This window comes from Anguilla anguilla, chromosome 10, assembly GCF_013347855.1.
Source record: "Anguilla anguilla isolate fAngAng1 chromosome 10, fAngAng1.pri, whole genome shotgun sequence".
Taxonomy (NCBI): Eukaryota; Metazoa; Chordata; class Actinopteri; order Anguilliformes; family Anguillidae; genus Anguilla; species Anguilla anguilla.
In genome coordinates this window covers 22271998-22416176 of record NC_049210.1, presented here as the reverse complement: position 1 = coordinate 22416176, position 144179 = coordinate 22271998, and the positions used below count along the sequence as shown (strand labels likewise).

The following is a 144179-nucleotide window of genomic DNA, read 5'->3' as shown; positions in this document are numbered from 1 at the left end:
TGTCCGTAGAGGTGCAATATTGGTGAGTTTATCGCCATTAAATACAATCAGATAGGAGTTGTATTGTTCATGGATACGGCACTCGGTGGAGGGAATTGCGACTAAGAGGTAAACGTCCTCTTAGTCGCTTGCGGCTACCTCCATTTTGTGATCCTGTAAGTCTACCTCCGTTTTTTTGGTTGCAGAGTAACTTTTTTGTATATAGTCACTCTTTGCAGAGATATAAATATATACTATATATTTTTTCAGCTACCACAGAGGATGACAAGATTATTTGTTAATTGAGCGAGTGCACGCCTAATTCTCAGCCTCATCAGGGAGCTTATGCTGTAAAACTATTGAGTTTTAATAAATTTTGTTTTGTTGCAGCTCTGACTCTGGATTTATTTAACAAGTGAAGAGAATCTAATGCAATGTTGATGAATTTTGGATTAACAGCAAGCCTGGATACTAAACAATATGCATAATTTGCAATGCTGCTAATGTAAAAAACAAAAATTAACTGTAAAAACATTCTACAACAACATATTGTATTGTGAAGTATTAACAGCTATTTACTGGCAACTCTAGTTGCCAGGTAACTTCTGTAATTTGAATAGAATAAAGATAATGTTGTAAACTAGATTACAATTAATTTTTGTTTTTACTGTAAAAAAAAAAAAAAAAAAAAAACAATCATTTGCTGTAATCTATATACAACAAAAACCTGTAAAAGATATCCTGTAATATACTGTAATTCTTTTACAGTAATTAACAGCGATTTTACAATACTTTATTGGCAACTTTTTTGCCAGGTATTTACTGTAAATTCTACAGCCAATTCTTTACAGTGTTGTATTGACGGCGGGAGACTCGAACCACTCCGTAAAGTCTTCTCCAGCACATCCCAAAGACTTTCAATGGGGTTAAGGTCAGGACTCTGTGGTGGCTAATTCATGTGTGAAAATGATTCCTCATGCTCCCAGAACCACTCTTTCACAATTTGAGCCTGATGAATCTTGGCATTGTCGTCCTGGAATATGCCCATGCTGTCAGGGAAGAACAAATGATGGGATAACCTGGTCATTCAGTACATTCAGGTACTCAGCTGACTTCATTTTATTTCTGCATAACATTGCTGAGCCTAGACCTGACCAATTGAAGCAACCCCAGATCATAACACTACCTCCAGAGGATTGTACAGTGGGCACTGTCCAAAAAAATCCAAACGGAAACTTTTTTTTTGGCCAAAAAAAGTGTATGTTGCATACAAAATGCATTTGAATTATTTGTATAACATTTTTAAAATTTATTATCAGAAAAAGAGAGACAGAGGAAGGAAAAATTATGGGATTCCTTTTGATATCATTTAATTCATCTTGATTTATGTGTGTGTTTATGTGTGTGTTACACCATATTACCAAAAGTATCTGGATACCCCTTGGTCTTGGGCTGTTTTTCAGGGTTTGGGATAGGCCCTTTTGTTTCGGTGAAGGCAAATCTGAATGCTACTGCCTACAATCACATTCTAGATGATTATGTGCTTCCCCTACAGTTTGCCTGTTTCAGCATGACAATGCCCCTGAGCACAAAGCAAGGTCCACATAGAAATGTTTTTTGTCAAGAACAGTGTGGATGAACTTGACTGGCTTGAACAGAGCCCTGTTCTCATCCCCATCCAACACCTTTAGGATCAACTGGAAAGCCAGCTGCAAGCCAGGCCTAATCGCCCAATCAGTGACCCGACCCCACTAATGTCCTTGTGGCTGAATAGAAGTGAATCCCTGCAGTCATGTTCCAAGACCTAGTGAAAAGCATTCCCAGAAGCAGCAAAGGGTGGACCAACTCCAGATTAATGGCTATAATTTTGGATGAGATGTTAGATGTCAGGTGTTCACATACTTTTGGCCATGTGCGTTCCAACTGTGCCCAGTGTTTCAGGAACATAAGTAACACAGATGGACAGTTGCAAACTGAGCCAGAGTGTGACTTAGACCTCTTGGAAAGATAAAACTCTATTTAGACATAAAGACATAAACTACCATATAATCATAAATCATTAAAAGTTTGTATTTCATGAGAGCCAGTCAAGCAAGAAGTGTGTTCCCAGACAAAACCCAACTCCTTTTATCCAGTAAAGTAAACAACTGAGTCATATCACATAGAGGGAGGGCAGGAATGGCTCAGGGCCAATGATTACTGAAACACTTCTAAATCTACTCACACCAATCACAGGCCTACTACAGTAAATATATAATCTCATAAAAAACATGTTTTCAACATACACAAATGCCAAGTTACTCACACATACAAAGCACTGTCTATAACTCATTCATTCAAACTGGATAAATCTAGGCTTGTCATTAAAAGTGTTGATATCAAAATGATGCCAAGTTACTGTACTACAAACAATATAGGCTATCTTGCCTCACCGTGGTTATATTACAATATTGAATTATAAATAAAATAAAGGGAATTATAAATTTAGTGTTTATATTCTTGCAACATGTGCGTGCTAGAAAAATTCCACGTGATAACATGTGCTGTAAACTGGAGGGAGAAGCCGAAACCTGAAGAACACTGCATAACTTAGGAAAGTAAGACCACTCCCATTAAATCATTCATTTTATAGGCCTATTTATTTTGTTTTGTAGGAAAATCCTGAATACAAATGTTTGCTTTTTCATCTTAAATAATTATAGGCTAATCCTGATTTGTGTTTAATTTGATTATTTATTTAGGCTCTTACACTTGTTTAGATTTATTAGTTATTTTTTAGGCTGTGTTTAAAGGGAAATAGTTAAACTATGCGGTTGTTCCCTGCACTTGGAACGGTATTTCTCTCTAGGGTTTTCAACACACTTGTTCCTGGTTATGGTTATACACTTTATTGTACATCGCTCTGGATAAGAGCGTCTGTCAAATGCCTGTAATGTAATGTAATGTAATGTAAATAGCCTACAGAAATAGAATATTCTTTTGAAGACGAGAGGTCAGTTATTATTTCAAAGTGGACAATGCCTTGAATTTAATTAAACCGTTTGCATTTATTTTCATATAAAATAAGTCTAATCTTAAATTGCTTAATTTGTCAATTTATTATTTTACACATTTATTTAGATTTATATATTACTTTTTTGTATTTAAGAGAAATAAAAAGGGTCTCGTTGAAGATGAGATGTCAGTTATTTCAAGGCTGACAATACCGTCGATTTAAACTGTTGTTTACACACGCATTATTTTCAACTAAAATAATTCAAATCAAAATAATTTAAATTACTTCATTTGTTAATTTATTATTTTACATGTTTGTTCAGATGTATAGGCCTATATTAGGCTTCTTATATTTAAAAAGAAATAAAGAAGTAGCCTATAGGCCCCTATCCTGTTGAAAAAGATATGTCAGTTATTTCAAAGCGCACAATACCATGAATTTATTTAAACTGTTTTGTTAGTTTGTTTATTTTTAATGTTTAAAGCAAAATAAAGAAGTTATAAGATCTAGGTTTAACCAGAAATAACCTGTGTACAGTCACATTATATCGACACATGATTCCGACAAATCTGCACGCAGGCTAATGCATTGTCGGCAATTCAAATCAGCCATCTGGCGTCACATGTAGTTGTCTTAACAGATTTATTGATTTTAAATGCTCAAAAAAATGTTCTTATGACTCTGTTGCACTTTACTATGTTAACGTGGTCTAAATCAGCACTGAAACGCATGCCAATATAGGCCTACTATTTTGCCAGAAATCCTTATAGACCTTTATATATAAAAGGAATCATCGAATCGTCATATTGAACTGCCGAATCAATATACTGCCGAGTCGAGCACAGCCCTAGTTTCAGGTCACTTATGTATAAGCCCTGTGTGTATAAGCATATAGTGCATAAACAGGCCAAACATGTGTGGATGGGTTTGTAAGAGTCAAGATTGATTGATTAGGCCTGAATATGTCAAATTTGTATTGGTATGTATGTATTTAGCTGCCCAGCCTTTCTGTTGCATGAATGATTGTATGTTTCTTGGTATAAATGTATGTTCGTAAATGTGAATGTTACATGCTGTGAGGGAAATGTCCCCATGGGGATAAACAAGTTTTCTATGTATGTATGTACAATATGTATTTTACATGCACTATTTATTGTAAGTAGCAAAACATAGAAGAACTTGTGCATTTACTAAAATTAAGTTCAGAAGCAAGTATAAACATGTTTTCTGGAGAAATATGCTTCCTGTAGTTATTCACCAGCAGTTTTGTACATTCATTTAAATGTGTTGCATGAGGCAATGAGAAATATTTGACACTTTTATCTGACACATGACATTTGTTTGAATGACATTGTAAAACGGTAAGATTAAAAAATGCAGGGCCAAGTGACTTGAAAGAATTGAGGAAATATTGGGTAGCATTGGTTTGGAATACAGCTTATTTAATTTAGGTGAGGCAAGATAGCCTATACTGTTTGTAGTACAGTAACTTGGCGTTATTATGATATCAATACTTTTAATGGCAAGCCTAGATTTTGCCAGGTAGAATGAATGAGTTATAGATGGTGTATGTGTGAGTAACCTGGCATTTTTGTACGTTGAAAACGTGTTTTTTATGAGATATAATTTCTTTTTGCAAAGTGTTTTGCTATGAGAAAGTGAGAAATGTGAAGTGACCCTTATGGATTATGGCTATCCTTGTGTGGATTTGTACAGTCTGATGAGCGTGTACCGTTTACCACTTTCGCTTAGCTATATATGTAAAACAGCGGCTGTGGCGTAAGTATAAATGCATCAGAAACGCAGCTGAAACATGGCCAGTGTATGTACTCACGGATTTGACGGCCATCCAACGAGCCTTGATTGACAAAATTATCAGCAAGCCCATAGTATTAGGTCGCAACTTCTGTACCCTTCTGTACGGTGGCTGAGACGTGTCAATGCTTTGCAAAGTATTGTGATTAAAATATCAGTTTAGCCTTAAATTAACGTATTGTGAAAAGCGATTGTACATATATAGAATATTAATGTGTTATATTGGCTGTTCTGAACCAGTGACATCATAATAACTCTTACTGGTTGATTTTACGCGCTCATTTATGGCAGTTGGTTCTCTCAGAATTCTGACTGATAGCCAGGTCAATATTTTCAGTGGACACTTGATACATCCCGCCTTATAACTTCAAAGTCCCAGGTCATTTGTGAATGGTTTAAATTGATTTTGAAAATAGACAAAATAGACATGCTACAATCATGATAACGGGATTGAGTGTGCTGTGAAGTTTAGGTAGCAAACAACAAGGCTGAATCCTTCTGACGTAATTTACATAGCAACTACATACTCAGATTGCCTAGTTTCACTCACTGTGGCCAAGCAGAATCGATAACATTTCAGAAAATATATAACTTTAAAAGATTTAATTCAAACTTCTACTGGGACTTTTTCCGTTTATTGAGGGTGTGACAGAAAATTTTGGTGCCGCTGACTATAATTGAATGTTTTTCACATTTACCGTTCGATTGAGCAAGTACCATTCAAAGTAGGCTACATTTTTATGGGTTAGTTCTGTCCGATTGTTCTAGCTACTTCACATTAACTTTGTACAGCGATCAATAAAGGCTAACAGCACAGTACCACTTAATTATTGCCACTTCTATCACCACTGTAATGAACTAAAAAAAAAGGCGACAAACAACATTTTCTGTGAGAAATACATTGTCGAGCTCACGTACATACACTGCTAGCGACATTCTAAAGCTCAGTTTAATAATAGTCCGCCGGCAATAATAGTCGTTGTCCGTTGTTGCTCACTTCCATTATGTTGTGGCTTTTCCATTTGTGTTGTGGCTTTTGCATTTGTGTTGTGATTTTTGCATTTGTGTTTTCCGTTAATGCGCTTGTGTTTTTTGAATTTGAAAGCGTTGACATGTCTCGGCCACCATACTTCTGTCCTGTTATTTCGTGGAGATGCACTTTTAGTGTTTGTAAGGTTTATAAGGCATTTTGATAGGCTTATCTGTAGGTAGGAGTCATCTTCGCTGTTCTGCTAAATTAGATCAGTGACCTTACGTGAGAATTGGAATTAGTAGAACCAGAAGAGTTGATAGTGGAGAATAGGAGCAGATGCATATGTCCCAGCAAGCTTTGCATATGATAAAATAACAATAGTACGAGAGAAATAAGAGAAATTATGAAATTGGAGAGTCACCTTCATTGTGGTGAAACAGTGGATAAAACATGCACAGCAGGGAATGGTATATTTTAAAACGAGATTAGGGGCCTTGATTTTAAATGCATTAATTAGCATTAGCCTCCTGACAGCAGTCTGGATGCCTGTCTGTCCTTCTGCAGAGAAGTTTCAAACTCAACTTCTCTCTGCCTGTTGACATTCTTCTTTTGGTTAGTAGATGTCCAAGTCAATAGACCACAAAGACATTTTTTTTTGTTTTCCAAAATGCCCAAAAGCCATTGTGTTGTGGACTGCACAACCAGTGTACTGAAAAACCCCGATCTGCATTTTGTATGCTCGTCATGTCCAATTAACCCCTATTGGCCAGGATGCCAGCATCCTCAGATTGCTCAACACAAAGGTATGCCAATACAGCTGTGAAAAACGCTGCACACTGAATTTGTGTAATTTTATCACGTCATTCTACTATCACTATCTGCGACTAAATATGGAATAAATATACAACCTTGCCATTTGTTTTTCACATAAAGATATCCCTTTAAAGATGCAGTGGTCATTTGGAAGGGGAGGCTAGAGAGGAGATTAAGCACTGCCCTGCCTCAGATCGTAAGGATCTTACTCGCATTATGGCCATACTCAAAGAAATTTATGCGTGCCGAAAATCATTGACTAAATTGCAGAAGCAATTTTTTGATAGGAAACAGAAACCGAGGGAGACTGTTCGTGAATACATGCATTGATGGCTCTCATAGAAGAGATAAAATGATGTGATGTAAAAGAAATATGGTGTAGTGACTTTGCCTTACGGAATCAGTTTGCCGAAAATGTGTCTGATGTCTCTTCACGTCAGGAACTGAAGCACACTATTAGACGTGATAATGACATTTATTTTCTTGATCTTAGGAAAGAGGTAGTCCAGTGGGGGGAGGAGCTAGAGCAGCCAAGGGGTCATGTAAGCAGGCAAGCTGATTCTTATCAAGTAGGTGTAGAGTCAGGTGGGGAGTGTGCTGCTGTAATTGCCCAGCCCAAAGGTGACCCTCTCCTATTAGAAATTTGGAAACTATAAAAAAAATACAGATTCAGTTGGATGAGGTTAACCCTCTGGGGTCGAGAGCTCCACCGGCGGAGCTCGACAAGATGAAATTAACTTTAGTTTCTATTTGGATGATTAACTTCACGTGCTGTTATCATACAGACGCAACAAAAACATTGACAGAAACCTTAGAATCGTGACTTTCCAATGCGCCCATTGGCAAACAATATGAATTGTTTTAAATGTTCTAAATTTGATTAATTAGATTGTGTATGCTTCGTTAAACTTTACTCATTACTATGTGAATTTCGCTCAGCAGGAAGTCCGCCCAAATCGCATTCACATGTTAACAACATTATAATTACTCTCCATAGAAGGAGACTAAAGGAGAGGCGATGCGAGATCCATGTGAGAAATGCCAAGTCTGCGAAAGCGGGATAGAATGTCAAAGTGTCGCCTAATTCATTTCTTTTGAGGTGAACATTTCGTTTAATTTTGGAAAATGGTCCGTCCGGAAACCGACACTGATAAAGAGCGGTGTCATTTTGAACAGCGAACTGATCCAGCTGAGGATCAACTTCATGCGTAAGTATATTTCTTATGATCATATTGGTAAATACGTGTACTGTATTGCAACGTATCTGTGTGTTTGTAGGAATATCCAGCAATATGTGCGTTTGTAAATTCCCACACTCCGAACGATTCAAACTATTGCATCTCAAAATTGTAAGCTAGGCTCTCTGCGTCTGATTGTGTTAGAAGTATCAGGTAGACTGTATGTTTTTCGATCATATTGGTAATAAATAGCCCGTGGCGTGGCTAGGATTCTAAAACTGATGTCCTCGCACAATCGATATTAGCATACTGTAAGTAAATTCGGGAAATAGCAATATAATAACCACTTAGCTAAACAGACCTAACCTACTTTAGATTGAGGCATTGTTATTGGTGAGTTGCGTGTAGTTGAGCTGGAATATCAATGTTTATTTAGTTTAGCTAATGTTGTTTTGTTGATAGCTTGCATTATTTGTAAATGTGTGCTGTATTACATTCTCTGTGTGTTTGTAGGAATATTCACTATTACGCGTGCTTGTAAATTCCCACACTATGAACGATTCTAACCATTGCTTCTCAAAATTATAGGCTACCCCTCTGCGTCTGGTTGTGTTTGTTTGGTTCTTTGTTTGCATATGATGTATCCATGTCACATTTCCTAAGTTTTGTTTTCATTAGTTAGTGGTTTGCCCCTTTTTTGTAAAGCACATTTAATTTTCACCTGTTGAAGGAAATGTGGTATATAAATAAAGTTTGATTTGATGTCACATTTCCTAACAATTTTGTTTTTATCATATTTACAGAGATGCTGATCAGGAAACACGGCCTAGTTCACCACTAGCTAAGAGGCCACGCAAGCGTTGCAAGAGTACACCAGTCTCATCTCATCTTCCATGCGTATAGTTTGCTTCAATAAATGTTCTGAAAATCAAAAGATGTCTTTGTTTCTGTCTTCTAAATGGCTCACTGAGTCTTTGTCTTAGTGGTGGGGAGGCATGCAGCCAGGTGTGAATAGCCTACTTAGCTGGCAGGTCGTCCTACCCAATGCATATTCATTACAGAAAGGCCATTTGCCCTCCCATTCTCACCTGGTGTTGAAAAATAGTAGTGACAACACTAACTTTTAGCAATGTATTTTATATTTCTCATTGGATTTGCTAAAATATTTTGTCATCTTTTGATACCCAAGACCTTGATGAACACATTTCAGTGACCAAAAGTCTTAGTCACAATTGTTTAGTGTGTTTTATTACAACATTCCTGTGCATGTTCAAAACTACTGTTTACAGTTTGTGTGGTTTTAGAGCAGTTTACAATCCACACATGATTATGACCTACTTACTGCTGCCATATTATTGTAGCTGAGTTTGTGCTGAAAACAAAGATATGAAACACTTTCGAATCACTGTATATAAAGTTGATGAAATTTACACAAATGTCAGAGCATCGCACAATCACCAGTGTGCCTCATTTTACCCTTAGACCCCAGAGGGTTAACAAGAAAATTGTAGGGATGCAAGAGCAAGGGTGTATACAGAGGGGCAATCAAGGGCAAATTCCAAGGTCTGATCCCACAGGGAAACCCAGCTGTTTTAAGTGCCATGGGGTGGGACATATAGCCAGACATTGTCATAACTAAGATTTAGTTATGTCAGTAATGCTCCTACTGTGCCATCTAGTGGGGTGGGGAATGCCACTGTTTCAGAGCAATAGGGAAACTCCTCCCCTCTGTGCTAAAGAGCCAAGCTGCAGGAGGGGGTGAAGGGGGCTCATTCAACCAAGTATGTGGGGGGGGACCTTTCAATGTTTGATCAGTCAAAGACTAACAGTAAAGGTATTAATGGGAGATGTGACAGTGTATTGTGTTTTGGACACTAGTTCAATGGTAACCACAATTACGGAGAGTTTTTTAACGACCACTTCAAAGCTAAAGGTAATGCATTCCTAGAAGATTGTTGTTGGCTGGCTCTTGAAGCCGCGACTGGCCTTTCTATTCCTTACTTAGGCTATTTAGAAGCTGACTTTGAAATTTGTGTAAATAAAATACACAAAGAGGGGTACTAGTTGTGAAAGATCCTGTGTACCTTGTCACTCAAGCAAATAAACAAGCTATTCCAGGTATAATTGGTATGAATATCATTCAAGAATGTTATGACCTTGTACTGAAATCATGTAGTTCTGAGCCAGTCCATGTGTTCTCCATTCAGTGTGAGCCAGGATGAAAAGCTGCATTTTAGTTATGTCAGCAAGGAAAAAGAGCTTCTGAGGATGATTTGGGGTTTGTCAAAGTGTTCTCTCCTCACCCTGTTAATGTCTCAGCCGAATCAGCGCATTTTATCCCAGCCACAGCTTTTCAGGATAGAACTGCACAGAGCTAGTCAGCTCTGATGGAAGCCTTGGGGCTAGGGGAGGGGTCATTCCCAGGAAATTTAGTGGTACCCAGTGCCTATATTCAGGTTCAGCAAGGTCAGTTATTTATCCAGTCATGAACGTGGGCAGTACTGATGTTAGCCTAAAGCCCAGCACTAGAATTGCAAATGTATATGCTGCTGACATTTTAGCTGGAGAAACCACCTCTATAGCATTCAAACATACTGGCCTCCAGGAGGAGCAGGTTTTCCTGTTAGAGGATCAAGCTCATGTAACACTGAATGGAGAACACAGTGTGGGTATTGACAGGGCTGTAAACCTCCCCTTTGAGTCCCTAGCCCTTAGTGCCAAACAGAAGAGTAAAGTGGGTGAGCTTTTAAGGAAATATGAGGATGTGTTTGCAAAGGCTGCTATTTGGGTTGTACTAATGTCATTGTAACGTGTAGTAGCTGCCCTTGGTGGCTCGAAGAAGCATAACAGTCATCCCAGGTGACCAGCTCCCAGCTGTGGGATTCTAACTGTGAAGCAGCATTCCAATCCGTCAAACAAAAATTAAGTTCCGCACTAGTTTTAGGCTATGCCGATTTTACAAAACCTTTCATTTTAGAGATCGCTGCAAGCCACTAGGGTCTTAGAGCCGTATTGTCCTCAGAAGAAGCCAGTGGCTAATACGAGCCGGGGGCTCTGTCCCACAGGAAGAAACATGGAGAACTATATTGCGATGAAACTGGAGTTCCTCCCCCTAAAATAGGCAGTAACTGACAAGTTCTGTGAGTATTAACAAGTTCATCATATATACAGATAATAATCCTGAAGACTGCACGGCTCAAGGCCCTTGAGCAAAGATGGATGGCGCAGCTTGTGCATTTCGACTTTGAGGCGGTGTACCTGCCAGGCTCCCAGAACACCAATGCGGACGCACTGTCAAGGCAGTACATGGAGAATGGGCCATCATGGCAATGCTCGGATGTACCTTTGGAAGGTCAGATATCATCGTTATATCCCATAGAGAGGCCCAAGAGGTCACTTGTACTGAACAGGCCTTCACTTCCTGTTTCCCAGTATACTCTGCGGAATCATTACGGAGGTTGCAGCGGACAGACAAAGCAATAAGGCCTTTCCTGAAATACTGGCAAAGGACACAGAAGTTCAGCCACAGAGAACGGTTTGGAGAAGAGCCCGGGACCTTGGAGCTCCTACGGCAATGGGAACGCATTGATGGTTTTCTTTATCGCAGGTTGCAAGATTCCAAGGAGGGGGAGCTTCAACAGTTGCTGTTTCCCACATCATTGCGGCAGGAGGTGATGAGCCAGATGCATGATGGACTCGGGCATCAAGGGATAGAAAGGACATTCAAGCTGATCAGAAGGAGGCGCTACTGGCCTGGTATATATCGGGACATGGAGGGGCACTGCAAAGCCTGTGAGCGCTGCATAGTGGCTAAAGCCCCTCAGCCCAGGGTGGTTACAGAAATGGGAAGCTTGATAGCATCATGACCATTGGAAATTGTTGCAATGGACTTCACAGTATTGGAGCCCTCCAGTGATGGCTGGGAAAATGTACTGATCCTGTCCAATGTGCTCTCGAAGTTCACTGTTGCAGTGCCCACAAGGGATCAACATGGGGAAGGTTCTAGTGAAGTGGAGTGGATCCAGAAATATGGCATTCCAGCACGTGTCCATTCTGATCAATGAAGATGGTTTGAATCTGCGGTTATCCTGTCCATGTGTCTCTGTTATGGGATTGGTAAAAGCAGAACGCCATACCATCCACAGGGCAATGGGCAGTGTCAACGTTTTAATAGGAGGCTGCATGATCTGCTTCGAACACTCCCCCCCGGAGAAGAAAAGCAGGTGGGTCAAATACTTACCAGAGGTGGTATTTGCTTGTAATACCACTGAACATCAGAGTACTAGCTATTCCCCTTTCTTTTTGATGTCACCAAATTTTCCCTTGTGCATCCAGTTGGGAGTGGGGCTGGAAGAGTTTCAGGTCGACATGGATACCTGGGTGCAGGTACATCAGAACAAGCTTCAGGAGGTCTATGGGCATGCTCGAGAAGAACTGCGGCAGTCAGCAGAACGCCAGGTGAGGAACCAGGGATCCCATCACACAACTCTACTCTCTCAGGCAGGGCAATTGGTGTATCTGCGGAACCACAACTTCAAGGGCAGGCACAAGATTCAAGATCTATGGCTGCCTATGCCTTTTCAGGTGGTGACCCAATTTGACCATAGCAAGCCTGTCTATGCCATTGTTCCTATTGATGGATCTCAAACCCTGAAGTATACCCACAGAGTGGAGTGTGTGGTCTGGGGCAACAGATGGCCCTCCCGGATCATGGTGAAGACTTGGAGAGTGATTCTGACCTTGCATCAAAGCAAAGTAGTCTGGAGGGAGAGGAGCCAGGGTGGCCAAGATGCATATTTAGGCGCAGGGGTACATTCGAATCCTTTTCACTTGTCAAGACCAGCTGTCAATTGCCAGGAGGAGGGGGGTGGGGCTGTAGCTCAAGTACTCAACCATGACTAATGGGTATGTGATAATCATTGGGGCAAAGATTAGTTAAACGGGGGGGAGAGTGTGACAAGGTAGGAAGTTGCCTCAGTAACGTCGCCCCCTTACCTGCCTGGTAATCCGTATATTGCATGTCAAAAACAATATGGCAGTAGACAGCGTCCTTTGTGGAACAATGGCATGGGGCTGGTGTGAATGAGCGGATAAAGTAGGCGCCAACACAAAATCCAGGAAAGCGTAACACATCGTTTGAGGAGGGGGAAACACTGAGCATAGCCAGGTTTAAGTTTCGGCGCACCGGAGCCTGACTGGTATCTTTTAAATATTGTTCGGTGTTTGTTTCAAATGCGCTCCTTAAACGAGGTCATTGTCAACATTTCATGTTACGATTATTGGGGCGCTGTTTGTGATTGCTGTTGCTTTGTGTATGCTGTATGTTTGTTGCTATTTTTAGAAGAGTATGTATAAAGCATATGTTTAATTTATGGGATGTCCTCTCTATATTAAGGAGTGCGCTGGATGAGTGATATGTGGTGGATGCTATTTCTTTATTGAATGAGGTTGTTAAGCCAGGAGTCGCAGGTATGTTATTACAGCAATTTAATAATGTTTTGACTTTATTAGTATGTGTCTGTCCCAATGTTGCTGCAGTAATTTAAGAAGACGGACATCTCTTTTTATATAATGGATTTCATTCTGCATTTTAGGATCTAAGGTTCTATGGATTTGTACCAACCTGCTGCTACAAAAGGTCCTGAATTACTACTTTCTGGAAACACCCACGTTTTAATCTTCGGATTTATTTATATATTCTAGGCATTTAATAATAAAGCTGTTACCTTTTTGTAATTCTGGCTGGTTGTGTTATCAGTTGGGGAGGGGCCCTGCATTATACCTGAGGTACATGCTTTCCTTCGGTGTTACATACATATTGAGCCCTACAAGACTTAACAGGCGGGGTTCCCTTATGTTTTCCTTTGTTGTTTCCACTCATAGTCTTTCCCATTATATGTCATAATTATGATTGAGAATGGATAATCATGATAATTCATTTTTGAAATTAGGAGGCTGTTTCAGTACTTTTGTGAAATCAGTCAGTTAATTTAATATACTTTATAATGCTTTCCTTTATAAATTCTTCTGGACCAAGTTCAAGTCTGGCATACTCCGTGCCACTCTCTCAAACCAGCTGTAGCTCCCGTCTCCTCTTCCCAGCATGCAATTATGCCATAGGTCAGGGGCATTGCTCTGCCCATGCTCATAGCTTGCCAGAATGCCCTGCAGCTTATCAGCATAGAACTGAAGCTGGTTAGATATGTCTGATACCACACTCCTGCTTGTCACTTTTAATAAAAAAGGAGCCCCATGCAGGGGTGCACTAATTGCAATTATGTCTGCATGGCAATTAATAACATATTCTAATCATCTGCGCTAATGTTTGAGGAATGACACTCTCTCACAAAGGGATTCTGGCTCACCATCTGCTTACATTCAAACGGGTGGCTGAATAGTGGGAAACAACCCATTTTTTAATTTTTTTAATGTATATTCATTTGCAAATGCTAATTATCCACATACAATTTGTCCCAATTAATTAAAAAAAAAACACTGAAATAAGATAATCTGTTGTCCATTTTGCTGTTATCTGTGACATTGTATATACAGAAAGAAATGGACTGTGCCCATCAAGAAGGAAACCTGATCAAATAATATCAAATGAAATGTAAGTTTTAGAATGCCTGTAAAATGAAAAAAAATGCCTCTGTCATGCTCCTAGTATTTTCTGGTAGTTGTAGCTGATATACAGTGGATATCCTGCCTCATTTACCTACCTAGATGACGTCATTATGATTGGATGATGATATGTAATCTGTGTATTTATAAGCTGTCCTCAATAAGCTAAGACAGGAAAAATTTCAAAGTCAAGCAAAGTACTGTATATGATACGTGTCACAGACTCACAAGATATGGGTTGGAGGAAAACATTGCACGAGGAGCTTAACAGAGGATTTTCTGCCACTAGTCAAGTGGGAAGTCACTGCTGCGTGATGATGCCTTTAATTCTGGCCAACTAAAACACTCCCTTCCCCAAGTGACACTAGAACCAATTGTGCATTATGCTACAGGGCTGCTGGCCGCAATCAGCACTGGGGCAGTCCATATCCAATACTAGACTGTGGTGGGGCCCATCCAGACCAGAACTGTGCATTATTAGGATGAACCACCCAGCAGCCCTTAAATTCTCATTTCTATTGATGACCTGAAAGTGGGCTGGGAATACAAGAGACAGTGTAACTAATCAAATGTTTGGTGGGGGGGGGGGGATTATATGGTGAAATATAGAGAGACAGTTAGCGATAATTTGTCAAATATAACACCTCTTTGGAAAATTGCCATGGGATCTTTAATGACCACAGAGAGTCAGGACCATAGCTTAAAGTTGCATCTGTAGGATGGATGTCATCTAAGTGAAATGAACAGTACAACTGTTCAGCCCTTTGTGAGTTACTGCAGATACCTGCAATCAACTCAAGCTTGAGAAAAAACCCATATTCATGTGGAAAATAAAAATAAGCCCAGGGAGATGCTTACATGAGCCAAGAACGGTTTGCTACAATTTGTCTTGATCACACCATTATGCACAAATAATGGGAATATGTCAGGGTAGATCTATAACCCACATGATAATAATAATTTATTAAAGTCAAGTCTTTTTCTCTAAGATAACCAGGTTAATAAAACAATCTGAGACATGAGTGTATAAATTCCTATGATATAGAGCAGGCTTGCTCTCAAAGTGGGGGGTGGGGGGGCGTCGCACACATAAATGACGTTAGCCTCTTGCCCAAGCCAACAGAGGCAATTACAAGCTAAGAATGAAACTCTTTTAACCTTATTATTATTATTATTATTATTATTATTTCTACTTGTAGCAACCCTCATCAGTAGGGGGAAAGCACCAATGGTGCATAGGCACCCATTGTAATTGTTATAATCTTTCACCATTATAGTTTCAGTCATAGGAGGCTACGGCAGCCCATAAAACTGCTTGGTTGGTGTTTTGTGACATTTGGCACATTCAGAGATGACAGTCCAAGATATCCAGACACCATGTTTGTGGTCTACTTTGGGGCACCACCAATAGGCCAAAGTTGACATTATTTTTGCCAGTAACTTTCAAACCATTTGGTCTTCATGATTTTTCTTCATGATCCTTTATTCTGATTCTGAGACGCATCCACCCTCATCAGTTTCTGCCATTTCAATTCTTTTGAAAAACACATTTTAAACATCTCCAAGACCATTGAATGCATCGTGACAAAACTTAGAATGTAGAGAGGACTATGATCAAAAGTTATTAAAAGATAAACAATAATTTTAAAAAGTGAAAAAATGATGTCGGCATGGCCACAAAAATGCTATTAACTCCAAAACAGTTTGATGTAAACTGATAAAGTTTGGCTGCTATGTTGGCACTCAGTAGCCCAACCCTAAGGTATATATTTCAGACATTTAAAACTTGCTGTAACAATTAATTTCCCCATCTGGAACATGTATCTGTACCTTTTATTTTGTGCCATCTTGGATTACTGCCATTTTTGAAATGCTATTAGCCATTTTCCTCTGTCCTTTGTTTAACCTAAACACATGAGCAAGACCTTTGAAACTTGGCATTTTCTTACAGGTTATGTCTATATGGCCACTGAGTGATTATGACACTGACACTGGCAACTTGGTGGTGCTATAACTCATTTGAATTTACAATATTCCAACAATTATAACTCCTGCCCCTTTTGAGTTAGAGACTTTAATCTGACCTCAGAAAATACAACTCTATGGACGACTTAAATGATTAGGAGTCACAATTTCCACCATTCTGGATTTTCTGTCATTTTGAATCTTTTGAAAAACCTTTAAAAGACAACTCATCCTAGAGATTTTGACAGATTACCACCAAATTTGGCATGTATCATCCTGAAAGGGCGACATAGCTCAGGAGGTAAGAGCAGTTGTCTGGCAGTCGGAGGGTTGCCGGTTCAAACCATGCCCTGGGCGTGTCGAAGTGTCCTTGAGCAAGACACCTAACCCCTAACTGCTCTGGCGAATGAGAGGCATCAATTGTAAAGCGCTTTTGATAAAAGCGCTATTTAAATGCAGTCCATTTACCATTAGAGAACCTTGACCAAATATTAATGAAAGATCATTGCTAGGTCAAACAATATGGTCACATATTGACAAATAAAAACAAATCTTGGTGAAGGCACCAAACAGGAAGTGTACCATATCTCTGCAATGCTTTGCTGTATTGATGGAAAACTTAGTACCCTTCTTTGCCAGGGGGTCTAAGGGGTACACATCAAGTTACAAGAACTTGGGCCACTTAGGAGTGCTATACCACAAATCTTTATATGCTGATTATTCTGCAAAAAAGCAGATATTTCAACCAAACTTTTTCTGGACTACTGTAGTGAAGGATCATAACCAGCAAGTCATATGACCTTGGGGTCGACCATCTTGGATTTTGTCAAAAGCCCGATTAGACATCTGCTCCTAGAACTATCTCCGTCTGTCTGCATTTTTGCATGTTACAACTGACTTTAACCGCTTAGCGCACATGCCAAATCTGGCCAATCTTTGCCAATTTAGGGGGTACCCTATTTAAAGCTTTATAGCTCCAGAAGTGAGCATCACAGAGACTTGTGAAATGGCTTAAATGAAGCAGGACATTTGTACCATTTACAATACTAACTTAGATTATTTCTTCCTAAATTATGAATATAAACTAAAGTGCCACAAATGCAATTGTCTAGGCAAAAAAATCTAAAATCAATTTGCTCTTTTTTAGTTTGCAATGAAATACTGAGAGATTGCAAATATACAGCAGGTTAAACTATACATGTCCTGGATCAAAAACTCCTTGACCACAAGTATGTCAAATCGAAGGGTGGATATGTAGAACTACTAAAGATCTATGAATCAAAAAGTAAGCAGTGTACCCAGTGTCTCCAAATCTATCCAGAATGTCTAAATTATGCATTGCTGTACATCACAACATAATCATGTATTTCACTACAAATCAACTGTTTGACTGAAGAAACTCACTGTTGCATCATTTTCAAGTGGGAATTGCAAGCTTTCCGTTAGTACAATGGCTTAAAATATCTAGGGGTCCAGAAACATATCCAGAATCTCTCCGAAAATGAATAAAATACTTTTTGTCCAATATAAAGCATATAAATGAGCCCCTTATGAAGGTTTAAGATGAAACATTCATGTCAGATTAAAAAATAATGCAAAAACATTACACACATTGCAGTACATTACCTAAATGTGTAATATTTAACTCTCGTATGTACAGTATTTCTGTACTCTCGTATGTTTTCTTGTATGGGGATGAAACTACATGAAAACAATTTTCAACCGTACACCACATTTTGGCAATGTTCCAACTCTCACGTCATCACTGTTGCATGCAACACAAAAGCAATTACACTACCAACTAACACTTGCATTACAGTGTGAAATATCCTCAGTATAAAATATCACTAACCTATTTAAAGGCATTCAATTTCAAAAATATGTATATAACCAAAATATTTTCAGCAGTAACACTTACATTTAGATGATGAAATCTTATCTGTGTTGACTAGATTGAGACAGAGACAGAATGAATGTCACTCCCTAGTTCTAACTTTGCCCAGAAACCAGTATATCAGTTAGGTCTATCAGCAAACATATGCCTTAGCCATGCTCAGAATTTCTCAAGAATGATGGTATTTTCCAAGAAACGACGAAAGTCATCAATAGAATTTTGCCAGCTGCAGTATCTTTTACTGCTACCACAGACTGAATGCGTAATGCAGCTATAATGAGAGAAAACTTTCGGTTACGCTGGGATATAAAACGCTATTCCAAAAGTAAAATTAGACATATTATACATCGTTAGAAAGCTTATTCTGTCACCAATTGAATCGATTGAATCGATTAACTGTCTGGAAAATGCACCCCATATAGACTCAGCAGAACTTGTCCACCATTTGTACATTTCTTGTACTTCTTATTATTATTTATATTATTATATTATTTCAGATCCACAAAAGTCTTCAAAGATGCTGTTAATGTGAGGTGCAAACCTAACCCAATGTGATCAATGTGAAAGAGTGAATTCAACCATTTTTTTCACTGAGCAAAGCAAGGTACCCTTAAAGGAGTACCATGGTGATTTTCACACTTTCTCGGTTTTATGTGCTATTTGCACGAGAGGCATTGAAGAAAGACAATGAGTAAAGTATTAAATATGTCCGTTCTGTATTTTTGGAGAAATATGTGCTTTAAATTTATCGTCCTATTTTCAACCGGTTGAGAAAGTTATCAACTTGGTGCGTCACGAACACAGTAACCACTCCCCTTTCCACGCCCCGTAAACCCATGGATAACTCGAGACCCATAGTTTGCGACGCTGGCTTACAGGCAAGACAATGCAAATATTTGACTAACGTTAGGTTCACTTAAATTAGAGTGGCTTTTAAGGACTATTAGATTATTTCTAGTTATATTCATTTAGCTAGCTAGGTAGTTTGCTTTCATAAGGCAATGTTATCGATAACATTAGCTAGCTAGTTTGCTTTTATGAGGACGTTATAGTTGTGCTTTTATCTTAACTTGGCTAGCTAGATAGCAAAAATTATAATTGGATATAAGTCAACGTCCTTACCTTAGCTATCTATCGGTACTTGATATACTACTAAGCTAGCTAGCTTGTGAAAAGTCTCCCAAAAAGAGCGCGTATCATGGGGGTAGCTATGGTAACGGGGCACGGTCTGTCAATCATAGCTAACTGACAGTTCTCATTACCACGCCCAGACAGTTCGGGTAAACTTTTATAGTGGGAAATTTAGGCTTAGAAAAATATGTTTTAAAGTACATTGAAATGACTGAATAATAAAAAAAAATTATGCACATTTGTTTTGTTGTTGCCAACTGGGAAGTGTCACGTTCAACCACCATGTTACTCCTTTAAACTGTTCTAAGAGATTTGTGAGTGTACACATCAGAAAAAGTCTTGCTTGGGGGGGAGATGAGAGAGACTTCCAGTATAGTTGAGTAATGCAGTTAATTTGTGGATGATGTAAGTACTGCTACTTACAGGACTAATGTGACAGCTTCAGGTATGTCACTGCTTTCAAAGTATTGCACAAGACATGAAATTAAACTCATCCTCTGTACTTGCAATAATGAAAGATGTGAGTTGGAAGCAAATCTGAATAAAGCATGCAAGGGACCACAAATACAATCAACCAAATTTCTAACTGTCATTTTATTTCGAAACACAGTAAAATGTCCAGCATTAATTCAACCATGACAAAGTACATATCAGTCCAATACGGATATAATCTCTATCGTTTTACTTGCAATGGTGAATAGTGGATATTGCATTCATGAGTTTCTTTTGTTTTGTTTACACACATACACATATTTAACATATGCAGTTGCAAAGCTTTAGATGTCATGGAAAGCATGTGCACGTTTGTATATTTAATCTTTATCATTTTTGTTTTTCAAATAGTTTTCAAAGATGCAATATTATGTTTTCATATATGGTTCAACACCACTGTCCAGTATGCACACATTGATTATAGATATGGTTGGGAAAACCATAGATTAATTTTAAATCAAATTACTTTCAGACCAAAAAATGAATATTATACAGTATAGCCAAAAGTAGAGAATATAACTTTTTACGTTACCAATAGGTATTTTTATGTATGTACATTTTACCATTAAAGAACAATAACGCTTTTTATGTTTAACCACCAGATTTTATATAATAATAAGTATTGAGACAAATGGCTTTTCAGGTGTTTCAAACTTATTGGGCAGAAGTCCCTTGTGCAGCAAGACAATAACCTGAAACATACTGCCCACTTAACACAGGAGTTCATTGTCATTTTAACAAATTCAGACAGAAAGGTTGAAAATATTAAACTAGCCAAATCAATCAGCAGATCTGAATCTTATTGAGCATGCATTTCCACTTGTTCAAAATTTGGCTGAAGGCATACAACCATGCAGATATTTCAAGCATGGGTTTATTTTACAACTTTTTTAATCGATTTTAAGCTAATTTCCCCAATACTTTTAATCACCTAAATTAGGATCTAATAAATAGTTGAAATTCAGAACTCTGACTGAATAATTTGTTTTATTTGTTAATTTCAATTTCTTGTGCATACAACAGAAAAACAGTTGAACCAAAACAAACAAAACAGTCTGCTAAATTATGTTGCAGAAAAAAAATTGTAACTGGAACAAAACTAGAAAATAAATAATCAAATGTTTTCAGTTGGCTCCGGGTTAATGTGTAGACCTCAGAGAGTTGCACTGGGATGCTTGCAGTAGGCAACATCAATTGCTCCCCAGAGATAAGAGCTGGGAAACAGTTTTCAGCTCCCAATCTCTCTCTTGCCCCATCTCACCACCCTGAATTATGCAGTACTCTCTCTTCCTATTCTAAATAAATGTATACAAGCCAGTGGAGGAAAGATCCAACTCAGGAAAGAAATACTGTTGCTACACTGAACATTTACTTGAGATGAAGGGAAGAGTTGTGCATTAATCTGGGAGCGTGAGCGTGATATTTGAGGTCTCTGACATTTATTGTAAAGCTGACAGCTATTGATCAAATACAGCATCAGGTAGAAAAGCACATGGATGGAACAGACTGGTTTCTAACTACCAAATTCAGTTGAATAAGTATGTCAAACAATATTTATTATATACATTGCAGTAGGCATCGCAGTTTTTGTTTCAGTATGCCTCTCCTTCAGAAACTAATTTCTGTCAAAAACTTGCTGATTTCCAAAAAATGCACATAACACATTCCATCTAGATATAAAATCCAAAACACATACTACATACATTAAAGAAAAAAAAATGTGTATTCATATCCACTGATGACCTGGCAATTCATTTTGTCTATTTGTCTAAATAATATTTTTGAAAATATTTTCAGTGCAATATTTTCAAAACGCCATCCAAGGCACATTTTATTATGCAAAAAAAAAAAGTGCTGCAAATGAAAACGTATTTCTGTCGGGTCTAAGGAAGACATTTAAAATAACGCCAAAAATAAATTAAAAACACAGCTGCCAGACTTGCAGTGACCCTGTAACCAAAATTTAGGAATGGAAATTTATAAACCTGCATTTTAAAAACACTGCAGAGCCGTTCTAGAATGCATTTTTAATTATATGTTGGGCTTCCTTTTCAAATGTGATCAATTTTGATTTCAACATTGCAGTGAGCAAACAACAAAACAAACCAAACACCTGACCAACCATTCTAAGAGGTTGTGACGTTAACACAGAGAAACAAGCATAAATATTGAACTTGAACACATTTTAATTTTATACAAATGTCTTCAACAGTATCCTTAGAATAGCTAAGAAAAAAACTTGGAACAGGTTGTAGGGGAGGCAGCAATCTCGGAGTGGTGGGGAGGGGACCATTATTTACAACACACACTGGTGGGTGGGACAAGATAGGCTATTGGGAATGTAAACCAATGTAAACAGATGGTTGTCGAAACAAACAAAATTCCAACTAGCTAGGCCTATAGCTTACAAAGGCCTACACAACACATCAGACAAAAAAGCCCAGAAAAGTGACATGGTTTGGCATGGCTGTAGCTCATAATGTAGTAGAGTAGCAGGCTAAGAATACAATGCATAAACTATGCTATTAATTTACGGATTTCTCAACTCAATCACTGTGCTAAGAGTGCCTAGCCAGTTAACAAGTACATCATTCTTACTGCCTAAAACCACCACAGTTGTTAGGTAATAGCCTAATCAAATTACAATAAAATCCACCTGTTAATGTTAACACTTTGACACTCTTCAAACTTTCAAAAGCTAGGGAGAGCAATGCCCAGTCAATTTCCCCCGATCTACAACGCCACGATGACAAAAAAATTGCTATTTTTTAATGTGGGGATTATAGAAAAATAAAACCACCGTGCAACCCATTTCTTATCATTTTAAATATCAAAAGAATGAAATCATAGCCTGTTTTACAGCTAAGACCGCTCAACACACCCTCATCCACCCTATTAATAGTTCTGGAGCTTGAAAACTATGTGGTGTGTTCACTTTAACTCTAAGAAACAGTGCATGTGGATTATGGTTATCCTTAACCAAACTTTCATGATCATGGTTTAGCATGGCAGCTTTTGTCACAAAAAATCAAAAACGCACAAGGCATGCTGCCCCAACTCTATCTTGAAAAGACTACTAACTCATTTTATGGGCATTCGACTAACCATGTGTTCTGTAACGCTTAATGTTAAAAGTGCCTTTTTTTCCTCTCCAGTTTCTGCTGCTAGTTGTCCGGAGCCATCCGCCCATTTTTAAGTTGTGGTCTTTGTGTCTCTGTCTTGGCATTGTTACGAGCTAACATTAGCTGTAGTTTATTATGAAATTGATTCCAGGTAAATTTTGGTCATATTTTCTCCATTGCTATTTAGTAAAGGCTAGCTAAGTTAGTTGATCATAACCAGAGTGATTCCACACCAGGAATTTCTGTTTTTCATGACTTTTTCTTTTTTTATTTATTTATTTTATTTATGTTTTCCTCTTCGGTTTCTGCTGCTAGTTGTCTGGAGCCACCCACACATTTTTAAGTTGGGGTCATGGTGCTTCCATCTTGGCAGTAACTTACTCTAGTCATAGGGAGAGATGGGGTAATAGTTAGGGGGTAAAAATGTGGCCAAAGCTGTGTGATGATCGCGCTTCTGTAAAGTGATTTCCAGGTCAAGTTCATCTGTCACATTTGCCAGACAAATTAGGCAGCAGACCCTGATGGCATATACCCAAGGGTACTCAAAGAGTTAGGTGTGATCATCTTTAAACCACTGGGAGGTATTTTACACAGTCCTTAGAAACTGGAGAAATACCAGTGGACTGGAAGCAAGGTAATATAATACCAATATATAAGAAAGAGGACTGTACTGATCCAGGAAACTGCAGGCCTGCAGTTTAACTTGCATCGCATGTAAAATACTGGAACCTATCATTAGAGACATGTTGGAAGTGCTTCATGAAAATAGCAACATCCTAATGGATAGCTAGCATGGTTTTCACAAGGGAAGGTTATGTCTGACAAACCTTCTGGTATTCATTGAAGGAGCTACCAAGTGGTTTGATTATAACAATATAATATTATATACTTAGATTTCCAAAGGTACCACGTGAGGGACTTGTTAGTAAAAATGAAGGCAGTAGGAATTATAGGACATATTTCAGAGTTGATTTGGAACTGGCTGCAGGGTAGAACACAAAGAGTGGTAGTAGGAGGGATATTATTGGAGCAGGGAACTGTTGGAAGTGGAATCCCACAAGGATTGGTGCTGGAAGCACTGCTCTTCCACACATATATATATATATATATATATATATATATCAATGACCTGGCAGGGACATAGAAAGTATATTCGTTACACTTGCAAATGATACAAAACTGGGAGGCCCAACTAATAATTTGGAATCTACAAAAGTAATCGAAGAATATTTTAATAATTATCCAGAAGTGGGCAGAAACCTGGCAAATGAAATACAATATAGTCAAATGTAAAGCTCTGCATGTAGGAAATTAAAACATTATGCAGGATAAATCTATGGGAGGAACAAAACTGGAATGTGCGCAATTTGAAAAAGACTGAGGAGTAATGGCTGTGTGGTGGGGTGGGCGTGGTTTGAGTGTCGGCTGCAGAGAGAGAGAGAATGAGAGGAGCGGCTCTCGGATCCTTCGTCACAACTGCCAGGTGGAGGTAATCAGCGCCGATAATTATCAATTGTTTAATTGCGCTGATTGCCTTCAACAGTGAGCCTGGGGTTTTTAAAAGCGGAGACCGGGAGTCTTCGGGAGCGAACGCCGGAGAGAAGTCCGAACGGCACAGAATTACTGAAAACAAAAAGGAAAAGATCTGTGTTCCGTTGTAGCCAGGCGAAGTCCAGTGGCTTAATAAAAGAGCACGCAGTGCTAAAACAAACCTTGTCTCACGTGAGTCTGTTGGCAGGCAGGAGGGGTGGCACTCACTTGCCACAGGTTGATATACGTCTTTCGGGTTCTAAGTACTGTGCCGTAGCAGTAAAAATGTCAACAGGATGCTAGGATATATAGAAAAAAAGTATAAATCCAAGGATGTCATACTTATTTTATACAATACATTTGTTAGACCACACTTGGAATATTGTGTGAAGTTCTGGGGACTACAAAAAAGATAGAGAGGCTCTGAAAAAGGTTCAAAGAAGAGCAACCAAATTGATTCCTGGTATGAAAGATAAATTATGTAAGGAAAGACTTAAGATGATTAATCTCTTCATGCTTAGTAAAAGGAGACTCAGGGGTGATTTGACTAAAGCTTTTAAATTCATAAAGGGGATCAACAAAGTAAAATAGCCTGCCAGGTCACGTAGTAGAGGCAGAAACTCTGGGGATTTTCAAGACAAGGTTTGATATGATGTTAGGTACTATCTAGTCTGTAGGTAATCAGAGCAAGTAAATTTAGTCAGGAAAATAGCAAGCATTTTTGGGCTGAATGGCCTGTTCTCGTCATTATTTTATGTAATATGTTAAATGGTTTTAACATAACATAATTTTGTGAAATCATAAATGGTTTCACAAATCTGTAGAATGGATTCACAATTATGTAAATTCATGTGAGAATACACTTGTAAAACTACAGCAAAGACAACTCAGTAATTTCAACCTCTACAATCTGCCATTGCAACCTCTCGCCTGTGTATCATCTGGTGAGAATGTGACTTGTTCACTTGTGTATTCAACTTGTTGCAGTCAGAGCCTAGGGGGAGAGATGAGATATACACTGAATGTGTAGTTAATCGAAAGAGCCGTATTGAGTGGCTTTTTCCTGTTGTTTTTTCCATAGATTTCCCCGGGCTACATCATCCTCCTTGCTTCTGTCATAAGTTATTAATAGTGGATTTGGTTAATGTTTGCTCAAATTAGGCAGACTAGCCAGCTATCGAACTCATTTTACATCAATCAACATCGAATATTAGTGAGCCAGGGAGATAATGTTAAAAATATATATTTTTAATTTTATCCTAATTAACTGAACTTGGAGTTTCCACAAGCTTTTCATTGATATGTTACAGCCCAAGACTGCCGAGTTACAATAACCGACTGTCAGCAGAAAAGCCAAACACGTTTAAAACACCACAACATTCTTTTGCAAGAATACAAAGTATATATTTATTAAACGACACAAAAACAAACCCAATACAACACAAACCCACATACAAACAGGTAGACAGGGCAGAGCCAGCAGGTCTAGCCTAACGCTCACAGTCCAGAACCAGACTGAGCTGTCTGAACAGACTATAATTTCTGCCCTCACTTGCGTCAAGGATGAGATAAGAGAAAAAACAAATTAAAGGGGAGAAAGGGGGAAATGAGTCTTCCAGTCCGCTGCTACCCTACCCTGAATAGCTACAACAAAAAAGTGCAAAAGAAAAGAAAACACTAACCACACGGTCTACCAGGTATTCGGACGTGATATTTGGATCAAGGTACAAAATGAAGATCAATCATAACTAGTTAAACAAAAGACCAAAACACAATAGTTGCAGCGTGCTGCCATGTAGCGTGTCTACAGGAACAACGAGAGTGCTCCTGCTGCCCCAAATCGCCATCTTTTATGCGGGAGGTAATTTGCACCCGGAACTGCCCAGTGCACACCTGTGCGCGCACCGTGCATTCTACCACTGCAGCCTGCAGAGAAAGAGAGACTCCTACTGGAGAAAAGAAGATAAATTACTACCAACTCATTTCAGTAAAAATAATAACTAGGAGCACATAACAATATGCAGTAGCCTATACATCAGACCGGCAATACGTCATGCAGAGTAGCCTCTCTCATCGCCATGCCCTTTTTGGGGGAAAACAATACCGCGTCCCGCATAGACACCAACAGCCAAACAGAGAAAGTTGAAACATAACGCAATGCCAAAGAGTTGCTGTGTAGTTGGTTGCACCAACAATAAATCTAAAAACGCTCATCTCCGATTTTTTCCCCTGCCATGTCCTAAAAAACATCCCGATAGAAGGGCTTTATGGCTCCAAGCCATACAAAGGGAAGACAAAGGGAAGCTATGGGAACCTGCATCTCCACACACTTATGTGTGTGGAGAACATTTCATATCAAGTAAGAGCTTAGTAAGAGACTTAGCTAACGCTATGTCTGATTAACGATTATATGCTATGGCCAGATAGCTAGCTATAAATACTATCCCTGTGTTTAGATAATTGAAAGCCCATCGCTACGTTAGGCTAACACGTTAATGCTAACCTTAACTAACTTTGATGTATCATGATTTCAGGGTTCCAAAGAAATGACAGGCTTCATCCTGATTACGTGCCCTCCGTTTTCCCCCACCAAAGACAGACCATTTCCGTTCAAAGAAAACCCGTTTTCACAGTGCCAGAAAGCGAGCATCCCATGTAATGCTAACAACCAAAATGAGTACGAAACTCCGCAAGCAATCAAATGAGGATGGAGGAACCTCCATTTGTGAGTCAAGTGCTTCTGCTTTGTCTGACAGACCTGATGTCGATGCCCAACGTAATGTTGACGGCAACCCAGTTGGTTTCCAAAGACCCTTGGCAGAGAGTGCTCAGATGATTGCTGAAATGGATAATCTAAGACAAGAGGGAGATTAAGCAAGAAGAGAGAGAGATGAAGCAGGAGTAGAGGGAGATGCTGCAAAGGAAAATTGGACAAGAGAGTGCCTGAGTGCCAATGCAGTAAAAGGGGATGATACTGCATGCAAAGCCATGACTGGGCTCAGCTGGGCAGTTCTTTCGTGCTTGCACGAGTATCTTGTCCAGTACATTAACCCAGGGAGGGTGTTCAAATTACCCACTCAAGACCAGCTTTTCCTGACCTTACTGAAACTGCACCAGAATCCATCCATGGCCCTCTTGTGCCAAGTTCTGAACATGGGACACTCTGCTGTACAGGACATGTTCACAAGGTGGCTAAACTTGATGTATGCCAAGATCACCTTCCTCATCCACTGGCCTGACAGGGAATGTATCTCAACTACTGTACCACCAGAGATGAAAGCAAAATTTTATCATCTTACATCAATCATTGACTGCTTTGAGATTCGTATCGAATACTCCAGGACACTAAAGGCAAGGTAAGTACAAAGAAAAATAGAACTGTGAAATGTGCATGATGTTTATGAAATTGCATAGACTTAGACTTTTTTTTAAATTTTTTTAACCCAGGCCCTATTTAAACATTGTCTGGCATGATGTTAACTAATACAGCCCATAATTTAACTGATTGCTTCATTATAGAAAAACTTTGCACTGTGCTGCATCCTCTCATCAGGCTCCAATCCAATAGGACATGCGTTTTAGCCTTCAAAAGCTGTGGTACATGTCATTTTCAAAAATTGGAAGTTCACAGCATAGGCTATAGTCAGACATGTATTCATATGTTCTACTGAGGAAATGGTCACTATGCCTCGTTTCTTAATGCTAAAGAGATTGAGATTGAAATTATGGCCAGTCCACATCATGCCAGACAATGTAGATATAGGGCCAGGGTTCAAAAAAAGTTAATCCATCCATCTTTATTTCACACAGGGCAAAGACTTACTCACACTATAAAAAATGGACAACGGTGTAGTACTTCATTGCCTGTAGCCCAGCTGGAAGTATCACTTTCCTGTCAAAAGGTTGGGGTGGCAGAGCGTCCGATGTCAAGATCGTCAGACAATCAGGATTCATATCCCCACTCTACCACCAACCTGGAGACCAGGTAATGTAGGCTATTTATTGATGTAAACCTCAGAAAAGGTGCAAAGACATTTTCCAGCAAAGGTTTTTTTTTTTTGCATTGCTAGGCAGAGGCGCCCTGGATACTATTTACAGATATTTAACAAATAATTTGGATTATGTTTTATTAATGTGTTCCAGATCTTGGCTGATCGGGGATTTACCCTTCAGGAGGACTTCGCTCTGTTAGGTGTCAGTCTAATTACCCCAGCGTTCACCAAAGGGATGAAGCAGCTGTCGGGGAGAGAGGTTGAAGAATCCAGGGTGAAATCCAACGTTCGGATACATATTGGTAAGTTTATCACAAGAATACAATTTCACTTGCATTCAAACAAGTATTTTATGATTCTACAAAGTCAATATCCTATTCATTGTATACTCAGCATATACTGTAGAGGTCCCTTCTCTCCCCAGTGAAATGTTCACAGACAATAAGGGAGACTGACAACATTTCAGTAAAAAGTGCAATATTCTGGGTTTATCTGGCAACAAAAACAAACTATAATAAATACTTTATTATTGCTGTAATTCATTTCTTGAACAAATTGACCATGAGAGCCACAAGTAGCTCATCTTTTAAGATTCTAAGGCACTGCTGTGGGTGATAAATCACTTTTCCAGGATCTTCACAAAAGTTACAATAAAAGAAAAAAATGTCTATGCATTTCAGGCATCAAGGCTCTAGTTCATGTTTTACATTTTCAAGCAATGTAGGAAAACAATAACGTTGAGTAAAAATTGCAATCCAAATAGTACGAACAGATGTGTTTCAGCACACAGTCTTATTCAGTGGCTCTGTCTGCTGCCCGTGCATTAAAGATACATTGAAGGATATTATCCACGAGTGCTAGTATCTTCTTCGAGTATAGTATAGATTTTTTACCCAGCCCTAGTTGTAATAATTTCACAAACAAGTGGATGATTTTATTGATGTGCTTTTTCCTATAGAGCCTGTGATCGGCGCCTTGAAGAACAGATTTCACATCCTCGACGGCCCACTTCCTGTACAGTTTGTGAAGTCTCTGCGGGATGAAATTGGAAGCAAAGAGGAGGCAACAGTTGACAAAATTGTACATGTTTGCGCTGCCTTAGTCAATATGTCATCAAGTGTTGTGTTCAACCGTGACAGGGTTGGGGATGAGAAATCATGAGGCACATACAGAGTAAGGGAGATGCTGGTTAGTCCAAAATAAAGTTCAGACAACTAAAACTAAACTTTCTCCTCAGGATTCCCATCCATAGAAAATACTGCACACTCTCCTTCATAGAATACACATGCAATATGCATGATGGACCACATATCAAAATCATACTGCTTCAAGGATAAGTTCAAGACAGAACTTGATTAGATTTTCACTGCAGAGTGCACAAAATAAAAAAATAAAAAAACAAACACTGCGTTTGGGAAGAGCGCTTCATCAGGTTCACATTATTTTATTTTGTGCACTTTGCAATGAAAATGTTATGTTTAGTTTTATTTTGCTATAACCAGCATCTCACTTAATCTGGATGTTCCTGGTGTTCTGATATTCATATCTGTTGTGCGCATTTGCATTGCTTTACCTGCACAAGTCTGCCTGTAATCTATATACTTCTAGGCATAAATTGTAACATATTGACTTAATACAGTGGCTTCTTAGTTCCTATACCATGTCCCTTATCTACCAGCATCTACCTTAGAGCACCAGCATATACCTTAGAGCACATCTTTTTTGTTTTGTTCAATGGACTTAAGTGGACTTGATCCTGAGTTTGGTTACACTGTTGTAAGTCGCTCTGGATAAGAGCGTCAGCTAAATGCCTATAATGTAATGTAATGTAACATCTACCCTCCCTGCACTCTCTGTAGATTTTGCTTCCATCTCCTGAAAACACAACAAATTACTTGTGATACAAGTCATTTTAATTACCTGTTACCAAACAAAGGAATGCATTTTGCATTAATTAGAATGTATTTAATAATAAATGTTTGTGTTTTTTATCACAAATCCACTGTCTTTACTCTAATTAGTGTTTAACTGTAAGTTGGTTTATCGAAACCCCCTGGTCCATCCTGGTGAGTGAGGCTCCAGTCAGCCGAGGGTATATATGCCTTGCCCAGAACCTGCTAATGGTATCTACTGTCTTCAACATGAAATCCTCATTTCGTGGGACACGGAAGATGGTGCTTTGCTGCGGGGTCCAGGTTATGAAATCAGCATAGCCTGCATGACAGGTAAACATCTGCATCTGCACCTGTAAGACATTGATAAGGTAAAAAAAGAAAATCCTGGGTTGGGCCTTTTAACTCTAGCCTGGAGAAGATGACTAAGAAGACTAAGCTATCCAAGGAAAAGGCACCTGGCAGCATACATGTCCATACTTACAAATGTACTCATGTTAATTTTATTTTAGTAGTATTCAGTGTTGTGCTTTCAGATATCTAGACCTAATGGTAATTTGAATAGAAGCTGATCGTGATTATACCTGAGTATAGTACCAGTGGTTCATCTTCAAGGAGAATAAAGTGTCCAGATGTCATCTCTCATCTTCTGTCCAGTTGGTGGAGTGATCGTTTGCCCATTTAAAGGGACACTTTGCTTCAATTACTCCTTTGCCACAGCATTCACATGAAACGTATGCATCACAAGACACCCCGATGTATGGCTTATCTTTACAAATTTTAAAGCCAGCCGTACCAACTTTCAGGTTGATGTGGGTCTTGTAAACGATTACCATTATGCAAGACGAGGTGTTGGATGTTGCAGTGCACAGGCCAAAAGCATATTTGTTGGTGGCTATGGCATCCACCTCGTGGTCCTTGCCCCTCTGCAGGGATGGAATTCTCAGTGGGTTGGCAGATGAGTGACTGTGTGACCCACACAAAATATGTGGTCACATTTTCGGTTTAATTTAATTTAATATAATATTTTATTTTGTATAAGTAACACCGTTCATATTCGGGTAATAGGGACTATGTATACCACTACAGACAGTAGGGGGGCAGCAGAGGATAGCGGAGCGCTTCCCGCAACGGTACTGTCTTGACGACGTAGCTGCCGTACGCTCGCCATTCTGGCAAGACCGACCAGACGAACGGCAGCAAGTTTCCTCTGCTCCATTGTGTACAAAAGCACGAAAGGTATAAATAAGCATAACGAAACGTTAGTTCCTATGTTTTTTAAGCGGTGATTACGAAACACTGTGTAGTTTACTGTGCTCAAGCGAGCTACTCTGGCTCCGCCATGTTAAAGAAGGTTTCGTTGTAAGTGCGTATAATGGCGGACGCGATTTTCCTTTTCGCATAGACTCCCGCTCCCTGATCAATATAGAACTCCAGTTTTTATGTTCACAGCTCCCGCGCACTTTGAGTTTTACATTTCAAGTGTTTTATGCATATCCGGTTTATAAAATATGTGCGATGTTGGTTTGAGATCGTTTATATAATTACCCTTTGAATGCTAATATGCCGTTGTATTGTTTGGGAACATACAAATCAGCTGGTTAAAAGTGAGTACAGTTAACAGGACTGTTAATTAATGAGTACAGAACTAATATATATAAGGAACGGTTTTTATTCCTTCATAATGAGTCATAATATTGATGGTATAGCAGATGGATTCATTTCCATATTTGTTTATGGACAAATGTGTGTTACTGTATTTTTAATTTAGTTATTTTTATGGAAGTTATTCATTTTGAGGTGAATGTGTTTGAACGTAAAACAAAGATAGACTTGTGATTAAGTGGATGAGTAGAAAAAAGGAAAACATATTTTGACAATGTGTTTATTTAATAAACTCTGGCAAGACCGACCAGATGAATGGCAGCAAGTTTCCTCTGCTCCATTATTTATCCTTTTTTACAGGTTCATTATCTGTTTACATGCCCAGTACAGTAGGGCCTGTTACAACTGCAGATGTCATTTATAAGTGTTTGTGATGTTGTTTCCAGTGATGTGTGCATGACACTGTGTGCAGTGGAGCCTGTGATCTGCCCCACCCGGTGCTGATGCCAAGCCTTACAGGCAGCTTGGTCTTTTGTTTCCTCCTCCACCTGAGAGGCTTGCTCTTCTGTAAAGCCTTCTAAGTTTTTGAACCAGGGTTTGGGGATGAAAGCATCAGCATGGTTCTTAAAAGTGCTGAGGCCAATGGGAAGCTCCTTTGTTTTAGAGAGCATTTGCAGTAGCTGGTTTTTGTGTAAGGCTGAAGCTTTTGGGATGGGTCTCTGGTTCCTGCCACTTCCTCGTTTTCTGGCATTCTTACTGTAGAACTCAATGTCCTTCATCATTGCCGGTTCAAGAGTTTTGGTTGAGACACCATTCCAGGCACAGGCAATGCTAGTACATGCAACTGTGGTGTAACCAAGGCGGACACAGGCTTCCAGCTTAAACAGTACTGCCCCAACATGTGAGCAGTTTTCCCCAAGTCTGAAAAAAAAGAATCAGAATCAGGTTTATTGGCCAAGTACATTTACACATACAAGGAATTTGGCTTGGTGCTTGTTCACACAAATAAGACAAAAATAAATCTACTATAATATTTATAAACAAGTAGAAATAGGCTAAATACAAGGAAGTGTTGGAGGTATTGTGCAAATGCAGTGGGGCAAGGATCATTGTCAATGCTGCACAGAATTTACAGTAATAGGAGAATAGTAAATAGTCTATACATAGTCTTTATTAGAGCCTTGACTATAGCACATGAGGATGCAGTGATGTAATTGTTATATACAGAATATACAGAGGTTGAAGAATTGCAGGGCATTACAAGGAGAACACATTCGTTATCCACATCATCAGGCAGCTTGTTTTTGGTTAGGTCTTACCCTGCCATGCAGTCACAACGGGCTGCCAGGATCTTCCCATCACTTTTGACAGCAACCCAGGTCTTGTGAGGCTTTTCTGTGACCCTATAAGATGGCTTGACCTGGGTTTTAAAGATGGTGCAGTCTGATCCTTCAGGTTTAAAATGATGGATCATCTGCATCCATCCATTTGTGAAAAATGTGTGCGCTTCCAGGGATTTGTAATTTTTCATCTTGCTTGCTGTGTAAATTCCTATACGATTAAAATTAAAACGACCCCATCACTTATCACATCACAAGTAATTTCACATAGGCATAGGCTACAGGTATCTATCTTCTAGAGAGAGGGTCACACTCAGTCATATAACCTTTTTTAGATTATTTAATTCTGTTGATTACGAGGTGCACATAATTACCAATCAGAGTAGGGTTACATAGAATTGAATCACATCTAAAATTACATAGCCACAGTCAAATTGATGTTGGGGTTAGCTGGACCAAGGTGTAAGGTGAGGAGTGGCCCCTAGTGGATGGGTGCGTGAGGTAAAGAGTTTAACGAAATCAGAAAGAGAAAGCGGGCATTGATGAAAATAAAAGGGACGTTCTAATGGCTTTGGACACAGTTGGGATGGAATTATTGACAAGAAGGCAGAGAAGAGCGCACTAATGAGAGGTCTTCTGGCCACTAAGGTAGGACCTGCTATTGTTCTATTTTCTTGTGTGTTGGCCGCTGCACTGCTCATTTGCCAGTGTGTGAAAACGAGTAACCTGTGTTACTTGACCCTGTAAGCTTAACTTAGCTTATTTTAGGGGTGCAAAGACAAACCATTTTTACTTCCATGAATTTAATATTAACAGCGCCCAATGTTAGTAGCACTGATGCTTGTCAGCCACAGCATATATTGCAAAGGCAGGACAGTGGCAGCGAGCCTGTGTGTGCTCATCCACTTTGCAGAATCAAGGTAGCTAATTGTATAAAAATTCATAGCCTCCTGTAACCTACATTATATAAAGTCAAGAACAGGTTGTAGTGGGGTCCGTGTTCTTTGTAGGCTACTAACAGTTACTGGTTGGGGCTCAGGCTAGACCGACCGGGCTAACGTATAGGCTATAGCTAGGTCAGTTGGGAGAGCACAATGCTATTGCTAGCTAGCATACTATTTGTAGAGCAGGACTGAAAAGTAAAATATTTCACTGGTAATTTGCTTACCTGGAGACTCAATAAGGTAACAATAGATGTCTGGGTAGGACACCTCTGGCCATTGAGTGGGGTTATTGCACCAGCTTGATGCTGGGAGACTGAAGGGGCATGACTGAAGACGGATCAAATTAATTATTTCGATGTATCTTTCGCGTTCTATGGTAGGCAAGAGTGGACATATATTTACTCAACATAGTGTCTTTGGGTCATTTAAAAACAAATTTAGTTCTGGTGGTTTACTTTTGCTTTTGTTTATACTGCTATTTTACATTGAAGTCTATGGAGAGTGTCATTTGTTTTCCCCCAAAAGGGGCGGGGACGTGTTGCAACTGGCAAAGTTCCCGGATGTGCCGGTCTGATGTATACTCAAATTAAAACCCACTGCCAGCCAACAAACTGGGTAGCTGGCAAACTGTTCCTACAGTATGCTAGCTAATATTTAGCTGAGCATGTATATTTCCTGCTAATTCTATCACTAATGTTAACTCAATTCCTAAATCATAGCTGATTTAGATGGAATACCCTGTCTTAGATCCCAAATTATTGCTACAGCTAATGCTACCAAGTCTTGGTCAATTATTTTAATGCAGCATAAATTAACATTGTTCTATATTGGCTGTTTATTATGCATTCTGATGCAGTTATCCATTATATTCCCTGTAGAAATATGACAGAACATGGTGGTTCTCCATGGGTGAGTTCCTTGCTTTTTTAGTTTTTTATTTTATTTTATAATTTGGCCATAGATAACTGGAAGTACACCGTCATTGCAAATCTGCTCATCTGATTGGTTGGAAGAACTGACACTCCCCACCAGGGCATTAGCATTGTTACAAATCCCATTTTACAACATTGCAAATTTTGCAAAATTTGCAGGAAAAGTAAGAGCTTGTCAGGGATTGATTTGAGAGATTGTAATTACTGAGTTGTATTTTCTCTAGTTGTACACATTTGTAGCTATTCTTGCATGTATTCTCATATTAATTTACAGATTTATGAATCCAGGCTACAGATTTGTGAACCCATTCTACAGATTTGTGACTTTTGCTACTAAAATACCTTCAAACAAATCTCCAGCTCTGACACTCTTGCTAGTATAGCCAGACCATTCTGTCTCTCCTGACCTATGCTGCTTCTCATATAGGCCTAGTTCTTGAGTCATTTTAATTTAGAAAATGAGAGCTCCGCTTCTGCGACTGACAGCTGCCACAAGCAGAGCAGGAGCCTAGACACTCCTCATCTGTAGGTAGATCTTAGTATTCCACAATAAGCATTTCACAACATCGGATACTGCAGTGTGAGCAACAGCAGTTGAGCAGGGAAGGTTATTGATATATTATTATTGATATTGTTATTGATATATCCCTAATGTTGTCTAGACAGACGTTCAGTTGGAGACTGTATTCATCCATTTTCTCTATTCTGAGATCCACTTTTGTGTTTATTAGGCATTTTGATTCACTAGTTTATAGCTAGGACTCCTCTTTGCTCTAATTCTCACTTCCTAGTAGGTACTTGACTTTAAAATTTCACCACTAAGACTAGCTAACAGTTTCCTTGTTCTGCATCATCACATGATAAAACACTTGACATAAGACAACAACATACACAGACATATTTCCCAGTGATCTTTGCATATCAGAAAATAAGACAATACTAGGCTTACTGTCAAAGAAATAATGTTTGTAACACATTCTCAATACATCAGTTTGACATGCTCGGAGGCTATTATAAAGTTAAATGTGAGTAACCATGAAGCTGATGTTCAAGGTTTTAATACACATGCCATATGCAAATTGCTTGTTGATTTTTACATTTTTTTGTGCCATATGTGTTTGGGTGTGCAGAACCCATGCAGGAGCATAATTATTGCTAGTACATGCTGTTTGCGATGTTCATTCTCTGATTGGTTGGGCAAGACAGAGGCTAGGGTGGGCAACGCCAAACATGCCCACCCCTAATGCTGCCCCTGGAATACAGGCCATAAATTTTTTTGGCATATTATACACACTGATATTACTAACAGGTATCTATTAAACCTGTTCAACAGTATAAATATTAATTTTTACAACAGTCAATGCCCTTGTTAAAATGTTCAGCACTCTGAATACGGAACCAAGTGATATTGCGTGCTAGAACTGTCAGGAGGGGGGCGCGGGAATGGACCCAAGCGCAGAGTGCAGGGAAAAACTCAAAACTCCAAAAGTAGGGAGAACAAAGACTTTACTGAAAATAACGGGGAACAAAGGTAACAGAAAGCCTCGCAGGGCGGTTATTACAAACACAAAGAAAAACCCCAAAAAACATGGCAAAACAAAAAATACAAAAATCCCAAAAACGTAGAGAACAGAGCTGGCTAGGAACAGGCAACAGGCAATGAGCAGGCAAGGAACAGGCAACGGGTAGGCAAGGAACAGACAAGAAGCAAGCATAGGGCAAGCAGGAAACAGGCAACAAGCAAGCAAGGATCCAGCACCTGAGTCAGGGAAAAGGGAGACTTAAATAGAACAGACACTGACGAGACACAGGAGGGCACCATGAACAATCAGGACACAGAGAGGGAAGGGAACACGAGACAATAAGCAACCAATAATAGGGTGATTGAAAACAATAAAACAATTAAACAAGACACAAAGCAGAGGTGCCGCTATCTGGCGGCCCAACCAGGGATAACAGGGGGAGACATAGAACCCTGACAAGAACCCCTCACTTAACCTACATGTAAAATATATTTAATTTAATTTAATTTAATAGTTATGTTTAAAATTATAATTATCAATTAAATCCTCAAATTCATTGATAGGTCAGTCTACAGTGCACTGGTGGAATCAACCAACAACCAAGTCAAAAGAAGCTGTATATCAGGTTTCAAGACTAAATAATTGAATTTAATAAGCAATCAATTAGATTAATGAATTGAAATCATACATGATACATTTATTTAATACAGGCATACTACTTCTAATTTACAAAACAGAAGACATACAAAACATTAAACAATTCATCTAGAAATACCAGAAAAGAGAGAGAGAGAGACGGGTAAGCCAGATCTTGCCAAAGTGTTTCTCACTCCCAGTTTAAGAGCTAACAGGATGAAAAGTAAACCTGCTAAAAACACAACCAAGGAACCACCGCCAAAATAAAAAGAGGAAAACTCTTCTTCTTCAAGGCTCTGAAACCAAACACAACTCACCAACCTTTTTCCTGTGGCAATCTTAAATACCTTACCCAAAATGGCTTGAGGATGTTTGCCCTGATTGGATGATGCCGAGTTAAGGTTTAGGAGAGAAAGGAAGGGGGGTCAGACTAATTTATGACAAGGACTAGCCTACCTAAAGATTGCAATCAAACTTAAAGTAAAGGGAAATGTTAGGCATGTAGGCATGCAGGGTCTCCGACCCCCGATATGGTGTCCTGTGTCATCTGGTTTGGCTCTTCTGAGGAGGTGAGACCCATAGATTGTCTGCCTAGATTAGGGTATCAGATTATTTTAAATTGCCCCAATCACATTAGCTTTGATGCTTGTGATGGGGAGGCCAGGCCCCATTCTTATTCACTGTTTCCCTCTCTAATGCCAAAATCTAAACACTACTTATCCTACATGTGAATTTGAGTTGCTTAATTAAACACTGGTAATTTCAGTTGCCTTTTCATAAAGGCATGGATCCATAAGACATTAATCAAATAACATTTTTTTTTTTTATTGACTTGAAAATTAAAGCAGAGAAAAGCATAATGTTCAACATTCATATATTTCTTCCCTCAAAAATATTACAATTCAAATTTTACAACCTGGCTAACTTGGCAGCTTTTATATATGAGTTTATGAACCTTCCAGCTAGCCACTACAGCTAGTTGTCATACCTTGCTTAACATGAAGTTTTGTAAAGGTGTTGCTTGCATTAGATCACAAAATAATTTCCTCTGACAATTCTCTTATATCTGATTATTGTGCTTGATTTTTGTACCCGCTCACAGTCATGAAAAAAGCATGCGACTTGAAACCTGCCTGTTAGTCAACAAACTATTTATTATTATTATTATTATTATTATTATTATGACTACTACTATTATTGTTGTTGTTGTTGTGCATTGCTGATTGCTGTAGATGACTAAAGATACCATATTTTGGTGAGTTTGGTAATTATGCCATGTTAATGTGTGACATGTCGACGCATTATTATGTCAACCCGACTATTCCAAATCTCTGCAGGTTTTGCAAATCAATACAGCCATCTCTCAGCTCAAAACTAAACTGATCAATATACCTGCATTTTCAGAATGGGGTACGCATTCCTTGCTGTGTTTTTTATGAGCACATAATGAGCATTCTACACGTAGGCTCTTTAAAGTTGAGTGGGGCTAGTAATAGGAACCAGCAGGCTGTAAAGGCTATGAGGCAGAAAATGTAAAATAGTTTTCCTTCAGGAGACATAGTAATGAAGCTAATGAGGTAGATTGGGTATGGGTGACGGGTATGTGGTGGGAGGGGAAGCATATCCCTACATGGGTCAAACTACAGCACTGGTGTGGCCATTTTGTTTTCTCCCAATTTAGAAGCATCTGTCTTGTCCACACAAGATGTTGTACAAGGGCAGTTTGTTTTTTAAGAGGGGTGGTTTTATATTTTTTGAACAACAGTTCTTTTGAATTAGAAATGTGCCTGGGAGAGTCATCAATGCAACCTGCCCAGATGCTTAGGGCAATCCTGACTGCTGATCTGGGGGTGAATCATGGATATTACAAACGGGCCAATAATTTACCCTCGATGTTTGTGGCCCTTATAATGTTCTAGGTGGGTTGAATTTTAAATCTCTCATAATTATCATTAATCGTGATTAACTCTTTCAAACTTTGACTGGTCTGCTACTTACCTTTTTGAGCCTACGGAATGTCATAACATATTCTCACACCATTCTTCGCTATATTATTCTTTTTCTCTCTGCTCTGTGTTGTAAGGTCCACCCTCTCTTTCCCTGCCTCATTGCTCTTTGCTATATTGTCTGCTGTGTTCATCTCTGATCCAACTCTGAAGAATCCCAGAGTTCACCTCCTGCAGTAAGAATATATCCTTTTACCTCCAGTAGTGTGTCATGAAACCTGAGGCCCCTCAATAATGGTTATCGTTAGACTGTGTTATTGGTTTTTAGATGAGGTCTTCTACTTACATGTAGGTCCGTGGATCTTAGAGTGTTTTGGCGTGCTGTATTCATGCTGAGAGCAGGATGAGACCTTTTATGTTATGGAGCAGGGCATTAGATTCGGTAGACTGTGATCAACTCAATTGCTCAGACCCAAAAAAGAATAAAAACATGTTTATTTTTTAACTGAAACAACCATTAGCGCTCGCACCCCACCAGGTCACCCACTAACACTGCCCCCTATCTCCCTGCATCCCCACATCTCAAAACAGTATTGAAGTGAATTCAACACCATATGCCATACATAGCATGTAGAAGATGGGACTGTATTACCTTCAAACTTAATAACTGTGATATGTTGGTTTGGGGAAACTTGCAGTACAAGGAATCCATGATGCGGAATGATAACAAACAAAACCACACACTAAAAATCAATATTCAGAGAGCCAACCCATTGACCGCTGCAGAAACCCTGTTCTAACAGTCATTTTCAAGGATCGCCCCTTTAAGTGGCTTTAGTTATTATATGCATATGTATGGGCATCATGCTATTGCAGTAGGATCAGAGTTGAAATAGCATTGATGGGTGTGTGTACATGATGTCCACAGCTGTCGTGAGCAGAATGAAAGGATTCCAGCACAGCTGTATATTCCAGTACGTTCATTTATGTTCAATGTCAAGCATATAAGCCAGGTCTCATGGCAATATTACTATTTCGGAGGAACCTATGAATATAAGCATGTTACCTTTGAGAGCTGAGGCATAAATGCAGAGACATGTAACAATTATTCTGTCATCCACCAATGCTATCAACTACAGTAGTGTCGCTGACTATGGGAGGCTGCTCATACATATGCATACAATAATGAAACCCGCTTAAAGGCGCATTCTGTAAAAAAATTACTGTTACTTTATGTGCATTTCTGCTTGGAAGGCTGCATATGTACAACATCTGGACTGCAGAGAGATGTCTCTGTCTGGACCTAGGGCGAGCATGGCGTGGACTCACTGATCAAGAGAGACATTCACTCCACAGACGCCTCCATGGTTCCTGATATAAAAGGGCATACATTCTCTGGGGTGGGGGTTGCAGAAAGAAGCTCCATATCACCAAACTCCATTATAAAAATGATATTATCAAAGTGCTCTGTGGATATATCAGACTAAAAACCACATGAGTTTTCTTTGAAAAGACTGCCGTGTCTGGAGACTGCATACATTTCATCCTTAGGCACATAGGCTCATTTCAAATATGCAGGAACACGATCTTGCCTGTTGGTGCCATTTATTTATCATGCACTGTATGTATTTGTTTATATATTTATATTAAAAGCACTACACAGTTTTTTGAAACACCCTCTGGTTAAATGTCAGGTGCCAGAAAGCACCTCTCCCATCCCCAGCACGGTGGCAGTATTTGGCAAGCCTCCGCGTGTATGACAGGGGATCGTTTGTCAGCGAGACAGGGGTCAAGGCCTCCCGTTCCCTGCTCACCCTTACAGGGAGGACGCAGCAGGTCTGTCACCTCCTGAGAAGGTGACAGCTCCCAGGTGTCAAGGCAGTGCTTAATTTGTAAAATAATGCCGGTGCTTAGCTCCTGTTTATCCCCCAACCCATTTTTTTCCTTGTTTCACCTAGCTTGCGTGCCTCCTTCTAGGCTAATGTTCCCGATGGCTCCATAAGACAGCCATGCTCATCGAGTCTCTTCTGTTCCTCTGCCTCTCTTTGCTCCTCACATCATGCGTTCCACAGTGCCCATTGCAAGCCACATTTGGATATACGGGCTTGGGTTGAAATGTTCCAGTGGTGAAGCATCAAGCATTGAAAAGGAGTGATGATATGGCCCCTGTCTTTAAAGATGCTTTTGTGCAAGTGCAGATTAAATTCATTCTCTCACATTCTGCTGTGGAAATGGCTACAGTATTAACCCTCTGTGGTCGAGAGCTCCACCGGCGGAGCTCGACAAGATGAAATTAACTTTCGCTTCTATTTGGATGATTAACTTCACAAGCTATTATCATACAGACGCAACAAAAACATTGACAGAAACCTTAGAATCGCGACTTTCCAACGCGCCCATTGGCAAATAATATGAATTGTTTTAAAAGTTTTAAATTTGATTCATTAGACCATGTATGCTTCGTTAAACTTTACTCATTACTATGTGAATTTCGCTCAGCAGGAAGTCTGCCCAAATTGCATTCACATGTTATAACTACTCTCCATAGAAGGAGACTAAAGGAGGGGCGATGCGAGATCCATGTGAGAAATGCCAAGTCTGCGAAAGCGGGATAGAATGTCAAAATGTAGCCTAATTCACTTCTTTTGAGGTGAACATTTCATTTAATTTTGGAAAATGGTCCGTCCGGAAGCCGACACTGATGAAGAGCGGTGTCATTTTGAACAGCGAACTGATCCAGCTGAGGATCAACTTCATGCTTAAGTATATTTCTTATGATCATATTGGTAAATATGTGTACTGTATTGCAACGTATCTGTGTGTTTGTAGGAATATCCAGCAATATGCGCGTTTGTAAATTCCCACACTACGAACGATTCAAACTATTGCATCTCAGAATTATAGGCTAGGCTCTCTGCGTCTGGTTGTGTGTTAGAAGTAGCAGGTAGACTGTATTTTTTTCGACCATATTGGTAATAAATAGCCCGTGGCGTGGCTAGGATTCTAAAACTGATGTCCTCGCACAATCGATATTAGCATACTGTAAGTAAATTCGGGAAATAGCAATATAATAACCACTTAGCTAAACAGACCTAGCCTACTTCAGATTGAGGCATTGTTACTGATGAGTTGCGTGTAGTTGAGCTGGAATATCAATGTTTATTTAGTTTAGCTAATGTTGTTTCGTTGATAGCTTGCATTATTTGTAAATGTGTGCTGTATTACATTCTCTGTGTGTTTGTAGGAATATTCACTAATATGCGCGTTTGTAAATTCCCACACTACGAACGATTCTAACCATTGCTTCTCAAAATTATAGGCTACCTCTCTGCGTCTGGTTGTGTTTGTTTGGTTCTTTGTTTGTATATGATGTAACCATGTCACATTTCCTAAGTTTTGTTTTCATTAGTTAGTGGTTTGCCCCTATTTTCACCTGTTGAAGGAAATGTGCTATATAAATAAAGTTTGATTTGATGTCACGTTTCCTAACAATTTTGTTTTTATCATATTTACAGAGATGCTGATCAGGAAACACGGCCTAGTTCACCACTAGCTAAGAGGCCACGCAAGCGTTGCAAGAGTACACCAGTCTCATCTCATCTTCCATGTGTATAGTTTGCTTCAATAAATGTTCTGAAAATCAAAAGATGTCTTTGTTTCTGTCTTCTAAATGGCTCACTGAGTCTTTGTCTTAGTGGTGGGGAGGCATGCGGCCAGGTTTGAATAGCCTACTTAGCTGGCAGGTCGTCCTACCCAATGCATATTCATTACAGAAAGGCCATTTGCCCTCCCATTCTCACCTGGTGTTGAAAAATAGTAGTCACAACACTAACCTTTACTAGCAATTTATTTTATATTTCTCATTGGATTTGCTAAAATATGTTGTCATCTTTTGATACCCAAGACCTTGATGAACACATTTCAGTGACCAAAAATCTTAGTCACAATTGTTTAGTGTGTTTTATTACAACATTTCTGTGCATGTTCAAAACTACTGTTTCCAGTTTGTGTGTTTTTAGAGCAATTTGCAATCCACATATGATTATGACCTACTTACTGCTGCCGTATTATTGTAGCTGAGTTTGTGCTGAAAACAGAGATATGAAACACTTTGGAATCACTGTATATAAAGTTGATGAAATTTACACAAATGTCAGAGCATGGCACAATCACCAGTGTGCCTCATTTTACCCTTCGACCCCAGAGGGTTAACAGCAGTAAATAGATCCTTCAAGAGCTGTGTAGCTTGTACTCCTGATGTTTCAGTGAACACTCTGAACGTACAAATTGTTTCTTGGCTACTACGTCTGAAATGATTACAAGACGTTCTATTTCAGGCTGTCCAAAGAGAGCTGGAAAATTGTCAGGCCAGTGTGGAGAATGTTGCGTTCATCAAAGAAAACTTTAAAGTTTCTCATACCCAGCTCTTTCATTCAACGTACCTCCAGATTAGAGAAATAGTGTTCCTGCAGATGACTTGCAAAACTTTTGTAGAACTGTCTTTTTCCTATTTGTCTGGCATGGACTGTTCCCTCTTGCAAGGGCAAGCCCTGAAATGCAACTTCTTTTATAGCCTCCTCACACTTTGACTGACTGTCTTCCACATCCTCAAACATCATCAGGTTTGTTGACAGATTGCACAGTGAGCATCAATAATTGCGCAGTTGCATTTTTGGAGTAACAAATCCAGCTCTGACAGCTCCGAAAGTGCATCATACATGATTCCTGATTAATTAATGAATTCATACTGGGTTATCTGTTTATTGAAATCAGCATAACTTTGATGCGTTGCACTGTCATGTTGCAAGTCCTCAACTAGATGCAGCTAGAAGCAGTGCATCCCCTGTGTACTATTATGTCTATTTTGCATGCTTGTATGTCCACGGCCTCTGCACATTGTTTCAGTTCTAGCCTACTCTTCCCTGAGATGCAATGCCAGGTTATTTAGTTGGGATACATCGTTTGCAACCAAGTCACAATGCCCAAGTTTGCCGAATATAATGGACGCTCCATCAAGTGTGATGACAACCAAGTATTCCTCAAGAAAATGTTCAGCAAACCCAGCCATTGACAATTTCCTCTGCTGATAGATCCCTATGTTCAATCCATATAATTGTTGGCAATGTATAGCTCAAACCCTTATGCAGGCCTGTTTTCCTTGCTACTTTATAAGCAGTAGAAAAGATCCTGGCCATAGTTCACGTTTGATCCTCCCTTGCACTTGCTATAATATCCACTAACCTGTCTTTCCTAGCTTGCTTTAATGCGTCAGTGGCAGCTGCGTGGACTTTTGAGTTTAAATGTTGCACAGTATTTTTATGGAGCAATTTATCCTGTTTGTGGCCACAAGTTGGACCACCGAATAAAGCATCAATCCATTCTTTTGCTAATTTCACACCCGGCATTTTAGAAGCTGGCCCTAATCCACCTACCTCTGCACATGTCCTGCAGCCTATGCCCAACTACTTTACAACGAACCAGGGATACTGGGCTTGAAAGTGTTTCCATCCTGCAAGGAATGCATCTGTTTTTCACCCTCTGGTAGCGATTCATTGCTGTTGATCGTGACCACCTACAGTAATCATGGGCTGGTACATAATTGATGTTCCGCACATTGTTATGCTTCTCATCCTCACCTAGCTTATTGCAATCACTCTTAAGCTAAGGGTGGTATTTCACCGCCATTCACTTTGAGAGCATGCGGTAGCTTGTGTCTCAGGCTAGACTTAGGCCTACTTTGTCTAATTTCCTCTGCTTTGAACTGTTGTTCCGCTTTAGAATGTAAGAAAATTGCATTTTGTCTTCCAGACATGATTTAATCCTTCATGGAGTCACATGAAATCCTGCAGTTAACAGGTGTCCTGTTTCTGCTAGTAAGTATTGTGAGTTAGAAGGCCCTGGAATTTTCTCAGTATGAACTGAATTAGTCTGTAATTAAATAGTTGAAAATAATTTCATTTAAATATGAATAATTTTGTGCAATGAATGGATATTTTTATTTGAACATTTTTACATCTGGTTTAGCCTAGACTAGACACTGTGAACTGGCAAACTACAGCAGCATGACTTTATGGCTCTGTTAATGAGAGAAATGACACAGCACATATAGCCTTACTGTCATTCAAATTGACATTATGCTGCTCTTCTGTGATATTCCAACCCTTCTGGTTGCCTAGCAGTTAAAAAAAAGACCACGCATGTCAAATTCTCACCCTAATATGGAACGCCCAACTATCTGAAATCATAGCCATGCCCAAACCCAATTCAGGAGAGTATAGACATTCACAGTTCTTCAAAACAAGTGGTGTTTCCTACGGAAGCATATTGCATTCATAAAAAATAATAAAAATTCTCGTAATTCTAACTGCATATCATGTAATTACAAGAAAAGATTGCATTATTTTGAGATAAATATCACATAATTACGAGAAAAGATCACGTTATTCTGACATACATATCATGTAATTAGGAGAAAAGATCATGTTATTCGAAGATAAATACAACAGGTTAGCGAATAAGCTAGCTAGTAGGATTGCCTGCTGCTATAATAACATCAGAGAGGTGAGGGAGTGTTGCGGTCACACCAGCATCACAAAAAAATTAGCAAAACAAAATGCCCCTTGGCTAAAAAGTAAGATGTAAATGGAAATGGCATGTTTTAGAATGGTTTGTCATTTTGGAACTTAACTATTCATAGAATAATTAACGCGGCGACTGGTAAGCTGAAAATTGGTGGGGCGCAAATTTTTCCTTTAAACTAATCATTGACCTCAAACTGTTTTAATTAATTTTCAGTGATTAACAAGCATGCAAATGATCTAACTAATCAATTGGAAAGTGACACACAGCTTCTTCTCATTGTGTTAGGGAGATTAAATGATAAATGCGATTTAGAAAAATCTGTTTTAATCACTAAGCAGTGGTGGAAACTTCCCCTGATTTTCTTTGAGGATTAATACAATTAATCCACAAAATAGTCGATTCAATACTATCATATATAACCAGCTCTCCCCAAATAGGCAGTTTTAGTGAGTAACCTAGGCTTTATAGCCTGCATTTATTTTCATTGGCAGTATGAAATTTTGCACATTTTTATCAACATTATTTGCGGATACATGCACTTTCTCCGCACTCGTATTCATGGCAAATATCTGCAATGCGTAGATTGTCAACAATCTTGAAGTTCAGGTTTTGTTTTTGCTGGTTATTCTGAAAGCTAACACGGTAGATAACAGACTGGTGTATGTTGTTTGTTAAGTGTAGAGTACTTGGTGATTAAAACGGATTTTTAACGGATAAATAAATTTATGATTTAATCCCCTTAACACGGTTGGCATTTGATTAGTCCGATCGTTGGCACACTTGATAATAAAGGAAAATTAATGAAAACAGGTTGAGATCAATGATTAGTTTAAAGGAAAGGTTTGCGCCCCACCAATTTTCAGCTCACCAGTCGCCGCTGACACTATATTATCATTTGATCTAATATTATGACCATAGATAACAAATTTGTCCTTGCTGATATGTATGAAATTAAAATGAAATTGCTGAGATTTCATTGTAAATGTATTTTGTACACTCTGAGTACTGTATATATGGCTAATGTCCACATCTCACAGTTCCTCTTGTTTTAATAACAGAGTTCAAGTGAAACCACCAACCAACCAACCACATATCAGCCGTCCATTACCACCGCCCTTAAAATAGCCCAAAAGTACCAATATGATGGAAAAGACACCAAACGACTGAACAGGGCAGTAGCCAAATGTATCTGTGTGGATCAGGTACCTGTGTACACTGTGGAAAAAAATGGTTTCAGGAGTCTTGTGCGTGAGTTAGACAAAAGGTATGACATGCTGGGAAGAAACTACTTTATGTACACTGAATTACCACAGCTCTACGACGAGACCAGAAGTGTCCTCACTGCACAACTGGCAGGGAAACCATTCTACACATGTACAACAGACCACTGGACAAGCAGAGCGGTAGACACCTACATGGCTGTTACCATCCAGTTTATCAGCACGTCATGGGAGATGCAGTCTTGGTGTTTAGGTTGTACAGCATTGTATTCTGACCATACTACAGAGACCCTTACTGAAGCCTGAAGAAATGGTTACTGAAACATGGGAATTGGAACCTTGCTGTAAATAAAGCCATAGACATTGACAGTGTGCAGCATGTCCGTCCAAGCTCCATAAAACAGCCTCAGCCTTCTCTAGGTCAAAGAACAACTTTGTCAATGAAGTATCCACCGACAACTTTGGGGTTACTATTTGTAGAACACGCATGAAGCCATATTACCATACGTGAGAAACCGTCAATTGCACCATTGATACAAATTCCATATGGTTTCAATTTCCCATAGGAATCGACATGCCACAAAAAATTTGGTCCTGGGTTCTGGTACAGGCGCCGATGAAGGCGATTTTGGCACTTCTGATTCACTTCACGGGGGTCCAATATTTTCAGAAAATGTCTGACTGTGTCTTGAGAAACCACATAGCCAGCTTGAATGCATTTCAGATGCACTAATTTATATCCATGGAACATGCCATGTTTGCTCAATTGATCTTGAAGGAATGTCGCTACATCAAGTAGGTCAGAGTGTGAGGTCCATTGGAACAACCCTAAAGCTTTAAGATGTCTGCGTAAAGTCGACAAACTTATGACAATGCCATCTATGCAGTGTTGCCAACTATTTTCTATTGAAAGTAACTAAGGCCTCCTCTAAAAGTCGCTAGAAGTCGCTAGATGATGTCATATGTTAATTTGCATGTGTATGATGTCGCCACGCAGTCATTTGCATATTAAAAAACGTATGCTAAGCCACGCACGGCGATCTGTTAGATCTGTAGAACATCTAATCCGCGTAATTACAGTGGCTGATTCTACATAGGTCAGTCATTACTTTTATAAACGTGGGCAACTCTAGAGCACTAGGAAAGGCAGACGTGACGTCATTCACAAATCGGGGAAAAGTGATTTTTGCGGTTGCTCGACAAGGAGAATGGAGGTTGCCAAAGTTGCGAGAAGTCGTCAAATTTGTCGCTAGTCGCTAGGCAAGATCAAAAAGTCGCTAAATCTAGCAACAAAGTCGCTAAATTCGCAACACTGCTGACTGATGACTTTTGGTTTATCAGCGCCATAGCAACTGGATATTTGGCCAATCTGAAGGGAAAACAAAGCATTTTATTAAATTAATATTTATTTATTTATTATATATATATATATATATATATATATATATATATAGCTATCTAATATGCCTCTTAGAGGTTAATTGAAGGGAAATGCTGTGAATGAATGAACCCATGGAAATATCTGAATATCTTCACATAATTGTTAGGCACATTCGATAAACTCAATCAAAATAAAATGATAAACAGCAACGGAGGAAGAAACATTATTTATCCAGTACACATGAATACAGATAAGGAGATTTTAGTATTCACAGTTTTTTTTTTTTTTTTTTTAATTGTTAAGTTATTACCCAATAATTTATTTTACCTTAATGACTTAAACAAGGAATGAGATACCAAGATGTTTGCTGCAAATTGAAAGGAATAAGCAAAAAGTGTGAAAAATAAAATGGTCAAAGTCTTGAGCATTTGAAAATACCTATTAATGGAAATAAATTTGAAATGATTGAATATTGGCATTCATTTAATATTGGCACTAATATTAGGGATAATATTAGGGATTTATGAAGCTGGTTGATGATGCTTGTAGTCTGCATCTGAATTTGCATACTAGCATACTAGTATGTGAACATTTTTATGTCCGAAACCATAGTATGTGTGGTATATTATGTGAAAAATATCCTGATGCCATACTACATCTGGTGAAACATCATCGTATGCAAACACTGGACACTAAACTGGCATGAGTATCCAACAATACATTGTGATGGTTCACAACCCAATCAACCAGACATTGACTAATGGGAGAGCGTGGTTTAACCAGTTCTATAGTGACTCCCTTTTGAAGACAAGCCTGAAAATGACATACCCAAAATAAAGGGTTACTGAGTTGACTACAGGCATAATCCTGGGCTGCGTTTCCGAGTTTTGATGTACCTTAACGTTTTACGAAGGTTCTTAAGGTATACCTTTCAAAGGGAAACCGCTTTTTTACGAGTGTTTCCCGGACTATACCTTAAGGCAACTGTTAAGGGACACCTCAAAGGTACATCGTAAGTTGGAGCTGGCCTTCACTGTGGTGCTGAAAAGTTTATCTATCGATGCCAAGCGAATCGATTGTCTCACTTGTAAAGGCTTGTGAATGACGTTTTAATATAACAAGTGTTGTCATAATCATTTTACATCAATCTAATATTGCAGAAGAGGGAGCTATGCCTACTAGAGATCATCTGCTAATCTCTTTAAGAGTCCGTTAAGACGAGACCTTGTGATAGTTTCAATAAATACGTACATATAGGCTACAAAGGATAAAATAAAAAGCATCAATCAGGACATATAAGCCAAAGTCTGGGACTTTGTGGAAGCCCAGGGAAAAGGATATAGGCTACATATGGGTGAATTATTTTGTTCTTATTGAAACAAAGGTCTAATGTTAATTTGTTTTTGTCACACAATATATAGGCAACTGTAGCAGCATATCACTGCACTGCACTGATTCCCGCGAACTTTTCTCTGAAATGCAAAAATGATCGTAGATGAAAGGCAAAAGCGCGTCTGTGGAAATTGATCATGATGAATTCTATACCGGGTACCTGTTAAAGTGATTTGTTCATCCACCTTAATTTGCTGTTGGATAATCTTAAGTTTAACCAAGAATATCATTATTGGGTTGTTTACCGAAAATCGTAAAACCACATGGTAAGAAAAATGTTCCGTAATGTTGATATTTACCCAGTGCTATTTTGTTTTATATAGGTGTGAGCTAAAGGAAGGGGATGTAGATCATTTGGCTATGTTTGTCCATTATGAGCCACTGTACCTGTATGTGTGTTTATGGCTAGGCCAATCAACGTGCTCTAGTTCGGTCATGCAAGTAGACTCACTCAACGTTGTTTTTGTACACACAGGTTTTATATTCTTAATAAACCGGCGGTTTGTTCCAAGTCAGTGTGATCATTGACTCGCACAAAAACAAACTAATTTCTACAGGGTATGCAGTCAGAAAAGCCATATCCTGAGTTAGCACCACTATGTATAAATTAAAAAAACTTTTTTTTTTCTTTACACAAATTGGATTAGTATCATGGATAGGCCCTATACTTAATTACCATCATGATGGGGATAGACAGGTAAAACGACAAAATTCTCAGGACGTGCTATGCACAGACACGTTTATTGGATAATTACTTTTCGTAAAGTTAATATTAAACTCATTTTCGCATGCCGATGTGCTACTAGATGCGCACTGTAGTACAACTGTCAATTTGAAAAGCAAAATGTTGGCATAATAAGGCAAAACTGTGACAGAATTACCGGAGCGCAGCGCTAAGGGACAGCTTACGAGTGCCTCAGACCACCCTTTTAAAGGTATACCTTAATTAAGGTATACCTTAGCTAAGGAGACGCTAAGGAGACTCTGGGAAACGCAGCCCTGGTCTCTTCTGAAAAGTGAACCCTTCTTTTCCAAGAGTCAGAATTGCTCTACAAATATTACTGAAGCAGCGTTACAGAAGCTCAAACACAATGGAAGTAAAAGTTTTTTTCTCACCTAAAGATTTTGAGTGGACAAAGATGCTATGCTCGGTGGGCTTAGAAACAATGCAGCCACAGACATAACGCTAGACAAATCCTGATTCAAAGCTGATGACAATACCACCAAAAATTATATTTCTGCATAGTTTTTTCTGAGCTATTTCTTGGCAGGTTTTCATAAAGGCCACTTGGTAACCAAATGATATTATGGGTCTTTAGAGGTGTAAAATGTCATATATTGTATACTACATTGAATAAAAATATAAATGCATCACTTATCAATTTCGAAGATTTTATTGAGTTCAAAGGTAATAAATGGATAAAAGCGTCTGCTAAATGAATGTAATGTAATATAATGTAAATGTAAAACAGTCAACTGAAATAGATTCATTAAGCACTTATCTATTGATTTCATGTGATTGGGGATACAGATATGCATTTGTTAGTTACAGCTTCCCCAAAAAATAAGATACTATGAAATGAACAGAATACCGATCAGTATCTTGTGTGACAACCATTTGCCTCGTGCAACGCAACACATCTCCTTCGCATTGAATTGATCAAATTGTTGATTGTAGCTTGTGGAATATTGTCCCACTCCTCTTCAATAGCTGTATAAAGTTGTTGGATATTGGTGGGAACTGGAATACGCTGTCATATGTGCCGGTCCAGAGCATACCAAACATGCTCAATGGGTGATATGTCTGGTGAGTATGCAGCCCATGGAAGAACTGGGACATTTTCAGCTTCAAGGAATTGTGTACAGATCCTTGCAACATCGGGCTGTGCACTGTCGTGCTGAAACAGGAGGTGATGGCGGCGGATGAAAGACACAGCAATGGGCCTCAGGATCTCATCACGATATCTGTGCATTCAAATAGAATGCACTTGAGTTCTCTTCCCATAGGATATGCCTGCCCATACCAACACCCCTCCACCACCATGGGCCACTTTGTTTGCAACGTTAATATCAGCAAACCGCTCACCCACCCAATGCCATATACGTTGAAACCATGATTCATCAGTGAAGAGGACCGTTCTCCAGTGTGCCAGTGGTCATCGAAGGTGAGCTCTTGCCCACTCACGTCGATTGTGACGCCGAACTGCAGACAGATCCCGGTGAGGACGTTGAGCACGCATATGAACTTCCCTGAGGCGATTTCTGACAGTTTGTGCAGAAATTCTACGGTTGTGTAAACCAACTGTTTCATCAGCTGTCCATGTGGCTGGCCTCAGACGATCCCGCAGGTGAAGAAGTCGGATGTGGCGGTCCTGGGCTGGCATGGTTACACATGGTCTGTGGTTGTGAGGCCTGTTGGATGAACTTCCAAAATCTCTAAAACGATGCTGGAGGCAGCTAGTGGTGGAGAAATGATTACCCATTACTCTGGCAACAGCTCCACAGGACATTCCTACAGTCTGCATTCCAATTGCATGATCTCTTAACTCTTAATGCATCTGTGACATGGTGTTGAACAACAAAAAACTCAATATTTTAGGGTGGCCTTTTATTGACCCCATCATAAGGAACTGTGTAGTGATCATGGTTTTTAATCAGCATCTTGATATGCCACACCTGTGCAAGAGATGGATTATTTTGACAAAGGAGAAATGCTAGCGAACAGTGATATAAACAAATTTGTGGACAAGATTTGAGAGAAATAAGATCTTTGTGCACATAGAACAAATCTTTGAGGTATTATTTAAACGCATTAAAAATGGCTGCAAAAGTAAAAATGTTGCGTTTATATTTTTGTTCAGTGTATATGGTTGTGGAAGAAGTATGCTTTCCCCCTGCTACCACCGCCCTCTCCTTCCTCTCCTCTTCCAACCTCTGGCAGCAGCAGGACATTGCAGAATGAAAAGATTGCAGAAAATAAATCAATTTGCAATCTAGTTTACAAGGTTTTTTTTTTTTCAAAAAACCCCATCAACATGTCAAAATATTCTCAATTCTCAATATTGCCTAAATATTTTCATTATTATTCAGTACGCCTACTTCTTATTTAAAAGAGTACTAAATATTAAAAATGAGAATGTATGTACATGCATACAATATAAAATTGGACAAGTCCTTCATTGAACATGCCCTCTACTCAGTCAAAGCTGTTTTCAGTGTCCTTCTCAGAATTATTCACTCAGACAAGCGATTTCCTGCAAATTCCAAGTCTTCTGTTTAGGCTGCAAAATAAATGTTTGTTGTAAAACAACCTTTGTAGGCATAAAGTCCCAATAACCTTTGCCAGTGCATAACGTTCGCGTGCGTACTGTTTTTTTCTGTTTTTTTTATTTTTTTATTTTTTATTCAGAAGAAATAACCTGTGTCCTTTTATGCAAGCCTAACAACTAATACACTGTTAGGAACATAATGTCATTGTGAAAATTCTTCTCAGTCATTACTATAATAGCTTGCCACTGGCTGGCAGTGTATTGGCAAAAGTTATACTGTCCATGTTAAGCCGTTGCAGGTCTCATTGACTATGTTGTGGGACTGCTTTCAGAGAAGCTTATAGGTGGCCTTTTTTGTTCCAAAGAGATATAATAGCATTTCTTTGTACACAATACTTTTGGCGAGCATGCAACGCGACACGGACAACAATGGTTATTCCCCCGGACAATTACTAAGTAAACAATGGACATTATATAGAGGATTCTCCAAGTTAGCATATTTTTGGAACTAAAAATGACTATGGATTTTGTTTGTCGGACACTTGCCATGACAAGCATACTGAATTGTGATTTGTGTCATCCGTGGATTTCCTAAATGCAGAGAAGGTGAGGACCCCCTTGTCTTGCCACCCCACAAAATTAGAAACTGTTGTCACTAAAACACTGGCATTGTGAAATAGTTATACAGATACAACCGTGAGTTTTAACACTTGTAAACGGTGTATCATGTGACCAGATTTATTAAAGGTTTTGCCATAAAAAACGGAGTGAATGCAAATAAACCCACTCCGACACATGCAACTTAAGGGTTAAGTGAAAGTGGCAAAAGAGTTGAACAATTTAAACCAATAGTTATATTTACATTTTAAACATTTTTCTGTTTTCCTTACACAGTGACATTCAACTAGCTAGTTAGCTAGCTGCCAGATTAAATCTGTTGCTAATGGTAGTTTTTTTATATTTGTTCTTTATTTATCCAGGAGGACCAATTGACATCTCCTTTACAGGGGAGACCTGGCCAAGACAACAGCAGCAATAAAATATACAGTGTTGGGGATTCACCCTATCTAGCTGGCTGGATAAATATATTTTCACTACAGCTCTCGTATTAGAGGGCACAGAAGTCACCAAGTGTAGGTTAATGGCTTTATTCTGTTGTGCTTTGACAGTAACAATTACAAACAACAACACTGAAAACAGTTCTGTAACACAGATTTAAATTCATCAGGCAAAACCTGAGTATCTAAATGGATAAGGTCTTGTAGCCCATTTCATTCCAAAGTTATAGAGTAAGGCTACAAAGATAGCGGGAAGCTTCCCTGATATGACAAACATGTGTAACATCCTAAATGAGTACAAAGACATCCATCCTACCATTTTGTATAAAAAACAGTGGTGAGTACATAATTTGGCATTAGCAATGAAGAACAGGGATGCATGGTAAACACAGTCTATCTTCAATACCAGGGAGGAGACAGCATACATATGCATGATGTCACCATAGTCAGTTACAGACAAGAATGTAGCTTGAGAAAGTTTCTTTCTAGCCTCAAAAGAGAAGTATTGATTGCTGTGTAAGAAAAAAAAACAAGTTTCAGTTTCATTTCTAAGGCTACTGCCTTTAGGGTAAAAATATTAACATGATCTGTTGGCTGTGATCGAGCCCTTGAAAAGGTCATGAATTTAGTTTTCCGTGTATTCAGGACTAGTATAAGATCAAGGAGGGAGATTTGAAGACATTGAAAAGCAACCTGTTGGTCTTCAATTGCCAGTATATTTCACTGCCAGTATATTTATGCTTTGATTTGTACAGTATATCACACACAGTGGCCTTGTTAAATGGGAAAAGGATACAGGATCATATTTATTTATATAACGTTAAGTTAAGCTAAGTAATGCATTACAGTTGAGGCCAAAATTTTACATACACCTAGGCTAAATACATTCAAACTGAATTTTTCACATGTTATCATAGCTAAGAGAGATATTTATTTCAGCTTTTATGTACTATATCAGATTTTCAGTATGTCAAAAGTTTATATACAATTTGTTAGTATTTGGTGGCATTGTCGTTTAATTTGGTGGCATTGCCTTTGAATCAAACGGTTGGGGTAGCCTTCCACAAGCTTCTCATAATACTTTGCTGGAATTTTTGCCTATTCCTCCTGACAGAACTGGTGTAACTTAGTCAGGTTTGCGGGCCTCCTTGCTCGGACATGACTTTTCAGTTCAGTCCACAAATTTTCTATGGGATTCAGGTCAGGGCTTTGTGATGGCCACTGCAATACTTTCACTTTGTTCTCTTTAAGCCATTTTGTTACAAGTTTGGAGGTATGCTTAGGATCATTGTCCTGCTGGAAGACCCAGTTGCGACCAAGTTTTAACTTTATAGCTGATGTCTTGAGGTGTTGCTTCAGTATTTCTAGATAATCCTCCTTCCTCATGATGTCATCTATTTTCTGAAGTGCACCAGTTGCCTTTCATACCCCCACAACACGATGTTGCCACCCCTATGCTTCACATTTGGGATGGTGTTCTTCGGATTAAAAGCCTCACCCTTTTTCCTCCATAAATAGCGCTGATCATTATGGTCAAACAGTTAAGTTTTTGTTTCATCTGACCAGACACCACTCCTCCAAAAGGCTAGGTCTTCATCCCGGTGATCACCCGCAAACTTCATTCTGGCTTTTTGGAGTAGGGTCTTCTTCCTTGTGCGACAGCCTTCCAGGCCATGGTGATGTAGTATTCCCTTAATGGTGGATGTAGATACTTTGGTACCTGTTGCCTCCAACTCCTTCACCAGTTTCTTTGTTGTTGTCTTGGGGTTCAGTTGAACCTTTCGGACCAAAGTTTGTTCAGCCCTGGGAGTTAATTTGTACCTCCTTCCTGAACGATGCAGTGTCTGTCTGGTCCCAAGATTTTTATATTTGCTTACAATTGTTTGTACAGATGTTTGTGGTACCTTTAGCTGTTTGGAAATTGCTCCTAAGGAGGAACCGGACTTGTGGAGGTCCACAATTTTTTTTCTGAGGTCTTAGTTGAGTTGCTTGGATTTTCCCATGGTATCAAGGGCAAAAAGGCAGTGGCTCTAAAGGTAGAGGTGCTTGGGTGTATGTAAACTTTTGGGCTCAACTGTAGGTGCCACTTGCATGGCATCAGCCGGTCTATGACCGTCATCAATGTGCAAAGTGCTGAAATGAAGTGGTGCATTTCTAAAATGATGCAGTATTTCTGAAAAGCCATCATACTTTTTACTCACATGCTAAGTGCGCTGATTGATACAGTAGTATACATAATATATGTACATGTAGTATGTAGTACGTAGTATGCAATTTGATGCAGCACAAGTGGAACAGGATGGAGAGAAAAGTCAACACTCCAGACCTAAAAGCTGCAAGTAAGAGGAGATGGAGCAAGTGAAATAAAAAAATAAGCCCATGCAGCAGGGATGCATTCAATAGAAAAAGCACCATTTATTGTTGTACTATGGTTGATGGAAGGTGAAGTGCTGAGCTTGTCAAAAAACCTCTGAATATTGAGGTGTGGACTTCATCACCCACAATTCTCTGTAAAATGTTTTGCTCTACCCAGGCATTGGTGTGTATTATTAACTGGACACTGCTTCTCCATTCTTTAATCGAGTGCCATTGCAGCAAATAGAAAAAGAAAGAAGTCCTTGAATCTGCACATTCCGTAACCCATTATTGCATTACATTTACAGCATCCTGTAAGCGCACTTATCCAAAGCAACTTTCACTGCTTACATTCTTTTTACTTAACCTCTTAGCGCATTGCCCCTAGTGGTGGGCACGCCCGCGTGCCTAGATTACTAAAGTCAAACATTCGGTGCTACTGCAACCAAAGTGTGAGATGAAAACAGAAACGCGTTGTTTCCGTTTCATTAGTAGACGATACATGACAACTATGCCGAAAACGGAGTTTCGCAGCCCCACCATTGTCGCTCCCGTCGTTCATTTAACACACACCCCCTCCCTGCAGTCTCATCTAAAAAACACCCCCCACCCTTGACATAATGGACAATATTGTCTATCTTGGCATTCATAAAAATATTCTTTCACCACTAAAAAATCGTATTCCGTCATAGCAACAAGATAAACCCGACAATAGCCCTAAGATATGCCTATACAGCAGTGAAAACGCTGCTCACTGAATAACGAAATAAACGAGAAAAAGTTTTTAAAATGATACCATGTCATTCTACAGTCAATATCTGGGACTAAATATTGAATAAATATAAAACCTTACTGTTGGTTTTACGTGTAGAGATGTCCCTTTTGAGACTGCGTGGTCATATATTGTCTTGGACAATCCGTTTGGGAAATATAGGCGCATCTGTGACGCCTGGGTATCTTCCAAAATAGCTGTGCGTAACACCACACCTGTTGTTTACGGCGTCGTCGCCCTTTTTAGTACAGTCTGACTAGATTTACAATTCATTTATTCGGTAGGCGAGAGTATAAGCTTTCTAACGATGTATAACATGTCTAATTCTGCTTTCGGAATAGCGTTTTATAGGTCAGCGTAACAGAAAATATTCTTAGCATAGCATTCACTTACGCAATCACACTCTGTTAGCAGACAAATACGATGCACCTAACGAAACATGTTCAAGGATATTTCGTAATTTCTAGGAAAATACTATTATTATTGAGGACTTCTGAACATAGCTAAGCCATATGTTTGCTGATAGACCTAGCTGACATCGTTTTCTGGAGCAAAACAGAAGCGAATAGAACAATATAATTGATACTGTCTCTCTGTCTCTATCTACTGAACATAGAGGAGATTTCACCATTGCTATGTAAGTATTATCGTTCAAAATATTTCGGTTATATACGTTCTTTTTGAAATTGAGTATTTTTAAATAGGTTAGTGGTGTTATATAATGTAAATATTTCACACTGTAATGTAAGCGTTAGACGGAAGTGTAATAGTTTTTGTGAAGCATGCAACAGTGATGACGTCAGAGCTGGAACATTGCCAAAACGTGGTGGACGGGTGAAAATTGTTTTCATGTTGTCTCATCCCCATACAATAAAACATACGAGAGTACAGAGTATAGAAATACACACGAGTTAATTATTACACATTTAGGTATTGTACCGCATTGTGTGACAATGTTTTTGCATTATTTTTTTAATCTGATAGCAATGTTTCATCTTAAACCCTCATAAGGGGCTCATTTATATGCTTTATAATGGACAAAAAACATTTTATTCAATTTTGGAGAGATTTTGGATATGTTTCTGGACACCTAGCTATTTTAGACCACTGTACTGGCTGAAAGCTTGTAATTCCCATTTGAAAATTATGCAACAGTGATTTTCTTGAGTCAAAACAGTTGATTTGTAGTGAAATACATGGATATGTTATGATTTACAGCAATGCATAATTTAGACATTTTGGATAGATTTGGAGATGCTGGGTACACTGCTTAGTTTTTGCTGCATACATCTATAGTAGTTCTACATATCCACCCTTAGATTTTATGAACTTGTGGTCAAGAAGTTTTTGACCTAGCACATGTATAGTTTAACCTCCTGCATATATTCAATCTCGCAGTATTTCATTGCGAACTTAAAAAGTGCAAATTTATTTTGGATTTTTTGTCAAAACAATTGCATTTGTGGCACTTTATTTCTTCCAAAATTATGAATATAAACTAATCTGTGTTAGTATTGTAAATTGTACAAATGTCTTGCTTCATTTAAGCCATTTTTCAAGTCTCTGTGGTGTTCACGTCTGGAGTTATAAAGCTTTAAATAGGGTACCCCCTAAATGGGCAAGGATTGGCAAAATTTGGCTTGTTCCTTAAGAGGTTAAAAGCCATTTTCACAGCTGGATATTCCCTGAAGCTATTCAAATAAAATATCTTTCTCAATGGTGCAACAGCTTACAAACAAATCTACTTTCTGTACTGCTGAGCAATTGATTGAGATTGAGACAGTGTTCCTGGCTGTCAGTATTCCTCTCCCCTGTGGGCTTGCTGACCACAATCAGCACATGCACAGACTGCGGCACCCATCCGCAAACTGGACCAGTGCTTTAATTGGATGAGCCATTCAACAGGCTTCTGTTTTTTACTGGGGTTTTGCTGGTTATACTGCACCGCTCTATCAATTATGAACAAAATGTCAAATGGAATACAATAGCAGGGCAAGTGAAAGAGTTCTTACATTGGTACCTATGATGTAGACTCATTCTGTTCATGATTTCAGTTCACTTTAACTGTGTGAGAAGAGTTCTACCACACAGAAGAGTGACTCAGCTCCTAATACCATACTGCCTCACCTGATGCCCTGTAGTCCTGTGGTGTGCCGTGGTATCCTCTATATCTACTCTCTCCATAAGCAGTAAGCTTTGGCTGCACAAAGAAGATTCCGTATTATCTCTTCCGCTCAACAAACCCCACTGAGCTACGGGAGGAGGGACTCGGCATGTGCCTACATCTATTAAAAGTGCCACAGCTCCTGAAACCTGTGGAGACAGCGACAGACGTTCGACAAAGAACATCTGTTTCGTTAAGTTGCCCTCAAAGTGTTTGTAGACACCTGTCTGCTCTGCAATAGATTCAGCCCAGTGTCGTTTTGAATTCGCTGAGACGTCCGGTAGAACTATCCATATGCCCATAGCTGTTTAATGAGCAGCCAGAGTAGATTAGAGGCTGATAAAATGCTTCCCGCATCGCTAGTGGACATATGCTCTGGCGCAAATGCAAAGCGTTAACCTTTAGTCATCTGAAAGGGAAGCCTTCCCCAGGCTTGTACATCACACACACCTTTGTGCTTTATCTGACAGAGAAGCTTTATTCTTCAGAAGGCATCTGGGATGCAGGAGGCCCCTGTCTCTCTATTACCCTCCCACCTCTCCCTCTCTGTCTCTCTCTTTCTCACCCTCCCTCTCTCTCTCTTAGCCTTAGTCTGAGAGTCACGCAGAGCACAAGGGAACCATGCTGTCATGTGTTGCACTCCACACCCTTTGACGGTGACCTAAAAGGAAATGGCACTGGCGTGAGTGTCACCAGAGGCCAGTCGGGGGGGGGGCATGGTATTCGGCATCTAGTTGCCAAATCTGTCTTCCCTCACAGGACCATCATACACCTGTCCTATGAGAATCTTTACCAATCAGAAGCTTGGGGCAAGCACTCAGTCAATTCTGGCATACCGTACCATGAAGGTGCTTAATTGCTAAACATTTAGTTTCCTGGGAAGATAGGCAGGAAATAATGACCCATATAAGGTTATAGGTTTGCATGCAATTAGGAATTCAACAATATGATAAAAGGTAAGGGTCAGTGTTAAGAATCACATTTAACAGAAAATGTGTTTATTTACTAAAGCTTGGAATACAGGATTAATATAAAGCTTTATGATGTGCTCTCTTTTCTTATTAGCTGTCATGGTGAAAGAACACAACAAATAGAGACTTGCCCAGAAAAGATTTCCCCATCAATAGTTAATGTTGAAAAACATATCAAACATCTTTTCTGTACTAACAGAGGTTGCTTGATGAAACACAGCACTGGGTTTGATGAAATAGTCATAACAATATCAGGGCATGTGCAACAGGGATATATCTAAGACCAATTTGTAAATACACTTTATTCAGATATTATTTCTTCCTAAAGTTGCTCCTATGGAAATTTGTTTTAACATTTGAATATGAAATTAAAATATTCACATGTGAAAAGAAAATGTCACATGAGAACTGGGTATTTTCACATATGATTGGATTTTTTCACATGAATGGAAATTTATATATGTGAGAAGAATGTAGGTTACATTTGCAAATATTCACATCACTGAATTTTTAATATATGAACTACAAGTTCCACGTGAAAACAATATGTGACGTTAAATAGCATAAGTTACCATAAGCTACCTCTCATCTTATGTGGGATTACTTTTATGGGTCACGTGTACTCTTCACATGTTGGATGTTCAGATGTGGTTTTTTACAACATGGTTTTCAGAATTGTTTTTTTTTTCGTAAAGGGTAACCAATGACATTCAGAATATTTTCTCTTTTTTCATTTGTTGGAAAGTCATGGACATTTCATATTATTATGGCGAAGCACTTCTTATTATGCCGATGATTTTTGTGATACACAGAAAAATGTCAGTGTTAAACAGAAACAGTCCCATGAGCAAAATATGTGCAACCCTGGTCCTAGAGAGCCAAGGGTTCTGCTGGGTTTTGTTGTTACTCTGCACTTAATTCATCAATTAGAGCAGTTGATTACACAGTTAACTCACTTCACCTGGTTACTTGGGTCTGAATTGGGTGCTGAATTTAAGGTGAAGACAAAGAGCAGCAGAGCTTGGGTATCCCCAGGACCAGGGTTGCAGACCTGCACTATTATAAAATATAATGCTTAAACACTGAGAACATCTAATCTCAACCTCCCCTTAAGGGTAAAATGGTCCATCCATTCCAAAATGTGAATACAGTGTTGTTACAGGGCATAATTATAGCTTTGGAAAATGTTATATATCCCACATTGAACTAGGAACCCCTGTGCTCTGAGCTATGGGAAAGAAAAAAAAGGTAACCTTGTGTGTGCTCATATGGAAAACAGCAAAGTCAGCAGAAACCCAGTGGTTTCTAATGAGACCCTCTGGAGGGTTTAATGCCGACCTGCCACTCCACCTCTCTCGGGAAAGAGCCTGATTATAAATAAGTAATTTTGCGTGGGCACCTTTGTCCCAAAAAGTTAAAAGAGACTGGAGATAAAGATTCATAAGAGAAGCAGTGCCTAGTAGAAAATAGTCTCCGGTGAGCTGCAGTAGTGCTCAGAAAAGGCCTGGGGACAGCAGATAAGAGAACAAACTCATGCCGTGAATTATCCCTAATCAAGTGGCTCCCACACCAAGGACTATGTTTATAATGAAAAACACATTAAGTCAAATAAATAAAAAACATCCCTGAAATAATCAGGAGAGTGCACAACTTCATTTTATCAATTACTACAGTCCATCCTTTTCGAAGTACTAAGCAATGAACTTGATCACCATTTTACAGTTCATTTCAATTCACAGTGAAATGCTCAAACGAGTTTGGTTTTTTTCTTCACAGACATGGTGTCAGCTATTCTTGCCATGTCAACGTTGTGCCCTAGAGGAAGCAGATCTCATGTCATTGCACAGGATTCTCACCTTGAGAATTGCTACCATAACTGTTCAATAAAGACAGCCTTTTATCCAATGAACTGCCTACGCAGCCTCTCACTGGGTGATCACCTGGGTGTATGCTTGTAGTTTAAAGCTCTCTTAATACCCCCAACCAGCAATCTCTTATCTCTTTTATTATCTGCACAGTTTTTTCCCATCTTTTTCTTTGGCCTGCAAAATGGCATTGACTCCACATTCATTATTTAACATGCTGAGCTCAGAACTGACCACTGAATGAATGCTACATACCAATTAGAATTTACAAATCTCTATATAATGATCAATAATGACCCAATTGATACCTTTGAATACTGAAGCCCCCCCAACCCAACACCCCCCCTCCCCCTAACCCCTAACACATACGCACACAAACACACACACACACTAATGTTCTATTGCCAAGATTCCTTTGATCATAAAATCTACATGAGAAATACTTCCTGTATTGCATGAGAGCGCACTATCACCGATTGCTTTTATAGAGGCTTTATATTCAGGACTACACAGGTCACTGTACTGGCACGGTGAAGTGTTTTTTTTAATTTATTTTTTTAAATCACAAAATCAATTAATTTCAACTGCATTATTATTATTATTATTATTATTATTATTATTATTATTATTATTAATAATAATAATAATAATAATAATAATAAAAGAGAATATATGAATGTCAGGTAACTGAATCACAGTCAGTACTTCTGGTCAGCAGACACTCATGCAGAGTCGGATCCATACTGCCAGACTATCAGATTCCAGCTCCAATTTCCCATCTCAAATAAATCAACTTGCTTTTCAACACTAAAGCTACAACACACACTGACAGCTGACAATAAGGCATATCTGGCAATGAACACTTAAGATGTATCTGTAAAATGGAATTTTAAGCTACCGTGAAACACGTCTTACATAAGAGGTCTACTTACATTGTAAAACAACAGTATCACAAACCTGCTATACAGCTGAGAAATCCAAGTTGAAAAAAAAGCTAAGATGCTCTCTCTTCTGAGAAACTATGCTAACTTTCATAGAGACATTTCCACTTCGTAGGATAGTGAGGCTAATTTCTGAATGGAAATATGATGCCACAATTGTCTAACATTATACTTCCTATTGTACTTCCAACAGTGCATTAGTGTCAACTAGTCGTTGAAAACATACTAAACATGGATATAGCCTATGTAAGATTGATTTAAGCAAAATGAAATTGGAAAAAGAAAATAATTAAACCAATAACTCAAATTAATTTGGATTTTTAATCAACAGTGGTATTAAAAGGACCTAAACTGATTCCACTGGTTTGTCTGAAATCACAAATAATACCACTGGCCAGATGAGAAAGACAAATACAATCATTGGATCACTGATTCTGGTGTGACACTGGAAATTTGAAGTTTTTTTTCATATGTAGAGGGTACTGATCAGTGGGTTGCTTTCGAAATGAAAATCTTTAATCTGATTCACCATTATTCTGAGGCCCTCCACAGGCATTCTGGGATCAGGGTAACATCTGCGGAGGAGCGAGCATCCAGTCTGTCTGTGAGCCGGCGGCATGTTCAGAGTCCAGAGAACAAATAATGAGACCTGCCAGTGATATTTCTCTCCTCGGGGCTTTCACTCAATTCTATCATGGAAAAAACTACAGTAGGCTAACCAAACCTGCTTGCACCAAAAGCCTCAGATGAAAAAAAAATTCTATATCATATCTTAGGTTTTCCATGCAGTTATTTGTTTTAAAACATATTTTCTTTTTCTACTTCTCGGCTGGAGTGTGGTAATCTCACACTTGTGGAAGACAGTGTTCCACAGAATGATTTTGAGAAAACTATTAGTGCTTGGGTTGACTTTTATACTTTTTCTAGACTTCTCATTTGATTTGTCTTGATTGCCCTTAAAATAGACGGTGCTGGGATACAGGGAGTAAATTTGATGCTCTCCATGACCAACTGCTATTCCACACTGACCTACACCAGGGCACTCTGAAACTGAAATACTGTATGACAGGATATGTCTGCCCTCATTTACACCTACTCAGTTAGCAAAATAACAAAAGTTGCTGTTTGTGTTCCCCAGACCGAGTTCCATAGTCTCAGGATCTTCACTTTAACCTCTTAGCGCACAGCCCCTAGTGGTCGGCACGCCGGCCTACCGAGATTACTAAACTCAAACATTCGGTGCTACTGCAACCAAAGTGTGAGATAAAAACAGAAACGTGTTGTTTTAGTTTCATTAGTAGACGATACACAACAACTATGCCGAAAACGGAGTTTCGCAGCCCCACCATTGTTGCTCTGTTCGTTCATTTAACACGCACCCCCTCCCTGCAGTCTCATCTGCAAAACACCCCCCACCCTTGACATAATGGACAATATTGTCTATCTTGGCATTCATAAAAATATTCTTTCACCACTAAAAAATAATATTCCGTCATAGCAACAAGATAAACCCGACAATAGCCCTAAGATATGCCTATACAGCAGTGAAAACGCTGCTCACTGAATAACTTAATAAACGAGAAAAAGTTTTTTTAAATGATACCATCTCATTCTACAGTCAATATCTGGGACTAAATATTGAATAAATATACAATCTTACCGTTTTACGTGTAGAGATGTCCCTTTTGAGACTGCGTGGTCATATATTGTCTTGGACAATCCGTTTGGGAAATATACGCGCATTCGTGACGCCTGGGTATCTTCCAAAATAGCTGTGCGTAATACCACACCTGTTGTTTACGGCGTCGTCGCCCTTTCTAGTACAGACTGGCTTGATTAACAATTAATTTATTCAGTAGGTGAGAGTATAAGCTTTCTAACGATGTATAACATGTCTAATTCTGCTTTTGGAATAGCGTTTTATAGGTCAGCGTAACAGAAAATATTCTTAGCATCGCTTTCACTTACACATTCACTCTATGTTAGCAGAAAATATGCTGCACCTAACGAAACGTGGTCAACGATATCTCGTAATTTCTTGGAAAATACTATTATTATTGAAGACTTCTGGACATAGCTAAGCCATATGTTTGCTGATAGACCTAGCTGACATCGTTTTCTGGAGTAGAACAGAAGCGAATAGAACAGTATCATTGATACTGTCTCTGTCTCCATCTACTGAACATAGAGGAGATTTCATCATTGCTATGTAAGTATTACTGCTCAAAATATTTTGGTTATATACGTTATTTTTTAAATTGAGTATCTTTAAATAGGTTAGTGGTGTTATATAATGTGAATATTTCACACTGTAATGTAAGCGTTATATGGTAGTGTAATAGGTTTTTTGAAGCATGCTACAGTGATGACGTCAGAGTTGGAACATTGCCAAAACGTGGTGGATGGTTGAACATTGTTTTCATGTTGTTATATCCCCATACAAAAAAACATACGAGAGTACAGAGTATAGAAATACACACGAGTTAATTATTACACATTTAGGTACTGTACCGCATTGTGTGACAATATGTTTGGATTATTTTTTTTAATCTGATAGCAATGTTTCATAAACCTTCATAAGGGGCTCATTTATATGCTTTATAATGGACAAAAATAATTTTATTCAATTTTGGAGAGATGTTGGATATGTTTCTGGACACCTAGCTATTTTAGACCACTGTACTGACAGAAAGCTTGTAATTTCCATTTGAAAATGATGCAACAGTGAGTTTCTTGAGTCAAAACAGTTGATTTGTAGTGAAATACGTGAATATGTTGCGATTTACAGCAATGCATAATTTAGACATTTTGGATAGATTTGGAGATGCTGAGTACACTGCTTAGTTTTTGCTTCATACATCTATAGTAGTTCTACATATCCACTCTTTGATTTTATAAACTTGTGGTCAAGAAGTTTTTGATCTAGCATATGTATAGTTTAACCTCCTGTATATATGCAATCTCTCAGTATTTCATTACAAACTTAAAAAGTGCAAATTTATTTTTTGTCAAAACAATTGCATTTGTTTTTTTTTGTTTTTCTTTCTTCCAAAATTATGAATATAAACTAATCTGTGTTAGTATTGTAAATTGTACAAATGTCTTGCTTCATTTAAGCCATTTTTCAAGTCTCTGTGGTGTTCACATCTGCATCTGTTATAAAGCTTTAAATAGGGTACCCCCTAAATAGGCAAGGATTGGCAAGATTTGGCTTGTGCCTTAAGGGGTTAAGCCCTTGCTGACTGACGGTATTCATGTTGTCTGTGGCCCAGATTAAACCAAAATTTGGTCTTAACATGGGCTTGTAAATGCAATAAGTGCAATATGGGGGAAGTTGGGAAAGTGGACAGTTGCAGCGAGGGAGTCTGAATCAGCCGACAGCTTATTAGTAATGTGAGGTGTAATAAGACAGATATTTGTGTGCAGGGCTATTTTTGTTTGGTTTTGGCGTTTGTCACATTAAATACCTTTAGTGTGTGTTTTGGGTAGTCTTTGTGCATGTATGGACTGACCTTGGGACACCTGGATGAAACGCCACTTGGGGTCTAACCTGGAATGAAAGGAAAAGTAGCAAGTTAGCAACTAGGAGATGCACTCAGAACCTGATGCCTGGGGTGGGGGGAAGCCAGTGTGATGTTGTCTCTGTCTGCATGTCTTTTCATTGTTTTATGCATTTCATAATAAATGGATATCGCATAGGGTTTACATACTGTATCCTGGTACTGCCTGGTGGATATCTGTTGGTTGTTAATAACCAAAGGATACTGGTGGCTAGGTAAGTTGCACATCTCCCCCTCTCTTTGACATTTGGGAAAAATGTTGACTCAATCCAGGGCTCTGGATTTACTTATGCGTGTATGAAGCACACTGTGATTTAAAAAGACTGAGCTGCATGTGCCCTATCCAGCTAGTGTTCAGTATTAAATGTAGTTTCTTTACAACTGTTCCTTTAACTAGTTAACATGTATTCATTTAAACTTCCTGAGTAGAACAGTAAGTAGAACAACCTGCAGCATTGCTATTAATTCATATTGAAATGCTGAAATGCAAAACACTTTTGAATGATTCTACTGAAAAAAGTAACACATCTGAATCATTTTTTCTGGAATCCAAAAATTGCTATATTTCTTAAATGAAGGATCAGAGAAAAGTGTCAAATGTGTAGATGAGAAGTGGAAATCAGGCATCTGACTAACTTTCAGTTCTATATTCATCCAGATGTGTGTGTGTGTGTGTGTGCGCAGGCACACGCACAAATAGACACCAACATATGCAGAAGTATATCCTCCCTGCCGTGACAGAATTTGCCCAGAGCGATTTTTCATTTTAATATTATTTTTTTAACTAACCAAAGGCGCTTGGGCTGCACTTATAGTAGTCAGGGTCAGGGGCACAAGGGATTGCCCGGTCAGCTTTTTTTTCTATCCAGTAATTCCAAGTAGAATCCCAATTATTATGTTTCTGTTCTCTTGTTCCTCCTGCAACATACCATTCTTGAAACGATTAGAATGAAATGAACATTGAAACCAGCTTATCAGCCCTTCTCAAAACCAGTTATATATGTGTGACTGTGGTTCCAAAATTATAAAAAACACGGGTAAAGCGAAGAGTTATTTTTTAGTTGTGCGGTAGTCATTCTCTCATATGCACATAGCTTTTGACTGTGGTATTAATCATGACTGCCTACATGAAGCCCTGCACTCCATCACCACCTGCTCCAGTTTAGAAAAAGAAACATTCTATGGATGATGAAAAACACAGTGGGCAGACAATATCACACTGCGTTAGCACTTGGCATGGGCAAATACAGCACCATGACAAAATAACCACTTTAGAATTGCTGAAATAAAGGAAATGATGAGGGAAATCCCATTTGAAGTGATGCAACTCTCAAATTGCTCACAGCAACACAAGCAAATAACCTGATCAAATCCAGGCATTTACAAGGTGTAGGGTAGCAGCAGTCAGAGAGGTCACTAAAATACAGGCTTTGTAAACTGCATAAGCCCAGCAATTGACTTTAAAATAAATGGATGGTAGTCAACATTATCATGTTGAGATATAAGAATCAGCATCATTTGCATAAACAAATCCACTTATCATTTCTATTTGCAAGCCCTGATAAAATTCTCTGTGGTACTTTCTTTGGTATTAGTAGCAGACAGCAAGCTGGCCAGGTACTTCCATCATCAGCTCTAGAAAAATATGCAGATCTCTGACCTCAGAAATGAATGGGAAAGAGCTTCAAATTGCATGTACCACTAAATATACAAGAGGCTTATTTGAGCAACATACACTGTATGACCAAAAGTATTTGGACATCCCTTGGTCCGGGGCTGTTTCTGTGCTTCAAACTTTGTAGCAACAGTTTGGGGAATGCCCTTTCCTGTTTCAAGTTTTATTATAAGATTCATATAGAAATGGTTTTGTCTGCTGTCTGGGTAGTGTAGAGGTATAAGGTACCTCGGCAGCGGTACGTCCGGCTTGGTCACACGTTCCTATGAACACAATTGGCCATGTTCATGGGTGGGAAGCCAGTGAGGGTATGCGTCCTGATCATTGCATTAGCGACTCCTACTGGTTGGTCGTTCAGCAGGGAGGGGATCTGGGGGAGATAGCGTGAACCTCCGCAGGCGTGACGCTCTCCCAGTGAAACTCCTCGCTGTCAGGTGAAAAGAAGTGGCTGGCAACTCCACATGTATCAGAGAAGGCATGTGGTAGTCTACACCCTCCCCAGACCAACAGAGGATAGCGCATCGACCAGGACCATGATTCACACGGGGAATTGATATAACAACTAAACTGGGGAGAAACTGGGAGGAAAATGGCAAAAAAAAGAAAAAAAAAAGAAATGGTTTTGTTGAGGTCGGTGTGGAATAACTTGACTGGCCTGACCTTAACTTCATCCAACACCGTGCCCGGCCTAATTGACCAATCAGTGCCGACCTCACTGATGCTCTTTTGGCTGAAAGGAAGCAAATCCCTACAGCAATGCTCCAACACCTAGCATAAGCCTTCTCAGAAGAGTGGAGGTTGTTATAGCAGCAAAGGGTGGACCAACTCCATATTGATGCCTGTAATTTTGGATGATATGTATGCGAGGTGTCCACATACTCTTGGCCATGTAGTGTATTTGGAATGCTTATGGTTTAAGCACGAAGCTTCTCCACCCTACCTCCCCAGTGGTGGAACAAACTCCCTGTCCCTCTTTGAACCTCTCCCTCACTACCCATCTTCCGCCGTGGTCTGAAGACGCATCTCTTCAGACTATACCTGGACTAACTGCCACCACTCTATGAACCATTTCCCCCCTTTCATGACATTCATGTTACGTGTACCCCCATTCCAGCACTTTTTGTAATATGTATTCGTCCTAATATTGTAGCTTGTTCTTCTCCCTAGTTTGGCTTGGCATAAGTTAGGTCAGAATAATGCTCACTGAGTGAACTGAACTGTGTTCTTGGCTATAAATAGCTGTACGAAATGAGTATTGTACCTTATTGATCCTGTGTTTTGTAGTTGTCCAATGACCATGATATGCACTTTTGTACGTCGCTTTGCATAAAAGCACCTGCTAAATAAATGTAATGTAATATAATGTAAGCAATGTTTTGTCATATTTAACTAAGAATGTTGTTCCACAAATCTTTTTAAAACACAATTAGTCTTTTGGATGCGTACTGATGACATATTTTGTGATTGACGGGTGGCTAAATGGTACAAAAAGCAAAACTACGTAGCTAGTGTATGCATCAAAATAAGTAAATATATGTCTAGTATTAACATTACTGATATGTATGCAGTTGATTCTTATTCTACAGATGACCGTAGGTGAATCAGATACTGTGGAATCAGATACATAACATAACATAACATAATATAACATAACGTAAGATGAGAACAGGCCATTCAGCCCAACACTGCTCATCTATTCCTACCACTAAACTGTATTTAATGCTTAGTTTACCTAAAAGCTAGATAGTATCCAATACTATATCAAGCCGGGCCTTGAATACCCCCAGTGTTTCTGCCAATACTGTGGTTGTCAAACCACAAGTCACCTGTGGCAAAACATCTGTCTGACCATTTAGATTTTTTGAATCTATTTCCTGCAAAGGTTAGGCTATCACATTGCCCCATTCCTTTGGGAGGTGATAGAGAACTGAATTGCACATGTACAAACTGGAAATGGCTACAGTAGCCACATTGTACATTATGTTATTGATTGTGTTACCTGTATCATGTGTTACATTTATGGCAACTCTGATCTCTACCTTTGTGAATGGAGAGAATCTTTTAAAATCTTTTAAATCTTTTTAGAACACATGACTCCTTCATCTTTAGGAACAGTTGCCTGTTAGAGAAGTTGAGAGACGGTGACTCTGGAGATGGTTAGCTCTTGGGTACGGTATGAAACAACTGGAAATATGAAAAATGTGTTCTGAAGTTTTTTCTAATGAGAATTGTTAAAATTGGTGAGGGTGACAGTGCCTATCTATTGCATCCATGGATTCTGACACCTGACCAAAACCTGACTTCAACAGTGATGGAGCAGTACAACAATGTCGCTTTCCTGCCATGCACAAGTCTTAAATACTTAATATTTGACTGGCAGTCAAATCAACTCGCTGTGGCTGTGCTCATTTACATAGCCAGTCTTAGTAAATAACCCGCTAAATTGAAAACATGTGGTAATGCATACTTTTGCGGAACTGACGGTAATTTGCAGCATGCTCAGTAAATATGGCCCTAGGACTATTAGATGAAAAACCAATAAACATCTCTCACTGAACCCCCACTCCCCCCCCCTTTCTCAAAGCAGTCTAGGAGGAGGCCTGATACCCTTTTTTATTTTGAGCATATGGCCCCCAAAAAGTCTGTGCATTGCCCTGTGTGTGTGTGTGTGCGTTTGCGTGTGCACATTTTGGTTGCAGACAAGGCCTTGAGAACTCTGCTCTTTCATGCTTTGACAAGCTGTAATTTCCTCCTAATGCTACATGGGGCAAGGCCTTCACCTTTTCTAATTGAATTCACTTGGACACGTAAAGTGGGGCTTTTTATTCCTCAGACTGAGTGAAAACACGTTTAATTCTGAGAGGGCACAATCTGTCTTTTGAGAAGGCAGAAAACGTAGAGAATGTCAATGTACTCGGAACTGCTCTATACACTGAGTGAATAAAAAACATTAAAAATGGTGATATGTGATTTTTCACTTGTAATATTTTGGGGCTGAAAGTGGGATCATTGCATAGCATGAAAAATAACGAGCTACCTGAAAATTTATATTAATAATAACATTTATATTATAAAATGACTGTATTGTTTGGAAGGTACGGCTTGGTGGGGCATTATGACCCATACTTATACAACATTGAGCGTTTGGCACTTTGCAGGGTTTTCTACACAAATGACCACAATGACCACAGATAATATAAAAATATTAACTTCTGTACTTCATGTAAATAGACAGAATTCACAAAAATGTCACCCTGCTTTCAAGTTTACATGCAATATTAGACACACTAAATTAACTACAGTAGAATGTCCTTAATCGCATAAAAGACTGCAACAGACTGCCGACTACCGCAGGTGCCACCCAGGCAGGTGCCACTCAATTTCTCAGCTTTATTTGCATCCACTGACTTTTAGTGTAGTCTATTTATAGATGATTATGTCATGTAATTGGACTTAATTCCATGAAAATATCTGAAATATGTGCTGATGGTTTATGCAAATGTGATCTCTTTACAATGGACTGAATGGGAAATGGTTTGCAAATACCTGAATTATGTTATAATCTATTATGCAGTGAAGTGAATTCTACTGTGTTATCATTAACCTACACTGTTTTTGCAGATTGAACTGAGAAATTCAATTCTGAAAAGCCTTCAAAGTACCCCTCCACATGTATTTTAGAACCTTTAAAAATACTGAATAATAATATTGAATAATATTTTGTTTGATGTGGCCTTTCTACCAATAATGTTATTAAAATGCAAGAAACTACTGAAAATGGCTTAGTAGCATATCTACTCCTTTACCCTCATTGAGAATGAATGAATATGCAAATTGAAAACACCCCCGTGCCCTCAAGGCCCCACCCCCTCCCTGTCCCTCACATAAGCCGCTTCATTCCATAATGGCAACAAGAGGCAACATTGGGGAAGTACAGCCCCAGTCACACTGAAGAAGCATGAAGTGTCTGAAGAAGACATTGCTGTTCACCAAAATCAGAACCTCATGGATGTATCTAAATTGTAAGTTTAGTTCTCAATCCGTGTTCACCTCATCAATCTTAAGCTGGCAGCTCCATTTAACAGTACTCTCCAAACATCAGTTTCGTCTACAGAAAAATTCTGCAGAATTCTGGAAAAAGGTCTTGTGGACAGAGGAGACCAAAATTCACTTGTATCAGAGTGATGGCAAGAGCAAAGTGTGGAGGCCACTGGAGGTGTTGAAAATTCAAAGCACCCCCCTCCCCCCCCACACACACCACATCATCTATGAAATTAAAGAGCCCCGATGAAGCTGGAGAAGCTTTATGCAAGCATCGGACAAGACTAAAAGGGATAGCATGCCATTAGTTTTTAAAAAGGACATAGCAATTATACCATAAAACAAGTTGATTTTTATACAGGTTGATTATACTCCCATGCTAAATTGAATTGTATCAACATTGTTCTCTTTTATGGCACTGATATTCATTAGAGGCATTTTTGATGCGAATCTAACAGCTGGGCTAGGTGTTGATTACTGTATCTTGCACTCAAACCGAACAGATGGTTGTATAATTAATTGTCACTGTAAGTTTTCAAAACCTGTCTGTCACAGACCTTATCAATGACCCCTTGATGCACATTTTTATTGCTTTCCAAGTTCCATTTTCTCAGTAGATATGGTCCGGTCTCTGCCCTCTTGGTTATCCCCCATATGGTTATCCTTATGTAGTGTACACTGAAAAACTGTGGATAAGTTGACTAGCTATCACCATTTTGTCCATTAGGACAATGCAAGTCATGTTTAATAAATACAAGTAATGCAAAATGTAATCAAAAATCCTAAATTTAATAAATAAATGCAAAATAAATTATTCACACGCACCAGGTGATGTGTAAATGCACACCGAGTCATTTTCCAGTCATTTTATAGTTGAAACATATTTGTGAACCAATTATTATTATTTGTGAACCAGCTACATATATTTGTGAACAAGCCTCATTTATTTGTGGATCAGCTGCATTTTTATTTATTTATTTTTTCTTTTGTAGATCGGCTACATTTATTTGCGGAACAGTTACATTCATTTGTGAGTCAATCATTTCATTTGCAAGTTATGAAAAATATTTATAAATTGCATGTTACTTGGAATATTCATGCTATTTATTTATTTTTGAGACAATACCCCATAGAAATATGCCATTGCATTGTGCGGAATAAAGATGCTTATCTTGCTATTATAAGAGCCCACATCTTTTTAAAGATACAGTAATTAAGCAGGAAAAGAAAAATAAAATCTCTCCCAGCTGTTACAATACATTGTATTGAGCACCTACATCTCACTACGAGCAGCGAGAGATTCAAGTTAGAGCCAGACAGGCAGAAATAAAAACTAAACAGCAAAGTGAAGTTTAAATCTGAGAAAGTAACTTGAATGACTCAAAAACTAAAGTTTGGTTCACTTTGATGTACTGACTCAAATAAATCGAACTTCTCATTTAACGTGGCCTCCTGATGAAAATGGAAAACCAATGATACAGTGAGGGTAGCTATAATATTTATGTTATTTGGGATTGATGCTTTATCCTATTTGACAGATGCAATATTTGGGAGTTGAGACTAGGAAACATTGGTCGGGCAGCCCACGTATCTCAGCGGGGCCCAGCCCGAAAAGACTATGTGGGAAAACCGTGTGGGCCCATCACCCACAAGGTTCAGGCTAGGGTTGGGTGCAATGCCCGTTGGGCAGGGGGAGGAACAGGGTAGATCCGGGCATAATGTGCCCAGACAACAGAAACTGATTCTTGGCATGTGGATGTTACAAGCTTTTCCAGTATCCTGGAGGAGGTTGGGGACATGGAGTCTGAATGGAACCTGTTCAAAACCTGCTGTGGAAGCGGCTGCTAGAGGTTGTGGTCAAAAGCTGGACGGTGCATGTCCTGGTGGCAACCCAAGGACCCATTGGTGGACAGCGGAGGGGGAGGCTGTCAAAGCTGAAGAAAGAGGCATTCCGGGCCTGGTTGGCACTGGGAAACTTTGATTCAGCAGACAAGTACCGGCAAGGGAAAAAGGCCAAAGCTGCGGCAGTGGCAGAAGCAAAAGCCGGGGCATAGGAGGAGTTTGGAGAGGCTTTAGAGAGGACTTTCGATCGGCCCCAAACTGGTTCTGGAAAACTATTCGCCACCTCAGGAAGGGAAAGTGGGACACCATTCAGGCTGTTCTTAGCAGGAATGGTGAAACTCTGACCTCAACTGGGGATGTTGTCAAAAGGTGGAATGAACACTTTGAGGTACTCTTGTCCGACAGATTCGCCCAACTTTTGGAGGCTGAGCTGGAGCAATAAGGGAGATCAGAGTCCATGTCTGTGGCTGAAGTCACAGGTAGTTGGAGGACCTCCTCAGTGGCAGAGCACCAGGGGTGGATGAGATTCATCCAGAAATGTTGAAAGCTCTGGATGTTGTTGGTGTGTCTTGGTTGACACGAATCCTCAATGTCGCGTGGAAGTCAGGAACAAATGGTCCCCACAGTGGTCCCCATTTTTAAGAAGGGTGACCGAAGAGTGTGTTCCAATTATTGGGGAATGACACTCCTCAGCCTCCCTGGGAAACTCTATGCCAAGATGCTGGAAAGAAGGCTTCAACCAATAGTCAAACCCCAGATTCAGGAGGAACAATGCAGGTTTCATCCAGGCAGCTTTTTACCCTCTCACAGATAGTTGAGGGGGCATAGGAGTTTGCCTATCCAGCCTACATGTGTTTTGTGGATTTAGAGACGGTACATGACTCTGTGTTCTAGGGTATCTTCTGGGAGGTGCTGTGGGAGTGCTGTTGCATGCCATTTGGTCCCTGTATACCCGGAGCGAAAGCTGTGTTTGCATTCTCGACATTAAGCTCATTCAAAGTGGAAAAAGATGGTTTGCCCCCTTCAAGTAAGCGAGGAGAAACTGCCCCAGTTGGGGTCTTATTCACGAGCGGGGGAAAAAGGGATTCGAAAATGAACTACCGTCTAGGTGCAGCAGCTGCAGTAATGCCGGCGTTGTACCAAATGGTGGTGGTGAAGAAAGAGCTGAGCTGAAAGGCAAAGCTCTCGATTTACCGATCAATCTTCATCCCTACACTCACCTTTGGTCATAAACTATGAGTAGTGACCGAAAGAGCAAGATACAAGCAGCTGAAATGGGGTTTCTCCATAAGGTGGCAGGGCTTACTCTGCTTTATAGGGTGAGGAGCTCAGCTGTCTGCAAGGACCTCAAAGTAGAGTCGCTGCTCCTCCGCATTGAAAGAAGTCAGTTGAGGTGGTTCGGGCATCTGATAAGGATGCCTCCTGGGTGCCGCCCTCTGTAAGTATTCAGGGCACAGGGAGGAGACCCAGGGGCAAACCTAGGACATGCAGGAGGGATTAAATCCAAAGGCTAGCCTGGGATCGCTTTGGGATGCACCGGGATGAGTTAGTGGAAGTCGCTGGGGAGAGAAACGTTTGGGCTTCTCTACTTGCCCCTTTGCCACCGTGACCCTGATCTGGACAAAGAGGTTAGAGAATGGATGGATGGATGGATGGACTTAGACTTTAAAAATTAACTTCTCTGGCCTTATGTAGCCATACAATAGACGCCTGAGTGTTATTTTCTGTTTTTTCCATATATTATTGTTCTGCCTCCACTCACATGTGGTTAGTGCAAATTATCTGCTTTTATTATGACTTCACAGGTGTTTCTGATTAGTCTGGTGTGTTAAGTTGCTTCCTCTGACTCAGTATCTAGTCTTGATTCTAGGCTTGCATGGGATTGCCTTTAGAGCCTGTTATTGGAGTTTCAACATGAGGACCAATTGTGCCAATGAAAGTCATAGAAGCTGTTGTGAGGCTGCGAAAAACTGTTTGGAATGTAATTAAGAAAGAGAGACTGGTGTGCTCAGAAACCGGGATGGCAGGAATGCCATCCCGCCAAGTTACGCCTTGGCGGGGCGGCATGCCCAATACCTATACAGCACCGAGAGTTTGGCACTTTTCAGGGTTCCCCACAGAAATAACCGCAACAGCCACAGATACTCAGCCCTTAAAGACATTACATTCTGTACATTCTGATCCCATTTCTACAGACAGAATTCATAAACTACTTCACATGTCCACACAATAAAGCCCCAAACTAAGGGGATTTACTGACACCAGCCAATCCTTCACCTACACGAGCCAATCTCGCATACACATGCTAAACAGCCATATCTATCAAGTGACTTGAAACAATTGAGGAAACATTGGGTAGCATTGCTTTGGAATACAGCTTATTTAATTTCGGTGAGGCAAGATAGCCTATATTGTTTCTAGTACAGTAACTTGGCGTCATTTTGACATCAATACTTTTAATGGCAGGCCTAGATTTTGCCAGTTTGAATGAATGAGTTATAGACAGTGTATGTCTTGTATGTGTGAGTAACTTGGCATTTTTGTATGTTCAAAACTTGTTTTTTATGAGATAGAACATATACACTACCTTTACCATCTGACAATGTGGTCATTCAGAATTCAATTTCATTTTACAAAATGTACAAGTTCTTGGACATGTGCAACTTAAAATAAATACTGATTGTAAAATAAATACTGTACATACACACATACACATATAATTCATATTTACAAACAAATATTTATACCAAGAAGCATACAATCATTCACGCTACAGAAAAGTCAAGCGGATAACTACAGATAAAAATTTGACATATTGGGGCCTATTAAATCAATCTTGACACTTACAAACCTATCCACACATATGTTTGCCCCATTAATGTACTGTATGCTTGTACACATAGGGCCAATTTACTGGAAACAATTTAGCCAATATTGTTCCTTGTAACTTGGTCTGATTTTTATATCAATATATTTACTGGCAGGCCTAGATATCGCCAGTTTGTATGACTGACTGGTATACAGTGCTTTGCATGTGTGAGTAACTTGGAATTTCTGTATGTTGAAAATATGTTTTTCATCAGATTAATATTTGCATAATTAATGTAACAAAAGCCGCATTACCCATAGGCAGAGAGCACACACTCTCTTTTCAAGATATTTCCCAAAATATCTGTCTGCATATCAAGCTATTGACAACAAAACGATCCCTTGCTTAGTGCAAGTTGCTTTTGCCATCGATTGTTCATTGGATGTGTGGCTCCATACAACATGAAATGTGAGCATAAATAATTAAATGCATCATGAAATAAATAAATGCATCATGAAATGTGAGCATAAATAATTAAATGTGGCACGAAATGTACGTATGTATTTATTTAATTATTTATTTCATTGACGCTACGTGCAACATGAAATAAGGCTTGAAATTAAAACTGTCACTTTCACCCGTCAAAGTTGGGAGGCGGGCTCTAGCGAGTACACAAAACACAGGACGCTTAGTGATAGGTTGAGTATTTCTGAGAGACCTGCCTCTAGCGGCTACAGTCTACAGCAATCCAGCATTGAGTGATAGGATTCCCAAGGCAAGCAAAGCGCAGTAGCACACTATGTTGTGCCAGCGGGCGGTTAGGACAAGCAGAGAAAGTAGCCCACAATTACTCTGCGACGCGGCTGATCTGATTCAAGAGACACTGAATTCCTCGCAGGTCTCTGCAGAATCAACTCCAGAATCATCTTTTGTAAATGTACCATCTATTCACTCCACTACTCGTGAGGTGTGTTCAAATTCAGCGAACAAGGTGAAGGTTTGCAAACTATTTCAAACTTTTTCCCATTAGCTTTGTGTTCGCCACGAAAGTTCGCCACTGTTCGCTAAATTTGAACACACCTCTGTTAAAGGTAATTTCAGTGGTCCCGAGCTAGCTTTTCAGTGTGCCGAGCTAGCTTTTTCAGGCAGCATCCTTATGCTAGCTCAGCCTGATGTTCCCGCGCCCTGTGTTCCTTCCATCCTTGCTACATGTCAGAAATTCAAATGTGTTGCTTCTTTTATTCAACAGCACAGGTAGCATGGTTATTAGCACCATATGGAGGCTCCAACAACACACCTCCAGCGCAGCCATGTTGAATTAGGCATGAACAATCGAATCGAGACGATGCACCAATCAAAAAACAGTACTTTTCCCGCCAAATAGAAGATTTTTTGCCTCATATTTAAAGCAACATTAAAGCAAGCCAGGCCAAACTCATTGACCCTGGACTGGAAATTAGTATTGCTCATGCTAATATATAATTTAACCTTAGCTTTCAAATAATATTGGATGTTCTGAAGAATTGTCACCAGGCTGCAATATATAAACATACAAAAACAGTTGCACTATTATTTTTTGCCATTGATACTCCTAATATTGTCTGTGAGGCACATCGAATGAGTTGAAATGTGAATTGCTGTGTCATGTCAGGTGAAACAAGTGCTACTTGATTAACATGGAGTGTCTGAAGCAGTGGGGTTTGTGTCATAACTAGAAATAATTGCTCTGCCTGTCAGTACTGCTGTTGTAAGGTTGCTCGTGAAGTTTCTCGGATGAGGAGAGTGAGTGTCATTATACTTGAATTATCCTAAAAAAAATCTGTACTAACCTATCAAGTTCACATTGTGGTTACCAGTATTAGCCATGGCTGCTGCTTTTGCTGTGGTAAGGGAGTTATGACTGTGTTATTACTTTGAATTAAGGGTCACTGCATGTATTAAATGTAAAAGACACATGAAGCTGTCATGTCGATTCCATTAACAGTAATGCGAACCATGGCATGTACATGTAATAAAGAACAATACAATAATTACATTGCTTAGCATTCATATAAATTACTAAGGGATTCCGTATCTAGCCTACAAGAGTTTGAAAAGACAGTATTGAAATGAGTTTCCAGCTTTGTGTTTTCCCCTTGGAACATGACACTTATCTATATGCCAAGGACTGCACATGTTACTCTATGTTTACTGCTGCCATGTATTATGGCAGTGTTATATCATTTGTCAGAAGCGGTAAGATGCTGCCGTAGCTGTTAATGATAGATGGCATGAGTAGGATTTATGGCGTGTTGTTGAAATAGGCATAGTATTTCTGATTTATATTCAAAGGATTTTTTTCAGGCAGCTGTGTTTGTGATAATTAAGGAGAACGTGTTCTCCTTCTATTACATGTGAGTAGGTGTTCATAAAAAAAGATTAAATGAAATATAAATAGTAACAGCCCTCAGTTCAGTGCACAGGAAAGAAAGAGAACTTTAGGATAGAGTACAGTAAATGTGCTAAGGGTATTGACTTGATAATGAGTTTGTGGGGAGTAGAAGGTTTAATAACAGTTCCTTAGAGAGCTCCTTGACTTAAAGAGTATCAGTAAAGACACACCGTCTCTGACAAGCCAATAATTTTCAGTTGTAATGTTGTTTGCTTGCAAGGAGTGCACCTGAATCATTTCATTAATACATTCAATACTTGCTACCTTGATATACATACAGCCTATCACTGGCATACTTATTTCTCCTGTGAGCCAAGTTATAAAGCCATATTTGTGGGTCTTTGTGGCAAGGCTATGTAGCGGATATGGGTCAGAAAATAAATTGCTCAATATTCATTTGATGAGGTCATAGTCAATAGAGATATTGAGATTTCCAACGGGTTCATCAAAACAATTGACATTGACACACCCAATACTTTGGCTATGTCTCTGATCGATTTATCCTAATTGTTCAGCTTCATTGATGGCCTACTTCAATGGTAGGGGTGGGCGATATATTGAATATACTCGATGTATTGCGGCTTGTTCTACGTGGGATGTAGTAAATGACTATATTGCAAACATTGAGTACAAATTGTCACGTAATTTTTTAAAGCCGCCGGCATGAGACTCGCTTTGGCGTTTCACTTCTCTCGCTCTCTCCTATGGCTCTCTCCCTCTCACAGACACAAAAAGAAAAAACTCACATACATACATCACACACACTCGCCCGCACATCCAGACCACTCTCCTGGGTGAGTGTGTGTGACGTATATAGGTGAGGCATGTGTTTTTGTATCTGGAGGGAACAGGGAAAGAGCCTGGAGGGAGCGAAAGAAGTGAAGCGCCAAAGCGAGTTTATACGTGTTGAGTTCGGAAACAGTAACAGAAGATGGAGGCGGACTAATTGGTTCCGAAAAGAAACAGCACTGGATCCATCGTCTGGCAGTGGTTTGGGTATCGCAAGGAAGATGTTGAACAAACATCGGTTATCTTCAAAATATGCAGCAAAACCATTTCCACAAAAGGTAGCAGTACCACAAATTTGTTTCACCATTTGAGCATTTAAGAAGTGCTTTCGAGGAGATTTAAAAATATCAAGATATATATTGTCTATCGTGATATAGCCTAAAAATATTGCAGTATTATTTATAGGCCATATCGCTCAGCTCTATTCAATGGTATTTAGTCCCCATGTTGATAGACAACAGAAGCAGACTCTGAATCCAAACTTTACAGCTAGAATCAATTCTAGACCGCTTTTAAACATTATTTATGACACAGAATGCAAATAATACAGTGCACTTTCAGAATCAATCTTTTTGCCATAGGTAATAATTTAAAATAAATAAAGCAACACAGAAAAGGGGAAAAACAAAAAAAGTGGAAAAAAATACAGAGACAACAGTATGTCTGTCACGCCTCTATTAATGTTAGTCCCTTAAGACTATAACATGCCATGTCATGGTTAATCTGGGGAGAGTGAGGATAGCCTCTGAAAGAACGAGATAAGTGTTTGCCAGTTTTTATAACAACAGAACCCCCAAATAGAGAATTATCTGTTTTCTAGCTTAAACTTAAGAAAAGACATTACAAGATATACTTGATGGGAGGCTTATTTGTCCATGGGATAATAATTCTATGATATGCTATTAAAGGCAGACTATGCTGGATTTTTTACTTGAAAATATTATAAAATAACCATGCCAAGGCAATCTATGTATTTAGGCCTACTTAGTTTCACCAAAGTCTTGCACCTTTTACCTGTATTTGTTATTCTAAAATGTGTTAGGGACTTTTCTAGGCGTGGCACTCTTTTCTGTGTGTGTGTGTGGGGGGGGGCATGGCTACAGAGCTTGTGGTTTGGGATCAGATTCCAGAAGTGTTTGTCGCTTGTTTGCTGCTGCAATGACAGGTGCTAAGCAGCCTAGATACAGCAAAGCAAAAAGACAAGCTGACAGGACTCGTTCAATAACTAGAGTCAACCTTGGTGGCGTCAGCTGAAGTTTGCCAAGGGGATAAAAAGTGACGCGGAATTGGCCTGTTTTCTGTTGGACCAGTAAGTAACTTGTTTGGGGAGCTTTTGTATTGAATTCTGTTCTCTCATCAAGATGCCTACCTTCCTGTGGGAACTGCTGTTACTGTTTATAGTTGCTTAGCTAGCTTGATAATTCACCAGCATTTATTTCAATCGGAAACTGAATCGCATGCAATCTAGCTATGTGTAGCCAACATCACAAAAAAAGCTAACAAAGTTGCAAACAAAGACATCCCTTCCTCATCCGGATTCACTGTTAAAACAGCATCACACGCCAGTGTGACACCCCTGGGAGGGAGATGCGGCAGTTCCAGGAAACGTGAAATCCAATAAACAGACACCTTCACCCTTCCCCCTCAGGGGTTCTGGGCAAAAACAATGAACTAAAACAGCAAACTAAAATAACCAAGACCAAAGAAAGCAAAACAGAACGGCAACTATTTCAGTTTGCCGCTCGTAGCTGGCCAGGTCTCCAGCGGACCGGCCCCTCCTACTTTTCAGCAGTGGATTACTTTTGTCTTGCTCGAACAAAAACTCCTAAATAAAACTAAACAAAAAATCATAAACATGCTCTCAGTGTGAGCTCCCGGTCTCGGCCCGAACTGTGGAGGGCAACACACCTTTAAGGACCTGGGCTAATTAGCTAATGCAACCCAAGTGCATGTGCTCTCACCACCACCCAGCGCAGCCGAGACCAATCTGGTTCATTGCCGGACAAAATGCCACACACAACATAACTGCCTAGGCAGCAGTACTGCAGTTCACGAGCATTTATTTCAGTTGGGAGAATAGAATCTGATACAGCATGCATGCTATCTAGCCGCAGTACGTGTATTGAACTTCACTAACAACGCTAATAAAGTTGAGGTTCAATGATTATAAAACTCGGAATAACTTGAAATATTGTAATATTTCAATAATTTATTTCTAGCTCTATACCACAGGACTATAACAATGTAATTTAGTATTATATTTTACCTGGCCGAGGCTTCATTCAAAGTGACGCAGAATAACTGCATACCGAAGGAAGTTGGAACAACTACAGAACACAGGTCAGATAAGGTAGCTACAATTTACATAAAGTAACAGTTATCCAAAGCCATGAACCAGACCTGGGTCAAATACATATTTGTTTTAGATTCAAATACTTTTCTACGCTTTACTGATCTTGTCTGGTGTATTGGAACCATATTACATACTCTCAAAAAGTGCAAACCCCACCTTCTGGTCATATTGGCAGGCTCAATTACACCAGGCAAGATCAATAGAGCACGGGAAAGTATTTGAATCCAAAACAAATACATATTTGACCCAGGTCTGCCATGAACATATACATATTCTGTTGTATTCAAGAAAATAAAGAGCCTAATATATGAATAGGATATAGGTAACTTCATGAGTTTATTGGCTAGCAATAATGTACTTATGGCCAGCTAATGTTACTTCCACACACAATTCCGTGTTTACATCCCAGTGTTAACTAAATGTCCAGAATAGCTAAATACTGAATGAGGAAACACAAAATAGCTGCACTACGGAGTACCATACAATGTTCTCACACATTAAGGGTGTACTCAATGTAAAGGACCATTATAACACTGCTTAATTACTGTTACCATCCACATGCTAAAAATGCTATTTTCAATATCTCTGGCCACCTCACCTGTTCGCTTGTAGCATGTAAGGGTGTGTTCTCAACAGAGGTGCGGATGGGGTTGAGGACGGAGGAGGAGACAAACACAGTCTAGAAGGGCTGCAAAAAACCTGCATAGTATATCTTTAAAGAGGCAAAAGAAATAACAATTGCATGTGTATGAGCTATTTGTTCAAATTCTGGTAGAATACTAAAATGGTTTTAAAGGTAGTTCCAGTATCTCAGACAATAGTTCCAATAATCCCAGTACTCTACTTATTTTGGGCATGACCAAAACATGTAGGTAAGATGGCATTGGGCCTGACAGCATCTATCACATGATTCAGAAGCACCGGGATATAACTTAGCAAGTTTTGATTTACTGTAGTGAACACCACAAATTATTTGAAGCTGCACTCCATCAGACCTCTGAGATGGTGTAATCTAATCCCTTTTCCCACTTTGACTTTCAAGCAATGACAAGGCTCTGTTGTAATAAGATCATATAAAATAATATACTTTTTTTCTGCATATTAGCCCGAGGGAGCCAATGGTCCATGCCTGAGGCTGGTAGAGCCTGAGGAAAGCGGAAGTATTGGATTTTACAAATTCGCAAATTAAAAAATATCTATGTTAAAAAAAAAAATTCTGACTTCTGAAGACTATTTAATGCACAAGTGATCAAAGAAAAATATAGTTGTTTTTTTTTCCTCTAGTAAGCTGCCCAATAATAACATTGAAATTTAGGTAGATCTAGTCCACCACTTAAAAACTCTAGACTTTTTGTTAGCTTTCTTGTGCATGAATTAAAGATGTAAAGGAACACGGCTCGCCAAAAATCATCTGAGCAGCCAACTGTCCAATTACACTGGTTCCCCTGAAATGGGGGGTCTATATATAAAAACGGCTGTAATTCCTACACAGATCACCAGATACATGTGTAAATACCCTTAAATTAAAGCCGACTGTCTGCAATAATTTAAGATCATATTCACTGTTTTATTTCAAATCCAATATGTTAGAGTACAGAGCCAAAACAACTAAAATTGTGTCACTGTATAATCACTCGTGCACTGCAACGCCACGCAACCTAATGAATTATTCTAATGAACATAAATAAATTAATAGTATGGTCAAATCCTCCTGATGTTGCACAGGAGGAATGTGCATGGCAGGCAACATCATGGTCCTGTAGAATCCTCCTGTACAACATTAGGATTCCACCCGACCTGACCACATACTCCACCCAGCCACTCCTCCAGGCCATGGTAATCTACGGTCTAGATTACTCTATAACTCCCATCTTGCAAGCCTACCAGCCTGCGCTATACAGCCATTAGAACTCATTCAGAATTCTGCTGGCCAGCTTCAATACAAAGTTCACTCCCCTGCTGAGGTCACTCCACTGACTTACAGGACATAACTCAACTCTACATGCCAGCTCGATGACTCCATTCTGCTGCAGCAGGGCAACCTGCATTTGTCTGAGGGTGGATTTGAACCCGGGCCTGTCACTCGTCCAGAAGTATTGTAGGTAGACACGCTTCCCCGTAAGCTACGAGTGAAGAAGACAAAGGAACTGCAAAGTTTTGCTCTTTAAAATGACTGCACCTAAATGTTCAATGGGAAGACATATTCTTTGTGGGCCTGGAGCATGTGTGATGATGTAATCAGGCAGAAATCTGATAAATTTGGGGCTTTATTGTGTAGACGTGTGAAGTTGTTGTTTATTATGTTTGTTAAAATGGGGCAAGAAGGTACAGAAATTAATGGTTTTAAGGGCTGAGATTATGTGGTGTTTGTGGTTATTTCTGTAAGGAACCCTGAAAACTGCCAAACTCTCAGTGCCGTATAGGTATGGGGCATGCCGCCCCGCGAAGGCGTAACTTACCAGTCCCAACTGTATGCAGATCTTATCCATTAAAATGACTCATATATTACACTGCTTCTGTTTGAAATGATATATTTTTCAGTTGCAAATGACGCACCTAGAATATTACAATGTTATAAATCTGTAATGATTTGCATGAATGTGTCAGATTCATTACAACTTTACATCTTCATAGAGTGTTTGCACTGGTTATCCTTCATTACTGCAGATGGTGATTGGTGGAGAGCTCAGACAACGTAACTTTTCATCTTAATTCGTTTGGATTTCTCCCACTGCATATCAAACAACAGCTTCTTAAAAAAAAAAAAAAAAATTTAAACCTGAGAGTAAATGCAATGATTTTTCACTCAAAATTGCAAAAATTGCCTTTTTTCCTGCAGGAGAAATTTGTAAATATAGATTGAGTCTGAGGATGATCTTTTTGAGAATGACTGCTTTTTATGAAGTTTATGTTTGAAAAGGAGCGTTCAGGCGCATTTTATTGAATCCTGCCTGGAGTCTCTTTAAGAGTACGGTTGAGGCCAAAAGTTTACATACACCTAAGGTAACTCTGCACATTTCATGCTTCCATACATTTATTTTGGCATGTCAATTAGGGCATCTACTTTGAGGTAATTTTAAAACAATAGATTAGAGGCAGATTTATTTTTAATAATTCACTATATCAAAATTCCAGGGGGTCAAACGTTTACATACACTAAGTTGACTGTCTCTAAATAGTCCGGAAGATTCCAGAAATTAATGTCATGAATTTAAGAAGGTTCTGATTGGCTAATTGTCATAATTAGGAGTTCATTGGCACCTGTGGCTGTATTTAAGGGCCTAACATTTAGAGCCACTGCCTTTTTGCCCTTGATACCATGGGAAAATCCAAGCAACTCAGCCAAGACCTCAGAAAATAAACTGGACCTCCGCAAGTCCGGTTCCTCCTTAGGAGCAAATTCCAAACAACTCAAGGTACCACGAGCATCTGTACAAACAATTGTATGCAAATATAAAAATCTTGGGACCAGACAGACACTGCATCGTTCAGGAAGGAGGCACAAATTAACTCCCTGGGCTGAAGGAACTTTGGGCCAAAAGATTCAACTGAACCCCAAGACAACAACAGAGGAACTGGTGAAGGAGATGGAGGCATCGGGTACCTACATCTACATGTATCTACATCCACCATTAAGAGAAGCCTGAAAGGCTGTCACGCAAGGAAGAAGCCCCTACTCCAAGACCGACATAAAAAAATGCCAGAATGAAGTTTGTGTGTGATCACTGGGTTGAAGACCTAGCCTTTTGGATGAGTGTTGTCTGGTCAGATGAAACAAAAATTTAACTGTTTGACTATAATGATCAGAGCTATTTATGGAGGAAAAAGGGTAAGGCTTTTAATCCGAAGAACACCATCCAAACTGTGAAGCATAAGGGTGGCAGCATCATGTTGTGGGGGTATTTTGCTGGAAAGGGGACTGGTGCACTTCAGAAAATAGATGACATCATGAGGAAGGAGGATTATCTAGAAATACTGAAGCAACACCTCAAGACATCAGCTAGAAAAAACTTGGTCGCAACTGGGTCTTCCAGCAGAACAATGATCCTAAGCATACCTCCGAAGTTGTAACAAAATGGCTTAAAGACAACAAAGTGAAAGTATTGGAGTGGCCATCGCAAAGCCCTGACCTAAATCCCATCCCATTTGTGGACTGAACTGAAAAGCTGTGTTCGAGCAAGGAGGCCCACAAACCTGACTGAGTTACACCAGTTCTGTCAGGAGAAATGGGTAAAAATTCCAGCAAAGTATTGTGAGAAACTTGTGGAAGGCTACCCCAAGCGTTTGATTCAAGTTAAGCAATTAAAAGGGAATGCCACCAAATACTAACAAAGTGTATGTAAACTTTTGCCCCACTGAAAATCTGATATAGTACATAAAAGCTGAAATAAATATGTCTCTTGGCAATTATTTTGAAATTACCTCCTATGGAAATAAAGTAGATACATTTCCTGTGTTAAGTCAATTATGGTATGATAACATGAAATGTGTGGAGTTGTGAAAAATTCAGTTTGAATGTCTTTAGCCGAGGTGTATGTAAACTTTTGGCCTCAACTGTATATGCAATTCAGCCAGATCCCGGTGAAGACGTCGAGCACGCGGATGAGCTTCCTGAGGCGATTTCTGACAGTTTGTGCAGAAATTCTACGGTTGTGTAAACCGACTGTTTCATCAGCTGTCCGTGTGGCTGGCCTCAGACGATCCCGCAGAGGTCAGATGTGGCGGCCCTGGGCTGGCGTGGTTACACGTGGTCTGTGGTTGTGAGGCCTGACGCTGGAGGTGGCTTATGGTGGAGAAATGAACCAATTACTCTGGCAACAGCTCTACAGGACATTCCTGCAGTCAGCATGCCAATTTCATGATCTCTCAAGTCTTGAGGCATCTGTGACATTGTGTTGAACAACAAAAAACTCAACATTTTAGGGTGGCCTTTTATTGACCCCATCATAAGGAACATCTGTGTAGTGACCATGGCTTTTAATCAGCATCTTGATACGCCACACCTGTGCAGGAGATGGATCATCTTGACAAAGGAGAAATGCTAGCTAACAGTGATATAAACAAATTTGTGGGCAAAATTTGAGAGAAATAAGATCACATAGAACTAATCTTTGAGGTATTATTTAAAACCATTAAAAATGGATGCAAAAATAAGTGTTGCATTTATATTTTTGTTCAGTGTACTGTATATATTTTTGTTCCCCTCACTGTAGGAAGATACAGTGGCAGACATCAGAGCTTCTAGCTGATATGAAATTTAATTTTCACCAAGTGATTGACACTGTGGGTAACAAATGATTGGTACTTCTGTGAAAACCCAGGTGTCTTTTAGTGTGAAAATGGTCTGTTTGGGTTACACATATCAAGCATGCTAAATCCAGCTAATGCTGTTTCCATAGCAGAGCATTACAAAGCTATCACTGCATTTTAAAGGCTTAACCAACCTGGTAATAAAAATTAATCAATGAATGAACAAGCAAAAGAATGACTAAATAATGAAAATTAACAGTATTGTAGGAAATAAAAGATAAGAACAGATCCCACATTGCTTATACTGTATATGTTAATCATCATCAATATCTTATGAAGTTAATTGTTTGAGTCTGACAGAGGCTGATGGCTTATTTTCCTTTGTAATTAAATTCTCACTGTGTTTGTATTGCTGCATGCTGTGGTGAATGGTTAAGCATCTCCTTCCATAAAAAGAAAAATGAAGAAGTAAGATGTCATAGCAATAATGTTGTGACTATCTTTACTGTTACTATCTTCTCATAAGGATTCAACCTGCTTTACACATCTCCTTTGCAACTTACATTTTATATACATTTTTAGTTTAGAATTTTTCCATCTCTATTTCCTCATAGTACATTTGCTTGGTGTAAAAAGTTAAACATATATATATCAAAGCGGATTTGATATGTGTGGTGTAGCAGACAGCAATGATATGCAATGCACCTCCACTGAGCAAGCTGATGGCAATAACAGTGTTCATTAGCTTCGTACTTTAGGGCATACCGCACACAGCGAAAAAGTATGTTTGGCTGCTAGTCGTGTGTTTGTGACTCATGTGTTTAAATGCCTCAAGCCATAATGGGCTTTCGTGCTCTCCACTGACTCACTCTTTCAGTTCCAGTTTAATTAAGTTTAAAACCTTTGCTAATGATTTGCCCAACAATCACATGACCCTCAACATATAATTCTATATTAGTAATGAGGTCATATTTTAAGTCCTCATTCAAATTAATTGCACTAAAAGAACAGCTGAAATGTGAACACCCTGGGTGGAGCACTGAGCTAGAAAGGGAAGTAATTAATTGCCTAATAGGACTATCTAGCAGTGTTATTCTAGGATTTAATAGTGCCCTTCAGAGATAATGGGGAAATTACTCAATTTTTATTAAAATACATTTTTAAGGCCTTTAAGAGTTTCCAAATGAAAGATGAATTCAAGAAAACTTGTATTTTCTCTATGCAAATGTGTTAATGAGGAAATTCCTGTTGGCATTTTTCTTCCTACCCTTGGCATGTATTCAAAGGTTGGCACCATCATTTCCGTGATGCTCATTAAAAGAAATTGTGGGAGTCTTTTATGGACATTAACTTTCAAAAACATTTTTGAATTGGCGGTTTTGACTATTTTATGCTTATGAATACGTAACTAACCACAAACATCAAAAGATTTCCGATGGACAACTTGTGCATATACACATTGCTGACCCATGCATGCATTTAATGCTACTGCATAAAGCATAACTGTTGGACATTCTGAGCAATGTTTAGATAAAATAGGAAAAAATGTTTTTATTCATGTAAAAAATGACAGACTTATCTGGGCAGAGCACATTCTGTTTTTCACAACCTAATTGTTTATATCAACTCAGCAATCATAAGGTTTGAACTCTCCAGATGGTCTGTCATGCGGTTTTAACAGTTTTTTTGGCCCACAGCATGTTAATCACCAGCATATTTCGGCAACTTCCATCTACGTGCAGTAATCAGATTGAGAATGCAATTGCAGAAATTGAATTAACAGTTTGCTTAACACACAAACTGGCAATTACAATACAGTTGACACTGGACAGATTTGTTTTGATACATACATATTTGAATCATCTGTTTATTTATTTTGAGTGTGATAAAACAAAATGTGCCTGGAGGTTGTATAATGAGACAATTATTTTTACAAAAGGATTCCGCATTTGATCAACCTCTTACAGACTTTACCACCAGTCTCAGTACTATTTAATTATATCATAGGGGCCTGACTTACCAATCTGCAAGGCACTCGCATCCAAGGTGGTTGTATAAAGAGAAACAAGAGAGAAATAAAAGCTCTGCCAAAGGAAACATTTTGTGCAAATTATCTAGTGATGTTAATAATAACAGCTAGTCAGCTAAACAATCTGTAAAAATATCTTCCATATTTTAGTTCTCAGATTTTTCTGTACTCTATCAGGGTTGATGTAACACTGAACATTTTACTCTAATGCACATGCACCATGCATCTATTCTGAAAGCTTGAGTCAACAGAATCACAACTATAATGGCTCAAGTGAAGCTATGAGATGCAAGTAACTCCAAATATCAAAAGGTAAACAGCACTTATATGGCACACATTCCCTGCATGTGAGAACACACTCCCCCAGCACATGAGAGGTACTATACTGCTTGCCCCAGAACTAATGTAACAGCAAGCCACACTCTTCACCACAGACCAACAACTGGGGCGCAGAGATCGTACTGATTTAGAATCATATTGCCTTGTCAAATGCAATGTGCCTCCACATGGCCAAATCAGTTGGAAGTGAGAATTTAGGTAAAGCTGCCTTCTAGAGATGTTCACAGAACCATTGCTGCAGGTGCACAAAGGAGTCAGTTTATGTTTATACATCGATTTTCTCTTTCTTTATTGTAAGGTCCAAGTAACAGTGAATAGGCCTATACATGTAAAATGATTCATGATATACTCTGCTCTGTTGTATCTCTGCTCAGAAACATTGAAAATGACTGCAGCATCAACCAAAAGACCAGTGTTGTGTTGATCTAAAGAAAAGGACCGACCGCTCATTTTCATCACATCACACCACTAAAAATGAAACTGCTTTTGATACAAAATGATGATATACAAAGGTGAAAATTGTGTCAACTAAGATCTAAATTTGTGCATCTAAAGCCTATGCACAGTAAAATGAGACAGGACCCAAAAATCTTTCAAAAGAGGGCTTTTTTGAGGCATGGGAAAGAATGTTTGAAAGGCATTTTAGGTTTTAATTTTGTCATAAACCAGTGTGACACCCCTGGGAGGGAGATGCGGCAGTGCCTGGGAACACCGTTTTCTGTCGAGACAGAGCGCACCCACACAAACATGAAAGCAAATAAACGTTCCTCTTCACCCTCCCCCATGATGGATTCTGGGCGAAAGCAAACTAAAACAAGCTAAAATAACAAAGACAAAAAGAAAGTAAAACGGTGAGACCACTTTCCCTTGTGTCGTCCGTAGCTGACCCGCCTTCCCGGCCAGGTCCAGCTCCTCCAGCATCCCAGCTGAGTATTACTTTTCTTGACTTTCATGCTCAAACAAAAACGAAACGAAACTAAAATCATTACTGCGCTCTCGGTGTTAGCTCTCCGTCTCGGCTCCGAACTGTGGAGAGCAGTACACCTTTAAGCACCTGGGCTGAATAGCTAACGCAACACAAGTGCGTGTGCTCTCTCCACCAGCCGGCGCAGCCGAGACCAATCCGCCTCTCCGGCAGACCGAATGCTACACAGCTCTAACCCGAGAATTCAGCTGAAGGCTAATTCGGCTTACGCCGAGACTGCTCCCTCCATACCCCTGGGAGGGAGATACGGCTGTACCGGGGAACACCGTTGTCTGTTGCATGGAGAGAGTGAAATAAATAAATAAAATAAACGGACACCTAATCATACCTTTGTTGTCTAGACCAGTTGGTGAGAGCCATGGTTCTAAGCCTGCTGCAGACCAACCCCTGTCTCTCTTTCTCTCGCACACACGCACACACACACAGTGCTAATGATGAATTTTCATGCATCAGATTAGGGCTAAATAATCTAGGGTAACCTGGTAGATGAGATGTGTTTGCTGGACTGAGGGCACCTCCCTATTTTTCCAATAATATTAATAATAATAAGGACCCTCTCTTGGGCTACTCTGGGAATTAGATTGCACTGAAGCACTGTTGAATGCAGGTTAATTTTTACAGATTGAGATGCTGACACAAACTACGGTTGACGGCGGCTCTTTCAGGTGTGCAGTCACAGGGAATTAAGTAGGTACAATCATAAAAAAAGGGAAAAAAAACCTCTCCTGAAGCAGTCAATTCCTTTTTTTACACTTAGATAAAAATCTGCTGGGGTGCATCAGACATAATCAATCAGTCCATTCAGGTCTGGAGAGATAGCACTATGTTGTTTCCAAATACTTCTCACCGGTAGTGGACAAGTGTTACTATAATGACATATACCCTTAGCATCAATATTATTTGACAGACTGTCTTAATGGGAACAGCTGAAATGATAGAATGAAATTCATCTGTCTGTTTCAGAGGGTCTCTGTCCAGGGATATAGGGTTATTCCTGAGAATGCCAGCAGGGGGGAGTATTGTCTTGCTTTTTGAGCTTTGAAGTCTGTAACACACTGAGACCAGGGAAGGGTGATAGAAAAAAAGTGATGTATATAATTCAATAGAGGAGAGGTGGAATTAAAGACACAAAGTAGTTGACACTTAATACGGAAGTGGGACTTTTAAGTAAGATAATGTCTTAACCATTAAATGTTATTTTTGAAAATAAAAAATGAATGGTTGTATCTGTAGGAGAAAATGACAGAAAAATCAACCAAGTAGTTGAGAATAAGCATTAGCACTAACTATTATTATTGTGGTTGTAGTCTTTGCTACTGACTAGCTGCTAAAGGTCTGATTCTTCATCCACCATGTTCTCCTTAACGCCCGTTATTTGAAGCTGCAGTTCAGGGTTCAGATTTAAAATAAAAAATGTGGCAAATGTCTCTGGCAAAACCACACAAGGTATCATAGGTTCAAGAAGTGAAATTCCCAGTAACACACTGATAACAAAGCTGTGGAAATTGCATAATTACTGGCTGGCTAAGCAAAATTAAATGTAAGCAGCCTGTTCAGACGCTTAGTGCTCTCCTGACCTTTCACCATTATGGCGAGACAATGATGCAATTGTTATATTTTCCTCATACATAAGTTTTACCAACTGATGTGGGGCTAAATCGTTTGTCAGACCCAACTGCATCACAAAATGCAACATCACTAGGAGGTGCCACTCCGTACCTACAAATGGAAGAATTGGAAGAGGAAGTAGTCTAGAGACGTGTGTTCTATGCACACTGTCCGTCAGCTAACGGGCCATGCAGATGGATAAGAGCGTGGAGTGCCTTCAGAGACCTGAAACAGTGTTTGTGAAAGCTCAGTATCTGTGATTCACGGAATTTATTGAATTAGCTACAGAATGTGAACACATCGGTCTACTTCATTATGTTTCACATTGCACAGAGAGCTCAAGGCACTGTCTGGTAATACCTTACCCTTTTTCATGACGGCAAAAATGCGATGCAACCAATCAGGGTTATAGAAAGATGAATACATTTCTCCTCTTCCAGAGGGACACAGAGCAAGCTTGAGCTGTGTGTGACATCTGGCCTTCCTCCTCCTCCAACCCCCTCCCCCTCTTCTCTCGCTGACGTGCAACCTTCCCACGGAGGGTGTCCTGACGACAGATCATTCTAAAGTGCGCAGGCCAAGGTTAAAAGCCGACAATTTGGAACTGGCGACATATAAAACATCCAAAATGGTGATTTTTTCTTTCTTTCCATTTGGCAAATTCAGCAATCACGAGAAAAGGTGCAATGCTTGCATTTAATTGTGAGTCCAAGATCAAATGCAGATTGAATACAGGCACAAGTGTCTTTAATCTGCGTCTGTACAGATACGTCTTTACTCTTCATCTGTGCAAATATAGTGTCTCAGCTCTGCGTCTGTACAGATATGTCTCTACTCTTCATCTGTTTAAATATAATGTCTCAGCTCTGTGTCTGCACAGATACGTCTCTACTCTTCATCTGTGCAAATATAGCATCTCAACTCTGCGTCTGTACAGATACATCTCTACTCTTCATCTGTGCAAATATAGGGTCTCAGCTCTGCGTCTGTACAGATACGTCTCTACTCTTCTTCTGTGCAAATATAGTGTCTCAGCTCTGTGTCTGCACAGTAGCCAGCAGGAATTATTTATATTTGCCAATTAAATATCTATCAACGTCTTAATAGCTAACTTTGCTGTATGGCATCATGGCAGAGCACATAACCCTAGAAAATGACTCCCAGTTAACATTTAGGTATTGATCTCATTACATCCTGAGAACCATTGATCCGGTGTGGGTGGTCCCATTGATCTTATTCGCTGTGGTTCCTGCAGACAGGGACCCAAGCTCAACTCCATGTGGCGTGGTCCAGACAAACAGATGTCAATCCCATGCAGCTGTGAATGACTGCCCACTTAGATTGGCAGAAGAGAGGAGCTGGAGCATTTACTGTCTTTTAATGATGTGGCCAGTACAAAACATATATGCTTTACTGTCTTCAGTCTCCCTCTCTCTCTCTGTCACACACACACACACGCAATCACATACCCACACACTACCTTCTGCACTTCTACTGCTATGGTGTCAGTTCACTTCAGTGATATTTTATTTTGCCTTTAGGTACAACAATATATTGAATATTGCAGTGTTCTTCATCTTCAGGAACAACTGCGTGGATACATGAAATTCTGTACTTATTTATTCTGGAGGATAACTACTTTAGTTTTACTCACTAAATTACCATTTAACATTTTTCTTATAAGTGAACACTCGTTAAATACAAGTGTTTAGGCTTAACATGGCTGGTTAGATTTTTTAACAATATTTAGATTTTGGCAAAATATTGTTGGACATTAGTGATTTAATTTACTCAGCACTGCCTGAAAGTTTTTCATTCGGCGGCCAAGCAGTGCAAATGCGTGGGCACCCTGTTGTACATCTCCATTTCGCCTTTGTATTGGAGGATGACAGTTTCAATTAGCTACATTTCTGAGATAGAAGGCACTGCGCAATTACAAAATGCCTTTATTAATCTGACATGTCCATATAGGAAATTAAAAACCACAGAAGGTCAGTGAAGCATTCTTCCTCCGAAGGTCTGTATTGGAGCATTAGACCCCCCTTAGCTCTGGCAGGGCTAATGATAAGCTTCACCCGGCTCGTAATTAGATTTGGCTTGGACAGCCGAGATTCCCCACCGAGGAGAGACGGCGGCATTTGCTTTACAATCAGGGGGTGAGCGACGGCTCCGTTTTCCTCTTTCCAAAGGTCACGGCGGCACCAAGTGGTGCGCGACACACCGCTGTATCTGATGCGCACTGCCGGAAAGCTTGGCCCATTTCTTATCATAAACACAGCAGTGAAAAAAATCATTGCGAGAGTGAATATCTCGCTTCTTCTTCTCCATCAGTAAAATATTCACATTTAGTTGAAAGATGCCCCTTCTAAGATGGAGGTTTTCTCCGCTGGGAAAAGAAGTAGTCAGCATGGTACAACGAAAGGGTTGAGTTTCAAACCTTTAAAATTCCAATAACAAACCCTGCTCCCCAGCCAGCGCTCTCTTTACTGCTGTCTGCGTGCTTATGCAGATAAAAAAGGTTTGCAGCTTTCATAGGTAAATGTAGCTTTTAATGCCGCCTGCTTTGACTTACACAAGCTCATTTGCATTTTCTAACAGCATCTAAAAGCTGAATCTAAAAATACTTGTACTACATGGAGCATATTTTAATCAACTTTGTTATTAGATTAAATGAGTCTTTCCATATGGAATGAAACCTGTGTTCACACCTGGATAAATGAGAACGACCTGGATCTCATCCCAGTTCTGCTTGCATGGAGCTTGTGAATATAAGAGTAGATCAATTCATAACACAGCCATTAGACCTATCCCAAACCTCCTCATTGACTTCGCTGCCAGGTAGTAGCCTCAATTGACAGGCTCATAAACTTATGAGTCTATCCTACTCTGGTCAATAACTCTGTGTCATAAGCCTGCCTGTATTGAAACCAATGGTCAGTTAGTCATTTGTTTTATTAGTCATGAGCTTGTGCTTCTGTAATTAGTGAACAGCTTATGTTGGTGGGGCACCAGTAAATAGCCACCTTTGTACTTGGATGTCAATTATATGAGGTTAAAATATGCATAGGTTAAAATATGATGCAGGGATGACCAGTGCTATTCCTGAAGATCTATCAACTTAGAATCTGTGACAATTTTAGCCTCAAGAAAGTGAGGGGAGCTAACTGTATCATCAGCTGCTTTAATTGATCAGTTAAGCTCCGAGTAACAATAACAAACACCAGACCTATTTACAGAGATGCGATACCATGACAATACACTGGCATAACATATTTTAAAACTTTACAATACGTGGGCAAGTATGCAGATTAATTCTGACTTAAGATACAAAAAAACCCACTACTTTTAAATATATGTGCTCTTAAATATGTATATTTTGATACACATATTTATAATTTATAATATTTAGAATTTATGCAGTAGTATATTCCATTTCTGTAAAAGTTTCAGCTCTCCAGAACAGGACGAACTGACCTGGAGAATTAAAGTGGGTAGGAAACCCAAGGGAATGGGTAGGAAGTCGAAGGGACAGATGAAGATGCATGAATGCACCTGCCAAGTTAAAACATAGTGCTGTGCTCAAAGACTGCTCAGTCACACACAAAAAAGCGAAAATAAATAGTCTAAACCAGCATGTGAGTATCCAACCCTTAGCAATGTAGAACTCTTTATATTTTAAAACTTTTTTTAAATCCAGCAATTAAACAGAACATTCAAATTCTGAGGGTGGTGAGCTGGCAGAATAAGAATCTCACTGGGGCCAGAGTCTTCTACAGAAGTCTTTAAATGTCAGGCTATTAGCAAACAATTATCAAGGAAGCAAAATAACTGCTCAGTGGGCTGGCAAAAAGAAGAGCTGTGATTTCCACACAGACCTCTTAATCTGCCGCATTTAAACCTGCATGGTGCCCGCTTCCCCAGCTCAGTTTGTGTAGAGTACCAATGGCAGCTCAGCAGCAACCAGACACTGCTTAATACATGGGGCCTCGGGAAACAAGAGATAGATAAATAAATAAATAATTTTTAAAAAAAAGTAATTTATCTGAAATTGTCACAGCTTGAAGCTTGCAGTCTGTTTTATATCTTAGGCTCAGTGAAACTTGACCTGCCAGGTGTAGGCCATCCATAGTGTAACAGAGAATTTACACACATTAAACCTGTCTATGGCAGGGGTGTCAGAATCCAGTCCTGTATGGCCACAGGGTCTTTTTCTTGTTATTGTTTGTTTTGTTTTTTTTTGCATTTTAGCACCAGTGATTCTTATTAGCTGTTGATAGGCTAAAAAGTCCACACACTTCTTCCTCAAGGCCTTGACTGGCTGCTGATCAAATGGAAAGCACAAACACCTGCAGACCTGTGGTCTGTGGCAACAAACAAAACACTCACTTATGACAGTTGTGGTTAGAGAATGGGAATTGATGTGATAACATGTGATCCATGCAAGCAGATTCTGGTGATTCCTGCCCTAAATGTATTTACAAACGTCAAGGTAAACCAGCAACAATCAAAGCAGTCCGGGACCCTCAGATGTGAAACATTTCGATAACATCAAAGATCTCCCGCCATATTTCACTGCACATATGATGCCCTTTTCAACACAAGTGTCTTTCTTTCGATGCCAACCCCCACTGGTGCGCCTGGACAGTGAGATAAATTTTGGACTATCTGACAGTAATGGACCATTGATGATATAGGGATGTTGAATCCTACCGACTGCACACCCCCCCCCCCCCCCCCAAACCATGCATATGGATAAATCCTCCCCGGAATATTCTTGGCAAATTTGCCTCTACACATATGCTTCACACAAACAGACTCCTGGTCCACAGTATGTTCCTTGGTTTACCTCAGTAGCTGTACATGACATATGGTGGACTCCACTTGGGAGCTATCAGGGCTAGTGTGCTGACTATTGGAGTTATTGACTGTGAAAAGGACATAAAACCTCAGCCAGTAAAATCAGAAGAAAAAGAGTGATATGAGATGAGAGATTAACTGCGGCCCTCTGTCAGCTGTTGTAGAGGCCATTAAAGTCTATTACAACAACGTAATAAAAAAGGTCATAAAGGCACCACTGACTCAGGCCACTGGACCTGCACAAAAAGTGACTTATTTTCCTTCTGCGCGTCGTGACCCTTCATTCGTCTTGGCGTAAGGTGGCTTTTCATGCGACCAGACAGCAGGTGTTCGGAGGCTAAATGTCCAATAAAAGGAAGAGACAAAGAGCCTCTATGGGAAACAATAATGTGTTATTCTTCTCACTTTCTGGCTCAGAATGGTAGGGGAGGCAGGAACTGTGTACACATTGCCACAAATCACACCACAAGGCTCAGTTCAAGTACACTCCAAAGCACATTTCAACACCTACAGTAACTCATGGTATATTTCTGTTAATGCAGCAGCCACATCTAATATGGAGGTGTACTGTAAAGTCAATGTTGATGCTAATTTTCTTTGCCAAAAATAAGTGAATGAATGAATAAATGAATGAATGAATACTCGTCAGAACCTTTAAAAGGACTATCGCTGTTCTAAAATATACAGTACAATATATAATAATGAAACTGAATGAATCTTGAAAACTGTGTGAAGGAACATAATATTTGCCATGTGGAAACACACATCCATATCTAAATATTTTGTTAATATTTTGCTTACCCTCTCATAAAAAAAGTATTCTGCAGACATGCAAACAGAGTAAAATCACACTGCTATTAGCTTTTTCTAACAATAACTAGCCTCTTCCATTATTTTCAAGGACATTATTTTCATTTTTTTCAAGTTAAAAAAAAAACAGTGACAGTTTCCAGAAAGTTAAATATATTTGACAATTTTACCTTTTGAAATGTGCATGTTAGTGCTGAAACGGAATCTGGGGCCAATGGTGGAGATTAGCTGTATCCATTATGTCATTAACACTGGCTGATTATATTCTTTCCTGTTTTTGGGCCCTGTGTCACACCTGTTTTTGTCTGCCTGGTTTGGTCACTTGGGCATCATTTATCATGCTTTGACATGACTAATCTAATAAGTATTTCTATTTTTTTTTAGTCGTACTTTTGTTGCATTCTCTGAATTCATTACAATATCGGTTCTCCTTCCTGTCATCTGTCATTCATAAAGTTGGGTTTTAAAAAGGAAAACTAAATAAATAAACAACACATTTTACAAACAAAAGCAACAACTGAGACAGCTGTTCAGGCAACTCTCACACCAACAGGAATATTTATGTCAAGTTAGTACTTACAAAAGAGCTGTATACATGACTACAACATAAGTGTGAATATTTTTACTTTAACTTTTTTTTTATTTACATTTTTTTTTCCACATATTGATACATACAAAACTGATTGCCCAGAGAAAAAACAAAAAAGAAAAAGAAAAAATAAGGAATAACAAAAAAGAAAAGAGAGAAAAAAAAACCATATACATATACAAACATACATACATACACATATATACATATACACACATAAAAATAAAAAAACAGAACGCGTATATACATATCTTCACCATTAACAAGGTCAGCTCAATCCATATTGCTATGTACATACAGACATCACAGTACACTTCGAACTGATACAACCACATGTTATCACTTCTTTCCCCCCTTTTTAAATTTTATTTATTTATTTATTTTAAATATGTTAAGCTAGTACAACATTGGTTTCTAAATCTTTCCCCTCTATCAGACAGTGCATATTGCAGGTTGGAACCTCCATGTTCCCGGTCCACCATATAAGCTACACAGCCAGCGCAGTATAGACTAAACCATATATTCTACGATGCACTATATACTATGTTCATGTTACCAACCACATATCATCCAGTACATATAAACATGCCATAGCAGTCAGAGCAGGGACAAGGGCACACTGCAGTCAGTCACTACATCCATACTAATGTCCATACAACAGCTCCCATGCAAGATGACCCATGGGTTCACCCATAAAGCCCAGAGCCGAATGGTACAGGAAGGCAGAAGATACAAAACCATATAAAAACATCAATAAAAGATAATAATCATTATAATAATAATATGTATGTTTCAACCTGCCAATGTATCCACTTCAGTATCATATCATTATCTTATGGGGTGGCCCACTTGTGTATCCCTCTGCTCCACTATATTCTTAAAGATCCCGTACCATGGTGTTTTAATTCAGTCATAAATTGTTCATTGTGAAATGTTAATGTCAGGAGTATCATTTTTTTCCCGCTTCAGATGTATCATTCGACCTGTTATAATTGTTCTAGTGCACTCTCTTTGGGCACAGCCAACACCCAGCAGGCCGAGGGGGTAATTTTACATCAACATACCTACTGCTAAAGTAGTGCTATTGGATTGAAAAACACGCTTTTCATTGTACTGGATCTTTAACCACTGAAATCGGCAATTATTTTAGTAATTTCCTCCCACGTAGCTTTATCCTTAAACAGTGTTTCATCAAGATTGCAACTATTTTTTTCTAACATTAACATTTCAAAGTATGTTTTAAGCCATAGTCCCTCTGACACAGCATCAATGTTTTTCCAATTAAGAGCAAGAAGGTGTTTAGCACACATACATGCTATAGATATTATTTTTTAAGAAACATTTTACTTTTGACTTTGAATGTCAGATCTCTTTTGTCCTGGTTTCACATTTCCAAGCATACTTTTATGACTAGCAATAGCGGGTAGCTTTTGAAGCCACATGGTAACTATGCCTAACACATGAGGATAGCTAAGTGCTATACAGTATTTAATGAAATGTCATGGGTCAATAGTTATATCATGTACACTTCATTTGTATGACAACGGTCTATGACAGGATCTATGATTAGAGTATACGGGAAATAACTGCATGCATTCTACCACGGACTAAGCTTTTAAATAATCATGTTGTATCTGTTACAGGCTTGAACTTCTATGGCTGAAAGTCTGTGTAACACCGGTTCCAAACACGCTGCGAGTGACCAAATGCCTGAAGATATCACTTTGGGAAAGTATCCTGATAGGATCCGACAGTGTCGCAGAGTCACAAAATGGGAACCAATTATCTTGCAGGGTGGGCGATCTCTTTATTTAGTGTCCTTTCCTATTATTTTCCGGACAAAAATAAGGCCTAGTGAGTAGTAGTTAAATCTTATTCCAGAATTTTTTTTGTCAAATTATTATCACTATCTGAATAGTTTTTACAACGCCCACTTATTTGGTGACATTGACCATCCTACCATCCATGCAGCTACTTTTTTGTTTAGGTCCTTTTATAAATTACTTGACATACATAAGCACCCATGTCCACAATGTCTCTTTAGCATGAACAAAACACAAAAGTTCAAATGTTGTTTCAACAATAACTACACATTGGAGGTGGGGAACACCAGCGAAATGTGGTTGAAATAGAGACAAAGCAAGTAATGAAACAGCTGAACGACATTGCACTGTATCCTCTTGAGACCCTGTGTCCTCATACGAGCACATAAAATTTTGGCTTCCATAAGCCTATTTCTCTTAACTTACAACTCTTGTACTCAAATAAGGATGCTTGGCACCATTGGTTACACTAGCTGGCGGCACAATCCACGATACTGTTTGAATACAAGATCGATCACAATTAATGCACTGTATGGGAGGACAGTGAGCAAAAATACATTAATTGAGTAAGTAAAAATCACTTATGTCACAGATGTGAGCTGGGCAACAAGCAAAATTAAAAAATTAAAAATAAAAACTTTTCACTTCTGGGTGGCAGTGCATGGATATTTATCCTTTTTATTTTATTTTATTATTTTTTTTGCAAAAAATGCAGTGGCAGCCTAACCAGGGACAGGGGTCGCAAATTAGCCTTGACTAGAAATCCTATATGCAACACATCCGTTTCATGTTATTGTAACCTGTTACAATGTTTTCTGCATTGTCCCTGACGAATAAACTAATAAATAAATAAATAAATAAATAAATAAATAAATAAAATTAGATTGTTTTTATTTTTACTATAGGACTACTGTCATGTATCAAATATAGACAGAATATTTGGCTTTAAAACTCAAAAAACTTGATTTAGTGTTTATTACCCCTTTAATAGATTTGATTGCCAAAGAGAAAAGATTCAGTGTTCGTTCCAGCTATGTCACATGGTGTTGTAATTACATTTTGTTCAACCTGCTGATGGTCTTCATAGGGTATCCATTAGCTACGCAGCATCACATGTTCAAAACAACCAACCATAGCCTAAGTGTTGACTCGCCAATGAATAAAAACTTGACTATAACTTTGTTATCAAATTGTGCTAACATGTTAGCGTTTCGCCTACTTCAGTTAATCTAGTTAGCGCGTACCATCGCTACAGATGTATGGACACACGGAGGACAACAAATAACGTTACAGAGGTGAGGACATGTCATAGCTAGCTGGCTATATAGTTAGCCAAGTTTTACTCATGTACAGGTGCGCCGTGGGTCTGGACGGTTTCGTGCTTGTTGGCATGTGTACCACTGAGACAGCCATTGTGGAATACACTGTATGCCTATGGACACATCTGCTGTGTAGTAATTGATTTGCTGTAAGTTAACTAGCAAAATTTCATGGTGCAACATCAACATGACACATGTTTAATGGCCTAAAATGGTGGTCTTCACACCAGCAAGCAGATATTTTTTTGTTTTTTGCAAGACCGAAGCAGCGCACTTAGCTGTAACATAACAACTAGGGGTGTGCAGAGACGTCATTATCTGTATCTGTATCTGTTCAACCAACAAAATTATCTGTATCTGTATTCGGATAGAACACCGGAAGTGGGCATGGTTTATACCGAGAGTCATGTTAAATTGGGCAAATGTTGTTTTTTCTAACCTAATATTTATTGGCAATGCAATTGTTGTGCCTTCAAAGTATCAAATTGATTTAATATTGGCATATAATTATAAAATATATTTCCACATCCTCACACTGTATTTCTCATCTCTCTCTCTCTTTTTATTTTTAACTAAACTAAGTTTTATGAACTGTCTGAACTTTCTATTACCTCCCTAACATGGGTCAATGAATAATCAGTTAGCCAAGACCTATGGCTGATACATACAGCATACATCTTAAACGGATGAATATTGACTGAAATACAAGGTTTTTTCAATATTTCTACAGGGGTTTTTTTTTAATGGAGGAAATTAACACACACAGCTAAAAACTACAGGTCCTAAGCTTCATTTTGATCTATAGGTTGTGGGGGTTTGAAAGAAATCCAGTTACCACACCAGGCTTTTGTCTCGCTAGCTCCCGCACCTGACGCCTCCTCGATGCATTTCCCTGAGTGATAGCCGGGCACGGTCAGCTCTCGGTGGGGCGGACTACAGAATATAACGATCACTTTTCAATAATGTGTAGTAAATGAAACTACTAGTTAGTGAAATCAAAGTCCTATGTTGCAAACAGAATGGGCATTATCTTTTAATTAGCAGTGAATCTGATCTCTTTAGTTAGCTAACTTTGTGCACATAGCAGCTGCAGCAGGCTAATAATGGCAGGCCTAAAATATAGCCTACATCAGCTGCTTTTCTTTCAGAATCCGAATAATAACGAGCAACTTTGGGTAGAAGAAATATCTGTTTCCATCGCATTACTTGGGCTTTCCAGAATACCGGATTCGGATACACCCCTAATAGCAACCACAGCAGTGTTAGCTTACTGTTAACAAAATAATTAAATATCGGTAGGAATGCTGCATTGGAATTCAGTAGATCCAGTGCCATTTAAGAGGGAAATGGGTCCGGATAAAAATGTCCAAGTTTAAATCACAGACTGTGACAGGGACAGTTATGTGAAACACCCATTCATTTTCTCCATAAAGAACTTACCCTTTCTGCCGGAAATCCATATGTTGGTAAAGGTTTTGCTCTGCATTATGTCAGACTTCTGAGGCCCATGCAATGGCAATGTTAGCTACTACACGTCAAGGCTCCAGAGTGCAACCATTTTGGTCGCACATGTGACCAAAAATCTGTCAAGTGCGACTAAACATTTTCATTGGTCGCCTGACATTTAGCAGGTCTGTCTCTGTGCGTGTATGTGTGTAGCTTTTTTTTTTTTCCCATCCGCATTCTGCGAAGACCTGTCCCTACTCTGCCTCTGATTGGCTCTGACCCTGATATTCTTCTTCGCTGAATGCGGGTGGGGGAAAAAAATAAGGCATGTGTGTATTAGTGATGAGCGGATCGCAGTTATATCCGTGGGCACCGTGGTTAATCTGCGGATCGGGCGGGCCGAGTTATAAAAAATAACATTCTGATTAATAGCGGATGGGTTGCGGGTGGGTGAAATAATACATCATTAATGAGGAAAATATTAATTACATTCTCTAAAATGTGAACATATTTTAACCCTCCTATTATCTTTGGGGTCAATTTGACCCCATTCAATGTTTAACGTCTCTAAATAAATGATTGACATCATTTTTTTCGCTTCATATTTTATGACTTTTCCTAATTTAATGGGGACAACTGGGTAAACATAAAATAAACATGATGATATGTTTTCAATGTCCTGTACACATTTTGTACGCATCGGTGTTCTTTGGGGTCAATTTGACCCCAGGCTGTTTTAGCTGTATAAAACATATAAGAAATATCAACATTTTACACACAGTTGTTTTGTATGATATTGAGGTCACTAGAACATGCAATTTTATAATCTTCAAAAAACTTCCCTCTGCTTTAGGGCCCTAACCTAACATAACCATACCTGTAGTAGTGCTAGAACCACTGAGAGTTCACGCAACATAGGGGAGGAGCAAACATATAAAAGCTTGCACAGCAGCCTTCTAAACCATTTCTCTTGGTGCTCTGTGTGCTCTCTCTTTATGCTCTCTCTCAATTGAAAATTTCTGTATGATTTTATTTACTCTGACTCCCCAATTGTTTTTCTTTATTTTTATTGATCTTATGGGTTTGATTGCTCCTTTTTATCAGGTACTTTTCTTTTATGTTGTATTGTTAGTAACTCCTGTGTTTACTGCTGCCTATTTTGGCCAGGTCACTCTTGATTAAATAAAGGTTAATAATAATAATAATAATAATAATGACCTCTAAGAAAAGGTTTTCTGTCAATGAGGTTTTGTCACAGCTCTTTGACAGTGAAAGCGACATAGAGGAGACTGTGTCTGAGACAGAGGATAATGTTGAGGAGGACCCTGATTATGAGGCATCCTCCTCTGATGAGAATGAGACCCTTAGTGTTGACCCTCCTGTTGTCTCCCAACCACCAGCAGACACGTTACCTTCCAAAAATGGAAAGTTATTATGGTCCCTCTCCCCACTTGAACGACAGGGTAGACTTAATGCTGCTAATGTCATCAAAATGGTTCCAGGCCCCACCAGATATGCTGTCAGCCATGTCCAAGACATAAAATCAGCATTTGAGCTCTTCGTAACACCATCAATCGAAAAGGATATACTTGAGATGACAAACTTAGAGGGGAGGCGCGTGTATGGGGGCAGTTGGTAAGACTTGGATGTGACCTACTTGCAAGTCTACATTGGGTTGCTCATTCAACCATTTTTTATTCAGTAAATAGTAAGTGTTATAGTTGGCGTGGCCCAGGTGCCAATTGACTGACATCACACAGGCGACACTGGTTGGATCAGGGTGGATCTCTGGAAAGTGAGGTCCGAAAACACACCTACAATTACTGCTTTTCGCCATTGGTACCGCCAAAGAGAACAAAACGGAAATCTTCAAGATTGTAACTTTAATCATAAATTATAATAATAATAACAATATAAATTAATATAATAATAGGCTCAATCACCAGCGATGTATAGTGACTTAACAGACATTTATTTTAATGAAAATCTTTGAGATTGCCACTTTAATGTATGGAACAAATTGGCAGGTTATGTTGTAGAAGCACAGATATCATTTGAGTGTTCAAGATAGACCTGCTGCAGCATTAGACCTTTAAAGTTAAAAGTTGGTATATAAACTCTCAATAGGGGCTGTACGGCACTCCAAGCAATGCATCGCAGTCACTTGTGAATTTCTGAAGAAGGGATCGATATGTGTTCACCTGGGTGCAAGCTCTGTCCCCACTCCTTGCACAGACACCTGCAGCTTTAGGCAATCCTATTAGTAAGAAAAGCAGCCTGTGACTTCATGAGTTTATCTGGTCCCGCAGCTGCAGCGGAAAGCTGTGCCACGGTGTTTGATTATGTGGGTTCCTCTCTCCACCTAGCTGCACTGATAATACACACTAAACTCTCCAGCCCCAAAGGCAAGGTGTCTGGAGAAAAAAATCCTTTATTTGTTGACAAAGCAGAACACATTGAAAAAATTGCTGTTGGAAGATTAAGTTCAAAGCCAGAAATGTATTAGTTTGTATTCACATGTGCCATACTGGATAAGGATTCAACATTTTCATTTTTTATCTGTGAACGTGTTTGTGTGTGAATATACAGTATGTGTCCATGTTGATTTTGAGTAACACATGGACAGTGTGCTGGTATTGTAGATAAGCTGAAGTTCAACCTATTAAAACTGGGGTCAGTGTCAACATATCAAAATCATTTATTTGGCTGTGCATCCTCTCACACATTTGTGTTTTTTCACTCTTGTGTTCAGGAAACTCTCAACAGTGTGAGAGAGCAAGTTCAATCTGAAACCTTACTGTGTGTTTTAAAGATCAACAAAATGTTTAACAGAAATAAAAATATGAATTAAAATAAAAATGTATAAGTAGATGGTGCAAAAGAAAAACATCATACAGTAAGTAAACTACATATATAAAGTAGTGGCATTAGCTAACTAACTTCCATGGGTGTGAAGAGGAAGCAGCTAGCAGTAGTTTGTTGACTTATTAATGGTAATATGATTAGTTATGAGATTAGTTATGTGCTCCTCTTTATGAGAAGCATAGCTAAGAAGTTAATAGCCCTGTAACCATCCAGCAAATGATGGTGTATGTGGCAGGCTAGCAATCTAGTCTTAAGTTTCATGAAACAATATTTTCCAGGGTTTACATGTCCACTGACTATAAGAATGTTTTAAAATGATATTATTAGTTAGCAAAAAAGCAACAACAAGTAAGGTGCCCATAAAAGTTAATCTGTGTAGCTTTGTTCATGTATTTGTACATCATTAATCCATGTTAACAACTACATTAGTTAATACCCATTCGTATTGGAATTAAAAAATAGTTGGTGTATTTGTCATTGGGTAGCTAATTATCAGTTTATCCTGTTTTGCTGTATGTATGAATAAATCATGTAGTACATTAGTTGATGTATTTGCTACTATTTGAACTATTAACTAATGAAAAGTTCATTTAAAACTTAATGCATTTGTCTGTCATCAATTCATGTTAACAACTACATGAACAAAATCAAATTCATGTGACCTTATTGTAAAGTGTAACCATCTTTTTAAATATTTTGTCAGCTGAAATATTATCACTTATGCATATCCTCATCTAAAAAACTGAATAATATTTTTTAAATTATATGTATTTTTTTACCTGTGTCAGCTGTTGTGCCATTTAGCCTGGTTTTCCAGGAGCTTAACTTCTCTTTTACCATCCCTTGGTATTGTTAAGTACTTGAGTGTTCATCTTTGGTGCACTCTTCCAATTACAGAAATTGGCCCTCTACATTTGGCCACCAAATCATCTTCCTTCATCTGACTGTCTACACAAACATTTGCATTCTTTATTCACTTTGATTCCCCAGGTCATCACTGCAAATGAGATTTTAGTTCTTAGTTGACCTGCCTGATCAAATAAATGTACTACCATCACCATTATTAGTCTGCTTGACAGACATCAGCCATGGTAGCACAGCTTACATAGTGCATGTTACTGTACATACTAAACATTAGATGCTACTCACTTTCGAGCAGGATGTTGGGAAATATTCTTAATTATGATTGAGTAGCATGTTGATGGTTACAACAGCTCAGTTTAACCTCAGAGCCAACTCCTGCAAATCACTACCTGGTCATGTGACTCTCTGTTGCTTGGCTTGCTTCGATCAATTGTATCTGTACATGTGTGGATGGTGCAGGTGTGTTCCATGCAGCTGATCACTTTGAGAAGGTGCTAGCAGGTGGGAAGATTGGGATTTGTACCAATGATGTGTGCACGTTGCAGAAAAATAAATAACATAATGGCCGAGAAAAGTCTAAAATAATCTGCACCAAAAATACACATTTTTGTAATATATTAATTCAGTGCCCTCCTCCCACACCCTCACTTGTATACTAATTAAACCTTTCACCCAGAAACCATGAAGCATTTTCCATCAAGCTGCATTAAGTGCCACCCCACACATACACACGCATGCATGCACACATGCACACACGCACACACACACACACATCTGTCAACTATAGACTCTAAACTAGCCAGTGTAAGTCGTCATGCTTCACATGTTCATGGTGTAATAACTTAACCTGTCCCCTGACAACACTATTAATATTATCAAAGAGAAATCATAATGTGTTTTATTTTTTATGAGCAGTAAGAAATCGATTTCATCCATTCCAGTCTTAATCTAGTTTTATCTAATCAAGTCCAGTGCAATTTCTAGTATTCCCATAAAATAAAATGGACGTAATTGAAAATTAACATGTTTTAATATCAGCCAGGAATTATTATATGCATTTGAGTACGTTTGGAGAAACCATGAAATGGAGAAGGACTTCTGTGCTGTTCTTTCTTTAACCTGTAGGGGGAAACCGAGCTCCATGCAACTGTATAATGAGGAGGAACAATCGCTGCCAAGCTCTGCATCACACTAGGGAATCTGTCGGCAGGGTTATTCTGTGTGGAGCTGATCTGCGCTGGAAGGGTCAGTGCAAAGGTTTCCGATGAAGACTGGAAACAATGGTCTTTTAAGTTTATACATTTCATTGTCCAGCAGCATCAACCAAACACATGATTGGGCAGAGCACAAAACCACTACATGAATCAACTCTTATGGGACTTTAAATCATGTTTATTTGTGGCATAAGGTGGCGTTCATTAATAGAGTTTCACTAACAAGTCAAGAATTATGACTATTGTCACAGCTCTGGACACATTTATGACTATCATATGTCAGTTTTTGGAGAAATGCATAATAGGAAATTAGAAATAAAAAAATGTAAAACTGCCTTAAATGGAAAACAAACAAGTCATTTTTTAAATTCCAATTTTGTTGGATCATTTTACTGTCAGTCAAGACATTAACTGTAATTGGAGTGCATATCTCCTATTCACTTTTTACTTTGTGTGTCACTCTATACTCGTAAAAAACCACTTGTGACTGAAATGCTCCCTCACTCATTCAAAATGAAAGCCAAAACTTTGCAAAGTGAATCCTGACCATTGCAACTAGAAACAAATGTATTTTTGTGCATTTACAATCTTTTCGACCCAGCTATGTGTGTATCTGTCTATGATGACAAAAATAACAGATACAAGAAAATTAACCCTTGTGTTCAATTTGTTTGTTAGCACCAGTGAAACTGTTATTCCAAGTCACGTGTACCCATGACATTATTGGGATTTTCAAGCAATACAGCTAATTTTGAATGAAAAATGATAGTGAAGGCATGGGGGGCATAACATTTTTATCTGTGGAAAAATGTAAATGAAACAAGATTTTCATGTAGCAGATAATTGATATTTATTGTTTCAAACTGACATTGTCAATTTTTGTATCTTTATTTTATTATATTCAAAACTTTATAAGCATAAGAACATAAAGCAAATACAGATGATGAACAACAAATAGAAGCACACAACAAGAACCAAAATTACACTGGTTATAGTCACTGGTTATGATATACTTCTCTCAAAACTGTCATTCGTCTTTTATTGAAAGTTTAAAACTGGTAAATTTAACCCAAACCGAACAGAAAAGTGAAGCCTCCTAGTGAGGTCAACACAGCCCTATTAATTAACATCTATTTGCTTAGCAAGGTGGCTTGCATGCAACCGATACTGTCCATTCACATGGACAGATACATTATAGAAGGAAAAACCTGAAGCTCCAGGAAAAAGTAGACTGTGGACAACATTCAGAACATCCCAGCTCACAAAACACAGTGACCAGATCAGAGAAATACATATCTGTTTGGTGCCACCTGTATCAAATTTTAACCAATCAGCATTTGCCCCATCTTAACCTAATATTAAGCACACCTGTATAGCAGGCTTGATACATTCCACCCATGATGCTATTTCAATTAATTAAAAAAAAAAATCAGGCTGGTATTATCTATTCAATGGGCAAATGTGGCTTAGATAGGATCTGGACTGTGTATAAGTAGGTCTTCAGAAATTACAGTAATTCAGTTATTACAATGCTTTGCTGTGCAGTGATACCTTTAAGAAAAAAAGAAGAAACCATGCCATAACACCTTAATAATACTCTCATAAGCGTGACATGTCACCTCTCATAAATATATTCACGGGACACATAAAACATGCCATGTGCTAAATTATGGTAATTATTCTACCTGTGAGCAAAAATAGAAAATATTCAATGTAAGTTAAACTAAAGGATTACCCAAGTGAAGACTTGGACCAATAAGGCCAGAATCTAAATTACAAAAGGACTGATTCTAATAAGGCAGTGGTAACCAACCCTCTTCCTGGAGATCTACCATCCCATAGGTTTTCATTTCAACCCTAATGTGGCACACCTAATTTAACTAATTAGCAGCTAAACAAGATGTCTAGCTGTTGAATGAGGTGTGCTTTGTTAGGTTAGAGTGAAAACCTACAGGATGGTACATCTCCAGGAACAGGGTTGGTTACCACTGCAATAAGGCAATTGGCCTGAAGCTTTGGCACACTGTTGCAGTCAGTTACTGTACTGGCCTTAGCATTAGCATTATCCATCACTGAAATACTCCTTCCTTGTTCCATTTACCGAGAATTCGGAAACTGACTAGAAGAAAAACATATTTTTATTAGTCAGACATGAATCCAGTAATACTTCACAAATACACTTGTGTTACCATAAAGTAAATTAATGGATTATTCATAATAATAATAATAATTAGAAGAAGAAGAAAAATACTAAATGAACATGTTAACATGTTTAACTCATGTTGTATTCAGTATACTCCACCTGCACAACCTGTTTTGCTCTATATTTGTATTAAAAGTGCATCATAAACGAAAGCTCCCTTACAGCCTCTGGCTTCATCAATGCCTCAGGATCAAACAACTCTGTTTAGTTCAATGAGAAGTTAAATTGCTAGAAGCTGTGGCCATAGTCTGGATTCAATTCAAGTACCATCTTGATGTTGCCTAATTCTTTTCAGGAAAATCTTATTTTGTGGACAAATAAATTATATGGACATCTGGTGGAAATTACATCTCCGAAGATTAACAGCAGAGGAAGAGATGCTGTGGTCTGTATTCATGAAGCATCCAAGAGTAGGAGTGCCAATATAGGATAAGTTTTCATAGGAAGAGGCCCAATGCGCTTCAAGACAGCTAAATAAAAGAGGACTGAATAGGTGCTCAACAGCCAGGACAGTCACTACAGAGAAGTGCTCCTTACCCAGACAACTTCATGGGGACTAGCCCGAAATAAGGAAAACTGGAGCACACTGAGAACAGAAAAAGATACTGTTTAATGAAAACCAACACCTTTCTCAAAGTCAAGAGACATGATATGTTTTGCCTTGCAGCTTATAATGCATAATATAGCTTATAAGGTTTGGAAGCGAAAATGGGAGGCAAAACCCATTCCTAGATCAGCATTGCTACCCTGAGATGGTGTATTATTGCAGGCCGAGACCTGGGAAACAGACTTCTCCCCAAGAAAAGAATGCCATTTGTCTGTGCAAGTGATTTTGATTCCAATCCTCTTGAGTGAGCTTAGCCTTTAATAAGCTTTAAGTTTTTCTTTGTAACAGTGAAGGGGAGCTGCCAATCACATTCAGCAGAAAGTTTCTGAAGTTAAAACTTCAGAGATGTGAAACAGCAGCAGTCATTAAGGCAGATCATTGCTGATATTTCTGTGGATCCAGGATTACAAAAAAGTACACACACACACACACACACAGAGTGCCCTCCATAATGTTTGGGACAAACATATTTTTCCTTGATTTTTTAAAATTTCTTTTGATTTGTACTCCAGTTTTGTAATCAAACAATTCTCATTGTGAATGTTTAAAATGCACATTCTCAACTTTTATTTAAGGGTATTTTGGTTTCGCCATGTAAAAATTACAGCACTTTTTATACATAGCCACCCTCATATCAGGGCACCATTATGTTTGGGACATTACATTACATTATAGGCATTTAGCAGACGCTCTTATCCAGAGCGACTTACACAACTTTTTACTTAGCACTTTACATTGTATCCATTTATACAGCTGGATATATACTGAAGCAATGCAGGTTAAGTACCTTGCTCAAGGGTACAACGGCAGTGTCCTTACCCGGGATTCGAACCTGCGACCTTTCGGTTACAAGCGCAGTTCCTTACCCACTGCGCCACACTCCGTCCGACATATTCTTGTTATGGACAGGAAATGAAAGTAGTCGTGATTACTACTTTTGTCACATATCCTTTGCATTGCAAGACCCCTTGAAGTCTGTGACCCATAGACATCACCAGGTGCTGAGTATCTTCTCTGGTGATGCTCTGCCATGCCTGTACTGTAGCCATCTTCAGCTCCTGCTTATTTTGGGAGGTAGTTACCTTAAGTTTTCTCTTCAGCCAATAAAATGCTTGTTCAATTAGATTCAAATCAGGTGAATTACTTGTTGCTTTTAGCAGTATGTCTTGGTCTTGCAAGAATGATCGTCTTCCTGTAAAATGAAGAGCCTTCCAATGAGTTTGGAGGCATTTTCTTGAATCTGAGTAGATAAGCTGCTTCTGCACACTTCAGAAATCATTCTGCTTCTGCAATCAGCAATTGCATCATCAATGAAGACAAGTGAGCCAGTACCTGTGGCAGCCATGCCCAAACCATGGCACCCCCACCACCATGTTTCACAGGTCATTGGGTGTGCTTTTATCTTGGGCAGTTCTTTTTGGCCTCTACACTTTGCTCTGCATTTTGGTCTCATCTGTCCACAAGACCTTTTTTCCTGAAGTACGCCTTCGCAAACATTATGTAACTCACTCTACTGTATATAGCCAACCCACAGTAAGGCATTTTTAAAATTCTGTAGCTACTAATTGGTCTAACCATTTCTATTTCCATTTATGTATTTATCAGCTGATCTTATCCAGATAAATTTAGACAGCTTACATTTGATATTAAATACATTTTTCCAGGTGCAAATTAACTAAATAATTGTAAATCATTTTAGGATTGTTATTTTTCTCATGAAACCCACTGACTTTGAAGTCAGCGATTGTTCCTTGTCTTTTTTGCGAAAGGGGACAAGTATTTATATAAGTAGAAACAATCCTGTTTATCACCAAAATCTTTGAGTTGAAAATAAAACAAGTAATAAAAAAGGGGAATTATAAAATTATAATTTCTGGCACAATTCTACACAGAAACATCTTTATTGGTGCTACTAGTGTCCCTTGGGCCAGTATAGTGAGAACTATACTGAGTGTTGCTTTGCGTTTAATATGTCTTTGCATGTAATCACTCTTTCACAAACAGGCTATGCAGGTGTAAATTACACATCCCCAAAGCACCCTGAGGGACCCTACACCAGGCTCCACTCCATCACAGCTCTTATGCACACAGGGCATTGTATGAATGTGCCGTGCAGAGCACTAAATCACCATCACTACAACACAGAAGCAGGAGGCTGTGGCTAAGAGATATTTCCCATCATGCATCAGTATTCAACAGAGACTGAGCAGGCAGGCGTGGCCATACGGCTCCTGAAGGTGTTGCCATTCCTAAACTCTTAGGCCGAAGGTAAATCTTCCCATTGGATAACACAAGCCCCTATCTTTTCCCAGGACACAGTCTGCCACTGATACAATACGCTACTGTCACCTCCCACACTAATACATAAATTTCTTCATTGAAATTATATATATACTTGGATAATTGGTATAGCAGCATATATATATATATATATATATATATATATGTGTGTGTGTGTGTGTACACATATGTGAATATGTATTTATTTACTTCATAATTTAGGTTCTGCAAACATAGTTTCATCTGAGTGTTTCCTCACTTTCTAAATAAAAAAAACCAGCAAAAAAGCCCCTTAATGGATAATTCCTGATGATGGTGAGCTCTAATAGGCAATACAAAACAATGAATGCCCTCTTGCCATTTGCAGCAGTAAATTTATTTAGATAGTGAGATTTATGGACTTTAAGCTTTATAAATTATGAATGAACAATCCATTTATGCTTCCTAATACAGTTCCCTGACCTCTGTGAATCATACTTTGGTGATTTCAGTGTTTGATTATAAGCAGTGGCGGCTGGTGATAAAATTTTTTTGGGGGGGCGCAGTTTTGGGGGGGACAAACAAACTGAAGCCGCACTTCATAGCTCAGCAAAAAAAAAAAAAAAAAAAAATCTAAAAACAACACTAATGTTGCCTAAACACTGGCCAGTAGCACTATTTGAATAATATAACATAATATTTAGAGACGACAAAATGCCCATTTCACCTACATCACCTAAAGTTACCAACAGGCAACGACTCAATTTCTAAATATGGAACTAATAAAGTAATTTTTACTGCCACTGTTACATTCTATGAAGTCATAACAAGAGTAGGAAAATATTAGCTAACTCCAAGGTCATTTATAGAGACTTCTGCTGCCATCTGCTGGACAAAATTGAATGAATATGTGAATGCTGAAGTTTAAAGGAGGCAACAAAATTCACCAACCCACGGGATATCCCGGGATTATCAGAGCTCTCACTCATCATGGCTACGCAAAGCCAAATTAAAGGCTCCACAAAATTTCACACAGTCTATTATTCTGGACAGGATGTGTCGATTTTGTCACCTCTTCGTTGTGCCTTCTAATGCCAATCCTGTAGCCTTCATCTAGCTGTTCAGCAATGCTAAGCCTGCCAAAAAAATTTAGTCGAATACTATTGTCTAGATGGCTGCGGCTACTTTCGTGCCGTTTGCATTTTTCAGAAAGATGTTATAGGTCTTGTACCCCCGTCGTCGTCCACAACGCTTCGGTGCAGACACTTTGAAATAGCAAACAGAGAAAGCAATAAAAGGCATTACTTACACCACATCCAGCTAGCCAACTCCGTTTGTCATAACAAGAGCGGGAGAAGCCCCGGGTGTAGGCTCATCCTCGATCACTTGCCTGCTGCTGAATTTGTAAATCGGATCGGTCCGGTCCAAGCTCCTTTATCCTCTTTTTTTCTTCCAGTGAATGCCTTGTGAAAGAAATCAAAGAAAATAACCAAATTTTCTTTGATTTCTGCAGTTCCACTTGAAGTTGCCATCTCCTGAAAGTACCGGTCAGCTAGCTAAGGAGCAGGAGTGACAGTCGCGCATCCGTAGTTATATTAATGGCGAGTGTGAACATGAAAGATAGCATCAAGAATTGTCCAATCACATTAGATCAAAAAACATAACCAAAAAGAAACCAATTCGCTGCCAATAAAAGTGGGAGTGTCTGGGGCACAGACAGCTGCGCCCCGTGGAAAATCTGAAGCAACCATTCATAGAGCAGCCTCAGGTGACCTGCTTGCCAATAGTTTAAGGACTTATATACATACTCATTTGGCCAGCGCCCTTCACCCAGGAAGTATATGTAGTCACACACAAATTAACCAACTACAATTTGATTTTGGAACCAATTTTTAATTAATGCTGACAGGCGCTGACAGACTACCAGTCATTGTACGAGTAAACAATTTTTATTTTCTAATTATTTCGCATTTAGGGGGGCGGCGCCCCAGCGCCTCATATTAATCAACCGCCACTGATTACAAGTACTTACAAATATGTGTATTGAGAAGAAACTCAAATTAAGCTTTTGCTGGACTGTGGAGTGGTTCATCCTGCTAAAGCATAGTGTTATGGCTAACTCTACTCTACGGTGTAAAGTCCTGATCATGTCAGCGTGGAGGGAGTTTCATCAGCAGCCCTTATGGGTGACATAATCGACCACAAGGGCAACCCCTCTTCCATCTGCCTGTGAAGTGTACTCCTCCAAAGCAAAGACTCAGATGGTGGACTTGAGAGTGAAAGGACCCATGTTTAGTCACTTGCATTCTTTCGAACCAAACAAGGATTTTGCAGTTTATCAGATAAGCCAAAAACGTGACTGGGTATTCGAAATGAAGAATGAAAAAAAGGCTTTATTATAAAATAATAGAAAAGGGATTTTGACACACACACAAAACTTGTTGTTTGCATTTCTTCAAGCACATAAGCAGAATTAATAGTGTCCCTGCTGTGCCTTACAAATTCACACTCTGGGGCTTATATCACAGAAGCATTACTCCATCTTCACTCTCGGATCGCAAGTCACTGTCAAAATACAAAACGTTTTATTGTTCAAAATTAGCAAACACGTCTGCTAATGGTTCTACCTATTTTGAACTTGTCTTTCACTTGCAAGTGTGTCATTTGTGCTGATTTCAAGACGACCAATCTCATCATGCACGAGAGGCAGATTGTCCCCCTGATAGCTTGCCAATCCATTGCAGCACCATTCACTCACAAATGTATACCTATGGGCAATTTAGACTTCAATTAGCCTATTCTTCATGTCTTTGGTGTGGGACAAGGGCCCACTCCAAAGGGGCCCAGAGGGAACCCATTTGGACATAGGAAAAACATGCAAACTCCACACAGAAAGGCCCTTGCCCTGAATACAGATTATTAAGCATTATTGTCTAATGCTTAATCTTCAAACTGACAATATGATGTTTTTATGCTGTTTATAAAAGAGTCTTATATCAGTAAAGGACACTTCAGTATTCTGATAAAGGGTATTTTGGGGTGGGAAGATATAATTGATTCAGTTCTTTAATGCAATTAGCAAGGAGTGCATGATGTTACTGAACTATCTCTACGTTATGAATTACTTTACAAGAGAACAGGAAAGGAAGGTGTTAGGTGTGAATCTAATATACCGTTTACTTACGGAAAGAAAGAAGGTTAAAAATGAAAAAGACCAAGAATCCAAATTGATATAACATAAGCAGTTATTTTCTGAGAAGAAAGCAATACAACTTTGTGGGAGTTTGGATATGTGTAGAATCAACAGAAAAATCTGTGCTCAGAGTGAAATTTTCAGTGTTAAATTGACTTGTCCTTATCTGACTTATATGTACTCTGTTAGAGTTACAGTAACACTGGACATTTTACTGTGCAGTAGCTCTATGAAACCTTGTTCCTTGTTGATAACTAGAGTGCCTTTAATTTCTCGTTCTCATCACTATAATACATGATTGATGCTTTGAAAATCAGTTCCACCATAAAACACTGCTTCAAAAAGTGTGAAAGCCAAACAACTAAGCATTGGTTTTGTGTTTGAGACCATTTAGAATGAATATTACTACTTTTTACTATTATTATTATTACTATTGTTATTTTTATTACTACTACTGCTACCTTTTATTTTTGTGCCAGTGGCATTCATATAATCAAAAATCAGTTAAATATTATTAATTACTGATTGTGAGTTTTCTCAAAGGTGGAAAATTACAAAATCTTAATTTAACTCCAGTTTCAGAACATTCTACATTATTTATCACTTTGCTACTATGGTAACAAAGTGATCATGCACACATGCAGGCAGAGAGTAATTACTGGGTTAATCAAGAACTCTTTCTCCATGGACATGACTTGCCAGGGTTTAAAAATAAAAATTGGGATCTCATTGGAATGGTTTTCAACATCTGCGTTTCAGGAATGTTATATTTCAGAAATGTTACAATTCAGATTCTGGTCAGAACAAATGGATAGAAAAAAAAAATTGTTTTAAATTACTGGTTGGTACCCAGGTGAATGTGTCGCTCTCTCTTTTGGCACGCTATTCAGCAACTCAATGACTGAAGCATTGATATCAATTTCTCAATCAAACTATTGTAAATTAATTTTGCACATATAATGCAAAATTAATTAATTGCAATGGTGTTATGAAGCTGAAGTGGGGATGAGTAGTTCTGGGCACTGTAGCTATAGAAATGATAAGTTTATAACTCCACGGAGATAATGCCTCAGACATATGTTCAGTTTTTCACTGAAAAAGACTTTGTGAAAATGCAGTGGCTGGTCAGCAAATGTACTTGGAATAAGGCTAAAGATAAAAATACTAAAATACAATGGATTTATCTATGGTCCCTGTTCACACAAACCAGCAAAGCTGTGTGTTCTGTGTGGATTTGATGAGTAAGAGGAGAGAGATAGTGTGCATAAAATCCCACTCCAAATAGTGAAAGCAGGGGAAGGGAGAAGCGTACTGAATTTGTTGTTGCATTTTTTATTTATTTTTCCATTTTGTGTTTTGTCTTGTTTTACTTGTTTTAGCACTTTTCTCAGTATGCCTGTAATATGCCTTGATATGTTTTTCCCTTAGCCTATATCAGAAAATCACTATATTTTATAGTGCCGGGTATTAGGCTTGGTGGTAAAATGAGCTACAAAATGCTACGTTTCTTGTGTTAAGACTATAAATACCCAAGCAAATCTAATACAGACAAACAAGACCAGTTTTCTGAGATTTGGATAATAACAAGGTGGAAAAAGATGGTAGATTTAAAAAAAGTATTTTTATGTAAAAAGAATTGAAAGAGCATTTAAGTTTCTTTTAACAGCACAAATCAGCTCAAACCAATAATAAATTATGGACCATTTTGAGGAATGTCAGAGCTTATAAATTATCATGTTAAATATCTAAAAAACTGAAACCAGCGCAAACAGTAATTGTTGAGGTACAAATGTAGCACAACCAACTAACAATACTGTATTTGTATTCATGTTCTCATTACATGGGATGCCAATTTTGCTGTCAATTTGGAATGTCCAAAATCAACCATAGCCCCACGACCCACACAAGGAACCCTGCAGCTGTCAGTGGTTATTTTCCACCCTATAAGGTCTACAGCAGACTGGAGCAATTACAGTATCTCACTGGCAACAACTTAGACTGTAGGCACAAACGATTTTTCAAAGAAAAACCTGAAGAAAAAAAGAACAATTATGTTTTTATTTTAGTTAAAGTTAAGAACAAACGTTGATTGAATCCAGTACCCAAGCCAATGGCATAGCAGTGCACCTCTACTCATGACACAACCCCTGACCGGCCATGTGGCTATAGTGTAAGGCGGCTGACAGGTGTGGATCCAAGTGCAGAAAAGAAACTGGCAGGATGCAGATGAAGCTTAAACCCAATTCTGGGGTATTTATTGTATCACAGCAGAAGGCAGGCAGTTTCAGAAGAACACTGAGACAGAGATCTCTGGCTTACTCAAAACAAAGAAAACTGACAGGCAGAAGTTTAGCTACGACATGTAGAGGCTCAGAATAATACAGACTAGGCAGACTGACAACTAAGCACTGACTGAATGGGGGAAACAGACCTAAATACAAAAAGGGGGTAATGACTGATTGCAGACAGCCAGTGACACACAGAGGTATAGGGCTACACATGAGGGAAACAATCAAACAATCAATTAACCAATCATTGCATTAATTTAGCAATTATACCCCTGGGTAGAACACCAGAGGGAGAGACACTAGGGAGGAGAGAGGGAGACGGGGTTAGTAGAAGAGCTGGGCGTCACAGCCGTGACATATAGGGACTAGCCTGCTCGTGGCAAACACTGTAACCAACTCAGCCACTGTAGCTTTTATTTTATTTTTATTTTTTTAATAAAGAGCATGTGCTCTTGCGTGTGCTGTTTTATTGTTTAGAAATTCACACAGCGAGCTGCTGAGGACGAGCAGCTGTTTTCTCGGAAGCAGCAGCGTCTGCCTCGTCAAATCCCCCTCCTTGCCCGTGAAGCGAACAGAATCAGGACTCCTACCATCTGTTTCCAGATATTTCACCCCACTTTACTCATGCAGAAGCATGCATTATGAGGGTAATGGCAGATAAATAAACCTGTCTGTGCAAAAACCAGTTAACAGCTTCTAAAAGTTTCAAAAGTGAAAAAAATGTATAATTACATATTGTGATTATTGAGAGAGATATTAAAATAAGCTGGAGTAAAATGCTACAAACAGAAATATCAGAGAGGATCTGAGTTGTAAGCATGGTTCTGTTGTGTTCTGACAAGTGACTTCAATTTAAGTCAGAACATGCCTTATGTGTAATTTTATCATATTGTGGAGTCTATAACCGTGTCACAGTACTGAAACAGTGCTCATTAAAGACCTGCTCATGACATCTGACTGTAAATTCTATTCTTTATCCTCCTTGGACTTTCAATCATTGTGGATGATAGCATTTTCTTTAAACATCTTAAATTGAATATGAATTGGTTTTCCTCTGAGGTTAATGATAGATGCCAATGTTGTTAATTTGCCTAATCCCCTTTGATAAATGAAACAGTGTTTGTTTTCACTGCTATAGACACTCAGATCTACATTGAAACAAAACCACCCAATTCTAGCACTGTACGACGTCTGGCACGCCCCTACAGACTGACAACTAAGATATCAGCCCCATCATAGGTGATCAGATCATCCCCCTCTTCTGTGAAAACAAATACGAATGTGAAGTTTGACATCTCCTTGTCCTTAACTTACCAAAAATATATATCTTCATTTTTCAGACACATCTGCACAACATTATACTTCCACCGTACTCAACCTGTCAGACTCGTTCATGTCGTTATTGTTTCCCAGCTCAGTTATGCCCTCCTCAATGCACTCCTTAGTGTTTTAACAGCTAACTCACTGAACAAGCTGCAGCTTATTTAAAATAGTGCTGCCATGGTCATACCTAAAACCCAATAAGACACACCCCCATTCTAGAGAGTTTGCATTATTATACTTGGTTTTAAAAGGATAGTCCATTTTCTGGGGGTTTATTTATTTATTTATATTTATTGTATTGCAGCTTTTGAAATGTTTTGTTAAAACAAAGGAGATATTTAGAGTAGCTTCTGATAACCTTACAAGGTCATGAACAAAACATTTTCGGTTTGTAGTCTAAAGCAAGAAAACGGCCTTTCAAGGAATTCCAAAATAGCTTGTACTACAAAGTTATGCTTCTTGAGGCTGCATATACAAACACAATAACTTTACAGAGTTTAATCACAATCATAAGCATATATATCCACTTGTCCAATTCAAGGTTGTGGGGTGGGTGCTGGGGGCTGTAGCCTATCCCAGCATGCATTGGCACAATGCAGGAACAACCCCGGGACAGTCCTGGTCCATTGCAGGATGAACATGTACACACACTCACATTTATGGCCAATTAAGAATCTCCAGTTCATCTAACCTGCATGTCTTTGGACCGTGGGTCTGTAAAGAGGCTTCGTTTTTTGTCTGACCGAACAGTAGAATGGGCAAGATGCGTGTACTAAGTAAATATTTCCGAAGTTGCAGAGCGACCATACATGCTGGTGCCAGCATCTCAGAAAAAGCTGAGTAGTAGTAGTGCTGATTTTCATGTACTACATTCTGTAGAGTTCACTGAGAATGGTGCAATGAACAAAAAACATCCAGTTAATGAGAAAGATCAGAGGAGAATGGGCAAACTCATTCAAGCTAATAGAAAGGCCACACGTGCTCAAATAACAGCTGTTTACATCTGTGGTGTGCAGAAGGGCATCACTGAACACACAACGTGTCTAACCTTAAATCGGATGGGCTACAGCAGCATAAGATTGCCCCGGGTTCCACTCCTGTCAGGAAAATTAAGCCACAGTGGGCAGGAAAAAATGTCACCTGGCCTAACAAATCTTGATTTCTGCTGCAACATGCATAGTAGGGTCAGAATCTGGAGTAAACAGCATGAATCCATGGATCTATCCTGCATCTTGTCAATGGTGCAGCCTGGATGTGGTGGCCTAATGGTATTGGGAATATTTTCTTGGCACACATTAGGCCCCTTAATACCAACTGAGCATCATTTGAATGCCACAACATACATAAACATAGTTGTTGACTGTGTGCATCCATTATGCCCTCAGTCTACCCTTTTCCAAATGGATACTTCTGCCTTGATAATGAGCTATATCACAAAACATGCTTCATCTCAAGCTGGTTCCACAAACATGACAGTGACTTCACTTTACTCCAATAGCCTACATAGTTTCCAGATCTTAATCCAATAGAGCACCCTTTGGGATAAGGTGAAACTGGCGGTTCGCAAAATGAATGTGTGGCCAAAAAAAAAAAAGAAACTGCAGGAACTGTGTGATGCATGGACCAAAATTCCTTAGGAATGTTTCCAGTATCTCTTTGAATCCAATGCCACAAATAATTCAAGCTGTTCTGGGAGCAGTGAGCTCCATAATATTTGAGACAAATACATATTTCTTCTTGATTAGGCTCTGTACTCCACAATTTTAGATTTGTAGTCAGACAATTCACAAGTGGTTGTAACTGAATTAAAAACAAACAATCATATCAATTTTGCATTCACAGTTGGGGTTATATGAGGTCTATACCCACCAAGACTATGACTGTAAATAAGCAACACCTTAAGAAAACTCCTGATCACATGAAGGTTTGTCAAATGTTCATGGTGAATACACAGAAAATTGTATTTTTTCTCAACAAAAGGATGCAAAAGTTAAGTCAAAGATGTAGCAGTTCAATGGCATAAATATTAACCACTCCCTGGAGATTGCACAGCAATTTGAATTTTGTGTTTGTTTTATATTTTTAATCTGATGAAAAACATGTTTTCAACAAACAAAAGTGCCAAGTTACTCACACTTACAAAGCACTGTCTATAAGTCATTACTTCAAATCTAGGCCAGCCATTAAAATTATTGATATCAAAATTGTGCCAAGTTACTTGAAACAATATGGAAGGAATAAACCATGACGGCCTGTCCTGTTATTGGAAAATAATGTACGATGGGGGTGGTGATGCTTAACCACCCACAAAGTACATTATTTTCCAACAACAGGACAGCCCGGAGGGTTTAATTCCTTCCATACTGTTTCAAGTAACTTGGCACAATTTTGATATTATATCATTCCAACAAAAAGGTTTTTTTTTTGATAAGTTAGGTATTTATATATTGCTATTTGAGTAACATTTATGAGATTGCTGAAAAATCGCCAAAACGGGTTTGACGTCCCTATTAGGCTCTTATGAGTTTTATGTTGCAAACTGTTGTAATAATTTTTAAAAAAGAGAGTTACCAGATCCATAAAAATATTTGAATGGCTTCTATGCTGATTCCAACCCAATATCAGCTGGTATTAGGGCTTTGATTTTCCCAAATACTAATGTTATCTTAAAATCACAGCGCTAAGCTCATTTTAGGATTGCGAATCGCCCCAAAATGCAATGCGGCGTGATGTCAACTACAATGCAGAATGGTTGAAGCTGTCCTTATGAGGAAAAATTACACTCTGCTGCCCCCTACTGTCAGGACCCCGCAAGCATTTCCTTCTGGCCGGCAGACTGCCGGCACAGAGGCAAATTCGTCAACTAAAACCAGCGACCACTGTAAGAGCCACCCTTGGGGCTTTAGTGGTCCTAAACAAGAATGATGTTGTGGCAACAAAGTACTCCAAAAAATAAATAAATAAATAAAAAGACATGAATTGTGTAGCCCAGGGATGGTTGTGGCCCTAAATGACTGCTTGAGTGTTTATGCCCGCAGCCGGATGTGCTGTCATATTTAAAACTGTTCTGTTCTCATTTGGGTTGAGATGGAAAAATTGTTATTTGAATCATCCAAACAGTCAAAAGAATTTTGGAAATCTCTTCAAAAAAAAAGATCTAAGCTTTGATTCTCCATCTGGATTAGTGCACACTATAACCATCCCTGAATGAATGAAACCTTTATTATCACAATTTCACATCTCCCTAGATGAACCTCACAATGAAACATCTTTTATTCAACACACTACTGAGTGCGGGTTAATTTTCCTGCATGCATATGCAGTCAGCTTACCTCGGCTCTGCTCGGCTGAAAAAAAGAAAAACAGCAGGAAAACAGGCACTCTATGACATCAACTTATAGTCACATATTGGTAATAATACAGTATCTGAAGTCTTTATTTCATTGACATAAAGCGATGCAGGGCATATCTCTCTCTCTCTTTCTCTCTCTCTCTCTCTCTCAATTTTAAAATTAAGGGGAGAATTTCTAAAATGATGTGTTTATTTCAGTTTTGCAGGGTTTTTTTTTTTTTTTTTTGCTTGCCACAGCATTTTTAAAACCACACCATCTATTAAATGGCATTCAGCATATGGCACCCCATATTTTAGTATGGGGCTATTGATCCTTTGGGAACTGCAGGCACAATATGCTAAGCAAAAAATAGGAAAACAAAAGCAGCTGTTCTTATTTTTTATTGCTGTGCATTGGTGAAAAGACAGAGGGACACGGGATGATTTATTAATGAATGCATCACCATGGTGACGTCTTTCATATTGTCCAGTGGACTGATTGCATCCCCCTTGACTGTACACTAGAACACACAGATTCACTGAGGACAAAAGGTCCAAGTGCTTTTTAAAAAAATGTCCTTGAGGGTTTTATAAATGCCCTTGCAGCAAATGCAAGCCTCAGAATGGAATACAATCAACTGTAGACAGGCATAGGGCCAAAAAAAGAGAATAAGCTTTAGGAAAGTAAAGTGCACTCCAACTGATATATCTGGTGACTAGTTTTTGAATTGTCTGCCATAACTGCCATAGCACTCAGTACTACCCAGCAGCACAATTTGAGTGGAACCAGATGGTAATATTGTGATTTTATTGTTATTAATTCTGAATAATGCATGTGAAATATTGATGCTATCTAAAGACACATCATAATATTATTTGGCCAAGGAAATTTGATATTAGTACTTATTCTGTTTTTATCGCTTGTATTCGCTCACTGTGACTATTTCCAGCATTTTAGAACTGTAGAGGTGTAATGTATAGTTGAAAGATGGTGGCTGTGAAACACTTTACACAGGGGAAACAGATGAGGCTAAATGGGCTCAGTGCACTGTGTTATTGGATGAAAGCATTGCAGTGGTGATATTTTACATTGTCAATATCTGCATCTGTTAGTTGATAGCTGTTATCGCATATCCACATTAAGCTAGCATGCATCATTTGAAGACAGAAGCACGTTGTGTTGTTTTTAAATGACTCCTTTTTAGTTATGGCTGACAACTGTATGCTTATTTTGAAGTAATTCCTTTATCCTTTGGAACATCTCATATTTAAAGGACACCTGCATACATGTCTGAGATGAGACATCAGAGGGGGGCAAGGAGGGCTGTATCTGTTTTAGGATTTCACGCCAAATTCTGATCTCAATTATTTAATTCGCCCTAACATTTATGGCGTCTGACATTTTAGCTGCTTTTCTTGATAGGCGTATGAATGACTTTTTGTGTCACTATATGAAATGCTTTACTGTGATCTAATCTAGGAGCAAAGCAGTGTCTGTGCACACAGCCATTGGGATCATTCAGCCTGGGTAAGTGATAAGAGTCAAAAACCTGCATACACACTGGCCCTCCAAGACTGGAATTGCCCACCCTGCCCTACGTATAAGTCTGAAGCAGAATTAGTTATCCCTGGAACAGGGGTGTCCAATCGTATAGGTCAGTGTGGGTTTGGATTTTTGTTTTAGCCCAGCACTAAGACACCTGGTTGTACTTATGAAGGTCTTGGTGGAATACCATGATTAATAAATTAGTTGAATCAGGTACTGTAGTGCTGGGCTAAAACAAAAACCTACACTCACATTGGCCACAAAACTGGACACCCCTGACCTGGAATATTGAAGTATTTGGTAATCTTGAATCATATGCTGTTTCCCACTGATGTGCGCACACCGATTAAAAGTCTTTTAAAAAAGTAAAAAAAGTGATGTAAAAAAAAAAAAGTTCTCGTTAATGTGCACCTTCATTTGGCTTTGAGCAGAAATGATACAAAAGATGAAAGATATAATCAACCAGGGCCAAGTGGGACAAGCTCCGGCGATCTCTCACATAAGCACTGCCCAGACACCAGACCCAGCGACAGATTCCCTCTCTTGAGTTTTCTGTGATGAGTGCTTTCCCTTTACCACAGGGTTTCATATTTTATTTATATTGGTATTTTTTATAACTTTGCAAACTGTCTTATTACAGATGAATCTGTCTCATCCCGCAGCCGTGAGGCAGATGGGGAGAATATTAGCTTCAGACGTTTGTGTCTGCTGCCCCCCGAGACAAGACTGAAATTAGTCCAAGCAAACAGAACAGAGCGATGTGAGAGCTGCTGGTGGAGAGTAAACAGAGACAGAGTGTGGAGCATTCCAGGTCTCTCGCAGGTGACAGGGAGGACCGCCGCTTCCCTCTGTTCGTTAAGGGAACAGCCGAATCTTCCCTCTCTCTCTCTCTCTCTCTTTGGAGACAAAAGAATGCTCGGGGCTGCGCATGTGCTGCTATGATTTTTGTCAGCAGATTGATCTGTTGATCTGCTGGGACGAGGTTTGGTTCCATCTGCAGTCGAGAAAAAAAAGAATACTCAAGTCTGGCTTATTAGTAAGGTGATATTTATGAAAAGAAGAAAACTGACTTTTTTTCTGAGTGAATATCAGAAAATCTGTTTTGTTTTGACACCCGTTTGCATCATTCCAAGAATACCTGATTGCTGTTTTTGTTTCAAGAATAAATGTTGTGTGACCTGATTGTACAAACACAGGCTCCATAAATGCATGAGGTACAGCAGCCATTGTGTGACAGGGCCTATTTTCAACGTCTTCATCACACAATTTCATTTGGTCTATTTGAGGAATCTATTTGCAAAAGCTGCAAACATGGTCACAGTTGCCATACTGTGGACTTTTGATTGAATCATACTGGCTCACTTCAGTGACCAAAGTAAATTCAACACCGCTAGTCTCTAAAAACTTCTGAAGGGACTTCATCCAAACACTTATTAGAACATGAATGAAGTGTGATTAACAAAGCTCTGTGAAGTGGGTGCTGCAATTTGAATGTTGCTGTGCTGATAAATTTCTGTTTTTGCAGTTTCCGATTATGTTTTGGTACGTAAGTTGGGGGTAAAAATATGGTCAGAACAGTGACATGACAGATGGTGTTTTTTTTAGAGAATACCAGTATACAGTATGATGATCTGTAATTAAAATATTTGCTCAAACTTTAGAATAAATTGTAATTTTACAAAACAAAAGGAATTACAATTTTAGGTATTCAAATAAAAGATATTCAATGGGGTTGAGGTCAAGGCTCTGCAGGCCACACCAAACTAGGCAAACCACCTTTATGGACCTTGCTTTGTGCTTTCATGCTGAAACAGAAAAGGGCCTTCCCCAAAGTTGGAAGCACACAATTCTCTGGAATGTAATTGTATTATGTAGCATTAATATTTTCTTCAGCTGGAACTAAGTGGCCTAGCCCAAACCATGAAAAACAGCCCCAGACAATTATTCCCCTTTCACCAAACTTTAGTTTGCATTCGGGCAGGCAGTGCTCTCCCAGCATTTGCCAAACCCAGATTCGTCCGTCAGGCTGCCAGATAGCATAAGCATAATTCATCATTCCAGAGAACACGTCTCTACTGCTCTAGAGTCCAATGGCAATGTGCTTTACACCACTTGACATTGCCAAAGCCAGCCAACGCTTAACATTGCGCATGTCGTGATCTTAGGCTTGTGTACAGCTGCTCGCCCATGGAAACCCATTTTATGAAGCTCTGGACGAACACTTCTTATGCTGACATTGCTTCCAGAGGCAGTCTGGAACTCAGTAGTGAGTGTTGCAACCGAGGACAGGCAATTACAACCCATTCTACTGCCAATGTTTGTCTGTGGAGATTGCATGGCGGTATGCTGGATTGTATGTACCTGTTAGCAATGGGTGTGGCAGAAGTACCCAAACCCACTAATTAGATGGGGTGCCTGCTGGTAGTATAGTTTCAAACATATCAAAATCTTATATATCCTATAGTAGCCTATAGAATTATTTAGTGTTGCATCTGTGTTAGTTGTCATAACAGTTCCTAATGCATTCCTAATGCAAATATTTCATATGTCCATATATTTCAATGGAGGAAAATGTAGTAATTAATGGATTAATTAATGTAATCATAACTGCACATCTTTTTGTGTGCAGTATTTGTAATATTTGATATTACAAATACTCTCTACTTGCTCGCTTAGTCATACTGTGCAATCTCTCTCTCTCACACACACACACACACAGAATAGGCACTGCCATCTGATGTCAACATGGCATTGAAGGGGAATTTGTTTTTATAAATTAGGTGTTGGTGCAATATTTAGTTCATGAGGCAGAGCTTTAAAAGCATGTAGCATTAAATACAGGGAATTAATACCTGTAAACCGATCACTAGCTTAAAAGGTTGTGGCTGAAAGGCAAAAACAAGTCGATACAATGCTCTCTCGGTTCACCACGCGGCTCGTAAATCTTTCCCAGCAGCGCATATGTTTAGCAAGTTATACACAGGACTTAAATCCCACTTAGAGGAAATATTCATGTGGCAGATTTACTTGATTAGTCCATTTTCATCAACAAACGTGCGATCATCCATTTTTAAGACCACGTCACTCAGGAAGAATGAGACCCAAGGCCTTGAGTGCTGCCATGAAGATGTCAAACCCATCACTCGGGTATCGATTCGACTGAGAGTGTCAACCCTCCTGCTGTAATTCAAACTCCTCCGTGCTTTTCCCGCACTCACAACCAATAGAGGAACACAAATCACCAAATTTACAGCCCTGTCTTTTGTGTATATGCATTATGTAATGGTTGTAAACCCAAATAGCAGTTTCATATACATTACTGTGCATTACTGTATTTCATTACGGTTTTCTGAGTGTAATAATTTGAATTAGACGTGCATTTGACACAGGTTTTGTTGTGTTTTAAAAAATATATATTTTCCCAGATGTATTTCTTGACAATGTATACAACTTGAGTTGACTTTGGGAGGTTTTCTCTCTCAGATCTCAGATGTACCACTTGCTTTATCCTTGCACTTTGACCTTTCATAATTCAACTAAAGATATTTTGCAAATGCCAGAAAATTCAGTCTGAACCTGTCACAGGCACTAGTGTTGTCAATCATCCATGCATAAATATCCACCTTTATGCAAGCACATACACGTAGAGTGAGCTCCATAATGTTTGGTACAAAGACATTTTAAATTTGCAATAAAACACACATGGTTAAAGTGGAGATTCTTAGCTTTGTTAAAGTGAATTTCTATGCATTTTGGTTTAACCATGTAGAAATTACAACACTTTTTATACATAGTCCCCCATTTTTGTACAGCATAATTGGGACATATTGATGTCATGTAAATGAAAGTTGTCAGGTTTAATCAACTGTTGAATATCCTTTGCATGCAATGACTGCTTGAGGTTTGCGACCCATAAACAGCACCACGTGCTGAGTACCTTCTCTGGTGATGCTCTGACAGGCCTGTACTGCAGCCATCTTCTGCTCCTACTTGTTTTGGGGGCTAGTTGTCTTAAGTTTTCACTTTAGCGTATGAAACACATGTTCATTTGGATTCAGGGTGAATGACTTAGTCAAGAATTGTCCAGTTTTTTACTTTGAAAAACACCTTTGTTGCATTACCAGTGGTTGGGATCATTATCTTGCTGTAGGACGAAGCATTGTCCAAATAATTTGGAGGCAATCGGTAGGATTGCAGATAAGATGCTTCTGTACACTTCAACATTCATTCTGCTGCCGCAATCAGCTCTTACTTTATCAATGAAGACAAGTGAGCCAGTACCTGTGTCATGCCCAATCCATAACACCCCCACAACTATTTTTCACAGATGGAGGGGTGCTTTCGATCCAGGGCAGTTCCTTTTGACCTCCACACTTCAATACACAATACCCTTTTTTAATAACTCTGCAGGTTCTTTTAGGTTCTACTTAGCAAACTGTAACCTGGCCATCTTCAGCTCCTAGTTTAAAGCAACTACGGCTAGTTGCTTTAAATTTTCTCTTCAGCATATAAAATGCATATTCAGTTGGATTCAGATCAGGGGAATTACTTTTCAGTCAAAATTTTTCCAGTTTTTGGCTTTGAAAAACTCCTTTGTTGCTTGCTTACTGTAGGATGAAACGCTGTCAAATGATTTTAGAGGCATATTCTAGAACTTTACTAGATAAGATTCTCTGTGCACTTCTGCTTCTAATGCTGCTGCTATCAGCAGTTACATCATCAATGAAGACAAGTGAGCCAGTAGATGTGGCAGCCATGCATGCCCAAACCACAGCACCCCCAACACCATATTTCACAGGTGAAGGGGGGGGGGGGGGGGGGGGGGGGAGTGGTGCTTAATCTTGGGCAGTTCCTTTGGCCTCAACACTTTGCTCTTGCCTTCACACTGATACAAGTGAATCTTGGTCTCATCTATCCACAAGACCTTTTTCCAGAACTATGCAGGCTCATTTCGGTGCTTCTTAAACTGTAACCTGGCCTTCCTGTTTTTTTTTACATCTAACTAGTGGTTTGCATATTGCAGTGCAGCCTCTGTTGTTCCGTTTGTGACATCTCTGTCGACAGTAGTCCGTAACACATCCTCATATGCCTCTGGAAGAGTGTTTCTTATCTGTAAGAATGTTGCTTGGGGATTTTTCCTGTATTATGATGAGAATTCTTCATCAACTGTAGATGTCTTCTTTGGCCTACCAGGCCCTTTGTGATGACTGATCTCACGAGCGCTCTCTTTCTTTTTCATAATGTTCCAAGCAGTTGATATTGATGAGCCTAAGGTTTGCTTTATATCTCAGACTTTTTTTCCTTACTTCTCATGATGGCTTTCTTGACTTTCACTGGTACAAATCTGGTCCAAATGTTGACAAGCACCAATAACAGGCTACAAAGGCAATCAAAAGAATCAAGACTGGATTATGAAAGCTGTCAGCACTAAAAATTAAACACAACCTGACTAATCAGAAACACCCGTGAAGCCATTTGTCCCAAACATTATGGTGTCCTGAAATAGGGGGACTATGTATAAAATGTGCTGTGACTTCTACATGGTGAAACCAAAATGTATGAAAATACCATTTAACAAGAATTGTGACTCTGCATTTGAACATGTGAATTGTTTTACAAATTACAAATCTAAAATTGTGGAGTACAGAGCCAAATTAAGAAAATATGACTTTGTCTCAAACATTATAGAGCTCACTGTACGTGCCCACATGTACACATGCATAATCAGCATCTTAACACTGATGAATTCATGGGTTTAGAGATTTTGTGAAGATACTGTAACCCCCATCCCCCAAAGAAAAAAAAACAGACATGTACACACACACACAGGCACTGATACAGATCCACACAAACACTACACACCGCCAAAAAATCGATTGATCAGCACTGGCCATGAAAGACTGCTCCCTTCCCACAAACACATTAGTTATAACCCGTTTGAAGCTCTGGTGACACTGTTCTGTCACTGAAATTGGACTCTGGGCTATTGAGTGTTTATGGAAATCGTGTAGTTTGTGGAGATGCATCACATCAAGTTCTGGTCTCCTTGCGGCCTGACAGGGGAAAGTAAATGAGCTGCACACGCTCACACAGACACACAGACACGCACACACTCACACGAACACACAGGGTGAACAAAAAACTGACACCATATATTCAATGAGCATCAATGGAAATGGAAGTGATTTCTTATGTGACCCCAAGAATGTAAAGCTAATATCAGCAAGAAAGGTAAGAATAAGGACTTTAAGCTTTGATTTGGTTACTAGCTTGCTAACTCCCTCTCCCACTGTTCCGTCTCTCGGCATTAATAAGCTGATCTCTGTTTATACCTGCCCACCTGGCAGAGAGCAGGCTTGGCCACCCGCTCAATATGGTGCAGTTCTGGGTTTTGATGAATGCTGTCATTAGTGTTTACCACGTTTATTCTGAGCAATTTATCTACGGTGACAGTGATGAATATGCAGGGTTGGGCCTTGGAGAGGGAGGGAGGGGGGTGCTGTAGAATTCTCTAAAAAACAACAGTTTTGTGTCATCCCTTTTGGGGCCAAAATGACTGTGCAAGATGAATGCAGGTAAACAGAAGGTTTTCAGAGGTGTCATACACCCCAATACAGAGTTGAAGTCTAACAAGAAGTCTTTATCACTTCAGCTGGAGAAGTTAGTGCCATTTATTTGTACTTGTCCAGGAATTGATCTTGGATGTGTGTACTTGTTTTACTTATTTCATGTATGTCAGTTTGTGGTTTTATAAACGATTGAAATTATGATTTTTTTTTTTTGCAATTTTATTTGCTGTTTTACTCAAGTTACTGCCATTTGTGTTTACAGTTTCATGCAATTGTACCATTTTTATTACTGTATCTTAGTCATGTTATTTTGTTTTATTTCCATTCTATGAATGTACACAGGGCTTTCTTGCAAGTGAGACTTCTGTCTCAAGTGACCTGTTTAAATAAAGATTAAATAAAATAAATAAAACTGAGTGAAAAGCATTTCTTCTTATTTTTCATATTATTATTGTTGTTATTATTAATAATAATAATAATAATAATAATAATAACAATAATAATAATAATAAAAATTACTTTAGCATTCAATGCATTTTCCACCATAACTGCTTGAAATATGACTACTTCAGGTAGCTCTGTATGTGTTTCACATACTGCCAAATGTGTCAAATTACTCAAGGCACCTGTCGGCTGCCACTTTGCCTGACTCGCTGAAACACTTCCTTTCATGTCTCAGACAGTGGGGGTCTGTGCTTGGGAACAGTACGATCCTTTCCTAAACTGACAGTACAAACAAATGACAGCTGTCTTTTCAATTCACAAATCCCTATATAATGCACAGACTCACACTTCAAATTAGCAGTCTACAATTACAGAAGATATCGGATTTTGCAAGCAGTAACCATTTATTTGCCATAGTTCGAACCAACTCCGCAAATGTATGGCTTTTTATCATTTTTTGTTTTTTTTAAATTGTGTGTCATATCTTATCTTTTTCCCACACATGTGCTGGCTGGACCATTCTAGCTGGTCAAGGTGTGTAGGCTGTATTGGTCTCATTGTTATGGATGGACCTTATAGGGTTGGGCCCGCCCACACAGAATGCAAAAAACTAATTTAGCATCTGCCTACTGCCCAGAGAAAGCACCATTGCCCTTTTGGCTGCCACAATTGTTATGTGCCCTCCACATCAGTGCTGCACAAATACAATATAAGACTGTCAAAAATATACAAATAACTCAATTGCACCCAGTTCATGTCAGCTCATCTGCCTCCCCCAAGACTGAGCCCTGGTGATGGGTCTTGGCTGTGTGCAGATATAACACTCACCTCAAGGCCAGGAGAGGTGGCATAGGAGGTGGAGTGTGGTGTTGCAGCAAGAAAATGGCGGTAATCCCTCATCACTTTCTTCTCTCTAACGAGCGAGATGAACTGGTGTGCCTCACTTAGCAAATGTCTGATAATGACGAAGGGTCCGATGGGTTGGAGCAGACTTAGGCTGGAAAGAAACACTCTTGTTGCTGTCACACCTGTCAGCAGATTAGAGGTTGTGACGCTGGTGAGCGCGTCAGATTAAGGGAGAGCAGGAGGTTGCTTCCTGTTCCTCAACATGTGGGACATCTCGGCGGAGGAGAGCGTTTGCGCACTTCTGAATACTGAATTTCTGTCTGTAGGCTAAAACCCGCATGATTCAGGTCATACTTTCAGGCAAGAGCACTGAAAATACCTTGGTCAGCTGACATGCACAGCAGTTTGCGGACAATCCCTTGCTACTGAAGTAGTTTAAATGTGATGAGGCACCCTATGGCCTAGGATTAAATATTGGCTGTGCCGGTGCTAACAACAGCCCAACAAACACACAAGGCGGAACAAGTTAGCTGTAGCATGCCCCTGGGATGAAGGGGATTAGTCAGTGAGATTAGGCACTGGAAATGAATTGATGTATGAGAAAAAAATGACAAAGAAAATTAAAAATATCTGATAATATCTGAAACTAGCCTGGGTGAGACATCTGACTATTATATCTGAAGATGAGATATCACAGAAAGACACAAGCACTCAGGACTGTTGGGTCATTATATGGGACATGCTTGTGAATCAAACTCATATCATTTTGTGACCGAATGTTAAACCTTCGAAGAGAGTATCCTACTCTCAGTTTTTAAGAAAGAGATTTGCTTTGTTTGAGCAGCTGACTGCCATCAAATAAAGATCTCACTCTGTTCTACTCAAAAACAGAACTGAAAACAAACCTGAAATATATTTTTATTCCTTCCCTATAATTTATTTGGTTTATGTTTCACCTCCAGCACAAGTCGTGGTCTGTTCAATGCCATTCCATCTTTACACATGGCAACATACAGATGGGTGACAAATGAAGGGAAACAGCTTCTACAAGTCTCTGTAACTCTACTGGAGGAATGGAACACCGTTCTTCCAAAAGATATTTCCTCATTTAGTATTTTGATGATGATAGTGGAAAGCGCTGTCTTAAGATGTTGGTCCAAAATCTCCCATAAGTGTTCAATTTGGTTGAGATCTGGTGACTGCGAAGGCCATAGTACGGTGGCTCTGAAGTGCAAAACACAAAGACAAAAAGAAAACGCAAAAACAAAAACTTTCGGCCCTGAGGTGCAGATGCAACATACAAAAACAAAAACGTGCAGCCCTGAAGTGCAAAACACAAATACGAAAAGAAAATGCAAAAACAAAAAGGAGCAGCCCTGAGGTCCAAAACACAAATACCAAAAGAAAATGCAAAAACAAAAAAGAGCAGCCCTGAGGTGCAAAACACAAACATACAAAAATTAGAAGCCCTGAGGTGCAGATGCAACATACAAAACAAAAACTAGTAGCCCTGAAGTGCATGTTTTGTATGTTTGTGTTTTGCACCTCAGGGCTGCTAGTTTTTGTATGTTTGTGTTTTGCACCTCAGGGCTGCTCCTTTTTGTTTTTGCATTTTCTTATTGTATTTGTGTTTTGCACTTCAGGGCTGAAAGTTTTGTTTTTGCATTTTCTTTTTGTATTTGTGTTTTTCACTTCAGGGCTGCATGTTTTTGTTTTTGTATGTTGAATCTGCACCTCAGGGCCACTCCTTTTTGTCTTTGTATGTTGCATCTGCACCTCTGGGCCGAAAGTTTTTGTTTTTGTGTTTTGCACTTCAGAGCCACCGTACCATAGCATGTGATTCACATCATTTTCATACTCATCAAATACAGTGACCCCTCGTGCCCTGTGGATGGGAGCATTGTCATGCTGGAAGAGACCACTCCTATCAGGATAGAAATGTTTTGTCATAGAATAAAGGTGATCACTCATAATTACTTTGTATTGATTTGCAGTGACCTTTTCTTCAATGGGGAAAAGTGAACCCAAACCATACCAGGAAAATGCCCCCACAGCATAACAGACCCCCTTCACTGTAGGAGTCAAGCATTCAAGCTGGTACCGTTCTCTTGGTGTATGCCACACATGCACTCATCCACTTGTAGAGAGTATGATGAAGGATGACTCATCTGACCATATCACTTTTTTCAACATCTCTGTAGACCAGTGCCCATGGTTTTTTCCACCACTGAACTCTCAAATGTGTTCGCCTTACATATTACACTAATGTATGAGCATTGTGGTAAATCGTGTGTACTTTCAACCACAATTTCTGACCCAATTTACTGATGTCTTTATCATATATCTAAATGCAGATGACACGTTAGTCACTGTTCCTATTGAAACACTAGCCAGTTGAGCAGTCTTTGTGACTGAAGCTCCTGCCATCCATGCCCCAATAATGAACCCTCTTTCAAGGTTAGATCTTTTCCTCTTGCCATCTTGATCCAAAATCGAGGTCAACTGGGCCTGCTTAGCATTTTTATACATGCCATAGAGCATGATAGGATGTTAATTGCTTAGCTTAACTGTATCATGCAGTACACCTGTATGGAAGCATATGCATTCGTTAGGTTTCTCCACTCATTTATTCATGTTTTTCCTTTAATTTGTCGCCCATCTGTACATATATACATTGGAAAATTCTTGACTGGATAAGCTGAACTGAATCCAATGAAATGTGTTTCTTATGCTGAAGAGAAAACTAGACACCGAAATATGCAGGAGCTGAAGATGGCTGCAGTAAATGCCTAGCAGAGCACCACCAGAGAAGATTCTCAACACCTGGTGATGTCTATGGGTCACAGATTCCAGGCAGTCACTGCATGCAAAGGATGTGACAAAGTACTAAACGTGACTAGTTTCATTTACATAACATTAATATTTCCCAAATATTATGGTGGCCTGAAAAGGGGTGGGGGGAGGGGGTGGGTTGGTATGTATGTATCATCTAATTTCTACATGGTGAAACCAAGTGAATACCCTTTAAATAAAGATGTGAATTGTTTGATTACATATTTAAAATAGAATCAATAGTGTCCCAAACATGATGGAGTTCACTACATATACAGCATTTATGAATGGAGAAAACTGTATAAATCCTGATTTAATGTTGAAACTGCGACAGGATGAAAATAGAGGCTGTGATTGGTAGTCCCTCTCTATTTGGCTTGTTGACCAGTAGAATTGGGTATATGGGACCTCCATCAGCATTTCACTGATCAACTCATTATTTGGAAGTGTTAGAATCGTTTAGCCTCATTTTAGTTAAAGATATTAAGTGTGGATCGTTCCTGAATGTACCTACTGAATTATTTGAATTCCTTATATCTATGCACCAAAGGGCTGAAATAAGACAATCAATTTCTGTCTAAAGTGGGGATACCATCTCAGCCATGACAAAAGTGTTAGCACCCACGTACAGTAGGGGGTGCATGGCAGCCTCTTAGACCCCACCTACTAACCGCATATCATCTCAGGTGAATAGGGGGGACATTATTCATCCATTTATACTGGGGGGAAATTACAGTACAATCAGCCTTTAGAAAATGCCCAGCCCTACCAATGACTAGAAACAGTTTGTAGGCACAATCAGTGAAGATACAATTTAATAGATAACCTGAAGGATGTTCTTGGATAGATTATTTTGACTCAGATTTTCACATTTACGCAACATAAAATTAGCCACACGTTTAATAATATAATTTATACATTACAGAACACCTGTGATGTGTGCTGTGTGATGAAGATTAAGAATGCTGCACATACAGCATTGTCATTGTGTAAGGACCGTCAGCTGGCTGTTGGTCCCTACACGTCTTAGCAGAGATTTAAACAGTGAGAGGCACAGTGAAGAGTGCAGGCCGTGTGGACAGAAGCAGCTCTGAGCCTGCAGCAGTGTGTTATTTTCAAAAACATTAAGAAAATACATTTTTATAAAATGTCATTTTCACCATGTGAGCAGTTCCCCAAGACCATCTCACATACTTTTTTCAGACTTGGAATAAAATGACTGCAGCTCTAATGTGAAAGGGGGTGGGAAACGAAAAGATGACATGACCAACAAAACAGGATTTTGAACAACTACATTTTCTTTTTACGGTAGAATAAAGCTTGGGGATGCAAACAAGTCCACATATGCTTGTCATACAGAAATATAATCTTGATATATAAATCTGGGTATTTACTGATATAGATACAGTGGCAGTGCTTTCTGGTCAAGTTTCTTGGTTATTATGTCTTTCCTTCATCTGTACACTTATAGGGTATTTGTTATGTTGATATAATGGATTTGTACTGCAAGAAGAATCTTGGAATCTTCTAAGGAACCTTTCCAAAAAAAATTTTTTCCATTGAATCTGTACCAAAAAATAAAAAATAGATGGTTTAATTTAGTTAGCTCCCATTACTAACTGCAGCCTGGTCTCACCTTAACTACTACCACTAACTACTACTGTTTACAATAGATTTATACTGGGAAAATCAAGGGAAATCATTTTAATGTAGAGAAAATTATTTGAGGCAAAAATCGATAGACTTGCCAAATGACAGTAAATGAATATGCAGTTTGGCAGATAAGAGGCAGGTAAGAAAACAATACCCAAGCTGGGACAAGAGGCTAGATCTGTTCAGCAGCTGGCACAAGGAGTTGGCACCAGAGCCTAGAATTTCAATTATTACTATAGGGACTAAGCATAGGGATAAAAAAAATCTACTGGCTGTTAATGGATTAGGCTATACAAATCAGTTGGTTGTTCATGAGTTAAATAAATGTACAAAGCAGTTTTTCATCTTTAGATAAAACAAGAGACTCATTCAGGATACATATCCCAAGGTAGGGATGATAAAATAAGGATATGGCAACAGAAACATCGACTCACTGGTAGAAAACAGGGAAAAGCATCACCAGTCAGTAGTATGTTAGCAACAATGACAACAGAGATTGGTGGGTACTTTACAGCTATTTATAATTTTCCATGTTGCTCTGCTGGTTGTTATCAAGGTATTTGATGTTTGTCGGAGCTCCTCTCTGTTTTATACCAGTATGGTGACATCACAACAGTATTATTTCTATTGTATTTTCCCCCATTCCTGACAAAATGTGATTTTTCAGTGTTGGAGTGAGAATGTTAATGTGGAACCACTCCATAATTATTATATTACATTACATAATTAAAAGGCATCTGTGTGTACTCCTAGTAAATGATGAAGTATACCAGAAAGTGCCTGCATCAATAAAATGGCAAGCAGTTTTCTCCTAGTCCATTCTGGTAGGCACATTAAGGATTGTTACAAATGGCTATGTAGTCCTAGTTTGCACTATTGTCCAACCAACCCATTTCACAAAAAAACAAATAATTATAATAAATAGTATAATAGCAATAATAATAACAATTTGTAGTATTGTTATTATTATTGCTGTTGTAATTATTATTATTATTATTATTATTAGTTAATAATAAATAAAAATGTTTTTTTTTTTTAAGTTAAACTTGTTCCAGGGTTATGTAAAACACTAAATTCTTACATTAGAGAAACATGAACAATGCTATAAAAATGAATAATTATAATCAAAACTAAAATCAGTGCATACCAAGGGTCATAGCTGTCTATTCCATGAAATTCTATTGAAATGTGGCAAATGTAGCATTGGTTAAGAGAAGTGCTGTCCACTACAAAAAAAGAAACCAATACAGGTTCAAGGTACTGTATCATACTTTTTATTGTCTGAGTCACACAGTAAAATAAAATGAATGAAAAAGGTGCATGGTGAAGGTTTCTTCTATTGACTGTGTAAGATGGAGACGAAAAGTAATTATATACCTTGCATTTCTCATGGGTACACAGTGAGCTCCATAATGTCCGGGTCAAAGACATATTTTTTTTTGACCTGGCTCTGTACTCCATAATTTTAGATTTGTAATCAGACCATTCACTTGATTAAATTGCAGATTGTCTGTTTTTATCAAAGGGTAATTTTATACAATTTGATTTCAACATGTGGAAATTACAGCACTTTTTATACATAGTCCCCCCATTTCAGGACACCATAATGCTGGGGACAAATGGATTCAGGATTTCTGATTAGCCTGGTCTGTTCAATTGCTTCCTTAGTGCAGGTATAAGAAAGCTTTTAGTATCCAATCTTGATTCTAGGTGTTTGATTGTCGTTGGAGTCTGTTATTGGCATTTGTCAACATGAGGACCAGACTTATGCCAATAAAAGTCAAGGAAGCCATTATGAGGCTGAGAAATAAGAAAAAACAGTCAGAGACATAGGCCAAACCTTATGCTTACCAAAACTGTTTGGAACATTACTAAGGAGAAACAGTGCACTGGTGAGCTCAGTATTTGCAATGGACCCGTTAGGTCAAGCAAGACCACTACAGTTGATGCTTGAAGAATTATCATAGTGAAGAAAAACCCCCCAAAACCTGTCTGACAGTTCAGAAACACTCTTTGGGAGACAGGTGTGGATGCGTCAGTGATTACTTCACAAACAGCACTACAAATGTTATGCTGCAAGATGCAAACCACTAATTAGCTGCAAAATCAGGATGTTCAGGTTACAGTTTGCCAAGAAGTACATAAAAGAGCCTGTGGAGTTCTGGAAAAAGGTCTTGTGGACAGAGACCAAGCTTAATTTGTAACAGAGTGATGGCAAGAGCAAAGTGTGGAGGCCAAAAGAAACAGTCCAAGATCCAAAACACCAAAACTCATCTGTGAAGCCTGGTGGTGGCATTGTTATGGTTTGGACATGCATGGCTGTAATAGATACTGACTCACTAGTCTTCATTGATGATGTAAGAGCTGACAGCAGGAGCAGAATGAATTCTGAGGTATACAGAAGTATTTTATCTGCTCAGGTTAAACCAAATGCCTCCAAACTCATTAGACAGTGCTTCATCATACAGCAGGACAATGATCCCAAACATAGTGCTAAAGCAATTAAGGAGTTTTTTATGGCTGCAGTGCAGCGACAGTACAAGTCACAGTCTTCAAGCAGTCAGCTCATGTAAAGGATGTGCAAAGTACTAAACATGAGTACTTTCATTTACACAACATTAATTATATCCTAAACATTATGGTGCTCAGAAATCGAGGGCTATGTAGAAAAGTACTGTAATTTCTGCATGGTGAACCTAGATTGTAAAAAAAAACCCTTAAAAAACTTGAGAGTATGTACTTTAACCACTTGTAAATTGTTCTAGAGAAAATATGTATTTGTCCCAAACATTACAGTGCTCACTGTATATTTTTTCAGTGCAAGGACAGCACCTCTTTTAGTAATTTATTTGAGTAACCAATTATTTTCCCTCTATATAATCAGAATTTAAGCTTGATTAATGAAATTGGTCATGAACACAAGATTCCAAAAATGAATGGGGCTCAATTTGATTTGATATCAAATTTTACTTGGATGACTACTCATTTCCATTCAAATATTTTCCAGTTTTGTACAAATTTGAATCCTCTTAAGCTTTCTATTGCTGCACTTATTGTTTGGGTTGTATTATTGACTAATGTTCCATTTTGATTAATTTGTTAATTCTCGTTGGTTTTGGCTCCAGAACTGAGTAAATGGGAGAATGCAGATTCCAGAACCACAAAACAGAGACAAACCACCTCATGTGTAGTGGTGATAGCTTAGAAATGTAGACAGATGGAAGGATGTAAAATGCTAGGCTAGGACATGTTCAGAATTTTTATTCATGCAACTATACCAGCTTTACGAGGCCCCAGAGACTTCGCCTGCAGATGTCTGACTGTGGATCTCCTTGTTCTAGCTTACTAGGGGTATGCAGATAGAAAATCAGAAGTGGGTGTGGCTTAAATTAGCTGTGTATTTGACAGAAAATGATTTATGAATCTTTTCACATGAATATTTACAAGCAACATAAATAATGCAACTATTTCCAGAAACTGTACAATAGCTAGAAGTAAACACAACTGAATCTAAATTACAATAAATGAGAAATACAATCCTAACTAGTTGGCCTGCACTTGTTCATGTCACTTTGGTGGTTTACCAACTGGTAAACAAGCACATATTATTAAGTAAAATATAAAAATGTAATATATTCTGGCATGCAGCAAACCCACCCCTTAGGCTCCTACTATGCTCTCAAATGGTGAAAGGCAGAGAGATGCCAATCATCAAATTGTAAGGTTCCATTTTATTTTTGATAGCAATCAATGAATTAGTCTATCAATGTTGCTGAGTCAGTTAAGTGCAAGCAGAGACAAATTGATGTGTTTGTGTGTCAGCAGGAGAAACTGCTATTGGCAGTGAAATTCATACAGGATAGTAGTGAAACAACTTTATCAATGCATCATGGGAGTCCCATGACTTACCAATGAGAGAAAATATTCAGGATATCATTGCCCAATTTGAATATGTCTGCATGCAATGCATTATCTGTGAATTTCCAGGTTTTCAGGTCCCTTGTAAGTACAGAATTTATTCAATGGTTAGTAAAAAGTTTGTTTTACCACCATGACATCAACTGAAGTCATGTTTGGACTTCAGACTGCTTTATCAGAAGTTGTAGCCCTGAGCCTACATGGTCTATTTATTTGGGTCCCCTTTTGTCCTTCTAGAGTGAATATTGGCTCTTGCTGATGAGATATTTTCTTCTGTCATTGATGTCATATTTTCCTGTCATGCCACATCATGTTCTCAGTTACTCAAATCATAGTGCTTTGATATGCAGGGAAAAGTTTTTGATTCGTTCATTTGAGCCATTGAAAACAACTCCGCCCATTATGGAGTTTGTGTGGCCTCAATTTATCATCAACACTAAGAGGTAAGATGCATTTGCACACACATACACAGCCCCATCCTTTCAGTTCAAATCAAATTTTCTATCAACAGAGTGTGGTAAACTGAAAAGAAAAAGCACTTTTGGATTTTAACAATACCTTGAACATTATGTAGCCATTAGTTGTGTTTCATGGCAACTGCAGTCTATCCTTCATATTTCGTTCTTTAAGAAAAGGAGAGATGTGAAATGCTTTCCTCACTCTGAGATGGAATATTTAATATCATTCCAGGAGAATCCATTAGTGTTAATGGCTGGAACAAACAAGTAGAATTTAAAGTAAAGGGATAATTGCCTTAACGAGAGGCCCAGGTGAACTTAAAAATCTCAGAAATGATTTTTATTATTCTGCCAATGCCCATGGGCAAAGAAACTAGGTTCACAGACACTTGTAGTGCAAACGTATTAGGCAGGAGTAGATTAGCAGGCACGTACAGTCATTGTATCCCCTTTAGATAACCTTCACAATTTTCTTTCTTTGGATTTCCTTTTGAATAATGTTATAGTTTAAGCTGTGTAAAGTAAGGTCTGTCTAGCGGTACTTTGTGTGCTTACAATAAAAAATATTTGTTAGGCTGATGTCTGCATGTGTTGTACTGTGTATTTAAGTTCCTGGTTTTCCTCAGTTCCATGCTTGGTCTTTGTGTCTCTATATGTCAGTCCTAGCTGCTAGTCACCCTGTGTCTAGTTGTGTATCTTATCCTCCTGTGTTGCCTTGTTTATTGTTTTGTTCTTGCTTGTTGAAAGCCTCAGTAAAGATTCTGCACCCAGTTCCTAACTCCTCTCTTTGAGCCCTAACACTGCATGTAACGTACAATTACTCACAATGAGCAGATACGTGAGGATTGTGAAAAGAATTATCCAATTACTGCAACTAATAACAACCACAAGGCACGAAACACAGGGAATTAACAGAACAGAGCAGAGAACAAACACCGAGAAACAGGCAGTGACTGATCATTGACTACTGGAGACGTGACATGCAGGCCATTTTGCCGGGCGAGATGAAATAATGCTGCCCAAAAACCACAATAAAATGAAGTGTTCCATGATACTCCTATAAACATATTACCCACATAATCTGAAGGAACACAATGAATAGTTAGACTTTAACCCTATTAACAGTACTTTGACCTACTAGGGAAATTTTCTTACTAGTCTCATTTAAGTGGCAATATCTCAAAATTTATTCACTGTACTTATTCACAGCTGCCGTAGGCAACTTCCTCAAAGGTCGCAAATTTGTGAAGACACTTCTGGTTCTGCACCTGTTCAACCCCATGTGCTCTCAAAGCTCTCGGCCACCTTCTGAATTGTGCTCCAAGGTTTATTCTAGTTTTAGAGTGAGCTCTATCCAATTATATTTTCTACTTTTTGCCATTAGATAACATTGGCGATGCAAGAGCTGGTTCACAGACACTTGGTCAATCTCATCGGTGATTGGTTCATGATGTGAACTGGCCAATCTCTTTTATTGGTTCACATTGTGAACCACTCTGTTTTGAAAACAAGAGCTTGGGCTGACTTTTTTTTTTGTTTTAGAATGCAGAATTTGAGGATATAAACATAGTATATGGTGCTGGATTTCTCTCTTAGCAGCTCTTTTTGTGATTGATACCAAATAAGCCAGCCCATTCCCCATTATCTTTATAAAAAAAGTTAGCTAATTCAGTCTTAAATGTAAAGCCATGTATAAGTACATATAATTCATACATAAATAAAAAATTTCTAAATATTACGTTCACAGTTGTGCATCTGATATTAGTTCCAAAATAATAGGCTATTCCTTTCAGTTGCAATTGTAGCTAACAAGAATGTTGGCAAGTGTGAGGCCTTTATCATTTCTCGGGGTCTATGCATTTCAACCTCCCCCAGTATTCACACTAAAGTTGCGCCCCTTGCACTACATATACTCACAACACA

At 39.0% G+C, this 144179-nt stretch overlaps 1 protein-coding gene and 1 long non-coding RNA gene across 2 annotated transcripts; one reads left to right on the top strand and one right to left on the bottom strand.

The window, feature by feature from the left end:
• Window positions 1–28440: 28440 nt before the first annotated feature.
• Window positions 28441–29538, top strand: LOC118237109. The gene is made up of 3 exons (XR_004767122.1): window positions 28441–28493; window positions 28652–28802; window positions 29459–29538. It is a non-coding gene; the product is annotated as an uncharacterized LOC118237109 (long non-coding RNA).
• A 1112-nt stretch (window positions 29539–30650) lies between these two features.
• Window positions 30651–103957, bottom strand: LOC118206532. Its single transcript, XM_035379333.1, has 6 exons — window positions 103838–103957; window positions 66801–66838; window positions 33317–33548; window positions 32375–32918; window positions 31189–31318; window positions 30651–30682 (listed from the first exon to the last, which is right to left on the bottom strand). Exons 1-6 carry the CDS (start codon window positions 103855–103857, stop codon window positions 30651–30653), a joined length of 996 nt encoding a protein of 331 aa, XP_035235224.1. The 5' UTR covers window positions 103858–103957.
• Window positions 103958–144179: the final 40222 nt, after the last annotated feature.

What these genes read in the sequence shown, in the direction of transcription:
- LOC118206532 (XM_035379333.1), bottom strand. Translation starts at nt 103,857, where the DNA reads ATGGATTTCCGGCAGAAAGG. An exon ending in ATGGATTTCCGGCAGAAAGG is followed by an intron (nt 66,839 to 103,837) that starts GTAAGTTCTTTA and finishes CTTTCATTCCAG; the next exon opens with GTTAGACCCCAAGTGGCGTT. An exon ending in GGCCCTACTGTACTGGGCAT is followed by an intron (nt 31,319 to 32,374) that starts GTAAACAGATAA and finishes CCATCCCTGCAG; the next exon opens with AGGGGCAAGGACCACGAGGT.